Source organism: Spermophilus citellus (assembly GCF_964194105.1).
Source record: "Spermophilus citellus genome assembly, chromosome: 4".
Lineage (NCBI taxonomy): Eukaryota > Metazoa > Chordata > Mammalia > Rodentia > Sciuridae > Spermophilus > Spermophilus citellus.
Window position 1 is genome coordinate 200192855 of NC_138185.1, and position 144179 is coordinate 200337033.

The 144179-nt window shown below is 47.0% G+C and overlaps 1 protein-coding gene across 2 annotated transcripts; it reads left to right on the forward strand.

The window, feature by feature from the left end:
* Positions 1–58184: 58184 nt before the first annotated feature.
* On the forward strand, positions 58185–98814 carry JDP2 (Jun dimerization protein 2). 2 transcript variants are annotated; one of them, XM_081291747.1, is made up of 4 exons: positions 58185–60383; positions 69531–69754; positions 91766–91870; positions 97693–98814. In XM_081291747.1, the coding sequence occupies exons 1-4, from the start codon at positions 59894–59896 to the stop codon at positions 97876–97878; spliced, it is 1005 nt and encodes a 334-aa protein (XP_081147873.1). In that variant the 5' UTR covers positions 58185–59893; the 3' UTR covers positions 97879–98814. The 2 variants fall into 2 exon arrangements, with proteins under 2 accessions (XP_081147873.1, XP_081147874.1); XM_081291748.1 differs by lacking the exon at positions 58185–60383 and adding an exon at positions 60460–60786 and having other exon boundaries at positions 97693–98812.
* Positions 98815–144179: the final 45365 nt, after the last annotated feature.

Here is a 144179-nt window from a genome sequence, read left to right on the forward strand (position 1 = left end):
AGGAATCTTTGGTTTTTGAGTGACAGAAATCCAACTCAAAGGGGAGGAAACCCAAAGAGGAGAAACACAACTTTCAAAGGAGGGTTGTGTTCATTTGTGTACCTGGGAAGACTGGGACTGCAGCTGGCTTTAGGTACAGCTGGACCCAAAGCACATCATTCTCTTTCTTCTCCTCTTGACCTTGCTTGACTTCATTCTTTGCTCAGGCTTTCTCCACATTGTGGGTTCAGTGGTTGCTGGCAGGTTCAGACCCTCCTGGCAGGAAAGGCCATAACTTCCATGAGAAGGACTCCAATTGGCTGCCTGAGGTCATGTGCCCATCTCTGAACCAATCACAATGTCGAAGGGAATAGAGGACTCTAGGTCTGGGGATCGTGTGCCACAGAGAATGTGCTCCCCACACAGGAAAAAGACTTTGGCATCTGACGGAAGAGGAAAAGTGGTTCTGGAAAGACATAAGTAACAGATATCCTCTAGGCTTAGGAAAAATTAGGAGGAAACTTGCTTAGAAATAATAATGCTAATTATAACAACAATAATAAAAACATTTATTACTTCATAGTTTATGAAGCCCTTTTACATACTTTATTTAATCCTCATCTAATCTTGAAAGGGAGGCAGATCTGGTGCTGTTACTGACCTAATTTTACAGATAAGGAGGCAGGAGAGGATTAATGAGGTGTGCATGGCTGGCAGGTGGCAGCAGGACCCACCCCATGTCCTCTGAACTCAGGACCAGGAGAGAAGACCTGCGAGTGTGAGAGCCTCCTCTCCTGAAGGCAGATGCTGCTTTAGGAGTAACAGACACAGCTGAGCATGTCATTTTAGGAGTCCTTTAGCTTAGAGAGTTTCCCTGCTAGGCTTTAGGTGCCTGTGGACAGTGACCTGATGTGTCTGGTTCATTGCTCTCCCTTAGTGCCACACCTGTGCTTAGATATAAGAGGCATGGAGGACAAGATGGGCCAGTGACTTCCCTATTAAGGGGCTTGTCTTCACTGGGGGTGGGGAGGTGAGGACCAGAATATCAGACCCAGGACTGAACCATGAGGCATGAGTGTGAGGAGGGAAGAGGAGGAGCCGAAAAGGCAGCACAGTTGGCCCAAGCTCCAGAGAATCTTTGCCAAACACACTGCAAGACTTAGCATCTGCTTGTCAGACCTAGCCGGACATACAGGATCTATGGGCCCTGGAGACCCCCAATCAGTGCAACTGGACTGTATTGATACCAGGAAAGTTGTGCCTTCTTGGTCCAGTCTTTGCTGCAGCTGATTCTGCTTTTCTGGGTATATGTATTATTTGCATCTTAATTAAGTTCAAGTTAAGCCAACTGAACTCCATTTATTGAATACCAACAGCATGCAAGGCATTATGCTCTGCACCAGGGGCATGGAGAGCACTAAGATGCAATTTCTGCCATTTGAAGGGTGGCTTATTCATTAAGCCCCCATTATTTTCCAGGTACTTACTGTATTAAGCACTGGATATACAAGATTGGGATATTATTCTTGGTTGTGTGGAGTGACCCAGATTTATGTACACCTGATTGTAATACCACATGGTGGGGATTTGATCTACAGGCAGTGCAGAGCTTTGGGATTATAGTGCTGGAAATGACTAATCTTCCTTTGGGAGATGCAGGGCACTCTTGATAAGGAGATGCTGCCTGAGCTAGACTAGCAGAGCAAATGACAGAGGGGAGTGTGTGTGCCTGGCGTTCTTGGAGAGTGAGCTGTTTGGAGTGGGAGAGTGGCACACAATGGAGATGGTGGGTAAGGGAGGGTGGGAAGGAGGCTAAGCTTGAAGAGAGCATCCTCACATGTCCTGGTGTCTGGGAAGGAAGGCCTCTGGCTGGATAGGTGTCTAGGTTTTGTTCTCCAGTCATCTGTTGGTTTCATGCCTTGTTCTCTGGTCAGCCTGTTCTGGTTTTGTTTAGTCTTGCTGCCTTGTATGATGTGAGCTCCCAGTGGGCAAGGACAGTTTTTACACCTTGTTTTTTGTCCTGAGTACCATACAATATGGATCCTACAGGTTCCCTGGCATCGCTGTGTCCAGGTGTGTTAAAGGGAGATCCTGATGGGAAGCTCAGGGTATATGCACGTTTCCAATGACTAGGGAGTAAATGATAAGACAGCAGAGGCTCCTGAACTTGAGTCTCCTTGAGCTTCCTTTACCCACCTGCTGTGGGGTTGCCATGATTCACATGCTGGAGTGTCCTGAGTGTCCACTGATATCCATTCCCCATCATTTGATAACAGAACTCTGAGTTTGGGCAAGACATAAGGTAACCCAGCCTTGCTTGATGATGAGTATGTCCATATGACTATGTTTTAGCCACTGAGTGGTGAGTAGAAGGGACTCACATTTATGTATAGCCCCCCAAAGGCTGCTCCCCTGCCCTTTCCCCTTTCTTCCTCCCCCTCCTCCTCTTCTTCTTCTTTTTAAATATTTTTAGTTGTAGTTGGGTACAATACCTTTATTTTATTTATTTTTATGAGGTGCTGAGGATCGAACCCAGGGCCTCACACGTGCTAGGCAAGTTCTCTACCACTGAGCCACAACCCTTTTCTCCCTTCTTACAGCAGGGATGAGGACCTTGGACAACACAATGGAAGTCCTGCAGTGATGATGGTGGAGTCACTCTAATGGCCTGGACATCTACCTATGGGTGGTGTACTTTAAGCCTCTTTATTGCAGCCATTTAGTCTGTACTGCGGTCTGTTTTGCAGAAGGAACCTTGATGACTAGTTCTTTGACCCTGGTCTTGGACAGTTCACCTTCTCTTTCCAGGCCTCCATTGCCACATCTTCCAGATGGGAATATTAGTACCTCTTTTTTTCCAGCTGCGTGGAAAGCATCTAAGAGCTGCAGAAGTGTCCATGATCTGCACAGCATGGACGGCAAGGTCAAGGTGTGTGGGGAGCATTTTCAGAGTGAAGCAGGAGTGCTAATCTCCCTCCACTCTGCCATTTCCTTTCAGCTGCTTGTGAGTAGATGGGTTTAATTGCTGGTCCAACTAATCAGAGCCAGGGTGGGCCCTGTGGCTGTCCACCACCTACCCAGACACAATTCTCCCCAACCTTCCGAGTCCTCAGAAAACACAGTTTGTCTTGGCTGTAAAGGACCAGACCTAAGGAAGTGATCCGGATCGAAAAGCTTTTATACAATTCTAAGAATGGAACGTGCTGAACCCAGTTGAACCTCATTAAAATGCCACGGCGGGGTGAGTGTTTATATTTCATGTTCGTGATGTTTGAATGTTTGAATTCACATGGAAAACGTAAGCACCGAGGTGCCATAACTGGCAGGGTCTGGGCTACCCTTCCAGGATGAAGTGTTCTTGCTGGTGACAGCAGTGTTGACAGAACACATTGATCTGAAGTGCGTGGGGGGCCCCAGCTCAGGAGGGACACCCACACGGCCTGTGGATTCTTCCCACTCCACTAACTCACAATTAACACCACTTAACTTTTCTCATGAAACCCAACACTGTGCTCAGAACACACCTGGCTGATTTATGATACGTGATAGAACTGTGAGCTGTGGGAGAGACTGGTAGAGAGCAAAGTTTGTGGGGGTGTCCTGGGGAAACTGCATAAAGAGGGGGATAAAGGAAGATGTGCAGGAAAGAAAGAAGGCAATGTGTTTGAGAAATTGGAAACAAATTTCTTCTTTTTTCTTTTGGTACCAAGGATTGAACCCAGGGGCATTCAACCACTGAACCACATCCCCAAGCCTTTTTATCTCTTATTTTGAGACAAGGGTCTTGTTAAATTGCTTAGGGCCTTGCTACGTAGCTGAGGCTGGCTTTGAACTTGAATCCTCCTGCCACCCCACCCGGCCTCTGGAAACAAATTTCTTAAATATCTCACAATAAGAAAATATTAGGACAAATTTTAACCCATTCACTTAAAAAGAAGTGCTCTGCTTTTTGGTTAGAGATTGTGATACTTCCTCCTGCAGGCTCCCCGCCACCTGGCAGGGGCCATCACCCAAGCTTGTGCCATGCCATTTGGACTTTCAGTCTCCAAAATGGTAAGCCAAACAAACCTCTTACTTTATAGGTTAAAAATACAAAAAAAACAGTCTTGTGTACTGTATACCAGGGGCCTGTGGTTCCTAGGTTCTAGGACAAAATCCCTCATCTCATTTTATGCAGTTATTTAAAATGATAGTTGTGAAACCTACATAATAACATGGAAATGCTTATGACATAAATCTAGCAGAAGACACAAAAGTCAGAATTTGGGTGTGATGTGGTGACCTGATTTAAAAACAGATGCAGTCACAGGGCTGGGATGCAGCTCAGTGGTGCAGTGATAGTGCTCAGTGGTAGTGCTTGCCTAGCGTGCATGAGGCCCTGGGGTCACTCCCCAGTACTACAAAATCAAACCAAATCAGATGCAGAGGAGAATGAGGTGAGAAAATGTGGCACAAAAATATTGTGTTAGGGTGGTAGGGTTATGGCAACTTCTCTCTCTCTCTCTCTTTTTTTTTTTTTTTTCCAAATTTTCAGTATTGTAGCTATACTTCATTTTGAACCTAATACAAGTTTTTTTTTTTTAAATAAGAAATCAAACTAGTATAGCCTTTATGAAAAACAATATGGAGTTTTCTTTAAAAATTCAAACAAAACTACCATATGACGCAGCCATTCCACTACTGGGTATATATCCAAAGAACATAAAATTTGTATGTCCAAGAGACATCTGCTCGCCCATGTTTATTGCAGTAGTATTAACTTTAGTCAAGCAATGAAAACAACCTAAATGTCCATCAACTGGCAAATGTAGCATATATATCCTGTGAGATACCATTCAGCCATAAAAAGTTCAAAAATCCTGTCACTTGTGACAACATGGATGAAACTGGAGATCATTACTTAAAGTGAAGTAAGCCAGGCCCTGAAAGACAAGTTCCACATGATCTCGCTTTATGTGGAATATGAAAATGTTCATCTCACAGAGGCTGAGAGCAGAGTAGAAGTTACCTGAGGCTGGGGAGAACAGGTGAGGGAGGGATGGGCGAGGTTGATCAATGGGTATTAAGTAATAGTTAGATGGGGAAGAAGTTCTGATGTTCTAATGACAATGTACTGTGCAATTCAAAAAGCTAGAAAAAAAGGATTTTGAATGTTTTCACCCTAAAGAAATGATAAATGTTTGAGGAGATAGGTATGTTTATCCTGATTTGAATGTTACACAACATATATGTTTATCAAAACATACGTGGTACTCCACAAGTATGCACAATTTTTATGTTTTATCTATTAATAAACAAAGGAATATGCATCATCTGACCAACTGACTTGCTCTTTAGACACTCTGGTCTGTAGCCTTTGAGGAATTCATGTGACATCCAGCTGTAGACATCCTCCAGGTGGCAGGGCTCTGCTTCTCAGAGTCTGAGCCATAGATGTTAAAGATTAGGAGGGATGCAAATATTCTGTATTCTTGGTGATGGCAAATTCAGCAGAATTATGGTGGAAATGGAGAGGTCCCCTATCCAACGCAATGCAGTGGCTGGTATTTCCCCCAACTTTAGAGCCTGGGTTCCCCCCCACTGGGGACACAAGATGAAGGACTTGGCCAACTTCCCACCTTGGGAATGGATGGGCCAGATCCTGCTACCAAGGTGAGACAAGGACACTCACAGACATGCCTGCCTCCCATGGAGAAAGGGGGAGTTCTCTTTGCCTCTCCAAATAGGCTTGTTCATGGTCGCCTGTTCAGCTTGCCTGGGCGTGACTAGGGTTCAGCTTTGGAATGGGACAGATCAAAAGTTTTAGAAACTTACAAATATTTAATGAAGAAATTCAGGCACATGGTTGGAAAAGTAAATGATACAGAGGGACTTACCTGTAGGCCTCTGTCCATCCTTCTTGGATTCAGTCTTGCCTCCTGGAGGCAGTGGCTTATAAATATTTTTGGTTTTGCTGGCATGCCTTCATGTCTCTAAGCAACATGCTAATACATTCATCCTCTGTATCCATGCCCCATGGATACAGATGGGTTCCAGGGCCCCTTGAAGGTACCAATATCTGAGGACACTCCTTTATAACCTTTTCCCATCCTCCTATATATTTTAAATCATCTCTAGATTACTTATAATACCTAAATACACATACATATCGTGCAAATACTCACTCTACATTGTGAATAATGACAAGAAAAAAGCCCCTATATTTAATACAGGTGTAATTTTTTTCTAAATATTTTGGATTCGTGTTTGGTTGAATCTGGGGAGGTGGGGGGCTGACAGTACTGTGTGTCCTGATGGATCAGCTGGACAGGATATCTTAGTTTCTCAGCTCTGCTAAAGTGGGATTTAGCTCATCTATAGACACAGAGATGCCTCACCTAGAACCTCTTAAAAAAACTGAGGGCTGGGATTGTGGCTCAGTGGCACAGCGCTTGCCTCAAGCATGTGAGGAACTGTGTTCAAAACTCAGCACCACAAATAAAAATAAACAAAATAAAGACTTTGCCCATGTATAAATAAAAAATTAAAATGAAAACAAAAACAAAAAACTGAATTGCTGCTCAGCCTGGGTGGGGGTGGGGGGATGTGGCAGCTGCCCACTGCCGGCTCAGTCAGGTTCCACCTCAGCTGCACAGAGCTGCTTCCACAGTCGGTTTCTAGTGACTGAAAAAGGTGAGGGCCAGTCTATTTTGGCCTAACTTGGGTCCCTTAAATGGCCGATACTCACTCCAGTGCTCTGGAGTGGGTTAGTGGAGGTTTGTGGGTCTACACCGCAGTTTGACTTTTCCTTCTACCCAACCTGCCTCCCCCTTCTTTTGCAAACGTATTGATCCTAAGACACATCTCAGTATCTGCTTCCAGGGAACCCAACCTGCAACAATCACCCTTGTCTTCCTGGTTTTTTTTAGAGTTTATTAATTTATTTTGTGTCAGATTAATTGAGCAAGGACTGTTTCCCCAAATTCTCTTCCCTGTGTGGTTCCAAGTTAGGGAACTTTGGGCAAATTAGGAAGGCAGATGTGAAACAACAGCCATTTTTACTGTCTGCAGGTTGGGGTAGGGCCAGGTGCTGTCATGGCTTTCCTGAGCGTCCCTGACACGTAGCTCGTCCTGCTGGTATGCTGCCCAGGGCTCCTCCTCCACCTGCTCTTTAGCCCTTCTGTGCCCTGGGCCAGATGCATGTGCAGCTCCATGATGGAGCACCTGCTTTTCCAGAAGATCACTCCCATCACGAAGATTGGAGGCAGAGAGAGACAGATGAAGATTTTGGTTTGTCCTTGTGAGCTCAGATTGTCCTTCTTCTTCTTCCTCACTTCCACCTTGTCTTCCTAAATGCCAGTTCCACTGACCCCAGGCTCACCACCAGACACACAGCAATGGTCTTCCATAGACTGTGTGACTAGGTCCTATGGAAACCGGGTTTCGATTCACTGCTTTCCCAGGCAGATGGGGTCTGCACAGGCTGCAGTCAGAAAGTGTTGTGGTTCTTAATGGTGGGCCCTGCCCTCTGGTGTGGCAGCAGACCCCAGCAGGTCACTGCCAATTTCCTCTTCTTTCTGGATTCTTGTCTCCTGAATTTGAAGAATAAAATCCACAGACCAGGACAAGTGAGAGTCAGAGTTATTGAAAAACAAACAGAACTCCTCCAGTGCAAGGGGCACCCAATAGCACATTTTCTCCACCCTAGTATGCCCGTCTAGGGGTTTATGTAGCACTTGGTTCATTGTTATTGATCCAAACTTATGCTAATTAAGGTTAGAAAAAAGCACCAATGCTATTGGTCCAAGCTTATGCTAATTAGGTGTTTGGAACAGTCCTAACACAATTGGTCAATTCTTCAGCCCCAACTTTCATTCAAGTCTGCCCCACTTCCATTTTCTTAGGCAGATCTGGAAGCCAAAGGTTGAGATCATCTGATGGGTGATCCCATCGCTACCTGGAGTGTGCTTCTGCAGTGGGTATCCCTGCTGTGGGCAATCTGCACTACTGAGGGAGGATGGGTCAGCATGCCTTGGTCCACCTCCGTGCTGGCTCGCCGTGCCTGCATGGTGGGATCCACGTGACCCTTGCTTGCCACCTGTGCCCCAGCCCACCAGGGCTGCCACTCCACTGCTCCACTGCTCTGCTCCCCCGCAGGGACATGTAGGCCAGCTGCGCAGCTTGGCAGCCAGGGAGCCATGTCACTACAAATGCATAAAATCTAATCTCTACAGTATTTCCCTTTTCCTCGAATCCTAATTGATGCCGTTGTTATTTCTAGTTCCTCTGTTGATACCTTTGTTTCAACAGCTCTCCGTAGTACTTAGCTCCCTATTCTGTAAGGTAGGATATTAACATCACCCCCTTGCTCGTCCCTCTTCCTCCCTTCCCACTTCTCCTATCAGCTGTTTATTTTTACATTGTCAAGTGTGGTAATATTACGTCCTGTCCTGAAGCCATAGGGAACTTTTTCCTCCTTTGTCTATGGTCCATTCTGAAAGCTGAGAACCATTCAACATGTTTAGAGTACTGCATTTTGTGTGGATAAATAGGCACAAGGCCTGGTGATGGACTGTGACTCTATTTCCTTCCTAACATGTTAAGAGCAGACAACTGTGTCACTCAAAAGACAAAATTCTTAGCTCCAGGACCAAATAGACGTTCTTGTTTTATGTACCACCATTTGCCAAATGCACCTTCCCTCTTATGTTGCTTCAGTTTTGGACTCCAACTTTCTGGCTTAGTGGTTTGTTTTTCCTAGAGTTTTTGATTGCTTTTTTTTTTTTTTTTTTACTTAGGCAAAACAAAAACAACAGCAATAACAAAAACTCAAGATGTCATGTCCCAATTACCACTTAGCTTCTTATTCACTGTATGTATTGCTTGGAATCCATGCTATTCTTCTAGGAGACATTCACCTTGGGATCCACTGACAATTTATTGGGCATGAATTTCTCCTGAGGCTCACTTAACAGATGTCACCCTGTGGCTTCTTTATACTGGACTCCGGTTAACCTCAACATTTCTTATATTCATACATTATCTTTTTGTTCCCTTGATGTCTACTCCAATTTTGCTGGAGTATATTCATGTTTAATGTATCCAGAAGACATGTACAAAGGACAAACATCAAGTATTTATTATTTGGGCAAGTTTCTAACCTCATTGTACTTCAGCTTCCTCAAATTCTAAGTGGGAATTGTGTATTTAGCTCATGGACTCACTGTGAAGATTATACTTGATAAAATTTGTAAAGTACTTAGTTCTTGGTGCTGAGCAAATTTTAATTTATTTCCTTAATCAAGCAACTTTTATGCAAAGAAATTCTAAAATGATCCTATAGCCTATGGAATAAAGTTCAAATTCTTCATCATGGCCCAATGCCCACCTTAATTGTATCTCAATTGACTTAGCAAGTTTATTTCCTATTACTTCTTCATGTCCTTGTGCCCTGCCAAATTCTTCGTCCAGCACAGCTGTGTCTTCCAGTCATTAGGCCTTGACTCTCTGTGTCCCTTCTCCTTGGAAAGCTGTTCCCCAAAAGTCTGTGCATCAAACTCTATTTGCCTTCCCAAGTGCACCCTCCACCATATATCCTTCTCCTATCTCCAGCTACAAGGAATCCCCATCTGTCCTTTGGTTTTCATCCTCTCTCTGAAGAATTACGGTTGTGGCCCACATTTGGCGGGCTGCCAGTGGAATGGACCAAGCTCTTTCAATGCTTCTGTGCAGCTGGGGCAGCTGCAGTGTTGAATGATTCTCTTTTTTTTGCAAGCTGGGCAGAATCCAGGATGCCTCTAGGCAACGTTTTTTAGAAAGCCCCAAAGCTTCCTTCCTCTCTCTCCAGTGCCGAGTTACTCCCCCACCCCCACTCCAGGTAGGGCCCACTTTAGGGAAGCCAACTATTAGATGAGACCCTTTGGCCACTGGGAAAATGTTCTTTTATCAAATCTCTCTCCCTGGGATTTAAAGAAACAAAATGCATGTACCCGTGGGAGGGACATCACATGAAGTATGACTTATTAGTAACACAGCATTCATTCACTCACTCGCTTGAGTGTTTGTTCATCCTTTCAATTGACAATTCTATGAATATATGAGATGACTGGCTGAACGGCTTGGGGACATAGAGGAAAGACATAATCTCTGCCCATAGGGAAATCACTAGTTTAGATTGGTTTACAGATTGTTTTCCAACCAGGAGTTCCAGCTGAGCAGGAATGTGGGGAAGCTTGGGAGGGCAGGGCAAGTGGGAGGTTGGGCCACAGACCTTCAGGGTCCGGGGAGGCTGGGTGGAAGACCCACTTTGCAGCGAGTTGCCTGTGGCAGGATTTCCTCTGCCTCACAGGTCAGCCCTCAGGTGTGATGGAGCCTGCCCAGCCACCAGGCTAGGCAGGAAGATGAGGAGAAGGGGCAAGGGGAGATGGTGCAGGCTGGGTCATACTCTCTCCTGACCCAGGTAGGTCCTGGACAGTTCCTCTCTTTCTCCTCACAGAGAAAGAGAAAGGAAAACCTCTTAGTTCCCTTGGTTGCCCTCCTGGCAATTTCTGTTCACTTCCAGGATGAGCATGGGAGGTATGGGAGAAGGGCAGCCTCAGCCAGTGCTCACCCTAGGCCTCCTCTTCAGAGCCACCAGCCCCGGCCACCCTGACCTGGACTGGTGCAGAGGGCACCCAACACGGGAGGAGTCATGTGTTTCTGAGCAGACATTGCAGCCTATTAAAGGTTGAATTCAGTCTGGTGGTCACATCCTGGACTGGCTGCCCCATGGCAGACAAAGGTCCTTTTGTAGTCAGTGGGACCAAGGGAAGCTGAGTTCTTAATGTGGCCAGTCAACTTGCAGATTATATCAATAAATTCCTCCCTGGACCCTGTCTAAACAAAGCGTGGCTAATATGGGGCTGTGGAGCTGCTAGGCTGCGAGTGGTGGCTGAGGCCTGGCACTGCCCACAGGCCTGGTTCTTCCCGGCCAGAGCCAGCTCAGAGTAAACTAGGGCTCAGCCTATGGGGTCCTGGGACCCCAGTCATCTAATTGGGTTTTGGTGCTGTCTGCCCTATTCCAGAGGAAGGATGTTCTGGGATCAAAGACTGCAGGTTCTTGCAACTGGAAGTGTCCTCAGAGACAGCCAGTCTAACCACAGGGTGGGAAAGGGGGGAGGGGCCTTTCTTATCTACAGAGATAGTGACTGGGCTGGAGCTAGACTCCATACTCCCCCATTTCATGTGCAGAGAGTCTTTTGCTTATATCAGGCATGACTTTTCTTATGGAAATGATGTGCTTCAATGAAAGGATGAAAGAAGACCGGCAATCAGTTCCATAGAGCCAAAGGATGATGGTAGAAATCAAACAAAGTGACCAGCCTTCAGGCCAGGGGCCATTCAGGTTCTCTCATATCACACCCCAGGCTTTACTTTTTTTATGGCACACTCGGTCCTGGAGACTCCCTCTCTCCTTAGCCAGGCATCTGAGCAAGAGGACCAGAATTTAGAAGCCCTGCATATTAGTAGTCTATTAGCCTTTCCTGAGAAGCAGCTCATGTGAGCCACAGAACAACCTTAGGAGATATTATTATCCCCTTAGATCATAATAGATGAAGCAAATGGGGTGCAGAGGGAGAATGCAATTGCCAAATATAACAACCAGTAGGTGGTGAGTTGTGTCTCAAACTGCAGTCTTCCGACTGTGAATCCTGTTCTCTTTCTTTTGTGCCATGAGAAAGCATGTGGGAAAAGTGCTTGGAAAACTGTCCAGCTGATATAATATTAATTACTACTATCACTGTTGTCACTTTTCTCACCACCATTGCCACAGCCATCTCCACTCCCACCATGACCACTATCACCGCCACCATCAATACCATCACACGACTACCAATATCACCACCACCACCACCATCAACATCACTATCCACCACCATCTACCTCTGCCACCATCAACAAACCACCATTCCCCCCCACCATGATAGCTATCAATACCATAACCACCCCATCACCACACTCCCGCAACCATTGCTACTCCCAGCACCAGTGAAAACTGTCTTGTACCCCCACCAGTTGTTCTGTTGCCATGACAGCAAAGGATAGATTTGGAGGGACTAAATGGATAAGTCATTTCGTGGTCTTATGTTTATTGGGGGAAGCAATACAGCCAAGAAGTTTAAAAAATAGTCAGTGGACCCAGATGTAGATGGGGTTCAAACCTCAGCTCTGTGATGATTTACTAACTCTGCGACAAGTTCCTTAACCAATTTGTGCATTCGTTTCCCCGTCTGTAAAATGGGAATAATATTTGGATTGTTGGGATAATTAAATGAATTAATACATAAGAAGCGTCTAGAACAGGGCTTGGCACATGGTAAGTACTCAATGCATGTCATCATTGTAATTAGAGGAACAAGTGAAAACAGTAAGCATTTTATTTGTTAAGTGTGTTTGGCCTCGGTAATGTGGATGCTAAAAGTTTTGGGGAGATATAAGAGATAGAAGAAGAAGAATTAAGACGCTTTCAATCTAGAAGAGAGAAGATACTAGCCTGTTAACTGTGAGGAATGCCATGGATGTGAGACCAGTAAAAACCTGAATTTTGAGAAAGGGGATTGGATCCCAGAAGGAGAAGAGCAGAAATCAGGCCAGAACTTGAGCATTCTGAGATCCCAAAGGTAGAAAAATTGCCCTGAATAATTTGAAATAGCAAGAAAGTTTGTCAGGTCAGAGGCCTGGTGTGTGTGTCCACCCACTCACAAAAAGAAAGGCCAACTTTTTTAAGCTGAGAGAAAAGAACTTTCCCAACACCTCCCTGCAACCCCGTTCCACGAGGCCTCTCCATGAATTCATTAGCACCTCAAGTATGGCACCTTTGTTTCAGTAAACCAGCTCCCAGGAAAACTGGGGGATTTCTGAGAGGTCAGCTTTTCATGTCAGAGAGAGAGGGAGCCAAGTGGAGATTTCCAGGTCAGAACAGAGCAGGGCACCTCCCCCTCTGGGAGCGAACCAGGAAGCCCACCTCCAGTTGCTGGAAGGACCCTGGCCTGGCCCAGGGGCCACTTACATGAAGGTCGATTCATGCGTAAGTCTCTAAAGAGTAGTTATGTTCTTACATAAGAACTAAGGGGGGGAAAGGAGGACATCGACCTGATTTAGAATCTCTTCCTCAGCTATTCTGAGCCTGGGGTAAAATCTCACCCCCAAAGGATGAATTATTCTACAGGGTTAAAAAGTTTAGTCCTTAGGTACCAAGCTTAAAGTTAAACTATGTTGACGGACATTCAAAACCATATACAATCTTCTTTGTTTTGTTTAGTAGAGCATTGGAAACATAGCTTGGCTTTTATCTATTTATTCTCACTTAAAATAATGGTACTCTGTTGCTCTTATGAGTTTGTGTATAGGATGCTGTGACCCATCCTAAGTAGGTACAAAATGCTATGAACCATCATTTCTACTGAGAAGTGGAGGATTGAATCCACCAGTGCTCAAGTGCCGTGTAGAAAATGGCACAGTATTTGCATGTAGCTTACACATACCCTCTAGTATCTTTTAGATCATCTCGAGATTACTTATGTTATCTAATACAATGCAAATGCCATAAAAATAGTTGTTGATCTACTGCATTATTTAGAAATAATGACAAGGAAAAAAGTCTATATGAGCTCAGTGCAGATGCAATTAAGATATTTTCCATCTTGTTGATTAAATCCACAGATACAGCACCTGTGGGTATAGAGGACTAACTGTACCTTGAATTTCATGTAAATTTATCGAGAAAAACCAATCAACTTTTGAATTTAGCTCTGGCATGTAAAATACTTGAAATTTGTCACTCCTGTCTTTCTAGGAAAAAAAGCTGGACAAACTGAAAATCACCAACATTTTTCAGATCCACCAGAGAACTGGCAGAGCAACCACCACCATCTTAAAGTCTACAGAGACAGAAAAATACAGAGAAATACAGCTGAGTTCACTAAACTGCCGCAGAAGCAGTTGGAGCCAGGATCTGGTAAGAACATGACGAGAATGTGACAAACTGCTGGAGGATGAGTGTGGACCGTTTTGAGAGTCCTGAGAGCTGCAATCTTAGGAGTCCCTACACTGTTGTGGGTTTTACTTCCAGTAATTCTACCAAAGGGAAGGGAAAAGAAACACACTCCATATCAAAAGCACACTCATTTTGAAACACACTCATTTTGAAACACACACCATAACAAAAGCATTCTCTATAACTAAAATTACTATTCAGGGGGAAAAGTATTACCAGGGTCTTAGCCTACCTGGAAGGAAGGGCATTAATCCAACTCTAGCCCCCCTTTAGGCTTTCTGTCTCACCTAAAAGAAGAGGGAAACATTTGTGAAGGCAAGAGCCTGGAGAATAGGCCTGCTAAAAGACTAAAATTAAACTACATAGAACATTTATTAACATCTTCCCTCTTCATATTAAGACCGTATCATCAGGACCCCAGTAGGTTACACCTGAAAGAGATGCAAGGTGCAGACTCTATTTAAGGGGAGTTTGTAGGAAAGCCCAAAGAGTGGAGAAGATGAAAACAAGGACACTAGAGAGATTTGAAGGATCTATCACCTACAGTTGCAGCAAAACATTAAACATGGCCTAACTCTCAGCCCCATTAATATATAACCTCACACAAAGACCTTTGTCTCAGTTCCTGTATATCATAGGTGCCTTTCAACAATAGCAACAACAACAAGAGTTTATAAGTCATGCTAAAAAACAACAAAATAATCTGAAAATACAAAGCAAGCCTCAGATCCAGGGTCAGATATGACACAGACTTTGGATTTGTCAGAAAGGGAGCTTAAGATAACTAGTATATTATGGACTCTAAGAGAAAAAGCAGAAAACATGGAAGAACAGATTGATAGTATAACCAGGGAGTTGAAAATTAAGAATTAGAAGGAAATACTAGAAATAAAAAATACTCCAACAGAAATGAAGGATCAGTGAACTTGAAGCTATGTCAGCAGAAATTTTCCCAACTGAAATGCAAAGGAGGGAAAAAGACCCAGCCCTAAAAGCCCCCAACAGAACACCAAAGAATTGTAGGGCTATTTAAAAAATTACAGAGTCCACATGATCAGAATATCAGAAGTTAAAGAAAGAGAAAAGAGAGCAGAAGATATATTTGCAGTAACAGTGGATGAGAATTTTCCAGAATTAATGACAGATACCAAACCATAGATCCAGGGAGCTCAGAAAACACCACGTACAAAATATACATGTAGGCAAATTATAGTCAAACTGCAGAAAACTGAAGACAAAAAGAAAATCTTCAAAGGACTAGAGGAGAAAACCACCTAGAGAGGAATAAGGACAAAATTACAAAGGATTTCTTGCCAGAATAATCCATGCAAGCCAGAATGCACTAGAGTGAAATAAAGTGTCAAAATAAAAAAAATACACCAACAGAATTCTACACCTAGTGAAATTATCTTTCAAAATTTAGGAAGGAATAAAGAATTTTTCAAACAAAAACTGAGAAAATTCATCACTTAGAATCAGCTCTGTAAAAAATGTTAAAAGAAGCTTTTCAGGGAAAAGAAAACTGAAATAAGATCAGATCTATGTAAAGAAAGGAAGAGCTCTGAGGAAGGAATTAATAAAGATAAAATGAGATTTTAGTTTTACATTCTTAATTGATCTAAAATGTAATTATTTAAAATAATATTGTAACAATGAATTTGGGTGATTATAGCATATGAATGAGTGAAATAAATGATGCCTATGTGATATGGGATAGGAACAGTAATTGGATACACTCTGCTATGAGGTACTTGCATTATATGTGAAGTAGTATAGTGCTCTTTGAAGATGGACATAAACTAGTTGTACCTTTATATTACAAACCATAGAGTAGATAGAAAAAAAGATTTTTAAAAAAGTATAGTTGCTATAGGTACCTTTTACTTTGCTGCACCCTTGAAAGCAAAGTGTGTCACCAATGGCTCTATTGGAGCCATCCTTGAAAATTCAGCCTGGGTTCTTACTCTTGCCGCATCTGCTCTGGAAATACCACCTCAACGTGTGCTGGCAGAACTTCTGTCAGTACACAAAAGACACAGCCTTCATCAGGTTGGACTAAGTGATCTCCCTCAACTGGATTGCATGAGACAGTCACTCAGTGAAAGAGAACAGACTAGCTCTTTGTATATCACATAAAATTCTAAAAAACCTCCCCAAATAATTGATATGTGTATAAAAAGTATAATTGATATATGTTAGGGTTTGAATCTGGAATGTCCCCCAGAGGGCTCATGTACTGAGGGCTTGCTCCCCAGAGGGGCAATGTTCAGAGGTGGGGCTTTTGGAAAGTGATTGGACCTAAGGGCTCTGATCTCATTAATGGATTAGTCCTTTAATGGGTTCATACTTGAATGGACTGTTGGGAGTTGGTGGAAGCTGTAGGAGGTGGAGCTGAGCTGGAAGAAGTAGGTCCCAGGGGCTGGCCATGAGCACAGCTCCCAGTCCAAACGAAGTGAGCTCCTCTCCACTAGATGGCTTTGCTGCCAATCCTCAAGGTGGCCTGCTGTATTTCGACAGAATGAGCTAGTGTTGGACAGAGGGGGAAGAACCAGAGCATCTTGGGCAGAATTAGCACTGTTGGAAGGGCAGATCTTGTCCTCGGTTTTTCTGTCCATCTGTTGGTCTATCTATCTATCAATCAATCAGTCAATCAATCATCTATCTATCGATGTACCTCTATTTCCTTGAAAAACACAAGCTACTAAAACACACAAGGAGAAATATTCTGAATAGGCCTATAACTATTAAAGAAATTAAATCAATAACTACTAGTCTTTCTGGTATTATTAATAGTCTTATTAATGACTAATAATCTTCCCAGATAATTTCACTGGTGAACTCTAGCAAACATTTAAGGAAGAATGTACCACTTCTTTTGAAAGGGTAAAGTTTCTAAGCTGCAAAGCCTGAGTTAAAATGTAAAGGACCAGGTATTGTAAAGTTTCTGAACTGCACACAGAACCTGAAATTCCTGAGGCAGTTAAGACAATGCCCGGTACTGACCATTTAGTTGTTAAATAACCTGGACCCTGTGCAGTTTGGCACGTAGGCATTCAGGGCCCAAACCAATCAGTTTGAATGTACCCCCCTTCTTAGGACTGACCTATCACCCCCGCCTGACCTGTTCCCGCCAATGAATGTACTAATCATGTTTGGGAATTGTTGTTTGATTTTCCCGCAGTGTATGGTGATTTGTTAAAGGAGACTGTGATGTATGTAAAGCCCCTGCCCTCCCTAAAAAAGTGTACTTAAGCACTGCTCAACCCCTGCTCGGGGCTCTTGGCCGCTCTCCCTTCTTGAGTGAGCCTGGAGCCCCAGCGTGCTGGATTGGATCCTCAATAAATCCCCTTTTGCTGTTGCATGAGCCGGTCTCTTGGTGGTCTCTTCCTCTGACGTTCGCTGGACCCTTACACTTTATGATCTCTTCTGAAAAATAAAGGTAGAGAGAATGCTCCCTGATACTCCTGGAGGGCAGAATTTTCTCTAAAACTGAAATCAGAAAAGATGTTACAAGAAAGGAAAATTGAAGACTATTATATGTAATCTACATAAATGCAAAAATGCTCCACAAAATGTATAAAAAGAATTGCACAGCATGACCAAGTGGGATTTATTCAGGTATGCAAGTCTAGTTCAATGTTCAAATATTAATCAATGTAATTCACCACACTAATAAGCTAAAGAAGATAAGTGATATGATTTTCTCAACTGATTCAGAAAAAGCATTTGACCAAAAAAATAAAATCCATTCTCCAGGGCTGGAGATATAGCTCAGTTGGTAGAGCACTTGCATAGTGTGTGTGAGGTCCTGGGTTTGAGTCTTAGCACTACAAAAAAAAAAAAAAAAAAAAAGAAAGAAAGAAAAAGAAAACAACAACAACAAAAATCCACACTCCATTCATTATAAAAACTCTCAGAAAACTTCCTTAATTAAATAAAGAACATCTACAGAAAGCCGGCAACTAACATCTTATCAAATGGTGAGAACAAGAAACTCCTGTAACAATATACTGAGAGTCTTAGCTAGTACAATAAGACAAGAAAATTAAATGAAATGAAAAACTTTTTTTTTAAAAAAAAGAGAAAGAAGAAATAACACTCTTTTGACAGATTACTTGTCTAGGTAGCAAAGCCCAGAGACTCAACAAAAACAATAGCAGTAGACAAAACAAACAGAAAAACTAAACCATGGAATTGGTTAGCAAGTAGAGCAAGGTTGCCAGCTACATGATAATATATGAGAATCAATTGTTCCCGTATATCAACAGTGAAAATTTGAAGTTTAAAAAGTGTCATTTAGAATAGCATGGAAAAAAGGGAAATATGTATCAATTAAGAAAAATATGCACAGTATCTATGTGAGGGAACTACAAAGCCGAAGAAAGAAATAAAAGATGATTTAAATAAATGGACAGCTATTCTGTGTTCATGAATCAGAAGACTCAATATTGTTATGATGTCAGTTCTTAACTTGATCTGTACACTTGGCATAATTCCAACATAAATCCCAGTGTGTATCTTAGAGATGTCAACAAACTGATTCTAAGATTTATACGTAAAGACCAAAGACCTAAAATAGCCAATAAAATACTGAAGAACTTAATATTTTTTTTGTTTAAATTAGAGCTTTATAATTATACATAGTAGTTGGGTTCATCCCAACAAACTCGTACATGCATGGAAATTGATTTCAGTTCATGAATCCCCCTTTTCCCTCCCATCCTTCCTCCTCTCTCCTATTCTCCTTCCCCTACTAGACTTCCTTTCACTTGTCTATTAATTTATGTTTGATTGGTTCATGATGTTATCCTATCCTTCCCTCCCTGCTGAGAGCCATAGCCAAGTAGGAATGACTCATGGCAATTTCCTTGTCAGCCTACCCAATGTTGCTTAGAGGGAGGGCTCTCCATTGTGGAAATGGGCTTGCCTTGGACCCAGGTGATGTGCAGTGACATTGCATGAATGTTTGAGAGTTTTGGTTTGAAAGGTGACCCTGCTCAAGGACCAGGATGGATCCGGTTTAGGGTGGATCCTGCTGGGAATAGGGCGGCTCCAGGATTAGGGCATATCCTGCTGCCTCAGGTGCCCACTCCTTTAGAGTTCCCATTGAGTTCTAGCGGGGTTCTGAGAGTATTGGTATGCAGAGCCCGGTGGAGGGAGTGTATTTTTTCCCAGAATGTGCGTGTAGAGTGCCAGTGAGAGTTCAGGAATAAAGAGTTGCTGTTTGAATCTACAAGGCTGTGTGGTGGCTCGGTGATTTTGTGCCCAGCTAGACTGCGACACCTCCCCGATTCCTTTCTTTTACTCTATCTTCTGCATATGAGAGAAAACATTTGACCTTTGAGTTTCTGAGTCTGGCTTATTTCACTTGGCATGGTATTCTCCAGTCATCCATTCACCAGCAAATGCCATGATTTCCATCTTTATGGCTGAGTAGAACTCCATTGTATACATATAGCAGAATTTCTTAATCCATTCATTTATCATAATACTTAGTTTTCAGAGTTACCATAAAGCCACATGAAACCAGATGGTGTGGTACTGATGAAAGAATAGACACACATCAATGGAATAAAATGAGAGCACAGCAACAGAATCACACAACATAGTCAGATGATCTTTAACCAAAGAACAGAGGTGAACAATGGAGGGAGGAAAGTCTTTTCAAGAAATAGTACTGGAATTGGACACTTGGTGTAACTTTCCTATATTCATATATGAATATACCGCCAGTGAATCATGGACACATCTTGTACATCCACACCATCCACAACCACAAGAATGGGATCCTAATTAGAATAAGTTATACTCTCTGTATGTATAATATGTCAAAATACACTCTACTGTCATGTGTATCTAAAAAGAACAACAACAACAACAACAAAAGAAATGGTACTGGAATGATTGGATGTCCATACACAAAAAAATTGGATCTAGATATAGACCTTACGTGTTTCCAAAAATTAGCCCAAAATGGATCACAGACTTAAATATTAAATATAAAACTTGTTGAATATTAAATACAAAACTTCTTAAATACAGAGCTTCTAGGAGAAATGTAGGTAATGTTAAGTTGAGCAATAAGATAAGAAAACAAACAACCCAATAAAAAAATAAGCAAGATCTGAACAGATATTCCGCCAAAAAAAGTACAGATGTCCAATAAGCATATGAAAAGATGTTCAACATTATTTATAGTAATTTGTTTTTAGGAAATTGCAAACTTGAATAACAATGAGATACCACTACAGATTTATTAGATTAACAGAAAACAAAGACAAAAAATGAAGACCATCAAAACCAAATGCTGGTTAGGATGTGAAGCTGTAGTAATTCTTATTCACATGGCAGTGTTACTATCCTCTTTGGAGGATAGTTGGCAGCGTCTTATGAAGCCAAACATAGTCTTATATATAATGCAGCAATCATGCTTGTAGGTATTTGTCGCGACCCCCTTGCCCGCAAGGAAGACGCAACAACAGGAATCTTCTTTCAGCCGTTTATTCAGGTCCTTGATATTTCTTCTTCTTCCTTTCGGATGCCTCTCCCAGCCTTAATAAAGCATCTCAAGCCCCAATGCGAAGCTGCCACGTGGAGCTTTCTCATAGGGTGTTAAAAAACCATGCGCCAACTCTCCCAAATAAGGAGTTGTTTGTTACAGACCACAGCGGAGCCAGCGCCATCTTGTAATGGCGACCACAGTCCGCAGAAACGGCTCACCACAGTTCCCCCTTTTGTTTTCCAAAAACAATACAGGCGAGAGTAGAGGTCCTATCCCACTGTGCAGAAGTGGCTGCATAGTATGGCTCAGCCCCAAGGAGGGCCCTTCCCCAGATCTGAAGCCATATCAGCCGACGCCTTTTTTCGTGGGACGGGGCGTGGACGCGTCTAACCCGCATGCAATAGGACATGCTCTCCTTGAGGTCCACTTCAAGGATCACTCAAGTGCAGTGCCTTGCCTCGCATCCTGTATCGTGATGATGGTGGACGAAGGGGGATGGCTGAGGCTGAACTGTGGCTGTATAGAAATACGACGACAAACAAGTTGGCAACACCCTAAAAGAAAGGCACGGGTCTTAAGGCGATAGAAAAGCACTAGTGTGGAAACCCATCTGCGTGCAATGGCAGTAAAGCCGGCAGAGTGCAAGGGCTTTCCAACACTAAGAGAATAACAAAGAAAGACATGTCGATCCCAGTGCAATGTTCATAAAACTTGGGGTGCAACGACCATGTCAAAGATTTACTGTTTAATCTGCGCAAGCCAGACTTGAGGTGAGATGCCATTTTCTAAAGCTGCAAGAGCTTGTATGATCATAGCTTTATCTGGACCAATTTCCGGCCAAATATTCGCCAATGATACGGGAGGCATTCCTGGAATCATTAAATCATGAACCGGCATCGGCATTGGCCAAGCCCGTGCCGCTGCCCACCACTGCATTGGTGTCGTCCATGTCATCGGCACCAGCACCAGAGCCAGAGCACTCAGCAGAATGAAGATCCTCATCACGGGATTGCTGTGGTATTTCTTGTTGCTGAGTAGCTGGCGTCAAGACTCTTCTTGTCAGGCGTTCAGGGACCCACAATGGTTCCGTGCGATCCTGGGGAAAAACACATACAGATCCTCGTGCCCATGTCAGCACGGGGTCGGGGCCGTTCCATTGGCCCGTAAGAACATCTTTCCACTTAACATAGCCAATCACAGAGGGCTGAGGGGACACATGTCTATCGGCCGCAGAGCGACCGTGAATATCCAAATTCAAAAAATTAATGGTAAAGAGAGCTAAGGACAGGCGTTCTTTAGGAGTATGTTCAGCTCCTATTCCCCCCTTTTGTTTTTGTAAAGTTTCCTTTAAGGTGCGATGAGCACGCTCAACAGTAGGCTGCCGCATAGTGGCAAGCACACATAATTGGAAAGATTTATCACTCTGGAGCCTGCATAAAGTAGCATGTTGTATAGCTTCTTCTACTGTCATAAGGGCCGCTCTAGCCTCTTTAGTGAGGCTACGAGGGGAAGTAAGATCTGGATCACCCCTAAGAGTAGCATACAAAGGCTGTAGCATAACATTAGAAATATGTAAATATCCTCGTATCCAATTAATATCTCCCAGCAGTTTTTGATAATCATTTAGAGTTTGGAGATCCTGAGTTCGTATGGTGATTTTTTGTGGTCGTAATTTGCCATACCCAATTGTTGCTCCCAAATACTTAATAGAATCCCCTGTTTGAACCTTTTCAGGTGCAATATGCAGTCCATATTGAGCTAACAACTTCACTAGGTCTTTATAGGCCTCATGAATTGTCTGCTCTAATTTAGCAGCCAATAATACATCATCCATATAATGAATGATCTTGATGGAGGAATACTTTTGTCTGAGAGGTGCGAGTGTCTTCCCCACATACATCTGACACATCGTGGGACTATTAGCCATTCCCTGCGGCAACACTACCCACTCAAACCTTTGATCTGGTTCCTCGTGGTTACACGATGGAAGGGTGAAGGCAAAACGCTGCGAGTCTTTAGGATGCAAAGGAATAGAAAAGAAACAGTCTTTAATGTCAATAACAATAATGTGCCAGCCTTGAGGAACAGAGGAGAGCAGAGGCAGCCCTCTTTGAATGGGCCCCATAAGTTGCATTTGAGCATTAACTGCTCGTAGATCATGCAGTAGGCGCCACTTCCCTGATTTTTTCTTAATGACAAATATGGGAGTATTCCATGGAGAAGTAGAAGGTTGGATGTGACCCAAGTCAAGTTGTTCTTTAACTAGAGCATGGGCTGCTGCCAATCCAACCGAGGGAAGAGGCCACCGAGGCACCCAAACAGGCTCCTCGGTGAGCCATGCTATGGGTATTTGAGCCCCAGCGGCCCCTAGGAAAAACCCAGACCAAATCTGTCAAGCTTTTCATGACCTTGTACAGGATGCTTACGTCCCTGTAAATGTTTTCCTAGTCCCAAACCTGGCCTATACCCCATACTTTGCATAATTTGTTGAGACACCGGGGAATAATCATTACTAAGAGTGAACCCCATGTCTTTCATCAGATCACGACCCCATAGAGAGATAGGTAAATCAAGCACATAAGGCTGAAAGGTACCATTATGTCCTTCTACGTCCTTCCAGAATAGATGTCTACAGCTAATCTGAGGAGCTTGGGCATATCCAAGTCCTCTCAGAGATTGATCAGAAGTCTGCACTGGCCATCCCTTAGGCCAGTCCCTAAGCGCTATAATGCTACGGTCTGCTCCTGTATCAAGTAATCCCACAATAGATTTACCTTCTATGCTTAATTCCAAAGTAGGGCGATTGCTCATATCTAGTGACAAACAAGCACAATTCCCTCCGGTGGCACCAATCTCATTCCCTGTCCGTGACCTTGAGTCAGCAGGGAAGTGATTATGCAAACTAGGCAAAATTAGTAATTGAGCAATCCGATCTCCTGGGGAGATGGACACAATGCCCCCTGGAGCTTCCACCATAACCTTTACTATCCCTACAGTATCAGGACTTATGACTCCGGGGAAAACACGAAGACCTTGTAAAATAGAGGATGCACGTCCAATTAGCAAACCTACAGTGCCAGGTGGTAAAGGCCCTTTGAACTCAGTTTCCACCAATTGGACTCCCATCTTAGGTGTTAATACGAGTCTGGAGGTGGAACAGAGGTCCAATCCCGCGGCACCTGTAGTGGCTCTCCGCGTTTCATGGGATGGCGTAGAGATGGCCATGTCTCGGGTTCGGGTGTAACATTCTCCACTGCCCCATATATTTGTGGGCCCTGGGGTCGAGGGCCCCGTCGGCCGTTTTTTGGCCCAGCTGAAATAGGTTGTCCATGAATGTCCCTCACTGATCTACACTCCTTTGCCCAATGCTTCCCCTTTTTGCATCTTGGACACAACCCCGGTAGACGAAAGCCATTGGAAGGGCCACCGTGAGGAGGTCCAGTAAAATTGTCTTTTTTGGGACATTCACGTCTGACATGACCGGGTTGACCACAATGGAAGCACGTTCCGGCGGCAGGACCGCCCCCTTTTGCAATCCGAAGGACAGCAGCTGCAAGACCTGCATTAGTTAAAGGTCCTCCAATCTCTCTACACACCTTCATCCATGCTTCTATGCCTTTGTTCTTATAAGGAGCGATTGCTGCTTTACATTCCTTGGTGCATTGCTCAAAGACCAATTGCTTAACAAGGGGCATGGCTCTATCAGGATCCCCAAAAATCTTTCCAGCGGCATCCACCATCCTTGCTACAAAGTCTGAAAAGGGTTCTGTAGGGCCTTGTATAATCTTGGTCAAATTACCAGATACCTCTCCTCTGTTTGGAAGTGACTTCCATGCCCGAATGCAAATGTTATTAATTTGATCATATACCTCAAGAGGGAATCCTGTCTGTTGATTAGCAAATCTACCTTGCCCCAAAAGCATGTCCTTATCCCAATGAGGATGTCCCGCCGCATGGTTCTGGGCGGCCTGTTCTATTGCGCCCTCTAACACAAATGTTCTCCAGTCTAAATATTTACCTGGGGAAACACAAGCCCGAACAAGGCTAGCCCAATCAGAGGGAGTCATACAGTATCTAGACAGACTCTCCACCTGAGTTAGTGTGAAGGCGGCATCCACCCCATAAGTGCGCACAGACTCCGCCAGGGTCTTCACAATTTTAAAATCTAAAGGCTCATGGAATCTTCCCCTATTATCGTCCTGAAAAACTGGATAAGCAAGACCCATCTCAGCGTGAACAGCCTTCCATGTTTGAGCATGGAAAGCTCTCCCCGAAACACCCCCACCATACGGCGGTGGATCCGGAGGATCACATTTCTTGAGCCCCTGCTTATCTTTGCTCCCTTCTCCTACAGCTAAACTCCCTAGCTGGCGAGACAGCCTCCCAAGCTCCTCCTCCTCATTCTCCTCTTCCTCTGACCCACTTTCACATGGAGGTGTGCGCAGCGCACTGAGATCTGGATACAATCGCCTCTTCCCCTGTTTCACGCTCCGCACACTTCCATCCTCCCGAGATACCTCACTTCCTGCCGTCTCTGATTTCTCCTCATGTAATTGTTCTAGAACTTCCTGTCCTTTAGTAAGTGCGTCCTGACATCTGTCCTCTGTGAGGCAACTACGGACTATTCTCCAAAGGGGTATCACCCCGCCCTCTAATATGCCCTGCTCAGAAGCAAAGTCAAGATCTTTGCCTAATTTATCCCAACTAGGTATGGTAAGGCTGCCCGAAAATGCAAACCACGGTGCAGCAATATCTATCTTCTGTAAAAATCTCTGTAAAGTACGATGCTTCACTTCCAGGCCCTTGGAACGTAACAGGCCATCTAGGGCCAGGAGAAGCGGACTTGAAGATGCGGCACCCATGACACAACAACAAAAGAAACACAGAAAACAAAAGACACAGACGACAAAAGAAACACAGAAAACAAAAGTGAAAGTACACATTGCAGCTGCAATAAAATATGAGGCTCTCTCTTTCTTTGTAGAGGAGCTGACCCCGCTTTGGTCGCGGATCCCACTTACTGGGACTATCCCCGCTTTGGTCGCGGGTCCCACTTACCTGGGACTATCCGGTGCACCACCCCTGACGACTGAAAGTTCTGGTTCCCGGGTTTCGGCACCACTTGTCGCGACCCCCTTGCCCGCAAGGAAGACGCAACAACAGGAATCTTCTTTCAGCCGTTTATTCAGGTCCTTGATATTTCTTCTTCTTCCTTTCGGATGCCTCTCCCAGCCTTAATAAAGCATCTCAAGCCCCAATGCGAAGCTGCCACGTGGAGCTTTCTCATAGGGTGTTAAAAAACCATGCGCCAACTCTCCCAAATAAGGAGTTGTTTGTTACAGACCACAGCGGAGCCAGCGCCATCTTGTAATGGCGACCACAGTCCGCAGAAACGGCTCACCACAGGTATTTATCCAAATGAATTGAAAACTTACACTCACACAAAAGCCTGCATGTGCTTATTAACGGCAACTTATACATAATCACTAAATATTCAAAGCAACCAGCATGTACTTCAATAGTTGAGTGGATACACAAACTATGGTACATCTATGCAATGGAATATTATCCAGCATTAAAAAGAAATGAGTTATCCAGCCACGAAAAAACATGGAGGAGCCTTAAATGTGTATTGTTAAGAGAAAGAAGCCCATGTGACAAGAGTACATAATGTAGAATTCCAAGTATAGGACATGCTGAAAAAGACAAAACTACTGAGAAAATAAAAAGACCAGTGGTTCCTAGAGATTGGGTAGAGAGGAGAAGGCCAAATGGGTGAAACATCGATTTTTCTTTGGCAGGGGTGCTGTAAGTATTCTGCATAATACTGTAATGGTGGATATATGGCATGATGTGTTTGTCAAAACCTGCAAAACTTTACAACACAAAGAGTGAATTTTAGTGTAAACCAACTTCAAAAAAAATCATTTAGGGAGTTGGAATCTCAAGATAGAATGAGGACTGACAAAATAATCTGTCTGACAAATTCATGAAAAATCTTCACTGAAGAGACTGGGAGTAAATGTTGCTGATCTAAGAAATTCTGGAAATAAATGAAGTCTGTAAGACTAAAGGCAAAGGGAACAGCACATAAGCATGTGCTGTAGATGATGCAGTTTCCCCCCCAAGGAGGTGTGGATTAACAGTACTGACACTAATACACATATATACAGGAGGTGGACAAATAAGTAATTTGATGGCAGAAGATGGAAGCCAGGTTTGTTACTGTTAGAATGAGATAAACAAGGGAAGAGGCCAGAATGATCCATGTGGCAATGGATTGGAGTTGGAGACACAAGTATGAACTCCTGTTTAGGTTAGTATATGTGCAGAATTTTACCTGCAGATATATATATCTATATATCTATATATATATATCTATATATATAGATATATAGATATATATATCAATCATAGACTCTCTCTCTCTCTCTCTCTCTCTCTCTCTCTCTCTCTATATATATATATATATATATATATATATATATATATATATATATATATATATAAAATGAGCACACCTAACATTTAGACTTTTCTTTTTTTCTTGCTCCCCTCCCCCTCCCCCTCCCCCTCTCCTCCTCCTTCTTCATGCTGGGGATTGAATCCAAATCCTCACCAGACTGGTTTCTAATACCATTTTCCAATGAAAGGAAGTAGGACCCTTTGAAGAAATGACTGATTCTATGTCAGGGGAAGGAAATAGGCAAGATGAGCCCAGAGAATCTCTTAGTGTCAGAAAGTTAGGAAGTGCTTTAAAAACAAATCCCCAAACTCCACATTGATGAGGGTCTGACAAAAGGATATGGAAACCAGCTGAAAGACCTCTCAGTGACCACAACTGGCACAGTTTAAAATCCGAAGTATAAAGTAAATATCCATAGGTCCATAGCAATATAAATAAATGGCTAAATAAATTAGTAGAGAAGAAATCTTCCAGGCAGAAAAATCTCAATTTATGTAGCTATTTCCACCTCAAGGAGATGGGGCGAACCTCCCCACTTCTTAAGGGTGAGCTATGCATGGTGAATACCTTCCAAAGAACACAATATGGGAAGGGAAGCCCACAAAGACATGACAGTTCAATGTCATGTGACATCCTGGAATCAAAAAAGAACATTAGGTTAAAAAAAAAAAACAAGGAAATTTGAGTAAAGTATAAATTAATTATATGTACACACGCACATGAATATATTTATGTGCATGTATGCACATAGATAATTCTCACTGCATCACTATATTATTATGCACTACATATGTATGTGTTAAGTTGTTGGGTGATTTTTACACCAGTCTGCTCTCTGGGTGCCTCCCACAGACTCTCTCTCCTTGTTGTAATTGATCTGTCTACTTAGAGATCAAGTTTGTTCAAATTATGCATAAAGCAAGAATAAACAGTCCCAAAGTGAGAGCCTGAAGTGCTCTCCCATAAATGATAGACATTAACGTATGGCATTTATGACACCCATTTGGCTTTTCATAGGACTTTGGGGGGTTTAAGTCTTCCTCTTTGGCTGTAAATGTTTAAAATGATCCTGATTTACATTTACGAAGCACTTCTGGGTCTGGAAAGTGCTTCTCCTACATGGTTTCATTTTAACCTCACAACAGTTCTGCCTAGCAGGCAGGGCAGGGATTCTTATTCTCATTTTATGAAAGAGGGAGGTGACATTCAGAGAAGATGGCTGAGCGGCTCAGCTTGCAGAGACCCGTGAAGTGGCCCGCTGGCCGAGTGCCACCTGGGAGAGATGTGGCCATTTGCCTTTCAGAGAACCAAAGAGTTTGAAACAAAGTGAGATTCTTCTGGATATCTGCCTGCAGGTCTTGGGGGTTGACGTTTGTTTGAAGTCTTCGAGACACCGACATGGGTGGTGTCCTCCTTGGGATAGTGAGGAAGGAACTTGACCTCCCTTCTGTCTGTGAGGCACTGGTCACTCCAGAGCTCTCCCTGGAACACAGAGAACTTGCTAGTTCTCTTTGGCTTAGAGAGAGCCACTTCTTCCTGGTGCATCGTCTGCCACAGCCCTTTGCCCTTCCAGGAAGCCAGGAATACTGGTGTCGACCTTGAAGCCCTTCGTGGACAGAGTGAGGGGGTTGGGGACATCTCCCTTCTGCTTGCACTGGAACCTGAGGCTGTGATCAGGGTGCCCCATGTGGGAGCTGATACCCTACACTTCCAAGGGAACCAGGATTCCCCAACCCCCTGGCGGACCCACTGTGCAGGCCCACCTCCAGGGCCTCCTGCTCTGTCCCCGTGGAGCCGTCCGTAGGCTGATCTTCACAGATGGCACGAGTCTGAGATGGCCACGCACAGCAAATGGTTTAGGAATTCCTGGAAGCCTTCACTTTGCAGCATCTTCCCCAGGGATGTGGATGCAGCATTAGAGGAAGACGCTTTTGTGGCATTCAAATAGTTAGTCCTCTAATGAAAAGCCTTCCCTTGGTGACAGAAAACAAGGATGACAAATGGACCCTCAGGCCACTTTCGGCCTTGCTATGGGTTTAGATCAGCTTCTGCTATTTAAAAACCAACATGTTTCAAATGAAGACTGAGCTGGCTGCAGACCCCACCGGCCCACTTGACCATCCCCCTGTTGAAGGCTGTCAGCAAGCTGCGTAGTGGATGGGAGGTCAGGGAGCAGAGCAGCCTCCTCCGGCAGCTGACAGTGTGGCCTGCACTCTGGGCTCTGTCTGCTTGGCCTCCAGCTGCCCCAAGAGAGCACTTGGACAGTGTGGCTGAACCTCAGCTCGCAGCCTTCCGTGGTTCAGTGGTAAGCAAATCCTTCATGCCCCGATCTTCCCCACACTGTGCTGAGAACTTGATGCTGTCGGCAGATTCGAAATCTCTCCAGGTCACTGAGCCTTTATGTAGCTGGGACACCGGATTGCTGTTTGTTTGTTTTTTCCCCTGACATCTCTTGCCTGTCTTATATTGAATTTGACTGCAGAAAGACTCAGAGGCTCATTTTTCACTCTCTCTCAACAAGACAGGTTAGCGTTAATACTTCTGATTCATAATGTTGACTTAGACACCTGAGTGAAGACGCTAATCCCCAGCTGTTCAGATGACTAACTGGATTAGGAGAAGTTGGTAATAATTAGAAGTATCTGTTCTGCTTGGGCTCAGATTCTAATTCTACTACCTGCCTGTGGTGTGACTCTGGGTAAATTTTTTGCTATCTCTGTGGCTTGGTACCATCTATGTAAGAAGTCATGCACAAGAAGAACTGGCCATGGGACTCTGTTTGCACATAAGGATCACTATATAAGAATTAGTTTATATGGCTGGCCATTATTGCCTACCATTTATAAAATTACTTTAGGACCCTAAAAGGCAACTTTGGTTCGTTCCTAAAAAGAAAAATTATCTATAGAATTATAGACTTTTTACAGTGGAAGCGATCTCAAGAGTCATGGATTCAACTCTTCAATGTCTGCAAAGAGGAACAGGAAGCCTGGTGAGGTGGTGAAGTTGGGTCCTCTGGCTCCTTGCTCAGTTTTCTTTCTACTGCCCTGAACTGGGCTTTTACCACTTTCCCAAATTCTAAGCCTGCACATATGGATTAGATGGTTTATTTTCAGCGAGAATCTCATTTGCTCAGAAAAAAATTTACAGATAGAGAAGTTGAGACTCAGCAGTGGAGGCCAAATCTTGCTGCAGCTAGACCTTTTCCGGATAGGAGTCTCCATGCAGCCCACAGATTGGGTGTTTTGCTGGGCATCTTCTTTCCAAGACAGACTAGGGACAGGGCTCCTGCACAGAAGAATGAGGGTGGCCCCTCCGGGTACCCAAATCTCTGGTCACCACCATCTCAGAGGAGACCAATGGATTCACAAACCTTCTAGAAAGGCCATGAGGGTTTCTGGACCCAGGTTGCTGCTCAGTGTCCCCCGAGCATCCTGAATTCTCGTTTATTGGCCACTGGTACACATTTCTGTGCCTGCTTCTTCCTTTGCTTCTGGGATTGCTCTATCTCATGTGGCTGGTTTCCTGGCCAATTCCATTTTATTAATTTATTCAACAAGTACACTGAGCCCCACTCAGATGCCAGGATAAAACAGGAAACCAGCCAGACCTGGGCTCTACTCTCCTGGGTCCTACAGGAACAGAACCCACAAAGGGTGTTTGATCACAAACGGTGAGAAAAGGTTGACAGAAAAAGGTCAAGGGGTGGTAGGATCACAAATGGGAACTAGATGAGCTCTGAGGGTCACGTAGCCCTCCCTGAGGCTGATCAAAGGCATCTGGACTTGGCTGAAGCTAAGGAGAGTCGATATGACTTATCAATGGGAGAGAGCCTGATCAGGCTCGTCCTGTGAAATATCGACCTGGTTGCAGGGTGACCAAGAGACTGGGAAGGGACAGGGGTGGCTGACATGGTTGGTGTGGATCCAGCACTGCCTGCAACTGTAGCTTTTTCTCAGGTCTGAAAAGCCCAGAAAGTAGGCTGGCCTGTGACTTTGGAGAGCATCTAGTCCAGTGATAGAATGCATCAGGATGCATGCTGCTGTCGGGAAAACTTGCTTCCCCAGTTCACCTGACCTTGTGGGGGTGGGACTCAGTCTTCTCCAGGTTGAGGTCCCCTGTGCCTCTCATGCTCCTCCCTGGTCAGTCATTCACACCTGGTTACCCATTTGGATGGCTGGAGGTAAGATCATGGAGATGTCAATAAAAACCAGGGGACTCCCAGAAGAGGGCACTTGAAGGAAAATAAAGGCCATCCTACAGAGGAGGGAGGCAATGTCCGCCCTTCCTGGGCTCCCTTTCTGGGGAATGAATTCAGTGGTTAAGAGCCCAGACGTGGCTGGGCGCAGGGGCACACACACATCTCAGCAACTCAGGAGGCTAAGGCAGGAGGATCACAAATTCAAGGCTACGTTTGGAAGTTTAGTGAGACCCTGTACCAAAATAAAATAAAAGGGCTGTGGATGCACGTAGCTAAGTGGCCCAGCATGCTCAAGGATGTGGGTTCAATCCCCAGTACTGCAAAACCCAACAGGTGATGAAAACTAAGCTCAGACTCTGAAGGAGGGCAGGTCTCCAGGGCAGGTCTTCAGCATGGGACCTTGGCATGTGATGCCTCGGTTTCCTGCATCAGCAAAACAGCAACAATCACAGTTTCATCCATGGTGATGTCGATGGCCTTAGGCAACAGAGGGCACACCAGTGGCTGCTCCTAGCTTGTGATGGACGCCTCTCATGCGACCTGTCCCACTCACAGTGACTCCCTTTCCTGGAGAAGTCACTCCAACAGGTAAACCTGACAGACACACGTGAGGAATGTGACCTCAGTTCTCGTTCCTGTGGGTCAGAGGTGGACACTTGTCCAAGGTTTGGCCAATCATATTCTCAGGAACTTGGAGATGGTGAGGCAGCTGGTGGATTTGACTTGGTCCCCTGAATGAAGGAGATGTAAAGGAGGAAAGGGTGTGTGTGTGTGTGTGTGTGTGTGTGTGTTGAGGTGGGAGCAGAAAAGCACAGCAGGTCGGCTTACTGAGGAGGGAGAATGAAGCAGAGGTTCAGACGACGTTGGCAGGAAGAGACACTGCCTGAGATCCAGTGACCTTCTGGTTCTTGGGCCTCTGCTCCTTGAGAGGCCCTGTTGGCTGTGGCTTCCCTGGATACCCAGGATCCTCCAGGAAGTTTTTTTTTTTTATTACAAGTTCAAGATGACTTCTGTTGACCAAGACATCGGTCACTATCTGAAAACCTTCATGTGGACCTGGGCCCCACACAGGTGGACCTGCTCCTTTCTCTCCTTCAGACTAACAGTTTGTGGATAGATTGATATATTTCTCCTGCAGAAAATTCCTCTCTGAAATCTTTTACTAAGAAGGCTTCGGGTGGCTAAAATCTGATTCTCTGTGTGTGGTCTGGTGTGTTAGCTTGGTACTGTGTCCTGGATCCCAGATGTGTGCCTTCCAAGCTTTCTGATCATCTCCTATTTTCTCTTCTTTTTCCTTCTGGGTTTAGCCATGTTCTGAGCCAAGATTTTCACCTGTTTAGGTTGCAGATAAGGTCGTTCAGCAAATGGGCTGAGGTTTCCAATGATCAGAAGTCAGATCTGATGTCTGGACCTGGGTGGGCCAGTGTGGGCTTGGTTCCTGAACATCTCTCGGCTTCACATGGTTTAGTGATCACTCAGGGGTGACAAGCCTCAGAGCAGAGCTATCCAGCTGTAGCACAGTGTGAGGGTTCAGGATGTGGCTCAGTGGTAAAGTGTTTACCCTGTGTGTGGGGGGCCCTGGGTTCAATCCCCAGTGTGCATAAATAAATAAAGTCAGAAAGCAATATGGTGTGAACCATGAATTTAACCTAAAATTTTCTTGTAAAAACATTTTTAAAAGCAAAATACAGACCAGTATGGCTTCCTTCCCTTACCAGGCTAGAATTTTTAGGTTTAGCTGCTACTGTCAAATGAAGCTTAAACAAGAGAGAAATTAATGCATTTCTCTTATGTAAATGTTCAGGCAGTCATTGGGGTTATATTGGGGTTATCTAATAACAGCACTTTTGGTCATGTTCAACCTAGGTCTCTTTGACCTTGGCCTTCATTTCAAATTCCTCAACAGTCCAAGATGCCTTCTCTAGTTCCAGCCGGCACATCTACATTCTAGCCAGAAGAAAGAGAGAGGAGGGGGAGGGAGAGAAAGAAGGAGGAGGAGGAAGAGGAGGAGGAGGAGAAGAAGAAGGAGGAGGAGGAGGAGGAGGAGGAGGAGGAGGAGGAGGAGGAGGAGGAGGAAGAGGATGAAGAGGAGAACACATTGCCTCCCCTTGACAGCATTGCCAAGAAGTTTCACACATGTAACTTTTGCTTACATCCCATTGGCCAGGATTTAGTCACATGGTCCTACCTAGCTGCAAGGGAGGCTGAGAAATGGACTCTGTATTCTAGGTGACCTTGATCAGCAAAAATTTAGGAGTTCTGTGATGAAGAAAACCTCTGGGTAGTGTTGGTCTGAGACCAATCTGTGCTAGAGAAATGCAGATCCAATGGCAAACCAGAAAACCAACTGACAAGGGACAAGGAGATTGTGGTCGTCAGCCGGCCACTACCGTCTCTTCCCAGTAGGAGACTCTAAACGGTTAGAAGATAATTGGGTCAGGCAGTGATAGTCTGATAGTCCCTTTTCACTTCAAGGAAGGGAAATGTTCCTGCCAGCCTGTGAGGGAGCCCGCCCTCCTTCTGGTATGACACTGGAGACTCCTGGACTCTGGGGAGAGAGTTTGAAGACACTCTCATTCCTTGTTGTAGACCTTGGAAATGTTGTTGTCTCATCAGCAGAATTCATTCACTCTGCAGGTCCTTATTGAGCACCTACTATGTGCCACAGGTTGCTTGTGCTGAGAGTGAACAAGAATTTGGTTTCTGTCCTTAAGGTGATCATGGCATCTAAAGAATAGAGGAGGTGATCATGGGTAAGGCCTTTAAAAAAATGAGTAGGTGTTCCCTGTGTAAGAAGAATGAAAAAGAATCCCAGGGGCAGGGACAGCACATGCAGAGCTTTAAGAGACATGGAAGAACATGGTGTGCTGAGAAGCAGGAAGCAGCTCTGTGGGGCTTGTGGAGAGAAGATGGTGGGAGGGACCCTGGTGGCTTCTCAACACCCATTCTCTCTTGGTAGCTACCCCATTTAAGCGTCCACTCTCCCCACGTTTCCCGTACATGTTGGAGTAAGTCCACTCGACTCTAGCCCTAAGGGTAGGGAAAATAGGCCCAGTATAGACCAATCAGCAAAAAATCCATTCATGTCAGGCATGGTAGCGCATGCCTGTAATCCCGGCGGCTCAGGAGTCTGAGACAGGAGGATTGTGAGTTCAAAGCCAGCTTCCGCAACTTAGTGAGGCCCTAAGCAACTCAGCAAGACCCTGTCACTTAATAAAAAATATATTTAAAAAAAGAGCCGGGAATGTTTCTCAGTGGTTAAGTGCCCCTGGGTTCAATTTCCAGTACCCTGCTTCCCTCCCTCTCCCCCCAAAATCCATTGTTGTCTGAGTGACTCATTCTAATCTGAGAGATTTTGTAGAAGTCTTTTCTGGTCACTTCATGGGAAAGCAATTTCTCTCTTTCTCTTTCTACATGTCATGAAGTATGGGTGTGAGGTCAGGAGCTGCTGCAGCCATTTTCATACCATAAGAAAAGCTCGGATAAACATGATCACAACACCATGGGGGCCGAGAGGACACCATCCAGAAATAGGCAGGGGCTTTGATGATACTGTTGAGCCTCCACCGAAGTACACTCTACTTTGAGGCCTTAGGCAGCTTTGGGTCTCAGTGTGAGGGACATTGAGGCTTAACATCATAGAAGGTTTCCAATCAAGGGAGAGAGTTGAGGTGCAGGAGGTGTTGGGGTGCTGAGTACAAAAATCCTGGACCAACCCCTTGAGCAAGGACCCGAGCCTAGACAGGGGAAGAGAGGGACAGCTGAGGCCGATCTACTGGTCCAGGCGGACTGGCTGAGTGGCCAGGAAGACGTGGGCTTGGGAAGCATCTAGAAGCCTTAGCCTGACTGTGGACATGGAGAAGCTGGTCCCTGCTGCCTCCATCCCTGACCCTGGGCAGTCTTTTCTTCTGCCAAACTCTTTCCTCCTTCGGCGATTCATGCAGTTTCTTACGAGAATGCCTGGTCCTCGGACGCAGGGACCACGCCTCGTCCTCTTCCCATCCCAGGGACTGTCCCGGCACATGGTTGGCGCTTGGTGGACACTGGCCGGGACGGAGTTGATAGCGCACTGGCTCTTGCTGAGCTGGCGTTAGCCGCCCCTCCTCCTGCCCCTGGGATGAGTCATCTGTTTCATAAGCTGCAGCCCCAGTACCCAGCTTCCTCGTGGTTGGCAGGTGTTGGCAGCCCGAGTGCCAGAAGGCCGGGGAGCCAGCCACTGGGAGCGCGGGCGGGAGGCCCAGCCAAGTCATCAGGGCTCGTATACATTTATGAGAGGCGTGTGTGCGCGCGCGCCGGGAAGCCATACGGCTTCCTCTCCAGGAAACAGAAACCAGGCCTCCTGTTCTCACCTGTCCTGTCTTGGGGCCAGAAGTGAGATCACCAGCTTTCTCTATTCTAAAATGAACCGGCGGTGGGGACGCGCCCTTCCAAGCCAGCCCTGGTTTGGTCCCTGGGAGGGTGACCCTGGCCTCTTGCCTCCTCCCAGGACCCCTCTGGATTCCTCGGGCCTGGCCTCCTCTGGCCTGTTGGGAGGCCCCTTCCTTCTCCCCCCAAGCCTGAGGTTTTTCCCAGATGCTGAGGTCTCCCTCTGGTCTGCCTCGTCATGGAAATTCCTGGTCCCCTGCTCGCCTGGGCTTCTCAGAAGGGCTCTGAAACTGGGCCCTCCTCTGCCCTGATGTTATGTTGTTTTCCCTGTCGCCATGGCAGGGATTGAGACGGGAGCCAGGGAGGGCGGGCAGAGGGAGGAAGGGAGCGGGGATCGCAGCAGAAGGGGGACAGATTGGAGGGCACCGACCAGCGGCGGGAGGAAGCCCCACAGAAGCAGGCCGCTGTGTGTCAGCAGGCAGGAGGGATGGCTGGATTGCGTTATTTTGCTATTTTGGTTTTGGTGTTTTCCTTTGGCGTTGTCACCAGAGGGGATGAGACATGCATTCAGGGCTGAACCCTCCCCCCAAAGCAGAGTCACAGCTAAAGAAATCCCTCCTCCTCCCAGTCAGTGACCCCAAGGCAAGCCCCAGATCCCAGGTCTTACAGGGGAGACTCTCAAAATAGCCTCCAGTTACACCCAATTCACTTTTTGGACCACCCTGCCCAGTGGGTGGCACCGTGGGACCTACTGCCACCCTGAGACCCGGGCGAGGAGGTCCTGCCCTTTGCAGATCCCCACCCTGGTCTCCTTTTGTCTCTGGAGTGAGACCCAGGGGACAAAAGACCAAGGAGAATCTAAGCAGAGCTCATGTCCACACCCTCCCCTCCTGGACCATTCATCCTGGACTCGGGACCCCAGAACTTCTGCCCAGATGGCCCGAGATCCAGGGCTTCCGTGGGACTGTTCCCGTGAACCCTGAGTTCAAGATTGCCTATGCAGGGTGGCAGGCTGCAGGGCAGGGGACAGAACATGGAGGTGCAGGCTGGTTCTGCAAATGGACGTGGGGAGGCTCTTGGCTGAAGGTAGGAATGAAGGGGGACAGGCCCTGAGCTGAGGCTGCCTCACCCTGAGTCGCCCTATGAGAAGTCAAGAATTCTAAATGCACGTTGGCTTTCCAGGTCATGAAAGTGCCTGTGTGATGTAGGAGAGCGAGACCTTTTATTTTACAGTTTGTTGGCTTGTCAACATCTAGATCTGTGGTCTGTTGGTCATTATTTAAATTCTTGCCCGGGTTCCACAAACCTGGGACCCAACGAAGATCTCTAGGTTGTTGCAGATAACTCTGTTTCCAACTGGGTCTCCAGATCTCTTTGCTCCAGCTGCCTCTGTCAAATGCCTTCATTCATCATTAGGGGTTATTTTTGGTTGCTTGGCCTCAAACTATGTGAGCCAGTTAATAAGCCTATCACAGGCACAGGAAAGGCATACCCCCAATGGTGTCGTGCCATTTGGGTATTCTCTCCCAATTCTTTTTGGTTGTCTCAAATGTTGCTGTGTAAAATGCCTGAGAAAAATCGACTTATAAAGAGGAAAGGTTTGCTTTGGCTCATGGTTTCAGAAAGATCAGTCCATGGTTGGTTGGCTCCATTTCTTTGGGAGCTGTGGTGAGATAGGACATAGTGTGTAGTGGAGCCAAGTTATTCACGTCATGACAGCCAGAAAGGAGAGAGAGAGAGAGAGAGAGAGCAGGATCCCCACGTCCCCTTCAAGAACAAGCCCCTAGTGAACTCACTTCTACCAGGTCCCACCGCCTAAAGGTTCTACTACCTCCCAATAGCGCCACAGGATGGTGACCAGGCATTTAGCATGGCCTTTGGGGACCATTTGAGATCCAAACCATAACATCTAGCTTCTGAGCCGTTTAGCTGTGGGACATTGGAGAACATGCCATCCCTCACACCCATGCAATTCTGAGCCATGGTAGGAAACGGAGCTCACATCCTAGTTCCAAAGACAAAAATGCAAGAACTTGCTGTGGCAGACACCACTGGTGGCCTCCCCTGTGGTATCCATTCTCCCTGTCTTTAGCAAGAGAACCTCCAATTTTTAGCTGGGCACCCAGCTACTTGCATCAGATGGCAGCCAAGTGACCAAGTTTCAACTTTTGACAGATAAATAATGTGGCAATTTCCAAGAAGTTGATGTCAAGGGCTGAAAGGTCGACCTCCTTCCCCCTTTCTGTGTTCCTGATGGCTGGAAGGTGAACTTGATGGCAGGTAAACCAGCAGCCGTTATTGGTTCATAAGGCAACATGCCAGGGCGGAGCTGGGGGAGCCTCAGAGCCACCTTGCGCGGTTGGCCTTAGAGAAAAATCAGTTTCTATTTTGTTGATACCACAATTATTTTGAGTTTTCTACCACATGGTGTAGAATGCATTTGCTTTTCCAGCCTCGTAGCGAGGGCAGGACATGTGAGCTGTTTAGCCAGATCAGACTCTAAGTTCCTGGGGCAGCAGTGGTCGCACCCAGTGTCCAGGGCCAGGAGTGCGGGTAGGACCAGACAGAGTGCTCAGGGCTGGGTGGCTGTGGTGGGGCCTCACTGGGCCAGTTCTGCTACATGATTTGGGGCTATTTTTGTTGCTTGGCCTCAACCTGATGATTCGCCGAGTCATCCAATATCCAGTTAATAGATTTCTCTGCTGCTTCTATCTGCCAGAATTGGTCACTAATGCATAGTCTGAGCCCCTGTCAAAAATACTTTTTAAGCTGGGCGCGGTGACTCAAGCCTGTAATCCTAGCGGTTCAGGAGGCTGAGGCAGGAGGATCAAGAGTTCAAAGCCAGCCTCAGAAAAATCAAGGCCCTAAGCAACTCAGTGAGACCCTGTCTCTAAATAAACACAAAATAGGGTTGGGATGTGGCTCAGTGGTCCAGTGCCCCTGAGTTCAATCCCCTGCCAAAAAATACTTTTTAATAGTAAATTCATGAAGATGATTGACTTTGCCATCAAATGAGTCCACTGGATAATCTGTGAACTCACACTCAGTGTGAGGCATGGATTCCATTTCAAGATTGGAATTTTGTAACACACTTGTTTCTAAATTTGCTTCTGTCGGGAGCAGAACTGGATTCTCTGGGATACTGAGTGCCACTTGTCACAGGGGTAGGTACCACTGTCTAATGGAAAGCATACTATTTGGGGGGAGGGGCTACTAGCAACCTGAATTAAATGCAGATTCCATTTCATCAATACAAAATTCAGTTAGAAGTGTCCTCAACCTGTCGCAGCACTTCACTTGTCCCTGTGTGGGACAACTTCAGGAACCTGGGAAGGAGCGTAAATCAACAAAAACCAAATGAACAGCCAACAATAGCCCTCAAAGCGAAACAACACAAAGCAAAAAGAGGGTTCACAGCCAAAAACCATCACAGGATTCCTGCTGGGGTTTACCACTTCCTGGGAGCAAGCCTGAGGACCCCTTCAGGGCCCACTTGTTCTTGGTGGAGACAGGTTCAAGGGCAAAGCTGGCTGGGGCCTCCGGTTCCACAGGAGAGTGGAAGAGCACCTCAGGGGGGCAGTGCACCAGGCTGTGCCCACTGACTCTGCCGGAGTGAGACCATGGATAGTTTGTGCTAAAAGCAGAGAAGAAGCTAGAATAACAAGCAGACAGGAAAGTCCAGTGTTGGAGTCCATTCAGGGGAACAGTAATAACTCAGCTCAGCTCAAGGATGGAGGAGTCCTGAAAGGGTAGGAAAAAGGAACCGGTGGACAGTGTCCAGTGTGGGTGAACGTGTGGAGCAACGGGCACCCCCCATTACTGGTTAAGGGGATAACCACTTGGGAAGCTCATTTGGCAGCACTTGGCAGGGCTGAGAGACCATGACCCCACAGTTCCACACCTAAGTGTGTGCAGAGAGAAACTCTTGTAGTGGATGTGAGAGATATGTCCCTAAAAATCCATGGCAGCACTGTTTGTAATAGCATACCAAATCCCTCAGGTATCCATCCGGTGGTAGAATGGATGAAGGCACTGTGGTATTGTCTGCCGTGGAATATTACCCAGCAGAGAAAAATGACAGGCTAGAGCCGCACATGACAAAATGGATGCATCTAAATACACAATGTTTGGCAAAACGAACGAATGAATCACAAGAAAAAGCATAAACAGGATTCCATGTATATGAAGTTCAAGGACAGGCAAAACTAATCATATTTGGGGGGCTATGTTTCTCTTCATATGCAGTGAAACAATAAAGAATATCAAGGGAAAGGTTGGTGTATGATTTGGGAGAAGAGGTGGCTGGTAAGGTACAGTTGTGATACTCCTTTTCTTAACTGGGCAGCAGGCCTGTTGGTGTTTATGTTTTTATATTCCACCAACAATTTTTTGTTTTTTGTTTTGTTTTCTTTTATAGTTTGGTATTGAATCCAGGGGCACTTAACCACTGATCCACATCCCTGGCCCTTTTTTGTTTATTTAGAGACTGAGTCTTGTTGAGTTGCTTAGGGCCTCGCTAAGTTGCTGGCTTTGAACTCATGATCCTCCTGCCTCAGCCTCCCAAATTGCTGGGATTGTTTAATTTTTTAAAAGAAAGAAAAGAGGAAGAGGAAGAAGAAGAAGAAGAAGAAGAAGAAGAAGAAGAAGAAGAAGCAGCAGCTGAGGAGGAGGAGGAGGAGGAGAAAGAGAGGGAGGAGGGGGAGGAAGAGAAAGAAGAAGGAAGAGGAGGAGAAACAGAAAGAAGAATCAGGTTCTGTCTAATGTACTCTCTTTAAGAAGCAAGATAGTATTTAAAAAATATTACAAATATTTCCACCAAAACCTAAAACCAGAAAAACAGTTTTGGCACTTGGAAGACTAAATCTTGGGGATCTGGAAGCTCATTTCTACAGGACGGCGTCGGCATTTCCCCGTGGAGCTCAAGGATGGAGGAGTTCTGAAAGGGTAGGAAAAAGGAACCGGTGGATGCCCTGCATCCTATCTCTTTCTTTCCCAGTGAATTTCTGAATCTTGAAAGAGAGAGAGAGGAGCCCTAGTCCTGTCCCCCTTCATTCCCGCCCTCAGTCAAGGTGTGACACTGAGGACCTTAGCCAGACAGCTCCAAGTCTGCATCTTGGCCTCCCTCCCTCTGCCTGGTTCCCCAACAGCGTCACCTGGAAGCCAGTTAGAAACGCAGAGTCTCAGGCCCCGCCCAGACCTGCTGAGGCAGGGTCCACCTGCTAATAAGATGCCCATGGGCTCCAGCTGCACCCTGCCACGGCAGGAGCATTGCACAGCCTTGACCGTGACCAGGGACCCTGTGCCCAGTTCTTTTCCAGTTTCAGGAAAAACTGCCCTCTGGACAGGTCCCTCCTCAGGCGGTGGTGAACATCGCCCAGGGACAATAGAACCCATCCATTCATTCAGTGAACGTTGAACAACTCATGCAAAGTGGCCATTTTATAGGGCCAAGACGGTCATCTACTGTCAGTTGGAGCCTAACTCTTGGTATTTATTGAGCTCCTATTATACACCAAGCATGAAGCTCGGTATTTTGCTTCAGCCGTGGACGAAACCAGCCTTGGCCCCTTGCCCTCATGGGGTTACGGTTTACCAGGGGAGAGGCATTATTCTTTAGAATATCTACACAAATAGGCGTAAAATTACAACTGCGGTGACAGCTACCAAGTGGACGTCCCTGCTGCACGGAGCATCTATGAGCTGCTAACGGTCACGGTCTGGGCTGGTCAACAAAGTCCCCCCCCCCCCAGGAGGTGTCACCAGAACCGAACCTGGAGGGGCGAGGCCTTAACCAGACTCAAAGGGGTGGGAGAGAGGACTCGCGGGGCCTAGCTGCTGGGACTAAAGTCTTGCTCCCTGATGACCGTGTCTTGCAGGCAGCCGGGGTTGGCCACAGAAGCCATCCCTCGCCACCGTAGAGCACCATCAATGTCCCTCAGCACACAGTAGGCACTCAATACTTGCTTGTTGAATAAATGCACGAAACCCTTTGTTTAACCTGATATTCCGCTGTGGCTGAGCCGGTGAGAGGCTCCCTCCACCTCCCTTCCAGTCTCTCTCTTCCTTGCCTCTGTCACAAAATGTAAATGGTTGCTTTCTTGGCTTTCCTGGAAGCTGGAAGTGACCACGTGACATCACCATGCCAATGAGACATCTGTTGGGAGCTCCTAGGAAAATTTTTCCTTTATTATAAAAGCGACTAAAGTTGTTTTTACTATTTTACAGGACTATTAAAAGGTGCTGTTCTTTGTGTTCTTCCTGACTGGAATTGAACTGTGATGGTTGGAGTTGCAGTGGCCATCTTTACCCATGAGGGAAAGGCCAACAGAATCAAACAGACAGCACTTGACACTGGCTGAGCCACCACACCATATCCAGCAGCTATTTGTCTCTAGACTTGTCCTTATGTGAGGAAGATGAACACCTAATGAGGCCACAGTTAGATGGATTTTCTGTTATTTGCAGCTGACCACATGCCTGATAAAATCTCTTGGTTGCCAGAAAGGGGGGGGGGCGTGGGAGAAAGAACAGTGGGGAGAATCTATTTGACTTGTCAAAGAAGGAAGTCGTTTGCTGAGCCCCTGAGCATCCCTGGTTATGGCACGAGCTGCTTCATTATGCAGGAAACACTTGGCCTCTGTCCAGGTGGAGTCATCCCCACTGTACGGACAAAGCAGCTGACCTCAGGCCTCGGGGAGTGGCCCCGGTCCCCACCAAGTTCCACTGGGGAGGCGGAGAGCGGCTCCCAGCTGGCCGCAGTCTGGACCTCGCCCAGATGGACTGGGATTCTCCCACCTCCATGTCTGCTGCCCCTAGAAGTGACTCTAGGTTTAGAAGAACCACTTACTCTAGCTAGAGCACCACTGGACCAGGTGCACACGGAGGTCATCCTTCAGGATATTAAAACCCCCGAGGCCCAGAGACGTGGGCACCCTGATGAGAAAGAAGGTCCTTTGTTGCTGCCTTCTCCTCCCTTGGCCACGTTCCTCTCGGTGCTCCTGTCTTGGGAGTCCCCAGGACAGGCAGTGACGGGGTAGCAGGTTCCCCCCACTTCCCTCGCTTTCCCCTACTCCAAGTTCTTGGTGCTTTCAAGTTCGCTGTTTTCCCTGTTGAGAGAAAGAAAGAAAGAAAAGAATGAATGAATGAATGAATGAAGGCAGGCAGGCAGGAAATCATACACAGTATGGCTGTGGCCCTGGGCCAGGTCTAGGTCTGCTGATAAACACCCAGCCAGCCCCACAGGGTCCGTGCCCATCCTGGTTCATGGGCGGAGGTATACCCATCTCCTCCGCCCATCTACTCCAGGCCTGAGACCTCGTGCCCGACTGTGCCAACAGCCCTGTGGGTTGGATGTTGTGACCCCACTTTATGGACATGAAAACTGAGGCCCACCAAGGTCACATGGGGGCGGGGGTTCAACCCCAGGCCCCTTGGGAATTTAAACCTGGACTGTTGTCTTCTTGGCAAGAGCTTTTCTCACCTCTTCCATGAATCATCTCCCTCCTGCTTCCTACGGTCCTCACTCTCAGAGGCCCAAAAAGTTCCCCCATGAAGAGATTCATCCCTAAAAATAAAGAAGGCTGAACACATTTCAATTTCCAAGTCTCCATTAGAAGGAAAGTCCCTGGGAAGTCTGATCCCCTACACCTCTGCTTACAAGATCAGGGTGAGGGTGGGGGTAGACCAGTCCTGCAGGGGTGGGGCACACCCCAAGGCAAGGTGGGGGGCAGGAGAGGGAGGAGTGGGACGAAAGTGTTAAATTCACCGAGGGCCCCTTTTCCCTGGTGTTTTGAGGAGACCAAGGTTAGCTTCCTGCCAGATTCCCAGGAGCCCCAAGGCTGATAATTTCCAGCGAGCTATTTTGGGAGGGCAATTATCATCCCCCTCAAGCACAGTCTAATAAGGCTTCTGGGAAAGCCAGGAGCTCCAGTGCTGTGTGGAGAGGAGAATGGCCAGGGCCACATGCTCCTCCTGCCCTGGGGACCCCGGCTTCTACAGCTCAGGGAGTCAGGCTCCCCACAAGACAGGTCTGAGTGCGCAGTGGTGCTTCAGATTCTACCCGGTTGTCATGGCAACCTCTCCTTGAGCCCATCTCCTGTTGATTGGGTGTTTCTGAAGGAAAGTGATCACTTCCTGGCTGACAGTCCGATGGAGGCTGGTGGAAAGACCTTCTAGATGAGGGGACCACGTTGCTGGCTTTGACACCTGGGGCTTCCAGGATTCAACTCACAAATCAATGTTTTTATTCCTGGATCAGCGCAGAAGTGTCTTTGCTGACGTGTAGGAAGAAACCGCCTCCGGATGCTCCAGTGTCCTCGGTCTGTAGGACGACTTCTGGATTCCCTTTGGTGTCTCCCTCCTTTTCCTCTCTTTTCCTGCATATTTTCCAGCAAATAGTACCTAGGAATCCTGACAACCACGACAGAGCCAGGTCATCAGCGCGCCAGGCGTGGCGATAAGCACTTCCAGGCCCCATTTCCCTCCACGACAATCACATCACGTCCAGATGAAGACTCATGTCACACATGAGGGCACTGATGTTGGAGGAAGTTGGTAGCTGCCCAGGAGTGCTGGGCTGGGCTGGGCTGGGCTAGAACCTGGGGTAGAGCCCCCGTGGCCTGATCCCTGTAGGCAGAGATACCTATATGCCGTGCTATGTAGAAACTTAACTGTAAAATACGGTGGCCCGAGAGAGAGGCCCTGCCCTTTATGGCCACCTTTGTGCTGAATGTCCTGGGGAGGAAAATGATATGCGACGAGGCATCCCTTCCAGGATTTAATGATCTGGAACAAATATCAACCTGCTTTCTAGTAAGTTCACATTTTATTTAAAATAGCAAAACAGTGGTTTCTAGTCCTCTCTAGACTGTGATACTCTGTTGCTTTTTTTTTTTTTGGTCTTTTGTTTTTGCAATACCTCCTTTGTAAAAGGACATTTATCTGTGATAGAAAATTCAATTTAAAAACTGTTTGCTTGGCTGAATGCGGTGGCACAGGTCTGTAATCCCACAGGCCCAGGAGGCTGAGGCAGGGTGATCCTGGGTTCAAAACCAGCCTCAGCAACTTAGTGAGGCCCTAAGCAGCTCAGCGAGGCCCTGACTCTAAATAAAAATATACAAACGGGGCTGGGAAAGTGGCTCAGTGGCTAAGTGCCCCTGGGTTCAATCCATGGTACTGACAAACAACCAAACAAAAAACGATTTGCTTAAGTCAGTGGGACTTCTTAAGATAAGTGGAGATATCTAAAGATGCCCCACCATCATGGTGATTAGACTGTCACCAGAAATAGAGCAAGGGCTGAGGACATAGCTCAGTGGGTAGAGTACTCGCCTCACATGCACAAGGCCCTGGGTTCAATCCCCAGCACCATAAATAAATAAATAAATAAATAAATGGAGCCGGTGAACAGGCACAGTAGACAAGGTTTGTGTCCCCTGGCAAATCCACATGCTGAAATCTTACCCTCATGGCAGTGGTGACAGGAGGTGGGGCCTTTGGTAGGGGATTAGTTCACCCCCTCATGAATATTTGTGCCCTTATAAAAAGATGCAGAGATGTGTTGAGAAGGCATCTAGGATCCACAAAGCAGGCCCTCATCAGAACACGGAATAGACTGGCACCTTGACTTTGGACTTCCCAGTTTTCCAGCACTGGGAGAGAAAATTCTGCTGTTTTTTTTTTTTTTTTTGTGTGTGTGTGTGTGTGTGTGTTTTTCTTCAGCACACTGTCTATGGTATTCTGTTATAACAGCCTGAACAGACGAAGACACCAGGGGTTTTTACCGTGTAAGAATTCATCCAGTTGTACACTTAAGCTTTGTGCACTTTTCATGCCCCTAGTCCCAGCTATTGGGAGGTCAAGGCAAGGCAAGAGACTGCTTAGAGCTCAGGAGTTTGAGACTAGTCTCGGCAATATAGTGAGCACTCCTCTCAAAAGAAAAAAAAATATATTATATATATATATATATATATATATATTTTTTATTTGTGTGTTTTTGTCAATAAAAATTCACTTAACTATTAAAACTAAGAGTGAGGGCACTCTCTGGATGGTGTGCAAATCAGAACAAGAGTGCCAGTGCCCCTCATCTCTGTTTTTTGGTGGAGCTGATGGGCTCTGATACCCTTAAGAAAGTTCTCAGGGTCCCTAGGGGACTGGCCCTGCAGTCATGCCACCTGTGAAGGGAGTTCCCACGGCAGCCTTCTGGGGTGATGGCACTTCTGTCACTTAGATCTAGATTCCTGGGGCTTGCAATGCAGGGTTTGCACAGGGGTGAGTGTGTAGACTTTAATATGTGTGCACATGCACACGCATGTGCAGGACAAAGGCCAGCCCACAACTCAGAAAGCAGGTACATGATTGGTTTTCCTTCCATCTGGTCTTCAGCATACACTAGCTGTGTGCATTGGGTGAGTTCCTTCACCTGTTTGACCCCCAGCTTCCTCCTTTGCCGAGTAAGGAAGATGTAAGGCCTACATCATAGAATCACCTGAGAAGGATTCAGTGGGAGAATGGGTAGAAAGGACTTAGCCCAGGGCCTGGTGCATGGCACACAAACATCACAATGCCCAGGGGTGGGGCTCTGGCATCCAGTTGTTAACAAGCCCTCAGGTAATGTTGATGTACACCCAAGGTTAGAAATGAACTCTGACCTGGCCTCTGACCCTGCCATTGCACCAGGGAAGAAATGGATCATGAATTCTTTTCTCTCCCTCTCTTCCAGAGCAGAGCAGAGCAGAGGTTGGAGGTGCTGCTTTTGGAAAGGTGCAGAGGTGCCAGGGGAAGGTGGTTTTTTCCTTCCCTCCCCACGGACATTTATGGGAGGTATGACAGGTAGACAGGTGTGACCCTTGTCTTTGGGAGCTAACTGCTTACAGAGAGGAAATGGCCTCAGGCCCACACTGTGGTGAAGGGCACAGAACTCGAGGGGTTTGGTTTCAGCTTTGCCCCCGCATGTCTCTGGGCCCTGTTTTTTCACATATGTAAAATGAGAGGAATGGGCTGGATGATTTCTGAGGTCCTCCCACCCCGGGCACTCTATGAATCCATAAGATGTACCCTTAAAAAGCTGTACAGCCAACCTGATTAAAGAATGGACAAAATACCTGATGGGACAACGTTACCAAAGAAGATATGCAGGTGGCAAATCAGCATGTGAAAAGATGCTCAGCATTACACGTCATCAGAGAAACAAATTAAAATGATAATAAGATTGGGCTGGGGACGGGGCGCTGGGTTCGATCCTCAGCACCACATAAAAAATAAAATAAAATAAAGATGTTGTGTCCACCGTAAAAAAAAATTTAAAATTCTCTCTCTCTCTTTAGAAAAAAAATGATAATAAGATAACATTAGATACCCAGTAGAATGGTCCAAATGCAGAACACTGACAACATCGAATGCTGGTGGGGACGTGGAGCAACAGGAATGCTCGGTCACTGCTGGGGAAATGCAAAATGCGGCAGCCACTTTGGAAGACAGTTCAGCAGTTTCTTGTAAAATTAAACCCATTCTTACCATATAACCCAGCAACTACATTCCTATGTATTTACTCAAAGGAGTTGAGAACTTATGACTCCATAAAAACCCACAGGATGTTTATAGCAACTTTATTCATAATTGCTAAAACTCACAGGCATCCAAGATATCCTTCTGCAGGGGAGGAAATAATAAGTTGTGGTACATCCAGGCAGTGAACTTCTACTCAGTGATAAAAAGAAGCAAACTATCAGGCCATGAAAAGACATGGTGGGGGCTGATATGCATATAATGAAGAGGCAGAAGCCAATCTGCAAGGGCTCCACCATGAGTGATTCCAGCTGACGTCCTGGAAGAGGCACAACTATGTAGACAGCAAAAGGATCAGTGATTGCCAGAGGTTGGAGGAAGAAAGGGATGAATTGGCAGCTGACAGAGGAAACGATTCTGTGTAATGCTACAACAAGGGATAGCTGTCAGCACACACTTGTCCAAACCTACAGAACGTGACATCAAAAGTGAACTCCAGCTGGGCGTGGTGGTGCACACCTGTAATCCCAGCTGCTCAGGAGGTGAAGGCAGAAGGATCACAAGTTCAAAGCCAGCCTCAGCAACTTAGCAAGGCCCTAAGCAACTTAGTAAGACCCTGTTTCTAAATAAAAAATATTTTTTAAAAAGGACTATGGATGTGGCTCAGTGGTTAAGCACCTCTGGGTTCAATTCCCAATTTAAAAAGAAAAAAGTGAAACTTGAATAGAAATTATGGATCTGGAGTGATAATGGTGAGTCAATGTAGCTTCATCCACTGTAACAAATGTGCCACTGTGGGGAGACAAGGGCATATGGGACATCTCCCAGTCTTCCATCCAATTTTGCTGTCAACCTGAAATTGCCCTAAAAATAAAAAATAAAAACAAACAAAAAGCACTATGATGTATGGTTAAGAGCATGAGCTTTGGAGATTAACTTTCTGAATTTGAGTTCTGGCTCTGTCCCCTCACTAGCTGCGACCACAGAAAAGCTAGCTAAGCAGGCTGTGCCTTGGTTTCCTTATCATAATGCCTATTTCATGGGTTTCTCCAAGGATTTAAAGAATTAATAAATCTAAAGCATTTGGCGCAGTGTTTGGCATATAGTAAGAGCGCAGTCCATATTAGCTACTATTTTAAAAGTGAATTTTATAAACAGCTGATTCCAATTGATTGTCTGTCACCATCTTTTGGCTATAGCAATCCCTCGAACTTGGGCTAGGCCACCAGATTCCTGACAGTGATTTCTTTTCACTGAGTGGAAGTCAAAGATCTTTTCACAACCAGAGCTTTCAAGCCTGCGCGTGCTCTGAGGCTGAGAGAAAATGCTCTTGATGGATCATTCCCATGGACCCGGCAAGAAAACAGTGTAGTGTGGTACCTGGTCTCCTTTGCCTGAGTGACCTGGCAGAGGACCCAGACCCCATTCTTTTTTTAACTAGCCAAGCACTCTTTTGTTTTGGATGTCACTCTGGGGAAGAAAGCTCTGTGCTAGATTAGACCAAGATGGGTGTTCCATCTTAGAGTCATTTTCCCAACTCTTGACCATGGCAGCTGCCCTTGAGTGCCATTAGGGGATGCCCTCCAGAATGGGATGGTGAAGTCTGCAAAGGTCTTGCCTAACCATTAAATTAGCTTCTTCAAGCTGCTCAACAGTCCTATTAGACGAATCGGAGGCTCTGGGAGACTGAGTTCCACTCAAGGGTTTTCAGCTGGTAAGAGGCACAAATTGGACTCACCTGGTTGGCTCCAAGACCATGTTCATTACATTTAATGTGCCCTCCCTTTGTGATTGTGCCTGTCACTGGGGCATGGATCACACTGGTTGCTTCACGAAAGACCACCTTCCCCATTCCTGTCCCTGTGCAGAGCCTCAATCATTCAATTCAGGGACCCAGCCTCCCCTGCCCCTGGGTCAGGGATTGGTCTGGAGGTGGGCATGTGACTCTTCTGATTAAGGAGCTTGAGGGGAGGCTGAAGGAAGAGCTTTTCTTGATCTTGAAAACCAAGTAAGGAAGAAACAGGTTTCTTTATAAGCAAGCTTTGAATTTCCAACGGTTCGTTTTACTGTGACTTTACCGCTCACGGTAGTCTGTTAAAGAGCCCCTGGCTGACTTCCTCTGACTCTGTACCCACGGGCCTTGGCTCATCTCTGGATGGCACCAGGGCTGGATCTGTGGCTTGATGGAATTTGGCTGTGGTTTGGAGGCAGGGTGTCTCCCCCAGGGACAGGGTGCAGCTGTCAGGCTGGACATGCCTGAGTGGCCGGCCCAGGAGTAACATTTGTTGGCTGGGACCTCCTGTTGCTGTCAGAGAAGGCCAAGAGCCAAGTCCAGGCCACGCATGCGCTTGCCTGGATGCTTTAGTACCATGGAGGAGGAGTGGCGTTGGGTGATAAAACTCTCCCTTGGGAGCTTTCCTGGAGACCAGGCTTGCTCAGCACACTGTCTTGGAAAAGCCCTTTCTTCTTTGAGGGACTCAATTCCCACCGAGAAACCTCCAGGACCAGAAACTAAGTTTTTACACATGGACCTTAACCCCTTAGCTCCCAGTACCCTGGCCAGCTTCCCAAATGGGTTCGGTAGATCTTAATGGATGGATAATACCAACAACCCAGAACAATCACACGGTATTTCTATCTTCAGAGTCTTTTTGTTTGTTTGTTTGTTTGTTTCTTTGCTTAATTTTCCTGGCAAACTAGTGATGAAGATACAGAGAGGGATTACCACATAGTCATAGGACACTGGGAAAGGCCCTTATTGAGTACCCACCCAGCCCCTATTGAGTGCCTCACCCGTGTGAGGTCCATCTGTATGTGGTCTCAGCCCTCATGGTGACAAATATGGAGAAATTACTACCTTCACTTTACCAAAGAGGATAATGAGTTGTGGAGAAGAGAATGATCTGCTAGAAGTATTTATAGCTGGTACTCTTGCCACCACTTCAAGCTGCCCATGTCACACAACCTTTCTGCGTCTCAGTCTCCTGAGATGAAAAATTAAGTATCTGGGTGGTAGTGCATATCTATAATCCTAGCCACTTTGGAGGCTGAGACAGGAGGATCACAAGCTTGAGGCCAGCCTTGTTAACTTAGAAAGATCCTCTCTCAAAATCAAGAAAGGCTGGAGATGCAGCTCAGTGGGAGAGTACCCTTATGTTCAAGCCCTAGTACTGCCAAGAAAAAGGAAGAATAAAAAGAAAAAGAAAATTAATAGGATGAAACATGGAATCTCTAAGGTCAAGTTTTGTTCAAATCCCATGATTTTATGAATATTATCCTCTACTATGAAAGAATGGAGATGGTCTTTGGACCCACATAAAAAGTCAGTGTAGGCAAGCCCTGCTCACCTCTAGGCCCCTGGGCTCCTTTCTCATGATTTGAGCAATGGACAGTTGATGTGGCTCGTGGTATTAGAGGGTTAAGATCTACCTGTCGCACATCCCAAGCTGTCTTTATTGTTGCCAGCAGTTGGTCCCTTTGAAGAACATTCCAACCTCTCCTCCCAGGTTAGCAGCAACCGGAGGCTCTGACCCAGGATGGGAGAGGTCCAAATACAGCATCCAAGAGCTGCCTTTCTGAGTCCTTATTATATGATAAGCACGGTTCAAGTGGGCCATAACTCATTACATCCTATAATACTCCTGTGGGTTGGATATCATCACACACACACACCCTGTTAATGGCGATGAAATTGAATTCAGAGAGGTTAAGTGACTTACCCAAGGTCACAGACCTCATATGTATCAGGGATAGGACGTGAATAGAGGCAGTCAAGTCCCAGAGATCACACCTTTTGTCACTCGGCTCTACTGCTTTGCATGATGCACTAATCTTCAAAGACCAGGTACTTAGTTGAAAACTGCAAAAATGGCCATGGATGACATCCTGAGACACCAAGATGGCTGGACGCATCCAGGAGAATCATGGCAGGGCAGTAGAGGCAGCAGAGAGGGCCTATAGCACCAAAACTGCCCTGTGGGAAGAAGGAAACAGAAAGAGGCTCCTCCACCCACAACCAAGTCCCCAGGAAGGCTCTTTAAAGGACACCTGCTTCTGCGTGAGTAGGATAGTCCTGGCAGAACCCAACACGTTGGTTTGCATCTTGGAGAATGCAAAGGAAAACCAGAGGGTAAAAGAATGGAGGAAGAAGCCGGGCCTGGTGACGCATGCCTGAAATCCCAGCGGCTTCAGGAGACTGAGAAAGGAGGATCGCGAGTTCAAAGCCAGTCTCAGCAATGGTGAGGTGCTAAGCAACTCAGTGAGACCGTGTCTCTAAATAAAATTCAAAAAATAGGGCTGTGGATGTGGCTCAGTGGTTGAGTGCCCCCGAGTTCAATCCCTAGTATCCCCCTCCAAAAAAAAAAAAAAAAAAAAGAATGGAGGAAGATTCATTATTCACAGGAAATCAGTTGAGCACAGGGGCTTATTGGAAAATCATGCTCTCCCTGAACAAGGAAGCATGGGGATTTTCTTGGGGAAACCTATATCTATTCAAATAGGAAAGCACACGTACAGGTGGGCACATTTCTGGGCATGCTCAGTTCATGGTCATAGAGTATATGTTCAAAAAGGAAAGATGATGGACAGCAATCTGGGCATGCTCAGTTCAATATTACAATGAGCCAAGTTTACTCTAGGTTGCCTAAAAGAATGAGTCAGAGTGGCTTGGTGACCTTGGCTGGTTCTTAGAAAGTTTCTCCGAAGAATTTGAGCTGACACAAAAAGAAAGGACCATTTTGAAAGTGAGTTAATGTAGGAGTCTGTTCCTAAAGCTGCCTGCTTTACTTGGCGGCTAACACTGGTGCATCAAACGGATATTTGGATAAGAATTTTTGACAAATAGAGAAAAGTTGGTTTTCTACCTGACTTGCAACACCTTTTAATTCTCCTTTTTACTCTTGTAATTATTAGTTAGCTCATCATTCATTCACCTGAGAACTGGGTCCATCTTGTGCATCCTTTTGTGCAGATAATAGTCCTGTACATTTATATAATCAAATATTTGTGGAAAGAATGAACAACTGAATGAAAGAAACAGTAAAAAAATAAAAATCTGGGCTTGTGGTCTGAAATATACTTTCAGTCAGAGCTCTTGAGGAAAGATCTTGCAGGAAAGAGAAAAAAAAACAAGTTGGCATTTGAGGAAGTATTTGAAAGGAAAGGCAGGCTTTAAAAAGGAGGAAGGAGAGGATTAGGGAGGTGTATTTAAGAGAGAGAAATGCTGGTGGGAGGCTAGTGGGAGGGTAGAGGAACTGTGGGCTCAAAACCTGAAAGGGAGCCTGTGAACCCAGCCAGGGCTACCAAAGAGGCCCTTGTCCCCAGGCCTCCCTCCAGAGGGCTTGTGGCCTCCCTCTGCGCCTCATCCCGGAGGCCAGCCCAGCCTCTTACTGTATTATGTTGCAAACCTAAACAATTTATCTTCACCTTCTGATTCCCCAGGTAACCAGTGTGGGGACCATTAATCGTCTCTGGGGTGAGTTTCTGAGCCCAGCCTGGGGGACTCCCCCCTGCCTGAGGACTGAGCTGAGACAGTGGGGCTCTCTGGATGACACACTTGAGCTGGTTGAGAGCAATGTGCTTAGAAATGCAGGCATCAACCCTGGCCTGATTGCCTGCAGCCGGAAGGGCCTTCCTAGAAGTGGCAAATCCACCCCTCCCCCACCCAGGGCCACACAAGGGCCAGTCACTGGCCTCCTTAGTGCCTTCCCACACCTCTCTCCACCACACCACCAGGGCTGTTGAGTGTAAGAGGAAACGCCACCTCGCGCAGAAAACCTAGGGGACTTTTTTTTCCCCCTTCAAAAAACATTTGCTGAAATAACTTTTTATTGGTGGTTGTTTTGAAACACGTAGCAGAAAGAGTCCTGAGAATTACTCCCATCATAACTTTTGTTCAGCTAGATCTGTGTCATCGATTTGGGCCTCAATTTCCTTGTCTATAAAATACGGCCCTTTCCTCGCTTTAATAGTCTACTAATTTGTGCCATATGAAGAACAACCAACAATTATTTCTCGGCTCAGCATCTATTCAATGAATATTCTTGAAGTGCCAAGAGCCCAGACTGCTTTTGACATTATCAGGAATAGAAAAGAAATGATATTCTGGTCCCTGTCCATCATTTATTTAAATGTCCATTGAGTGCCAACCATGAGCATTCATTTATAGGAGTTTTAAAAATTTACACTATTGTTCCTGCCTCAAAGGAAATTTCAAGCATATTGCCATGACAATGCACATATGAAATAAGAAGCAAAATTTAAAATAGCGTATGGTTAGATGTTAGGAGGGAAAAGCTACTCAAGTTCAAGGGAGGAAGAAATCACTGCGGGTATAACAGGTCTGAGAGGACCACATAGCAGCAGGGTTTGGGCAGATTGAAACATAATGTTGATGGTTATAACGATGCTGATGGTGGTGGCGGTGACAAATAAGCCAAATTTATTGAGTTCTTAGCATGTGGGAGGTATTGATAGAGGGCTTCGTGGATATTGTTTAATCCCTTATGTACTCATTTAGCAGATGAGGAAACTAAGGTCCAAAGTTCTCATGGAGGATTCTGATCAATCCATTGTGACACTTCTAGAAGTGAGGATCCAGGATTAAAAGAAAGAGAAAGGTACAGAAGAGTCTTCAGTCCCTCTGGAACTGGCCTTGTGGGGGTGCTGGATGGAGGGAAGCATCACTGCAGTATGATGTCTGTCTACATTTTTAAAATTCAACTCCCTAACTGAAAAATAACTTGAGGCCTCTTGACTGTAATTGCTAAAGTTATAAAATACCCTCCGGATCTAAGAAAACACAACAAACTCATCTCAGAACTTATTTCTGTGTTGTACTTGACCATACAGTCTGTGTCTGTGCCTTCCCTCTTTTGATCTTCTAGGGCATCCTTTGTCTTGTAATTTATTTTTTCCCAGTTCATTAATTATTAACATCTCTTAAGACTGAGTCCTACGCCAGCTTCTGTTCTTTCATTCATTAGCTGAACATTTATTGTTAATCACCGATGATTTGAAATTTGATATGACCAAAACATCAGTTTTGATCTAAAGGAGTTCAGTGAGTCTTTCTGCAATCCCAGGGTCAACTTCAGGGTCCACCTGCATGTGGATAACTGATGCAATGCCAACTCCAATGTGGGCCTCACACCCTCTCCCTGTGGATTTTGTTGTTTTCTTGCAGTACTGTGGATTGAACCCAGAGGTGCTCTACCACTGAGCTACATCCAAGCCCTTTTTATTTTGAGACAAAGTCTTGTTAAATTGCTGAGGCTGTCCTTGAGCTTGTGATCTTCTTGCCTCAGCCTCCTGAGCTGCTGGGATTACGGGTGTGTGCCACCATCCCCTGCCTTCTCCCTGTGTTTTTAGGTCATATTTTGAAACATATGTATCTGCTAGATCACACAAATCTTCATTTCCCCACTTTTATGAGTTTCATCCATCTCCCTGGGCCTCCAGTCTCATTCTTTAAGTCAGGGATGACATCTTCTTTTGGCTTTGCCTCCTCAATAAGGATGGTGCAGACTCCCAGCAAACATTCAAATGAGGTTGCCTGCCTAACTGAACCCTGCGCTGTGAGAGCTCTGTATTAATCTCTCAGAGGTCGAGTGGAGTTTGATGGATGAGGCAAGAATAGAAGCAGATAATTCCCTGGTGTCAGTTCAGCATTCCTTTTAAGCTTTTATTTATGTATTCCTCAGCATTCTTTTGGTAGCAAGTGTCAGAAAACCTGACTCAAACTATCTTAGCAAGAAAGAGAAATGAGATGTGTTGAGACCAGTCTATGTGTCCAAAGACTGATTCAGTCTGACTCCATGGCATGTTAGATTCAGGGACTCAAATGATGACCTCATGGCTCGTTCTCTCTTGACATATCTTGGCTCTCTTTTCCTCTGTGTCTTAGTTTCTTTCTCCATCAGATACTTGTAACAAGACAGGGAAAATGGTCACTGACGATCACAAACTACATCATTACACTGGTGCTTTAAAGGAAAGGAGCAGCCCTCTTTCTTAATATTCACAGATCAAATCTCAGGGAAGACCTTGATTGGTCCTCTGTGTGTGTGTGCTCATCCCTTAACCAATCACTGTGGCTTTGGAAATGGACTACTCTAATTGGTCAACTCAGTCACACACCCACCCCTCAGTTATGAACACCCCTTTAGTACCATAGGGAAGAGAGAAAGGAGGGGTTCTCCAAAGAAGGAATGTTGAGAAAAACAAGAGCATACATCCACCACACTCCTCCTCTCTCTAACCCCCTTGCCCCAGCATTTAAACCAGAGAAGTGACTATCTCTTCATCTTCCAAAGCCTGACTGTGTTAGGAGATTAAGGAGAAGTTGCTGGGCTTTTCCTGGTGATAGCTGCATTTCTGTAGGTGCTGATTTGCTCATAAATCTTTTGACATGTCTTATAAAATTCTCATTGGTGGTTATTGAAAGAGAAATCTTCCTTTTCCAACTCACAAACTTCCTTCTCAAATCCTTCAGCCTTGAATCTGTACGTTCGCACATCTATATATAATATGTTCACATATATCTGAATAAAAACCAGACAACTGCCCCACATCATTACCATGGAACTTCCCCTCATCCTAGGAAAGACAGTGGGGGTCCCTTTCTTCTGGGGACAGATGTTTGATCAATGGAAGATCTGAAGGAAGGAAGAAATGATCATAAACAGGTCTGAGTAATATACAGGATATATAATGGCTAGTGTCACCTTCTTGTGTGATTTCATGATACCATCCTGCTTTTTATCCTATGAATTCACTATGGCATGTATTATTATTATTATTATTATTTTCTTCTTCTTCTTCTTCTAACAGATCAAACATCTTTTTTTTTTTTTAATGATTACAACACCATGGGTCCTCAGAGACACTTGGAAGATTGCTCCTGAGATCACTTTGTCTATATCAAGACTTACAAAATCAAATGCCCCCAGGATCCAGGCAGGTCGTGTAAATAAAATAGGATGGGTGGAGACTGTGTCAGGGTGGAAGTCCCATTTCAAGGTAGCAGCTCCTAGTGGGTTCCAGCCCAGCATCACCATAAGGGAGTGCATGCTGTGATAGATACTGATTATTCACTAATTCCTGGTTCCCTTCTCCTCGGTGATACATGGCAGGACCAAGCTTCCCTTCTTCTTTGAAATTAAGAATGACCATGTAACTTGCTTTAGCCAATGAAATGAAAGCTAAAGTGATGTCACTCAAGGAGGAAAGATTAAATGCTGGTGATGGCCATGGAAAGCAGTATAGAGATTCCTTAGAAAACGTGGAATGGAACCACCATTTGACCCAGCTATCCCACTCCTCAGTCTATACCCAAAGCCACATCAGTGTTCATAGCAGCTCAATTCACAATAGCTAAACTGTGGAACCAACCTAGATGCCTTTCACAGATGAATGGATGAAGAAACTGTGGCACATATACACAGTAGAATATTACTCAGCATTAAAAGAGAATAAAATTATGGCATTTGTAGGTAAATAGATGGAGTTGGAGAATATCATGCTAAGCGAAGTAAGCCAATCCCCCCAAAACAAAGGCCAAATGTTCTGGTAAGTGGATGCAGACCCATAATGGGGGGGAGGGTGAGTGGGGAAAATGGAAGAACTTTGGGCATAGGGGAGGGAATGATGGGGAGGGGGAATGGGGGTAGGAAAGATAGTGGAATGAGATGAAAAAAAATTACCCTAGGTACATGTATGACTGCACATGTGGTGGTGCTCTTCATTTTGTAAAACTAGAGAAATGAAAAGTTGTTCTCCATTCCTGTATAATGAATTTAAATGCATTTAAATGTATTAGTTATATAATGTATAACTAATTAGAAAAAAATTTTAAAAATGCTGGTGATTGGCCCTTTCTTATTCTCTCTTTGTGCCTGCCATGGTGGCCATTATTGATATAGAGGTACCATGCTGAGCTCTCACCTGTAGGACAGTTGTCCTGAAGAATCACCTAGATCCACAGTTGTCTTGTGTAAGAAATAACTTTTCTTGGGGCTCGGATTGTGGCTCAGTGGTAGAGCGCTCACCTAGCATATACTAAAGCCCTGGGTTCAATCCTCAGCACCACATAATAAATAAATAAATAAATAAATAAATAAATAAATAAATAAATAAATAAAATAAAATAAAGATTTGTGTCCAACCAAAAACATAAATAAAAAAAGAAAAAGAAATAACTTTTCTTGTGTTAAGTCACTGAGTTTTGGTGAAACATATTTGCTACAGCAGCAAAACCTAACCTCAACTATTACAAATGCCCCTGTCTTTGATTTTTTTCAAGGAAAGTTAGAAATCAAAATTTTTGTGTGAAACCTTTTATATGGTTAAAAAAAAAAAGAATTTCAGATTGATCCAGTGAAGCCAAAGATAGCCTGCCAGTAACTATAGAAGACCCCTGACTTACAATGGTTCAATTTACCAGTTTTTAGCTTGACAATGGTGAGACAATGTACCCATACAACCATTCTATTTTTTACCTCAGTGCAGTATTCAATAAATTAGCTAAATTATTCAATTAATGATAAAATAAGCTTTGTATTAGATGACTTTGCCCAATGTTAGACTAACAAGAGTGTTCTGAGCATGTTTAAGGAAGGTTAGGCTAAGTTAGCATGCTTGATATATTGGTTGTATTAAATGCATTTTTGACTTTTGGAATTTTCAGCTTATGATGGGTTTATCGTGACATAACCCCATCAGAAGTCGAGGAGCAGCTGCAGTTTGCAATTTTGGTCAATACAGTTTGAGTAGAGAAGGAGTGGCAACCCTGTCTGGATTCCTACAGTTCTGATAGTCTGTGTCACATAATTAGCTCTTAGTCACTCTCGGTTTTGCTGTTTGCTCATTTTAAAGTCATTCTTCCTAACAGTATGGAAGGTGGGGACAGTTGAGGAACCATGTCTTAAACTTTATGTACCTCACAGGCACATAACAGATTTTCAGTAAATACTAGTATAAAGACTAGCTGATTGGTAGATGACCCAGAACTATCATTTCCTCCTTTGATATTGGAGGAACAGTTTTGGGGAATTGATTATTTTGACTTACAATTTCACTTTTTCTTCTTTGTAAAGAGTCTGGGATTCACTGGTGTACATTGAACTTTAAAATGAAATAGTCCAAACAAGTCAGTGATACAAAACTCATTTATTAATGAGGACGTTCTATCTTCCCCTTCCTGGCTTGGCTCTTCTTCTCTCTCCTCTTCTTGGCATTAGCTATATTCTTGGTAGACTCCTTTCAGGTAGTACCTTCTGGCAGATTCAGGTCCAGCTTCTGGTAACTTCTCTTCCCAGGAGATCCACCAAATTCCTAGTCTCCTCAGCTTTACCAGGGATGCAAGACAGTTTCTGAATCAGCCACTGGCCAGGGCTGGGTATCTTAATGAGGACTTTTCTAGTTGCAAGTGACAGGAAACCTAAATTTGAATTGCCTTAGGCTGGGCCACTGTCTGAGCCTAAAAGCCAGAGGCAGATCTGTTGCATCAGACAACTCAGGGAGAAGAAGCAGGCTGATGTCTGCACAAAGGAGCCAATTTATGGCCTCTGTCTCCAGCCACTCCTAGAGGCAGTGGCTAAGCAGAGGGACCTGGTAGGGGGCAATGTGGTGGGAAGGTGGCCCTGAGCTGTTTGTACAGCATCCTATATAAAGTTGAAAAACATCCATATCAAATAACAGGGAGATTAAATGGATATTATAAAGCCAGTGGGGTGGTGGTGGTGGTAAAGATCGCCAGTCACACCTTGGTGCCACCCCTGGAGCATATTTAATTTGTGGGGGGAAGAAAAGGCCCACTAGGACTGCCAGTGGCTCTACCGTGGGCCAAAGTAGGCCCTGGAGAGGGCTGGTGGTAACCACACACGTAAATTATTAGTCTCTGCGTGTAGATCAGTTTAGTTTTTTCAAAGTCCCAGCAGAAGACGCATAAAATCACGTTGCCCCTGTTCACTGTTTTCTTCCATATAAATGTCCAGACCCTAGCCTTGCGGGAGAAACATCACAGGGCAGTTTCTTAGCACCCAGCTTTGATCTCCGTGCTGGAATAAAGGTGTAGTTGGCCTCTCTGAGGCCTCTTCTCCCACAAGCCTATCACATTACTGCTCAGTTGCCATGCGTGTTCTTTTAGGGCCTTACTTTCCTCCATCAGTGTTGTGAGAGAGCTTGCTGACGGTCTTGGTGAAATGGACAGGCAATGGCATCAGAACTTGGTCTTTCCATAAGACCAGTTCTCTTGTGCAGAAAGATTTCAGTGCCTTGGAAACCAGGGGAATGTAGCTTCCACGCACCACATTGAGAAGACATGCGTGCTGCGCTCGGCTCATGTGCTCCCATCTGGTCTCAAGTCCTGTTCCTTTCACTCTGAGCATCTGCACTCCAACAAGGCATGAACTGTTTCTTTCACTTCCTTTCTTCTTTGGGTGATGACCTGTCATCACTCTGAGAAAGAGGCTGAAGGTCACTGAGCATAAGTGTTGCCATCCCTATCTAGCTTAGGCAGAAAGGCAGGCTGGGTACCCTAGAGGCAGGTGCCATGTTTCTGCCTGAGGGCTCTGTGTCTCTACTTTCCCAGAGTGGAGGGCACCGTGGATGAAACATTTCCTCTGGGGTCTCCTTTACCATCTACCTGTTTAGAGGGATGGGAGGTAGGAGTGGAGCTGGCCATGGAAGTCCTGCTGGGGAAGAAGGCCACTGGGAGTCTACGGAGAGCTGGTCTGTTCACTGCTGTCTGTCCCTGGAGAGGAGAAGCCTGCTAGACTAGGGCAAAAAGCCCGAGGCCAAACTGGGCCAGCCACGGAGACAGCAGTGGTCTCGGGGGCAGCCCTCCAGGAGGACAAGCTCATGCACCGGGTCATCTCAAGACTGAGGGACGCTGAAGAGGCCCTTCCAAGATACAATCCTCTGCCTATCCTTCACAGAAAGGCAAAACCGGCTTGCGAGAGCACCTCCTCACCACTCAGTCCTGAAGTGTCCAAGGACGCAACTGTGTGCTGTGGGTCTGGGGGAGAGCGCCGAGGACGGCGGAAGATGGTCCCCCACAGGCTCTACTCCAAGGGGCTCTTGGCTTGTCCCACTGCCGCCTTCTGCTTTTTGCCTCCCGGGGCCGTGCTCGTGTCCCGGGGGTGGCAGCCGGGCGGCGGAGCGCGGGGGATGCTCTTACATAACCGAGCTCCGCGTCCTGCTTTCTCGCGCGCTCCTGAGCCGCGGGGTGGGAGCGCCCCGGGCCGCTGTGGAGCCCGGGCCAGCGAGCCGGGGCCCCGGCCGCCCCTGCGGGCAGAGGAGCGCGAGCGGCGGCGGGAGGAGGGCGCCGGAGGCGGCGGGGGAGGTGAAGGTCAGTGGGTGTGAAGCGCCGGATCCACACCCCCTCCTCCCCTGTCCCCTCCTTCCCTTCCTCTCCGTCCCCCTCTGACGTCTGGAGCTGGCAGCTCCGCCGGTTCCGCATTCCCGACCCCTCCCCGCCGCCCAGGGGCCGCTATATAGCCGGGGCTGATGCAACCCGTCCCGCCGCCCGCCACAGCCTGCGGGAGGGACGCTCGGCGGCCGCGACGGGGGGCGCTGGCGGCGGCGGACGCTGCAGCGGCGGCGGGGCTGGCGCCGCGGCGGCTCCCGGGCCGGGACGGGCCTGGGCACCGGGCGGAGCTCCGCGGCCGGGCGGCAGCGGCGCGGAGTGGGCACGGCGCCTGCAGCCGGGCCCCGGCCCCGGGGGCGCCGCCTCCGCCCGCGGCTTCTGCACGGTGGGTGCGAGGGCGCGCGGGGCCGGGCGGGGCGGGGCGGGGCGCGCGGCCGCGGCCACCTGGGTCGGCGGTCCCCGCGCGGGCGCAGCGCGCGAGCCCAGGAACTCGCGTCCCGCCGGGCGGCTCCCGAGCCTTGGCCGCCCCGCGCTGCAGCCGGTGGCTTCCCGTGCGTTCCCGCCCCGGGACGCGAGGCTCCCACCGCTCCCCGGGCAGCGGGGCGCTCCCTCCTTCCCCTTCGCGCGCTCTCCTCCCCGGCCGCCTGCAGGGAGGCGCTGTCCTAGGGCGGCGGGGAAGGCGGGGTGAGTGGGGAGAAGACTGTCCTCCGAGACGAGACGGGTCGTGGCCGTGGAGGGTGAAAGGCCAGGAGGTGCGGGGCTGGGGGTGGGGATGACAGGGACCTGCTGGCAAGTCGTGTCCTCCTGGAGGACTCCCAGGAGGGATTTGAGAAGGATCCGATTTCCATCCAATGGAGAGGGCTTCAGTCAGGACCATTGCTCCAGGATTCTGGGTTAGGAGGGTCCTCGGGGTGACCTGGGTCCCCTTTGGGCTTCCCCGTCTTCCATGCCCCTTTACATAAGGCGGGAAGCTGGCTTCTCTAGGTAACCAGCCCAGTTTAGAAGACTCTCCTCTGCTCCTCCCCTCAAAAGAGGCTGGGCCATCCACTGGACCCCTGCACGTTGGGGTGGCAGAGCTAGACTTTGCTTGGGTCCCTGGAGGAGCTGGGAAGCCCAGGGGGCTTGCTCTTTTGCAGGAACGGATGGGCCATCTGTGGAGTGAGAGATGGAAAGGCTGGTGGGAAGAAATCAACTGATCCCTTCTGTCAGCTCCATTTGCAAGATTGCATGACCCTTTGCCCAGAGTGCTGCCCTCCTCAGTGGCATCCAGGGCACTAGGAATCAGTGGCCTGTCCAGGGTACTCAGGGCAGATATGCTCAGGTCTGTGTCTCAGAAGGAGCTTGCACTGTGTAGGTGTGTATACTCTACTTTAAATCCTGGTCAATTGTCCCCAGGGTCTTAGTGTCAGGAGCAGGAGACACTGAAGGTCTGAACCATATTTGGGTACCTGCTGTCTTTAAAGCCTGCTAGGAACTGTGTTCCTCTATCTCTCTCCCAGCCTCCCTTCCCTGAGGGGTTTTAAAGACACCTCCCTTTGCTTTCACCCCCTTTCCAGCAAATCTGGCTGCAGCTTGAACAGAAAGCTTATCTCCCCTTGCAGGTTTCTAGGGGAGAGTTTAACCAGGTATCAGGTGTGAGCATGGCTCTGATTCTACAGAAATCCAAGTTTCAGGGAAGGGAAGCAAGATCGATTCTCATGCCTCTGGGTGGCTGAGGTTTTGCCTGGCTTAAAGCAGAGAGGATGGATTTCTCAAAGACTCTTCTGTTCCCCCCTCCACTTTGGCTTTGGTTCAGAGGTACAGGCAGCTCCAGAATCTTCCTGAAGAGCTGGGTGCTGTGTGATTTGAAGGGTTGGTCTTAGGAAGGCCTGGGTGTGGAGGCCTCTGTTATTTCTCCTAGTTGGATCAGCCACCTCCAAGGAGATGTGTCCATCGTGGTGAGAGTGTCCCCTAGGAAAGGCTTGGATGAGAGTCTTTCCCACTGGTCCACTGCCAGCCTCTGCAGCTCCCAGACACACTCCTCTGTCTGCCTGGATCTCTTATTGTCTCCCCCACCTGCTTGCAGGAGAGGTGGGCCTCCTTTCCAGTCTTCAGAATCCTCCGCAGGGCCAGGCTCTCTGGGCCTCTTGTGTTGTGCAGCTAGCTACCCATGTTGCAATGGGCTCTCGTCTTTCTGTGTCTCTCGTGTGTTTCCAGCTCCACTCTGGAAGGGAAGGGGCCAGCACAGACTCCAGGCTGGTCTGCTCCATGTTCATTGAGCCCCAGCTCCACTTGAGCAATCAGAGCTGAGGGCTGAGGGCAAGCTGCATTCTTTTCCGCTGCAGGGTGCAGTTTGCTTTTTTTCCATGTGAATGAATTATGTTTGAAACTGAAATGGGAGGAAGAGAAAAATAGAGTGAGTGTGTGTGGGTCTGTGGGTGCACATACCTATACGGGCAGGGGGAGAGCAGCAGGCACATTATTTTTCTATTTTCCTTTAATTAAGGCTCTGTGGAGGTGTGTTTGAAAACAGAGGGTCTCCTATGCCTTTGAGGAGGGTGAGAACACTGTTTTGGCTTCGTCCCGGGCCATATGCAGCGTATGGTGGCCAATGAAGCTGGGCCTGGCTCCCTCCATTGCTTGTCTTGGCAGTCATTTCTGTGGCTTGTGTTACCAGCTCTGGAACTGAGGGGCTGCCAAGCTCCGTGGATGGGTGTGTGTGTGTGCATGTGTGTGCACACTTGTGTGTGTGTGTGTGCGCGCGCGTGTGTGTGTGTGTGTGTGTGTGTGTGTGGTTTGGCCTCTCAAAACTCAGCAGAGACAAATGCCTTAGTGACCCAGGCTTGGAATTTGCAGTCTGTTTCTTTGCACTTATTACTGGCTGTGGGAGGCCCGGCCAAGCCCACCGTATTGTTTTTTTTTTTTTTTAAGTCTGTTTTCCTTCTGCAGCGCATGGGATTTGGTCATAGAGCTCCATTTCTAAAGCTTCAGCTGGCCAGTGACATTTTTACAAAAAGGACCCATGCAACTACCACACAGTGTGTGCATATCTGTGCCCTGCCTCCGCCTTGCCACCAAGGAAGAGAACTGAGGTGAGGCAAGAAGAGAGGAGTGACAGCTTGCACTGTCCCAGCTTCTCAAGTGCTGGATACAGATTGCTGGTGGAGATGATTTCATGTCGTTTATTGAGCACCTACATTAGGCAGAGCTGTTTCACAGGCAGGGCCTTATTGGAAGCATTTCTCTGTTTTCCAGGGAAGAGCGGAAATCCCCTGGGGGGAGGTTCTAAATTCTTCTCCCACTGGGACAGCTACGAAGGGATCCTGCCTGCAGTGTGCATGGCTTCTCCTGAGCCCAGCTGCCCTTCTTTTTCTTCTTAGGAAGGCCCAGGTGTGACCCCTTCAAGCAGCACAGAGAGGCAGTGGGTTGAGGGATGCCAAAGATGCTGGCCTCTGCTTCTGGGACAGGGCCAGAGCCCCAGCCTGTTGCTCCTACCTTAGGGCCAGGGATCTGTGCAGCTGCGTTGTGGCCTGCAGGGTGGAGACACTGAGGCAGAGTACAGGAGCTGGGCCTCATTTCTGTGCCTTTGTAGCCAGCCTTGACCAGGTGCCCTCTGTTTCTATTCTGTCATTAACCACGGGGATGCAGGATGGCCCTGCCACCTTGGAGTTTGGGGCTGGAAAGTGGGAGAGCATAGAATATTCTGGAGAGAATCATCTTCATGGCGGTAGGAAAGGGAGACCATTGTTAATGAGAACAACCCAGAAGGTACCTTAAGGGGTCATCTAGCTCTAGTGCCCCTGCAGGAAGGAAGGCCCTGTGGCCACAATGATTTCAGCTTATCATGTGCAGGTGCTGTTTCAGTTATTGACTAATTTAATCCTCTCAGTAGCCTTACAGGGCAAACGACTTTACAGTTGTGGAAAGTAAGGAACAGAGAGGTTAAGTAACTTGCCCTAGATCACACAGCTAGTGAGGGGTAGATTGAGAATTCACACTTGGACCATCTGACTCTCAAGCTCCCCTTCTCACCTGCCCTGACTCTCTTGCCTCAGTGCTTGGGACAGACTTCCAGAGAGGGCCTTTTGCTGCTTGGCCTTGTTCTCAATCTTGGAGCATTCTCCATCCCTTTGCTCCTCATCTCCTGGTCCTCCTTGGATTTTGGAGGTTGGTTGACCTACATCATTCAGAGTCCAGGAGGCAGATCGTCACACACGATTCCCTTGGGGGAATCTTTCCAGGATCCACCTCCCAAGACCGCCTAGTCCTCCTCTTGCTGGTTCTCAGAGGCAGGATCCTTGTTTTTGATGCACAGTCCCGCTCTTGCTCTTGCCCCCCGCCCCACTCCATGGCCCACCCCCACTCACCTCCACTTGCTCTCAGCATCAAGCCTTGAGCCTGTGGCCAGCCGCCCCTGCTGCCATCCTGCCTGCTTGCCTGGAGGGGGGGCCGACCTTCCTAAAGAGACCAGGGGGTCTTACAGCCTCTCTCAAACTTTCGTTTCCCCCGACAGAAGGTTGACAACACAGATCCCAGGTTTCTCTTAACCTCTCCTTCTCTCTCTCTTTAACCTATTTATGTTATTCCGGATGAAGATGCTGGTTGGGCACTTTTAATAAAGAGAGTCCTATGTAAGTGGGACCCTCAAAGCCAACCTGTTATCACAGACCCTCCCACTGAAAAAAGACTTAAGATATTTTATCCCTTTCCATACAGTAAACAAGAGAAGAGCCTAAGAGGGGGAAACCTGGGTAAGTTACCTCTACCCTTTATTCTTTTTGCAGAGTGATTTTTCATGTTAGTCTCCCAGCAGATATTTTTGGATTTGAACTGCTTCATGACTCTTTTTTTTTTTTTTCTGCTCCTGCAATGCAGCATCCAACTGTGTCCCCACAAATCCCCAAGGAAGTTGGGTAGAGAGATACAGATACCAGATCTTCAAGTTATTTTTTTTCCCTTGGGGTCCATCTGGCCCCTGTTTTATTCAAGCTGGATTTTAGGGAGCTGCATCCAATCAGCCAGAGTCTTAGGCTCAGCAACAGCCTAGGGTCCACTGTGACCTCCTGAACGCTTTCTTATTCATGGCTGGTTTGTCAGGACTCATGTTGGATTTGGGCATTCCCCAGCTTTCCTTCACTGGCTAGCTGCCAACTCATTCCTGGTCAGTGTCCCAAACTGCCAAAGTCTCTTTGGATTCGAGGCCTATATGTTGAGGCACGAGCCTCGTTTCTCAATTTTGGTGTTTTGCCAATGTACAGAGCTCGCCTTCTATTCCTGCATCCCAGTCACTCAAGGAGTCGGGGTGGGTGTTTATCTGCCTTTCGAGCCTCCTGAGCTCCCGAGGGGAAAACTCTGGGTTCCTCTCCTCAAGTGTTTAGTGCGTAGTTCTCCTTTTCCCACTAAATTGTTTCCGTATGGAACCACCAGTCTGGGAGATGATTTCACCTCTTGTCATCTTTCCTATGTCTCCCTTCAAGTGGGTAAGTTCCCCCTCACTGCTATTGGTTTCCTGCCCCCCACACCCTGCCTGTTTCTAGATCCCTAAATCACATCAAATTGTTTTACTTTTCAAATCACCAAAGCTACCTTTCAGCCTCAGATCACAGCCAGCTCTGGGCAGCTAATGAGGATCCCATTAGAAAGGCGGCGGCTCAGCCCCTCCACCTCGTCCCCCTCTGCCAGAGACAGCTGGGTGACTTCTCGCTGTGGCGCAGGTCAGGGCTGTGGTGTCTCCTAGGAATGGCATACGGTGAGGGCCTGTGGTTAGAGCTGAGCGCCGAGCGGCTTCCTTGCAGGGTTGGGAAAGACTGAGAGGTTTTGGCTTCAAAGGAAAGTGTGGTACCTGGTCCTCAGGGCCAGCCTGGTACGGGGGATGGGTTCACAAGAGCAGGAATGGCAAGAATTTATGGGGCCACTACTCCCAGGGGGTGCTACCCCTCTGGGGGGGGTTCCCCCCGGTAGCAGAAAATTCATTATGTCTTGGGAGCCTTTGTGAGTGTCTCATTTATACCATCTGTACGAAAATAAACAGCAGCTCCAAACAGAGCCTGTCGCTCCTGGAACAGAGAGGGGTCTGGCTTCCATCTCGCAGGGGGGCTGAGGCGGGAAACAGGGACGTCTCTGCAGTGTTTCTCTCGGGGTCTACTGTGGGAGTGAATAAACTGGAGGTGAAATTGTGGCCTGATGATGAGCTTGGAAGCTTCCAGAACCATCCCCACCCCACTCTCTGGAGTGTGCTCTGCTATGAATCTGCTATCCTTCATTTGCCATTTCATTCATTCATTGATCCATTTGTTCCTTCAAATACTTCTTCCTCCCCCTTGCTGTGCCAGAAAGGATGCCAGGCTCTGGGATCACCCAAGCAACAACCAGTCCTGATGGCTGCCTGCCCCCCACCCCCAAGTAATCCCTCTGCCTGGCAGGTGGTGGCATGGCTGGGCCCCAGCAAGGTCTTGTCACATAGGGGCGGGTCCTGGCCCTGGCCCTTTTCCTAGCCAAGCTTCAAGGGTGGAGGGGTGGCTCTCTCACTGCCCTAAGCCCACCCCGGGACGAGGGGGGATCAGAAAGCATTGAACATCCCTGAGTGGGAGGCCTCAGAGGCTGTTTCCCTCTGGGCTCCCACTCGGGCTGCTGTGGGGTTGTTAAGGGAACTTCCCAAACCTGGATCTGGTGGCAGGTAGAGTAGAGGGTCCTCTGGGCAAGAGAATGACACCCCCCCATTCAGGGCTTCTGTGTGAAAGTCCATCCGTTGGAACGTACTTCCTTCAGCTGAAGGCATCCCACAGCTCGAACCCCACGAGGGGAAAAAAAGGGCAGGGTCCCAAAGTCCAGGGACCTCAAGTCCAGCCTTGGTTCTACCCTTCTCTGGCTGTGTGACCTTGGGCAAGTCATTCAACTTGAGCTTCAGCTTCCTCATGTGCAAAATGAGGATGTGGTTTAGATGAGCACAGGGCCTCCACCAGCTCTTGAGACTGCCACTTAGTGTGAATGAGTCTCAGGTCCTTTTCTGAGGTGACCCAGGGGACACTAGGTGCTGAGGAGGGACAGAAAGAATGTGGGGTGGAAAGGAAGGGCCAAGGGGCAGGTGTGTGACATAGAGATGGTGGAGCACATGAAAGTGTCAGGGCACCAAATACCAGTGTGAGTGGAAGGCCAGGAACCGTGTGCAGAGGTTGAGTGGCAGGCTGTGTATGTGCAAGGATGCGGTGGCAGTTCTACTGTCCTGTCTTTTCTTTTCTCTTTGTAGTTCTGGGGATTGAGCCCAGGGGCACTCTACCATTGAGCTCTATCCTCAGCTCTTTTTATTTTATTTTGAAACAGGATTTTTCTAAGGCTGGCCTTAACTTTGTGATTCTCCTGCCTCAGCCTCTCCAGCGGCTGGGATTGCAGGCATGCGCCACCACACCCGGCTCACGTGGACCTTTCTTTAAACAAAGTGATGTCCCTTGAAGTCTTTGTGGTTTGAAGTTGCAAATCACTCACATGCTTTTCCCCTCAGAGCGTAGAACCTATTAAAAAAAAAAAAAAAGGCCCTTGGCTCATGCCTGTAATCCCAGTGGCTCAGGATTGGTGGGCAGCAAGGTGCTGAGCAACTCAGTGAGACCCTGTCTCTAAATAAAATATAAAATGGGGCTGGAGATGTGGAGTGCCCTTGAGTTCAATCCCTGGTACAAAGAGAGAGAGAGAGAGAGAGAGAGAGAGAGAGAGAGAGAGAGAGAGACAGGACTTGGATGGGGACCAGATTTCTCCCTTGAGAATGACATGAGATGGGCAGTGTGGTTTGCACATAGCCAGGACAGTCTCCCTGATAATACCCCTCTCTCAGGTTCTCCATCTGAGAACCTGAACAGGGGCAGATGGTGGTGGGTCACCCTCCAGGGCCACTTGTGTGTGAGTGAGACAGAACCCAACACAGCGTGGCCCGGGGGCACCACGGCTCCCCTGTCTTGCCAAATGCATCCTTCTCCATGAAAGACCAGAGGTGAGGATGGACAGACAGGCAGGAGATTTCTCCTGGGGATTTCAGTGACAGTGGAGGTTTTGATTTTATGGCCCCGTGCAGACAGGTGGGAAAAGAGAGAAATGAGTTCCTTTTCCGGACTGGATGCCCCTTACAAGGCTGCTCTGAAGTGTGGGCATCTGACCTCCACGTTGGCAGTGCCTGGAAGCTTGCGGCAGCTTTCAGGATCGGATGGATGGGTGGAGGCAGGGGTGGGAATGTGCTCAGGGGCTGGACCCTGGCTTTATTGGCAGATGAGCTTATTTCAATGCTACCTGTGCCTCCAAATGCCTGTCCCTTACCCCTGTGCTTCCCCAGAATAAAGAAGGAAGAATCAGGACCCTGGTTTGACCTGTCTCATCTATGTCCTTCCTTCATGCCTGCCGCTGTCTTCCCTCCTAAACCTCTTGAGTCCTGTGGGGGGTCTGGGCGGTGTGTTGGTTCCAGGAATGGAGAGACCTTGGAGGGGTTTTCGGGTACTGGGTTCCACTGGGAGAGTACATGCTGACCCACTCCGTGTCCTCTGCCTCGGATCTTCCTCACAGACATCAGACACGCTCACCTCTAACTTGGATCTGCCTCATTTCAGATTCAGGGTGTCTTAATAAGTATGCAGAGGAGGCTGTGTGATGTGAGGGGAGGCACGATGCCAGGCCAAAAATAGCTCCCTCTTGAACAGGTGCGAAGGCGCTTGAGATTCCACCATGAACATAAGTCTCTTCCAAGGCGTCCCCTGCCATGTAAATCCCAGCCCCGCCCGTTTGCACCGTGTGCAAACCTGAGCAAGTTTTCTCTTGGAGTTTCGCCTTCTTCCTCCATACAAGGGGCTTGGCCCAGCCTACCAAGGCAGATGGAGAAATTGGGACCTGGCATGGAGCACATGCCGAATAGATGTTACCGGTAATTGCCTTAAGCGTCGCCTTAAAAACCAAACAAGAGGGCAAACACTCCTGCCAGTGCCGGGCATGGTGACCTCAGTGTGGGTTAATTGACTGAGTTTTCCTTGATAATAGAAAGGACTGGTGGGCAGGAAGAGTGCCTGAAGGGAAGGGATGCCGGAGAACACGGATGGGAGAAAGGACCGGTCCTGGCCAGGTGTGGGACTGCTGCTCCACCTGACTGCCCTGTCCTGCTTCTTCTGCCCACTCCAGGCCCGCCTGCCGCTCCTCCTGCTATGATGCCTGGGCAGATCCCCGACCCTTCTGTGACCGCAGGCTCTCTGCCAGGGCTCGGCCCCCTCACCGGACTCCCCAGCTCGGCTTTGACTGCGGAGGAGCTGAAGTACGCCGACATCCGCAACATCGGGGCCATGATCGCGCCCTTGCACTTCCTGGAGGTGAAACTGGGCAAGAGGCCCCAACCGGTAAAAAGTGAGGTGAGCAAGCCTCATTAACCCCCAGGTACAGCTCCAGCGCCACAGACTTGGCTTCGCGTCCTGGGTCTGGCCCCTATGGCGCAGGGGAACCTTGGCCTTGCTGTTTGGAGTGTGAGGACCGGTAGCATCTGTGCTGCCCCGGGCTTGTTAGATGGGGAATCCTGGCCTCACTGCAGACCTGCTGAGTCAGAGTCTGCATTTTAACAAGCTCCCCCTGGGATTCATGGACACATTGAAGTTTGAGAGGCACCGGGCTAGGACGGGAGGTTTAATCTGTCTCTGCTTCTTCCAGGGGCTAGAGAAGCCATGATGATAATGATAATGAATAATATCTAGGCAATCTCTCTGGGGGGTTGGGACGACCAGCAGAGATGATGGAAATGTGCACATGTTTTAAAAGCTATACAAGGGGACAGTGATATTGAGCTGGCTTTAAAAGTTATCATTTGCAACATCATTGCCTCCACCCCTTTGGGCCCTAGTGCGCCAGCCTTCTTGAAAGAAGGCTGATGTGGTCTCCCTCTGCAAGCAGCTGCCAGAGCCTGGCATGGCCTCAGTCCTAAGCATAGTCTGCCTGAGATGGAGTTTGCAAAGGACTCAGCCCCTCCCCCCAAGGTCTCCTGCACCTGCAGCTTTCACTAGCTTTACTTGCAGAAGAGCAGCTTATCCCTGGGGACTGGTGAGAAGCAGAAGTCCCCAACATGACTGAGTATCAGTGCAATGCATGCCCTGGCCACTTATCTATGGCTGGGGATTTGTCCAAAGGCCCGGCCTGGCAAGCACCCCAGCAGCCCATTTCTTCAGAGGCCTGAGAGAGTAGTTACCATCGGGTCAGCCCAGTGGGGAGAGGTGGAGAGGGGCTGGGGGCAGGCTGTGGGGTGGAGCTGAGCCTCCCAGCAGAGCTCTGCCTGGAGGGAGAGTTCACAGGTGAGGGTGAGCCGGGAAGGAGGATCCAGCCTCCAGGGTAGAGACTGGGCATGGGTCGGGCTGCATTAGTTTGCTGGTTAGGGTTCAGCCGTCTTTCCTCATGAATACCTTAAAAATTGCAAGGAAGGGCTTTAGGGGGATTGGCCCCCTGGTGGCAGCCTGGCCCTTGAGGGCTGGATCTGTCTCTCAGAGGTGTTTTGTTTGGCCCGTGTTACATTTTCAAAGCGCCTTGAACCAACATTTCACTTAAAATTTCAATTAAAAAACATAGGAAGATCTGGCCCCACATCGCCCTATGGGGCATGGCAATGGCTAAATGGCATGGAGAGCGAAGGCCACCTCATTTTTCCTCTCTCTATTTGTCCCCCCCCAACCCCACCCCATGACCTTGGTCTTGCTCACACGGTTGGCTTTGCGTTTGTTGCTACCGGCTGCTTTCCTTGACCTCCACTGCCTGGTCCACGCTGTGGCCCTCTATGCTCCAGACACCTGGACTAGTCCATCCTGGGTGCCTACTAAGGACTGTGGCTTGCAGAGATTGCGGACGTGATGTTTCCTTCTGGATGGACTTGGTCAACTCTCAGGTCACTTCCTGGCTTCTTTGTGGTCTGTTTTCCTTAAGGAGGACCCTTTTCTTTCCGCCCTCTGCTAGTCCTTCTCAAGCCCTAACTTGAAAGCAGCTCTTTCTGGGTCATTCCTCAGTATAATTGCTGTCGAGAGCCATAGCTGAGCATTGTCACTGGGGCTCTGCGGCCACCAGTGGGGTTGATGAGGCCTTGGGCAGGGGCTGAGTCTCCACCTCTCTCCTTCCCAAAGGCTCTGGAGGACCTTCCTTTTTTTGGAAAAGGTCTTTATTTGGGTTGGGTATTTTTACATTTCACAGCCACCCCCAAGCTGGTGGCATAGGCTCTGTACCTGATAGTGATGCGCTGTCCTCCCAGGCACCCACAGACGTGTACCTTCCAGGCTGTGAAAATAACAAGCCGTTTTTAGGGCATATTTGCATGTCCTCTCACTGGCTCCTTCGCTGTCAGACTGCAGCGCGGGGGCGAGGCGGCAGATGGAGCCCCGAGACTCCACCTCCCAGGGAATCCACCTCCAGGGCCTCCCAGGTCAGACCCCAGGGGGGGGGGCAGCTCATTCTTGGAGCCGCTAAAACCCAAAGGGCATGGGAGAGAAATTTGCAGCTGATGAAGCTTCCTTCCAAAGATCGATTTTGCATGTGGCAAACGGCCCTTAGTGGATTTTCACATTGGGTTTTAGACTAGTCAAAGTTTCTCCAATAATAATGAGGCACTAGCTCAGGTCAACTGATCATTTAGTACGTCCCAGGTCCTGTGCTAAGACTTAACAGGCAGGATCTTATTTATTCCTCACCCAATCCAGGTGACCAGGTTATCTCTGTATTAGAGAGAAGGAATTTGAGGTCTAGGGAGGAGGCTCCCTGTCACGCTGCTGGGCAGTGGCAGTGCTGGGGCGATGTTGCTGTCACCACAGCAGTATGTCCCTGTCCCTGAGCCAAGCACCAGGCATGTACTAAGCACTCCGTGAAGGACCTCATTCATCTCACACACTGACCCCGTGCTGTTGTAGTGTTCACATCACAGATGAGGTTGACAAGGCCAAGAGAGGCCCAAGGTCACTTGCCGGGAAGTGAACCCAGCAGTCTGACTTTAGACCCAAGCTTTAACCTTTTGCTATGGCCTCCTATGTCCCCTGAGTCCTTTCCAGGCTTCTAATCAGAGATCTCTCTGGCTGAGGAGGCCAGATGAACCTGGCCCCAGAACACTTGATCATTTTGATGGCAGAGCTGGTACTGAGCCCTGCCGTTCTGAAGCCTTGTGGTCTCTCAGACCCCAAGGGAGCTCAGGCCAGGCCACGCGCAGGCAGTGGTGACACAGCAGGCTCTTGAGTTATCTGCCTCACAGAGGCCATCTCCTGGGCCATGTCCAAGTGCATGAAGGAGTTCAGGAAAAGAAAATTGGAAGAATTAAGTTAAGCAGCAGGTTTGTGAACTATACAGTGCTTTATGCTGATTATTTTCTGTGAAATATAATATTAAACTGTTTTGGATCACCTGCTTGCCTGTGGTCCATCTGCTAAGCACCTAGTGTGTGCCAGGCCTTGGGACCTGAACCAGGAGCAAAGGAGACAGAATCCCCCTCCTGGAGCTTGGTGTGGTAGGATGGGCAGCCACCAAGGAGCAGATTACCCAGCAGGAGAGAAGACCAGGCAGTGGTCAGTCCTGCAAAGAAAAGTTCAATCCCTGTCAACAGAGGCAAGACACCTGCTCCAATGGTGGGTTGGCCAGGGACTCTGGGGACACTGCGTCCTTGGCTCTGGGACTTTTGAAGCCGTTGCTCCTTTCTGACCTCTCTTTTCTTTCTTTTCCAATATTTCTTTTCAAGACACCTTTGCACTCTGGCTGTTTCCAGACCTTTCCTTCCTTTCCTGTTTTTTCTATAGCCCCTGAAAAGCTGGACCTGGAGATCCAGGTCATCTGTTGCAGTGGGCTGCTATGGCCACCCTTGCACACTTAGCCACACTCTTGCACACTTAGCCACAGACTCACCTGGTGGACAGGCTCCCTCTCCCCAGGCCACTCTGCAGTGCCCTGGGGGAGGCTTAGGGTTTCAAAGGATGCTGGTCCGATGACCTTTCAGGAAAGAAGTTGTAAAGTGTCATTCCAAGGTCTGTCATCAGCCTGCAGGTGAGTCTTTTGTGGTCCTCACAGCATCCAGTCCTTCTGTCCTTTCCTTCCTTCCTTCCTTTTATTTCTGAATGAGTTGCCATATTTGAAAGCTAGGAAGTGTGGACTTTCTGGTTTCTTTTTTAAAAAGCCAGGATATCTGGCCACTCGAGGCTGGCACCCTCATAGGCAGTGAGAAGCGGGAGCTGAGGAGCACCTGGCTGCAGAGCTACTAGGTCTTTACTTTGCCACAGACCCCACCACTCCCTGTTACTTTGCACCTGGCCCACTTCACACTGCCTGGGTTTGAGTCTCTTCTGGGTTTAGGTCCCGAGGGCGGGGACTATATCTTACATTCCATTTCATTTCTACCAGACTGTTCAGTCCCTCATAAGGATCGTGTATTAATACCTGCTTACTGGTCTGGGCATTATTAGCTGTGTCTCTGAAATTTTTCTCTTCCTCCATTGCTGTGTGTCCCAGTTCTTACCTTGTTCTTGTTCTGTGGTTTTTCCATTTCTGGATTTAAATGACCATAGGTAGAAGAAAAAGGGGGCGGGGGGAAGGAGGCAGGGGAGAACACAAATAAAATCAAAGCAGCCGTTCCCAAACTCGGCTGATCATCCACGCAGCTTGGATGATTTCCAGATCCTACCTCAGGCCACTGGAATCAGAATCTCTGAAGGTAGAGTTTAGGGAATCTTGTCACTAGTAGGCGCAGAGATTACTTAGATCCTTTTGGAACATGACTCTAAGCCATTTATACCTCTCCTCCAGCCCTCCGATCCTTCTCAGTTGCCTTCTGTGGGTTTAACCTGGAGGAATCCGCGTGTGCACACCATCACAGACTGCCCTTTCCATTTCTCCTCATTTTTAGAGCAGGAGAGGAAATGTAGCTATCGGTGGATTTCACACTGGTGAATTCCCACCTTCTTGAGAGCCCTATGGATCATTTCACACCTGTGTGTGAAAGGTGAATTGGAATCTGTGGGCCATGGGGGCCCTCAGAAAGCAGTTCACTCTCAGACACAGGCGATGTCCTCAGAGTATGTTCCTAAAAGTGACTTAAGATAGTCATCCATGTTTTTAGCCTGAGCATAAAATGTTGCCCCAAACCAGCTGGCGTGCGGGGTAAACATTGGCCTAAGCTTGCTTGTGTTTTTAGTGACTTGAAACGTAAAGGCAGCCCACTGGCATTTTTTAGCAAGCCTTGCATAATTGGTTTTTAATTTGTGGCTCTTTGGAATAGCATTGGCCTTCTTCCTCTGGCTCAGATGCTTTTTTTTTTTTTTTTGGCAGAGAGATCTAATCTGTCCTTTCTTTGAAATCCTGAGTTTCCACTTTAGTTCCTTCACTTGGTTGGCATGTTTTAGAAAGTGGTTAGCTTTTTTGTTTTTAAACAATTAGATTGGAAGGAGAATGAGTGATAGTGACTGAAAGCCCTGAGTGTCTTTGACATTGACCCCTATGGCACTGAGTCTTGTTTGATTCCATACCCTGAGCATTCACAGGGTTCTGGAGATGATGCCTGCCACTTAATAGGAGGTGCACACGTAAGGTAGGATTGTGACTGACTTTGCAGATATGTGGATTATACGAGTTACTTTATATAACTGATTCAAAAAGTTAAGCAGAGGGACTTGACTTGGACTTTCATTTCCTGGAGGATCCCTTGCCCTGGAAGTGCCAGGCAGTCCGAATGTTTGGGGGCACCCAGGTATGGTGGGAGTTGGGCACTGCTCTGGCTTCCTAGTCAAAGGGGCTGATAGAGCCCTAGACTGGAGTTTAAGCTTCAGAGTTCAAAATGTGGCCCTGTTGCTCTTCCCCGGGAGGATCCCCAGGAGGACCTTGAACAAGGTAGCTGGTCCTTCTGAGCATGTCCTCATCTGTAGAGTGAGGAAGTTGAGACTCACAGAGTTTCTTTATGAGGTGAACTGGGGCACTGAGTGCAAAGATGACTTCAGCTATAGCACGAGTTACTTTACCTGTAAGTCACCTTTATTGGGACCCGAGTGCATTTGGAGTGAATCCCCTAATCTGGCAGCACTGGCCTTCTGTGGGAGCCTGTGTCCTGGGGTTCAGGCAGGCAGACCTTCCTGTTTCTGATTGTTCATGCAGTTTAAGTGCAGCTGGAGTTCCAGTCGCCTTCACACAGGGTGAGTTGGAGGACTCAGCAGCCCTCTGTTTCCCCCTCAGCTGCTTCGGGTGACCCCTTATCTTGTTTCCTGTGGTGTCAAGGTCATTGCTGGATTCCTGTCAGTCACCGTTTTTTTTTAGCTGTCTTACATAGTGACCTCTTTAGTCAATGCTGGTCATCTTTCTTTGGTGTCCCCAGATCCACTGGCACATGGACTCTGAGATAGGAAGTGGAGTTCTCTCCCAGGTGAGGCTCACCTGGATCAACAATGTGGAGCATTGCACAAAGCAACATGGCCTGTAAGTCCTAGAAGGACATTTAGACCCATTCAGGCAGGCTGCAGAGGTGCTGGGAATGGGATCCCAGGCCTCCTCTGGATTCAGCACCCCTCAAGGCTGTGCACTGCTCTGCTCTGCTCTGTGACTTCAGGGTCGTCTGTACTCTGTGCAGTGCATGTACACGCTCAGGATGACAACCCCCCTTCCGCTTGCTTCCTCCCTGCTCCCCCACAACCCAGCCCCCACCAATAAAGACCTGGGCTCTTTGTAAATAACGCAGCAAAGTAAGATGCTGCATTGGAGTAGTTTGACTCTGGAGAGGCCACTAGACATTTGAGATTCAATTTTCTCCTTTGTAAAAATGGGGGAGAAAATTTAAAAATTAAAAAAAAAAACACACACACACACCCAAAAAAAAAAATCCAAAGCCACATGATGTAGGTATTTGATTTGGAGCATTTTTAGTTCTGTGGAAAAATTTCCCCAGTCAGGAATAAAGAAGTAAATTGGATAGCTGGCTCTCAAATGTGAGATCAGAGAGTGAACACCAAATTATGTTTCACATTCGATCACTGTGTTAGTCAGCTTTTTATTGCTGTGACAAAATGCCTGAGAAAATAACTTAAAGGAGGAAAGACGTATTTGGGTTCATAGTTTCAGAGGTTTCAGTCCGTGGTCACTGGGCTTCATTGTTTCTGGGCCTGAGGTGAAGCAGAACGTCATGGTGGGGAGCATGTCGTGGAGCAGAGCTGTTCACCTCATGGTGGCCAGGAAGCAGAGAGAGGGAGAGAGAGAACACGGGGCCCAGGATGAGATATCCCCTTAGAAGACATATCCCCAGTGACCTACTTCCTTGAACTAGGCCCCACCCCCTGAAGTTTCCACCATCTTCCCTGAGAGTGCAACCCATGAGCCTTTGGAGGACATTTCAGATCCCAACTATGACAACTGTCAGATCTCAAAGAATCCAAGCACAGATTGGAAGCCAGCCGAGGGCTCCTGGTTATTCTAAGATCTTCAAGGCATCCTAATGAGAAATGAAGTAAATAGTCAACCAGAGCTGAAAAGGGCGTTGGTCTAACTAGTGTGGATGAAGGTCTGGGGGTGGGGGGTTGAGCAGTGGACCAGGAACGGGATAACATGGGCATAGACTTTAGATTGTAAATGAAATGCCAACCAAGACAGGCTCAAGCACCGAAATTCAGGGACCTTTCTCTCACTGACTCCATGACTGGGGTTGGGTATAGAAATCTGATATTTCATCAACATTGACTCATTTTCTACTTCAAGGAAAACAAGGCTGTTTTTGTTTTTGTTTTCCTGGAAGGACTTTTTTTTTTTTTTTTAATGTGGGGAGAGAAACCTCTACCTCAAACTGTAAACAAAAAATCAACTCAAGATAGATCAAAGACCTAAATTTAAGAGCTAAAACTATAAAATTCGTAGAAGAAAACAGCTATAAATCTTTACGACCTTGGATTAAGCAATGGTTTCTTAGATGTGACACCAAAAATCACAAACAACAACAACAACAAAATAGAGTAGACATCCTAAAAATTGAAAACTTTTGTGTTTCAAAGGACACAAAGTGTAAAAAGACAATCATAGAGCCGGGCGCCGTGGCACCTGCCTATAATTCCAGCAGCTCTGCAGGCAATAAAATACAAAATAGGGCTGGAGATGTGGCTCAGTGGTTGTGTGCCCCTAAGTTCAATCCCTGGTACTAAAAAAAAAGAAAGAGAGAGAAACAATCACAGAATAAAAATTTAAGATTTTGCAAATCACATATCTGTTAAAATATATATCCAAAAAATATAAACCAAAAACTTATGATCATTGAATAATAAAAAGACAACCCAGTTGTAAATGGGCAGAGGATCTTAATGTACATTTCTTCAAAGAAAATATTTAAGTGTTTACTGAGTGCATGAAAAACTATTTAACATGAATAGCCATCAAAGGCTAATGAGAACCCAATTAGGTATCACTTCATACCCACCAGGGTGATTATAATAAAAAAAAAAGAGCGACACTAGCAGGCATTGGTGAGGAGGTGAAGAAGCTGAATAATAAGATTTTGGCGGAGATATAATGGTGCAGCCACTTTGGAGAACAGTCTGGCAGTTCTTCTGATGGCTAACTAGAGTTACCAGATCTAGCAATTCTACTCCTATGTATATACCCAGTAGAAAGGAAAACATGTCCACACAAAAACTTGCCCATGAATGTTTGTAGAAGCATAATTCATAATATCCCCAAAGTGGAAATAACTCAAATGGCCATCAGTGGACTGATAAATAAAATCCCACATATCCACCCAATGAGGTATTATTTGGCCACAAAGAGGAATGAAATACTAATACATGCTACAACGGGGATGAAACTCAAAAACATTTCCTGAGTAAAAGAAGCAAGTCAGAGAGGACCACTTATTGCATGATTGATATATATGGAATGTCTAGAATAGACAAAGCCACAGAGACAGGAAATAGAACTTGGTCCCCTGGTCCCCTAGTGCTAGGGAGATGGGAAGAATGGGGAATGGCAGCTAAATGTCGTGGAGTTTTCTTTGGGGAGTGATGAAAATGTTCTAAAATTGATGATGGTGAGAGTTGGACATCTCTGTGAATACACTAAAAGCTGATGAAGTGTATATTTCCTTGGGCACATCTATGATGTGTGTGAAGTTTATCTCAATAAAACTGTTTTTAGCCAGAGGTGGTGGCACATGCCTGTAATCCCAGTGACTGGGGAGGCTGAAATAGGAGGATCACAAGTTCAAAGCCAGCCTCAGCAACAAAATAAATCACAACAAGAACACATTGTTTTTTGAAATGGTCACCCATTCTCAGGGGCGAGCAATTTCACTTACCTTCTCTTCAGATGTTCCCCATACGGGCCACCAAATGGCAATGGCTTGGCTGGGCACAGAATCACGAGCCACCACACACGCTCTGGGGCAATCCCAGTTCTCCTCCGCCCAATTCACCTACTCCACGAGGCTTTTTTTCAATCTCCTTCTGAATCTCAACGGGAGCTCAGGCAGCAGGAACGCCCTAATCCCGGCAGCAATAATCTTCAACCTCCAACTTCCCTAAAACCCCTATTGTCTTACACCGGGAATGCCTTAAAACCAAATTATCTTAAACCCGGATACTTCCTAAAACCTGGATCCACCCTGGTCATTGAGCAGGGTCACCTTTCTCAAATACACATGCAAGGTCACAGCAAATTTCCAAGGCAAGTCCATTTAACATGGGGTACGCTGGCAAGGAAATATCAATGCGTCATTCCTACTTGGCAATGGCCCTCAGCAGTTAGTAGCCATGGCTAAAATCCCCTTTTTAGGGCCATTTTCTCTTCTTTCCTTTTTATTGCTAGTAGCCATCCAGAAACAAAGACTTGGATGGGATTTGGTACAGAACTGTAGAGGAAAAGGTATAGAACAGTGGTGTCTAACTGGCTGTACCTCCAAACTCCCTGGAGAGCATTCTCATTGGATTGGTCTGGTGGGGTAGTAAGTGGTCCTAAGTTTTATCTATTGGTTGAAACTCTGGTGTAGTAGGAGCCAGCCTAGGTCTTTGAAGGAGTGAGGACACTGTGTTCAGGACAGATGGCTTCCCGGAGCAATGAACTTGATGGTTTGCAAACTTCCTTTGCAGACATCATCTCTTCTGATGTGTTCCAACAACCCCAGGAGGCAGGTGTCATTACTACCAAGAGTTGTTATGGAAGGAAGCTCCTTGAGATTAAGTCACCTGCCGGGGCCTCATTTTTAAAGCATAATTTCACCTCTTCTATTTAAAAGAAAGCAAGACCCACATACATGCTTCTATCTATTAGTTATCAAATCAAATGTCTTGGAGAGCATGGCCAAGGGGACATGTGCTGCCAGGCTGGTCGATTCTGCATAGATTTCAGAATGAAGCTCTTTCTGCTACTTGTCTTTAACTGATGGCTGCATGCTTTATTGCTTGATGGCTATTCATGTTAAACAGCTTTTCATGATGAGCATCCTGAGAGTGGACAGCAGCTGAGAAAGTATTATATGTCTGTCTGTCTGACCGCCGACCTACCATTTTATAACCAACTACTGACCTGCCTGTCCAAGAAAAACAAGAGAGGAGTAATCTGCGTGCCGAGGCTGTCAGAAACCTGCAATTGTCCCACATAAGCGCTTAGTTAAAAGTTTTGTATCAATCAAAGCACATCTTATTTTCCCATGTGACTATAATATGCTACAGTTGTAAGTCCTTAGATAAAATTCTGCTTTATCTAAATTTAGTATTTTGCAGTATCATGTGAACAAGATACTTCTGCTGGAACTGCTCTAAAATCCACTGGGTGATATATTGGTACTCCACAAAGCTGGTTCACAGACCAGCAACACCAGCATCTGAGAGCTTGTTAGAAGGGCTGGATTCGAGGATCTTGCCTTAACCCACTGAAGCTGGTGCTGTGGAGGGTGGGGCTGAGACCTGTGATGCAACAAGCCCTCCAGGGGATTCAGATGCTTTCTGCAAGTTAGATGACCTGATGGTGCCTTCCAGCTCTAAGATCCTATCTGAGCATGGTTACAAGGATCTAAAACAACATTTTTCTTCAAACCTAACATGTTTCCTGGATGGATCTGTCTGCCGTGAATGTATGTAGTACCTGAATCTGGGTGAGGCAAGACTTGCTGTCTGAATCAGGGCTCCAGACCAGTTATTTCCAAGTCTAGGGATCCTAGGCATGGCATTGCCAGTGTCTGCGTCCTAAGGGATCTCCCAACTAATTAAGCTGCAGATTTTGTCAGTAGCTGCATGCTTTATTGCTTTCAAAGGGAGAATTACATAAGCTATTCTAATGCCAAAGGATGTGGCTTCTAAACTGGAGTCTCAGCTGCTCTAGTCCAAGAACTGGGGAGGTGCTCCATACTCCTGGCAGTGGGGGGTGTGGGGTATGGAAGGTGGCTCTGTGTCCCAGTGTGGCCAAGCCTTTCTTTACCCCTCTCTGAACTTTTATTGCATCTTAATCCTTCTGCATATCACTCACTGTAAAATCACCCTTCCATCTCTCAGGCCAGGCAGCCCTGGTTGGAAACTCATTTGGCCCTGTCACATCGGTGGGATTTTTATTAGCAGGCGTTCAGTACCCTTGATGTAGAGGTGGCCGTTCTGCTGGGCAATTTGTCTGTTATCTATGTCTCGTGCCTGAAAGAAATTGGCTGAAATCTGTGTTTTAGCTGCACACCCTGCATACAGATTACATGGAGCTGCCTTGGTGGAGAATAATTAAACCAAGGACCTTGTTTTTCACCTTCGTGATGAAAGACAAATGACTTCCAAGGCTTTAATAGGATGGCACTTGAAGTGGTCTTTGACTTTGGCCAACTCGGGGCTTTCAGAAGAGCCCTGTTCATAAATATTCAATGCAAGGATTGCATTTTCGTCTAATTGTGGAAGGCATCGTGGGGCAGGAGCTCTCCTCTCTGCTTTCTGACTCCGTGATCCAGGCACGTTACGGCGCTTCCTGCTGTGGTTCAAGAATTGGTTTCAACTGATTGTCATTCTTTGAGAAGAAAATGGGTTTTTCCCAGGCAGGTGTATTCTGCTGCTTGCTATCTTTTTGGGAGGGTGCGAGTCCTGTGGGGGCCACTATTTCTCTCCTTTTCTCATCTGTTAAAACTATTGTCAGTTGGGCAAGAAGCTAGATTGATTGCCTAGTGGGAAATCAGACCCCACGAAACCGTAGAAAGGAAAAAGAAAGAAAGAAAAAAAAAAAAGCTAGAATAGACACATTTCCACAAACTCATCTTTCTCCAAATGGCTCTTTTCCAGCAGAGGAGTCCCCCATAGTCTTTGTCTCTTTTCCTCTTCCATGGTGGGTTTTCTGCCCGTGCAAGGTGACTTTTCCTACCTCCCCTGGACTCTTTCTCATATTTGTAGTTAGTGTTTGCTCTTTGGTTAGCAGGACCGGCTGTATATGGGTGTCAGCCTTCCTAGCAGGCTTTCTCGGCCTTTGTTCCAAACACAATGCTCTCTTCTTAGCAGCGGAGACAGACTGTTCGTAGAAACCAGCACCAAGCCTGCAGCCTCTAGTTTAGTAGGTTCCCTTAACTCTGAAGACAAAGTTTTTGCCGTGGACAAGAGGGATTGGGAGGTCCAAGGTCAGAGAAGTGCTTCATCTTGCTGAAATGTGGGGAGACAAAGAAGTTGGGTCGGATGGATCCACCTGTGGGCACTGATGCCCAAAGAGAATGCAGGTGGTCAGGCTTCCAGTTCATCAAGAAGGTGTTCCTGCTTCCCCACCTGGGGGCCCGGCAGACTCACTCCTCTTCCTTGAATGGGAGCTCCTAGCCTGATGATGCAGGGGAATGTGGGGACTCTGGGTCTCCTCAGTTCGGGGACTTCCAGATGGAGCTGACTTTATAGCCCTGCCTCTCCCCACCCTTTTCTGAAGATGTTGAGACCGCTGAGCTGCCCCTTCCCCAGCCGTGGGAACTGAGTGAATGACTTTGGCAGGTGGAACCATTCATTACCTCTGCCAGCTCCCCTTCAGAGCCTTCACCCGGTGGTTGGCTGGGATGCTCTTGAGTGAGCACAGCTCCTGCGCATGGGTTTGTTCGTAGATGAATGTGTTTGGTTCTGTCCTGGTGCTGGGGGATGGCTGGAGTGAGGTAAAAAGAGCACTGGATAGGGAGTCAGGAATCCTGTCTCAGGCCACAGACTCTGCAAGGGACCAGCATACAAAGAGTCAACAAAGCACAGGCTTTGTTCTCATGGAACTCCCACTTTGATGGAGGAGACGGAAACTGAGGATAGAATACCATGCAGTAGGGACCAGGATGAGCTCAGAGTTGTACAGGAGCTCAGAGAGGAGGGATGCCTCCCCAGCCTGCAGAGTGTGAGATCTGAGAGGATCCCACTTCCTGTGGGAGGTGATGCTCCAGCTGAATGTACTGGAGATGTGGGAAGCCAGCCACGGGAACAGTGGGACACAGGCATGCAGCCAGGGAAGCGCAGGGCAGAGAGAAGCTCAGTGCTTCTGAGCATAGACACAGGGTTGGGGTAGATGGCAGGTGAGACCACAGGAGGAGGGCCAAGTCCAGGGATCCCTGCTTGACACCTTAGGGAGCCTGGGCTTCATCCTGAAGGTCAGAAGGGCCACTCCCTGCCATCAAAGGCTAGTGACTGGGTCATATTTGCATTTTGGAAAGATCCCTCCAATGCCTAGGATGGAGGATGGTCATGACAAATCAGGGGGAGAGAAAGTGGCAGTGGGTAGATGGTGGGGACCACATCTGAGGATGACTCAGGGTGTGGAATTGGATGGCCTCTGTGTTCAAAACTGGAGCTAATGACAACAGGTGAGGGAGAGGACTGAGTTTCTAACTCTAGATGGTGGGCCAGTGGGAGTGGAGAATAGAGATGCAGGAACCAACAGAAGACCAAAGCTTTGAGGTGCTGAGCAACAACCACACAGAGCATTCAGCTGGCAGCTGAGCATTTGGGTCTGCAAATAAAGGTTTGGTTGGCATTGCAAGCCACGAGAGGAGATGGAATGGGGCTCCAGAGGTGGAGCCAGGGACTGAGAGAGCAGAAGGCCAAGGATGGGCCTGGAAAGCTTCACCTGGACCCGTGGAAAGAGGATCCCAGGCAAGAGACTGCTGAGGCATGGTCAGAGGACAGACAATCTGAGTGTCATAAACTCGGGGCAGAGAGAATCAGGAACAGGGATGATGTACAGTTAGCACAGGCAGGAGGCCCAAGAGGATGGACGGATCCGTGTCCTGTGCGCTTGTCCTGAGGCCCTTGTCCCTGCAGTCAAGTGTGAGCCTTGGATCCTAGATGCTTGCCACTTCTTAAAAGGGGATAGGGAGCCAGGCATGGCGGTACATACCTGTAATCCCAGTGACTTGGGAGGCTGAGGTAGGAGGATTGCAAGTTCAAAACCAGCCTCAGCAATTTAGCGAGGAGCTAAACAACTCAGTGAGATCCTGTCTCAAAATAAAAAAATAAAAAAATGGCTGGGGATGTGGCTCAGTGGTTAAGCACCCTGGGTTCTATCCTTGGTACCAAAAAGGGGGTTGGGGATGTCCTTCCCACAGCCCAGTCCTTCTCCAGCCATCAGGCCAACATGCCCAGGTAAGTCAGAGTTGGAGGAGACTTTGGGAAGGTCTTAGCCACAAGGAAGGCTGCCTGACAGGCGGAGTGGGGTCCATCTCTGTCTTTCTGCCTTGGCGACCTCTGGTTGATGCTTCCTTGCTGAGTGGCAGTTCTCCCACTTGTAAGTCGAGGCCTCGCAGACCCACCTTGCCTAGGTGTTTGGGAACTAGTGAGAAGTGGAAGCAATTGTGTTTATTAAAGATGAGCCTCAGGTCTGGAGGGGCGAGCTGATGGTCTGAGGTCCCAGAGCAAGACATGGCCATGAGGAGGACCAGGCGGGGTCTGTGTGTGCCAGCGATCATAAATTAGCCGCCCATGTGCTGGTGCAGCCCACTGAAGTGTTTTGTTTGGCTCATGTAATATTCCTTTCAAAATGGAATTCATTGCCAACATTAAATATTGGGAGACTTTTAGGCATAGTGCCATCTAACCCTCCTCCTTCACTAATGGCTAGTCCCTTGGCTCCTGGAGGTGGTATGGGTTGGAAGTAGCCGCGGGGGAGTCAGGGGTAACCCCAGTCTTGAGTGATCATTTGTCTTAATTTTTTTTCTGAAAGCCCTGCCCACTCTTCCCTGGAACAGCTGAGGTCCAGACTTTAGCCATCTAGGCGGGAAGGCCTGGGCAGAGGAGAGTGGAAACTCAGTGGCCTACTGTTTCCAACAGATAGGCCCCAGGGGAGGTGCTGGGGAAGAGGGCCCTCCCAACCTTTGCGGCAGCAGAGGGTCAGCAAGGGTATTGGATGATGGCCCCTGGGGCTTCCTCATTCCTCCCTACTGGCCTGGCCTGGCCTGGCCATGAGCCCACCCCTGGACTGCCCTACTTTGTTGCTGGGGGTGGGGGAGGGAGGGACCGCAGCCCCTGGCTCAGCGAAGCCTGTTTATATGGGGGAATGTCTGGTATGTTTGGCATTTGGGTGTTTACTTCCCAGGGTGCTCCTGGGTCCCTGGTGTTGAAATGTGGCTTCTGCATGTGGGGGTGGGGGGTGCTCTTGTGGGCCTGGCTGGCAGCTCTAGCCCAGGGCTAGTTTGGAGGTTGCAGGGTTGGTCCACCCTGCTCCTCCCTCTCCCCAGGTCTCCTTTCTGTGTCACCTGCTGTCAGGAGGGTGGCTGAGTGTGCTGCTGTGCCCAATCCACGTCTCCCAGCCTCACCTGGGATGCAGCAGGGAAGCTGCCTTCTGTAGACTCCTTCCTGTGTTTTAGGCTCTGGGCAGGAACTAGGCCTCACGACAGCCCTGGGCAGCGGGCTCAATGCCTTCCTTTTACAACTGAAGAGTGGAGGCTCAGGGAGACCCAGTGACTTCCCAGGAGGCCACAGCCAGTCTGTAGCAGAGTTTCTGGAGAACTCAGTCCTTGAAGACCCCCAAAGCCGATTCTCTCAACCCTGATGCCCTGAGCCTCAGGCAAGCCTGGTCTCTCAGCCTGGTCTGTCCCCCTGGCCTGTGTTCCCAGTTTGAGATGAGACACTTCATCCCTCTGCCGCTCCAGTTAGTGCTGGTCTGGGTCTCTCTCTCTTCCTTGCCACAGGCATTATTGCTCTTTTCCCTTATTGCCTTGTCCCTGTGAGAGTGTTTCCGGCCATCGTGGGTTGAATGTTTCACTTCTCTTTTCTCATTCCGTGTCTCTCTCTCTCTCTCTCTCTCTCTCTCTCTCTCTCTCTCTCGGTGGTGCATCTCGCAAGATCTCATTTTGAAAATGCTTGTGACATGTCAGAATTCAAATTCACATCTGGGCTGCTGTTGCCACCCACCGCAGCAAAGCTGTGTGGCCTGCAGAAGGGAGCTGAGAAGCATGACCCCCGATGACGGTGGGGGTGAGGCCACTCCTTGGAGCCTCACGTGGAGCGTGCGTGTTCCACATTCATGTTAATTGTGCAATAAACTTTTTTTTTTTTAAATTTAAGAAGACCCAATAAGGAAAAAGCAAAAATGATCATTGCCATTAGAGTTGGAAGCTTCTGCTGCACCCAGACCACCTGCTTTTTGAAAGGAAGGAGCTCTCAGGCCCTGGGGCCAAAGACCTGGATTCAAACCCTGTGCTTGTTCCTGGCCATCTCAGCAGCCTTGACGTCCCCAGTTCCCTCACCTGTAAATTGGGTGGGATAATAGAACTTCCTTGTTTGTACTGATGTGAAGGTACCATGCTCAGCATTAGTGGCTGGGAGAGGATACCGGAGTGTTGTGGGTTTTGTTTTGTTTTGGTGGCTCTGGGGATTGAACCCAGAGGTGTCCTGCCACTGAACTACAGCCCCAGTCTTTTTTAAAAATTTTTATTTTGAGATAGGGTCTCACTCAATTGCCCAGGCTGCCCTTAGACTTGTGATCCACCTCCCAAGTCGCTGGGATTACGGGTGTGTGCCACCTCGCCTGGCCTATAGGAGAGATATTTATGTAAATAGATGAAGTGATGTTCTTGGGGGAAACTGAGAAGTGGCAGGCAGATGCAGGTGTGGAAAAAGTAAATGCGATTAGTGGAAAACACCTGGGCGGAAAAAATGGGGAGATGATGGTGCGGTTACTTCAGATTGGAGGGGTCAGCGAGGTCTTCAACTAGAAGACTTAGCAGAGAGGACAGCAAGTGTAGGGCCCATGGACAGGAAAGAACTAAGCATTTTGAGGAAGAGGCCCTGCTGGTTGAGGGGTAGAGAAGAGCCACGTGAGGGAGGGTCAGAGAGGCCGGCGGGCCGGGTCTCCTCAGCTCTATGGGCCTGGGAGTAGCCTAGGGTCTGTTCCATCTGTGATGGAAACTGCTGGAGGGTTTTAAGCAGAGGAGCCATGTACATTTTAGCAACGGAGAGCCCCTAGGCCCATGGCCCTGGTGTAGGGCACAGGTGGAGGGCTTGGCCTAGGGCGGAGGCAGCAGGGCTGGAGAGGTGTGGGTATGTGGCTTAGAGAGGCCACCTGCCCGGTGAACTATGGGAGGAAAGGGATTAAGAATGCCTCCAGGTTTGCATTTGGTTGAGTGACCAGGTAGAGGGTGGCGATGTTTACTGAAATGAAGAATATGTTTGTGGAGAGAAACTCCAGTAGCACTTACCGGCCTCCTGAGCCAACCTCTAGGTACACACAAGTCACCCGGGAATTGTCGGACACACAGACTCCAATTCAGCAGGTCTGGGTGGAGAGCGGATTGTCTAAAAGGTGCTTCTGTGGGCTGGGACATGGCTGTCTGCAGACCACACTTGGAGTCGTGAAGCACCAGGCCTGAGCTGGCAAGAATTCAGTCAGAGCCAGCTGCAGGGATGGCCCTGATCCCTTGTCTGCCAGTCCTGACTGGGACCAGCACTGTGGGTGAGCTCGGATGGGTCACCTAGATATTCTCCCTTGCCCGACGGCTCCGTTCCTGTTCTACCCTGCACTGTGCCCCTGGTGGCCTATGCAATAGACCACATTACCCAGCATCCCTTGCACTCTGGTTTGGGTCGGGCTTGGCCACTGGGAGGTAGCAGCAGGAGAGTCAGAGGTTTTCATTTCTCCCGTTCCTCCCTGCTGGATACCCACCATTTGCTTTTTATGACTGCTGTTTAAAGGGGCCTTTCTTCATCCAGGTTCTGCCGCTGTCCAAACAGTTGGTTCTAGAAACATTGCTCTCGTGTAGGTTTTTTCCCCTAATTACTGGGGACCATATTCTACTCTCCATTATCATCTGGCATCCCCTGTCTTTCCAAGAGTAGAACCCTGGTGTCCCAGACGTCTTTCTGGAAGTGCCAGAAACCTTCTCAGCTCACTCCAGGACTGTCAGGCACAATGGCACACACCCATAATCCCTGCTACTCGGGAGGTTGAGGTAGGAGAATTGCAAGTTCAAGACCAACCTTGACACCTTAGTGAGACCCTATCTCAAAATGAAATAAAAAGAGCTGGTGATGTAGCATGGCGCAGTGGTAAAGCACCCCTGGGTTCAATCCCCGGTACACACACACCACCACCACCACCAACGACAACAACAACAAACCCTCACTTTCGCTCCAGGCCACAGGAGGAAGTCACAGGATAAATTCAGGGGTGCACATTATGAACCCCAGGGACAGGGAGCATGTTCAGGCCTCACAAGGAGTGGGATAGAAAGGACCAAGATAGTTTCTTTCTGTGTGTCTTTGCCTGTCCGTTGCTTGTCCCTCTGTCCACTCCACCAACTCTGTTCTGTCTGTGGTTCTGCTGCTCCGCTGCTCTCACTCATCTTTGTCTCTGCCGGGAGCTCTCACAGGGCCAGGCCAGGGTGAGCAAGTGAGGGGCCCACGCACGACCGCGAAGGAGACGCTAACTCTCAGGTGCTGACCCTGCATCTTCATGAGCCGCAGAGTGGGGGGGCTCCCCAGTGCATGCAGGGTGCCTCGTGCTCGCTCTCCCTGGCCCAGGCCCACTTGCTGCCCTGGTCTGCTTTTTCATCTCTGACTCCATCTGACAGCTCAGCTTCTCCCTGGTCTCTGCTTCTTGGTACCTCAGCAGCCTGATCTTTCTGCTTATGACCACATGGCTAAAGTTGGCGGCCCTACGTGTCTCCCTACCCAGCGCTTGGTACCTTAGTGAATATACTGAATACAGCCCAGTGGCCAGGGACCGGGACTTCCCTACCTTTCATCAGGGGCTTGAGAACAGACTCTTTGAGGAGGGGGAGGGGCTGATAGAAACAAGGGCCCACTTGGCCATGGGTCCCCAAGTCTCTTCCTCTGGTGTAAGATGTGGCTCAGGGCACCCCTCACTGCCAGCACACAGTCTGCTTGGCCCTTGGGCCCTCCTGGGAATGTGGGGAAAACAGCCAGAACTGAGTTTGCAGACAGGGAAAGACATGCTCCTCTCCTCCAGCCCCCTCCTCACCCACCAGGGCTCTCCCAGCTGGGTCTGTAGAGAGCATCGTCCCCTCCAATCGGGGTTCTGCTTTTAGATGTCCAAGCTGAGTGTGGTACAAACAGTGCTCTCGCCCACTCTGGCCAAGGAAGGCTCAGGAAGGAGGAGGCAGAAGCCTTCACTCTGGAGATGCAAGAGCCTGAAAGAGGACTTGGGGGGTGGGGAGGGAAGTGGTCCCATTTGGGGGCATAGATGGTGCCAGCACCTGTGAGAGGATCCTGGGGAGCTGTGGGGCCCTGCAGATCCTACTTTATTTTGGGGGCCTCGACAACCTTTTTCTACATCTCCTCTGGGCAATTTTTAAACAGCAGCAGGAGGATTTAGGGAAGACACTGCACCAGTTTAATGGGGAAGGTGTGGCAAGGGGACTTTGGGGCCATGTCTTGCCTTATTAAGAGAGGCCAGCCCAGGTGAGGAATGGGTGCAGGAAAGGCCTGGGGGTGAGCATGGGAGCTGGGGAAGGAGGAAGAGGGCTGCCCTGCCAAGGCCCAGGCCCTCTGTCCTCTGGAGAGAGGCTATGGAACTGGGGCCTTCAGGCCCACGTGTACACTCCAGGTTCTAGGCCTGCTTGGGGTTCGTGCAGACCTGCCACAGCCATCAGTGCCCTGTGCCCCTGAATCTGGACTCTGCTTCTGGGGAAGCTGGGACCCAATGCTCAAGCTTTACTTGCCTTCTACAGAGATGAGGCCCTCCCTGCAGGGAAGGGTTCCCTGAGCACTGAGGGAAAAGATTATGCAGATGCAACATGGTGCTAAGTTGCTTCATAGTGAAAGAATCCAAGCTGGTGGCATCGTCCTCTGGAATCCTTATTCCATTCATTCCTCCGAGTGACATCTGTGGAGCTCCTTCCAAGTGCCATGTTCAGATCCCTGTGTCTAGACCTGCAGGGAAGACAGGTGCCACGTAAATCAAGGGCGGTGGTGAGATGCAACAGGCTCTTACAGAGCATAGGAAAGGCAGCTGATTCTATGTGGGGAGTCACAGGAGCCTTTGCAGAGAAGGTGATATTTGCTCTTAAAGGCTGAGCAGGGGTTTACCAGGTGGGAAAGAAAGATCCTCTTAGTGGGGGCCAGGAAGGGCTGGCTGACTTAGAGAGGGCGAGACTTGGAGTAGAGGGTGATGGTAGAGGGGGGATGGATGTGACTGCAGAGGGTGGGTGGAGCAACTCTGCCAATCTGGGGGTCGAGCTGGCCCAGTTACTCTGTTAAACTTCTCTCAGCGTGGGGCCTTTCTGCATTTGCTCCTGACTCTGCAGAATTAGGTCCTGTGCAGGGGTGGGGTTGGAGTCAGGCCTTGGGGCACAGGGGCGTGTCCCCCAAGAGAAGGCTGGAGGCCCAGCAGTGCCCAGCCTGCACACATCACCTTGGCAGTTTGTGGGCAAACCCTCTTGGCCGAGGGAGGGGAGATTGCACTGCCAGCCACTTCCTCCAGTTCCTTCCCTGTGCCTGTCGTCACGGTTACCCTAGGGGTGAGGCTGAGGTTGGGCGGAATCAATTTCGGCCAGGTTTCTATTTTCCCAGATGCAGGTCAGCCAGAGGAGCTGTCACTTCTGGTTCTGTTTCAAAGGAAGCCAAGGGGTTGGGAGTGCTTGGGTGTGGTGGTGTTGATGAGAAGCCTCCTGGGGGTGAGAGTGGGTCAGAAGAAGCCCAGAGGTGGTGGGGAAGGAAGAAGAGGCTGCCCTGCCAGGGCTCAGGCCCTCTGTCCTGAGCTCCTAGAGCATGCTGGGAGTGCATGAAGAGAGGCTGCTTATTTTCCTGGCCTATAGCCCTTTGGGCTGAGACCTTGCTGCAGGCCTTGTGCTGCCAGAGTCACCCCCGCTCCACCCACTGCCCTGCTTGAGAAGTGAGAGAGTTGGCAAGCCCGGGGCAGTCCAACAGCTTCTCTAGTGGCCTCTGACTCTGAGCTGGCCCCAGCCCAGCAGGACCTATGAGTCCTCCAGATTTTCCTAATAGGTAAAGGGGAGCAGGAGTTACCATACCAAAGTGCCCTGGACGGACCAGGGCTGTGCAGTCCAGGATTCAAGAGCAGGAGAATTGAAGCTCATGAAATCTGAGTTTAAAATCCTGGCTCTGTCATTTCCCTGTTGTCTGATCTAGACAAACGGAGCTATTGAACCTCAGTGTCACTATCTATAAGATGGGACAATAATAGCAGCTTCCTTATAAGACTCGATTATAAGAATTAAATGATGCACTGAAAGTATTTAGCAAAGTGGGCAATCGATGGCAGCTCTCGTTATCATCACTAATGAAGCTAACAACTGCCGCTTAGGCTCAGAGGTGGAGCTGGTGGGCGGTGGGTTTCTGTCTCCCCATCTAATGGGCTCATGCGTGGTGAGTTCCAACATGTCCTGGGAGAGAAGCGAGTTGGAGACACAGGAGGCCCCTAGCTGGGCCCTGGAATCCCCTAGCTTCCTCAATGGCATCCTGAGGAAGAAGAAGCAAAGGTGAAGGGTTTCCCTGGAGCCAATGGGAGATGGATAGGGAAATGGATCTGAGAATTTGGAAAGACCAGGAGGGAGGAACATCGACATGGAAGGGCGTGAGGATTTAAAATGTCAACAAAGGGTGGGAGGAGGGGGTTAAGAATCTGGGAGGTGAGAGGGGTGCGGGTGGGATAGGAAAGCAGTGTCCGTGCCCAAGACACTTTCAGAGGAAGTGCCTGAGAACTGCTGGCCCGGAAAATCATGCCTGCAGGCCTTGGGCCGGGCGAGGAGAACAGGCCGGCCCGCCTGCCAGGTGCAGCCTTGTCAAAGTGGCTTCCCTGGGTCCTGGCCCCCTAACTCTGGCAGGCTCAGGTAGCCAACCCAGGGCTTGTGGGAGGGCAACTGCTCCCCGGGATACCCACTGGTCTGGAGAGGACCCTCTCAGCAGCCAACGGGCTGAACACCAGTGAGCGCTCGACTGGGAAGGGGGAACTGTCCCTCTGTCTGTACGTGTGTCCCAGCTGGTCTCAGTGCCTAATCAGTGGTTCTGTTGCCCTCACAGCTAGATGAGGAAGAGGAGCGACGGAAAAGGCGTCGGGAGAAGAACAAAGTCGCAGCAGCCCGATGCCGCAACAAGAAGAAGGAGCGCACGGAGTTCCTGCAGCGGGTGAGCCGGGGCTGGCCGGCGGGCGGGGGGGCCTGTCCTGTCTTTCGAGTAGCTGGTGTTCTCTCTGCACAGGAGACATCATCTGATGGTGTGGAATCAACGGCCACACCCACTGCCCTTTCTGCCACCTGTATGATACCCTCTCCCAAAATCCAGAAAACCAAGGCAGCCTGCAGCAGCTTCTGCCCAACCTGTCACCTGGAAGCCCTGGTCACCCACCAGTCCCACTGAAGAAGTGCCCCCACTCCCCACCCCAGGCTTGGCCGCTGTCTCTGGGGATCCAAGGCAGCCCTAGGCTGCTGAGCCTTTTCCTTGTGGCTCTACCTGCCCTTTCTCTTGGAATGTGCCAAGTTTGTTCTGTCTCCCCCCTGAGTCCTAGCTGCATCCTGTAATGACAGATGTTTCTTCTAATGAAGAAGCAACCAGAAAGTTGATTAGTCCAAACCAGTACCCAATCATGATAATAGTAAATATAATAAATAATAGCAGTAACAATATATAATAACAGCATAACAGGCCCTGTTCTGCCAGTATATAACAATTAACCACAGTTGCTAGCATTTATAAAGATGGCACTGTGCTAAGTGCTACATGAAATGTTTCTGATCTCATTTTGTTGGTTGAATAACCATATGAGGTGGGTGACTTTCTACAGATAAGGAATCCAAAGTGTGGGGAGGTCAAGTCACTCACCCAGGTCTCTCAGCGGCTAGGTGGGATGAGAGCCCAGCCTGCGGCTGACCGCAAGCCTTTGTCCTTCACTCCGCCACACCGGCTCTAGTTCACTGGTTCACCGGTTGGTTCATTCGTTCTTTTGTTCATTCCTTGATTCCAAAAGTGTTCTTTCACATGTGCTACATGTCCAGAGCTCTGCCTGGTGCACTCGGGGACAGTACTGGACACTCTGCCTGCCCTGCAGCAGACAGAGCTGGGGGAGGCACAGAGGGCTAGAGAAGCCTCACCAGAGCTCCCTCTTCCAGGGGCCTGTCAGACCGTTAGCAGCAAGACATACCCGAGCCCACATACCAGTGACACACAGTGTGACATCCAGTCATTGCCAGACAGACAGCACTCGCTGTCCTTCATTCCAGTAACACTTGTCAAACACCTACTATGTGCCAGGTTTTTCACAAATCTCCATGAATCCTTACAATAGTCCAGTGAGATATTAACTCTTCCCATTTTAGAGACTGACCTGTAGCTCGGAGAGGTCAAGTTACTTGCCTGAAGTCACCGATGACAAGTGGAGGGCGGGGATTCACTCATCCATTTGCTCATCCACTGGTCCATCCAACTAACGATGGATGAGTGCCGGCTGCTCCTGTTGCACTGTGGATAAACAGGCTGTGTCTGCCCTGGGATGGCGGTGGGAGCTGGAGGAGAGTTAGGTGTTCTGAGTACCATTCTGGGAGGCCCAGTGTACTGGGGGAACTGCAGGGGGACTGTCCTGGGCTAAGCCAAGGAACATCTAGGCTTCAGCTGTGAGATCAGAGCAGCAGAAGGAATAAGATGCTGGACATGGCTGTAGGGGTTTCCAGGAAGGGTTCGTGCGAAGGTGGGAGGTGTCGCTTACGGATGTGGTTAAGGCATTGACAGAATGTCTGTGTGGCTGGGGGTTAGGGAGCTGAGCAGAACTGCAGAGGCAGGCGGGCCCAGAACTGGCATTTGCGAAGTGGTCCTAGGTGCTGGGTTGCCTGGGACAGTCTGGGATCATGCCTGTTGTCCTGGCCTAGTGACTAGGATGACGGTTTACGGAAAACCAGGAGAGGGTTTCAGGAGGAGGGGGAAAACCTCTGAAGCATCCCTCTGGCTACAAGGTGGGGCACGGGCTGCAGACCTGAGTAGTGTCCTTGTTGTCCCAATGAGAGAAGATGAGGCTGGGAAGGTGAAGAGATGAGTGTCGCCTGGGGTCTGGGTGGGACAGTTTGAGGCAGCAATGTCTGGGCCCAAGTCCAGGCCCCCTACTCCCCACCCCGCCCGGGAAGCGGAGGCTGAGTGTGAGGTCTAGGCACAAGTGCAACTGTCTGTGTTGACTGCCTCCAAACCCCCGGACACCAGATCCTCCCCTGGGACATTCTTACTGCATCTTGGAGAGTTCCCTGCCTCTACCAGCTGAGGCCCTGAACCCTGAGCAGGAATCAGGCCCTTAGAGGGGTTGGGTCCACACCTTGTAGGCCCTGGGGCTTCCCAAATGCCTCCTCTGTCTGTGGTCAGGAGCAGCAGCCCCAGGTGTTCTGAGTATTACACCGGGAGGCCCAGTGTACTGTGGGAACTGTCCTTCATTCCAGTAACACTTGTCAAACACCTACTCTACCATACCGCTGGCCCTGTCCAGCGCCTGTGCCTAAGGCAGGTTCTCTGGGTCTTGGTAGTAATGTCACCTCACGTTCCTATGGTGCTCTGCACTCTGCATAGCTCTCTCTTCTTAATGGTCACAACCACTCTGGGAGGAGACTAAGAGCCCCATTCCACTAAGGAGGATCCTGAGGACTTAAAGACTCGCTCAATGTCACACAGTGGCTGAGTCGGTGGACGGAGACCAGGGCTTCCTCTGCTGTCTAGTGTCCTATTCAGGTTGCCCAGACTCAGAGGAATTACAAAACATGTTCAGAGTGGCGTAGCTGGCAAGTAGCAGTATCAGAATTTTAACTTAGACACGTCTTTCAGGCTCTGAATGCCACACCTCGCTACTTCTCAACTCTTAAAAAAAGTTCATGGAACTCTATTTTATGTACCTTTGAGTAGTTTTTTGACTTTTTAAAATATAAAGCCAGAGACTGTAGTGAAGTCTTTTAGGCCAATCATCATGTTTTCTGAGACATCTCTGAGGCCCAGAAACAGGGAGTGACTTGGCCAGGCCACCTAGCCCTTCACCTAATATTTCTTACTACTGACTTTGCTGACCACAGCGTAGGAGACAGAACCTCCCCTTGCACTGATTCGGTTCTAAAACAACAAATGGTTTCAATTCTTCTAGAGCAATAAATATCTACCAGAAGTCAAAACAACAAACACACACACACACAAAATACAGACAGAATCATTTCATTTCCTAATTAACATGTGGAGGTCCTCGCTGGTTCCTATTCATTCATTAGGAAAACAAATCGGGTAATTGCTATTACAAAGCCACAAGCCACTTCTACAATCATGATTAAAAAGAGAGTCTTCTTACAGTTGCACAAGAAATAAATACGTAGCCCTAGCCCCTAACAAAAGGGAAAGGTGGTTAGTGACATTGTGACAGCCAGGCAGACTTCAAGAGAGCCCGTGGTAGGCTCTCACATTCTCAAACCAACAGACAACTGCATTCCTGTGACAGTTGCCTGTGCAGAGCCAGTTGCCTCTCGCCTCGTTGGTGTCAGGTGACACTGATGGGTTGTTTGGACATGCGGCTTTTTCTGGCAGGTGCATCTGTGTGTGATATTAATGAATTCCGCATATTGTACACATCTGCTTGGTATCAGTTTTGACTTCAAACTCACTGCACTTATGAACTTCTCTGCCCCGCCCACACTCTCCAGAACAGCTCCCCTGACAGACTCCTTCCTCAGTCTTAGGGTCAGCTCTGCTCCGTCTCCTCCATTCTCCAAATCCTGGTGGTCATCAGGACCTATTTTCTTTGAAACATCTTTCTTCTCTCTCTTTTTCATATTATTGGGATCAGTTCTGATCCCCAAGATCATCGCCTTTTTTACAGATGAAAGGACCAAAGCTCTGAGAAGTTAAGAAATGTGCCCCAGACTCTGATGCTAAATCCACAGGCTTTCCAGAGCTAGAATCTAGCTCTTAACTTGCCTTTCCTGCCTTCTACACTACTGTATCCAAAAGTGAGCTGTGGGACACCTGGACCATTTGTATCTTCTTTATACATCTTCTGCTCTCCCATGTCTGTGTCCCTGCTCACTCAGGGCTCCTACCTGAAGTTCTTCCCTTCCCTTCTCTACCCACCAGAACCAACTCATCTTTTAAGCCAAGGAGAGACCCTGCTCATTAATCCTTTCTGAAGGTCTCCTAAGCCCTGGGTGGCTGATGATTCCTAGTAAGTTCAGAGATGAAAAGATCCACAGAGCCTTTGGATTCCCCAGACATTCTCTATTCCAGCAGGTCCTCCGCAAATCATGGGTGGTGGGGTACCCTGAGACTCCTTGAGGCAGAAGCTCAGGAAAATTTGAGGACAGAGCTAGCACCTTGGGCTGGATAACTGGAATGTCAAAAGTCCCCGGAGTCACTCACTGTGCAGGTGGCTAACATTGGCACCAAACTTCCACAGACTGTTATGGTTTCCTGTGGGGTCTCTCCTGGCTCCCAAGGTAGATTTCTCAGAATCCTGAGACCCATGGACCAGGCCAGCTTCCCAGTCACGTCTCAGCCTGTCAAACGAAAAACCACCATAAATGGTTTTTAATATCTTTCCCGAGCACTTTTTTCCCACTTTTTTTGAGGCTTTCTCTCTGGGTCTCTGGCCACGAGGCCTACCTTCCCCAGCAGTCAGGAGCTCATTCTGCCACCTTGGAGATGAGCACAAGGAAGGATCCAGTGGACTGGACTGAGGAAGGCAGCCCACCTGGGGTGCGTGAGCCCCACTGAGCCTCCAGAACCCTTAGAGGGAGGCTGTTCCTCCTGCCCTGTGCTGGTGGAGGGACAATATGATTGTCACATGCTCAGTTACACCACAGCCTGCTCCTTTTTTTTTTTTTTTTTTGTATTAGGGACTGAACTCACAGACACTTGGCCACTGAGCCACATCCCCAGCCCTATTTTGTATTTTATTTAGAGACAGGGTCTCACTGAGTTGCTTAGAACCTTGATTTTGCTGAGGTTGGCTTTGAACTTTCGATCCTCCTGCCTCAGCCTCCCGAGCCGATGGGTTGCTGAGTCTCTGCCCTGTGGCATTTTGGATAGGATAGTTTTCACTGTCCATAGCAGACTGGCCTCTGCCCATCCTCCCTGACTGGTAACAATCAAAAACGTCTCCTGACATTGTCAAATGTCTCCTGAGAGGCAGAGTCACTCCCAGTTGAGAACTAAATTGGCCTAAAACTTTGCTGGCCCAGGAATAAATTTTAGCTCTCAAACTGGTTCTAAGTATTTAGGCATAGTCCCAGAAAAAAAAATCATTCAGATGCTTTTCTGTCATTCTGTTGGACCCCAAGGCCCTGAACTGGTGTGGCCATCACCTGTCCCCACTATGGACACATGACCCCAGCCCCACCAAGTCAACATCTCTTCCTTTGCCCACAGCCTCTCCAGCTCAGCTGGAAGTGCCTTGGAAATCTCACTTGAAGTCCACTAAACCTCAGTCGGGATCCAGTAGGCTGCTGGACAGTTGCCCTTCGGTGAACAAAATGTCTATAGGTTTCAGCAGGTGTGGAAGAGACTGTTTAAATAATTATAGACTGACATGACCACACTGGGATTCCACAGGCCAGAATATCCCCATTATATATTTATCATACATCAGAGCACTTGCCATTGTACAGTCATCCTCGGCCACCACAGGCCTTCTGTGCACCCTCCACTAGACCCTCCTGGCCTCTGTTCTTTGCCCACCTTTTACTTCCTGTGCAAAAGCCCTTGAGGCCGAACATGAGTCAGGCTGGCCCCAGAATGTCACCTGGACTCATCCCACTGTGACAGACCAGTGTCACAATGCCACTGCCTGCAGAAAGTAGTTAGCCCAGAGCCTTAACTGCCACAGGGAACAAGTAGAAAACAACGCAGGCCATACCAATGCCACCCGCAGGTGCCCTGCGCCCACCCAGAGGCAGAACCGCTCGCAGCCCGCGGGGGAGTCTCACAGTGTGTGTCTGTTTGCGCAGGAGTCCGAGCGGCTGGAGCTCATGAACGCGGAGCTGAAGACGCAGATCGAGGAGCTGAAGCAGGAGCGGCAGCAGCTCATCCTCATGCTGAACCGCCACCGCCCCACCTGCATCGTCAGGACCGACAGCGTCAAGACACCCGAGTCCGAAGGCCACCCGCTGCTGGAGCAGCTGGAGAAGAAGTGACCGTGGGCCTGGCAGAGGAGGAGGAGGAAGGGGAGGAGGAGGAGGAGAGACGGAGGAGGAGGGGGCTCCCAGATGGCCTTTCCTTGGTACATGACAAACTCTACACTGAGGCTCAGCACGGCGGCCTCAGGCGGGCTCTGGCGTGGAACTCGGATCAGCCACACGCGGGGAAGAGCGGGCTGAGGGAACCCAGAGGGACCAAGCGCTGAGACCAAAGTTGAACTGCGGGTGGGGCTGTCCTGCCTGGGGCGCGGCTGGAGGGAGGCAGGACGAGGCACCTGCATCAGAGAGATGCCCAGCTGGCAGCCTCAGGCGCGTCTCCAGCTTCTCTGCAAGCGCCACCCACCCGAGGGACCACCGAGCAGCCAGGAAAAGCCATGAGTTGTAACCAAAATGGAGCTGAGGATGGAACTCAGCGCAAACCTGCAATCGCCTGCCCCTAGCCCTCCCCCGACCCTGGTACAGAGGTGGAGAGGGGCGGGCGATGTCCCTGTCCGGGAGGTGGCAGCCAGGCGCGCCCTCGCGGGCCTGGCCCGGGCCTGGGGAGTTTGTCGTGGGCACTGAGGCGCGGGCGCCCTTCCAAAGCACACACTCACTGAATGTTTACAGACTGGCTGTCCTGGCAGGGCTTTCCACTGCACACGGTTTTTATACTTTCTTTTTCTTTTTCTTTTTTTTTTAATATTTTTTACAAAAAAAAAGATTTTATACAAGCAATATATATATGGATTTCTATAATCACTCGATGTGATACAGTATAAATATGCTATGGTTTGTTTGTTATGGACAGATATTCACCCATTATGGCCGTTGTGTGTAACTCCTAAGTACTGTAGTCTCTGGGTGTCGGGGGTGGCTGGGGCAGGCTGGGGTACCTTTCCCTCCTTGTAAACCCTTCCTAGTAAGCAGTCCTGTATTGCTCAGTAAACATTGCTCTTACTTACCCAGCTGCCTCCTGTGGTGTCTGCTGGGGAGCAGGGTGCAAGGCACACCCAATGTCAGAAAGTGTTTGGAGCGTCTGCCGTAGGCACTTGGTTTCCACAACCGCCCTCCCAGGTAGGTATTATTCTACCCATTTTACAGATGAGGAAGCTGAAGCTGAGGGAAGTTCAGGTAACCCGCAGTTACCATCCTGAGAGTACTTACTTCACTCATTCACTTCACTAATGCTCTGGGTGGTACTCTCCAAGGTACTGAGCAGTCACTGGGGAATCAAACACTCCTCCGTCTTGTCCCCCCTGGAGCCTATAGGCACTGGCCCATCTCATGCTGGCTCCACGTGCTGTCTCATGTCATCCACACTGCAGCCCCGCACCGGGGCAGCAACTGTCCCTCATTCACAGGTGGGGAATTAGAAGTCCCTGGAGATTAAACTTGCAGCCATGATTTGTTGAAGACTTTTAGTGTAACAAACACATAGAGTCTCATTTACTTCTTGAGACAGTACAAAATAGTAATTATTCTTTTTGTTTTACAAATGACTTAGCTGAGGCTCTAGATGGGCAAGGGACCTGTCAAAGCACACCCAGCTAGCAAGGGACAGAGCTGGTATTTGAACTCTGCCTCCAGAAACCTATGGCTTTTCTCCTGTCACTGGTTGACTGTGACTGTCTCCATGATTGAGTATCTCACCTGGTCAGAAAGGAAGCTTGGAGGCTATGGTTATAGATATGCTTTCTAGGAAGCCTGGATATTATTTCAGCCTGTCTCAGGATCGTGGAGTGAACCAACTTACTTGGCAAAGGTGTGCGTGAGCCAGGGGCACACCCACCTCTCACCTCCATAGCACGATGCCTCTTCACAGAGCAGGAACAACTCCATGCCATTCACATGGCTAGTTTAATGCCATGTGCATTATCTCATGTGCTGCCACAGCCTGAATGGACAGGTGGGGAAGGTGCTTTTAGCTCCTCTGTAACTGGGGCTTATAAAGGTTTAAGTTCATCCAGATAAAAAGGCAGAACTGAGAGTGGATCCCAACATGCCTATCTTCTAACCACATGTTTTTCTGCCATGACTGGGGCTAGGAAATTAATTGATGATAAAGACTGGTGTCAAGTGCACCAGTGACCTTGGATTGCTTCCTAAATCATGGGCAGGGCCTTCTGGGATGGGTGAAAATGGAAAGTAGGTCAGGATACACAGTTGGTCCCTCGATTCTGCATCTCAGGTTCCCTCCACTGTGTGTGGTGTGGGCTTCCCTGATCCCTGCCTCAGGCACAGCCCGGGCCGCCCAGACTCAGCTGTGACTGTGTGCAGTGAACCCTCAGCTGTAATCCTTCTGCATTGTTCAGCTGAGAGAAGAATGAAGTTGTGGACTTACAAGGGCCTTCAGGTGACCTGGCAGATGCTCCTGCAGGACCATTGGCTGACCCTGGCTGTGGCTCCTCTAGTTCCCTGCATGGGTATCAAGAGCCAGCCTCTCCAGATTAGTGCCCTTCTTAGGCTGTATGGATGGGCTGTCCCCAGAACCAGTGAGCCACATTGGGTTGTCTTGCTGTGGTGTCTTCCTCCTGCCCCAGCCTGCTGCCCCTCCCAAGGGCAGCTGAAGTCACAGTCACAGCTTCATTGTGGCGGCGAGTGCCTGAGGGTCTTCTGTGCTTGGCTATGCACATGGGCTACTTCAGCTAGCTCACAGCCTTGCTGGGAGGCCAGGGCTGTCTGTCCATGTTGCAGACAAGAAAACCAAGGCATAGAAAGCAAGTGCCTTGCTCCCCAAATCCACAGGCCTGCTAGGGGCCAGAGTCAAGATGTTACAGTTTGATTTCAGGTGTCACTAGGTAAAGAAATGTCTGAGTTTGTGGTGTGACCTTGCCAGGGGGACTTGGCTAGAGGCCAGGAGAGATGTCACAGACCTGCCTGTGCTCCCAGTACATATTTTGAATCCTTGATTCCCAGATGTCCATCTCCAGCTGACATGCTGCAAAGATAAAGGGACTCAAGATCCAATCATTGGAATTGCTTTTTTTGGCAGTACAAAGGATTGAATCCAGGGCCTTGTGCATGCTAGGCAAGCACTGTACCACTGAGCTACATCCCAGCCCTCATGATCCAGTCTTCTACTACGAACCTCACTTTTCAGTAAAGTTGGGACAGTAATAATCTGAGTCCTTCTCACAGGGGTATTGTCAGGATCAAAGAAGGAAAGGGTGTGTTTTATGAAAAGTCCCCTCCCCCCCCCCAAATAGCAATTTCCTTGTCCTCTGTTACTGTGTATAATTGTTGGTATTTGCCACACAGTACAAATTCTTTGAATAGCTTTTATTCTCTGAAGGTGGGTGCAGAGTTTGTGTTCTCACCGTGTATCTGGTCCCCATGATGGGATGCATGCCTGGGATCCAAGGCTCCTGGGTCCTTTCAGTTCCTGACGGACCAGGACCAGCTACGTTGGGCTCATCATTCTGGGCCTCAGGGTACCCTCCTGCCAGATGGTCATAAATAAGACCTGTGTCACCTCTGCCCACAGTTCCTATGAGAATGCACTGGGTGGATATGTGCTACCCCACCCTGGCCTGAGAAGGACAAGACTCTTTAGCCCTCAGGGGACAGAAACTAATCTGTGTTGGCCAGAATGTGGATTAAAGGAAACTTACCTACACTGCCAGTGAGGGAATTGTGGTGACAACTATGTAAAGCAGTTTGTCACTAACCAGTAATGCTAAAGCTAAACGCATCCTTGATTTAGCCGTTCACTTCCTAAGTATGTACGCAGAGGAAGGCTAGCACAGGGCAAAGCAAGGTACGAGATTGATCATTGATGCCTTGTTTCTATTAAAGAAAAATTGGAGGCAACCAGAATGCCTACAAATATAAGAACAGATAAACAAATTGTGGTGTTTTGATAAAAGTGAATACGATTCAGCCATTATAAGAATGAATCAAATACAGGTATCAGTGTGGATAAATCTCAAAGACAATGTCCAGCTGAGGCCAGGGAAGCAAATAGCAGATTATTTATTACAAAAATAATACCATTTATGTAATGTTCCTAAACATGCAGATCGATACTTTTTGTTTAAAGGTACACACAGTTCTGGGTAATAGAAGTATAAAAGCTTGCACAAGGATGTTATATCAAAATCAGTGATAGGGAGTGTTCCTAGGGGTGAGAAGGGACTGGGGATAGCATCAGCTAGGATAAGTAGGACACATGGGTTTCTGCTTTATGCATAATATTTCATTTAATTTTAAAAGTTGTCATTAGTTGGGTGTAGTGGCACATGCCTATAATTCTACCTACTAAGGAGATTAAGGCAGGAAGATTTATACTCAGCAAGACTCTGCCTCAAAATTTAAAATAGGGTGGAGATGTACTTCAGTGGTAAAGCACCACGGGGTTAAATCTTTAGTAACCACCCCCCGCAAAAAAAAGTTGTCATCAAATGTAGAATAACAGTAGAATTTGTCATAGGTGAGCAATATGCACACAGATGTGGGTTATATTCTCCACACTCCTCTGTACATTTGGTTCATTTCCTAATAAAAAAGAGCAAACCACAGTACAAATAGAAGATTTCATATTTTCCATTCTTTTCCTTAGCAAGCTCAGAAAAAAAAAAAAGTTAGTCTGAAGTTACAGTGGATTGCAGCATACGGTCCCTGAATTTACGCACATTTAATTAGAGGCCTAGAGGGAGAGAGAAACAACTCGGAGGGTGTGGAAGAAGTTGAGTGGCCCTGGGGAGGGTGTCCTGTAGGGCGGGCACCTTGGGTCGTGTTGATCTGCTCTAGTTTAGGGGAGCCCAGGCCCTGAGCTCTACAGGGAGCAATTAAAGCACATTCAAGGTTGATTCAGACCCTAGATTCCTCCTTACCTGCAGCCTTTTTAACCCCATCCCCATGAGAAATGCAACTCCGTGGCACCTTTCAGAGGTGCCGTGAACTAGATGCAGTTGTCACAGGTATATCTATTTCGTGTTGCTATTGCAACAAATTTAATGGCTTAGAACAACACTCACTGGGCTAAAATCAAGGCATTGGTAGGTAGGGCTGTGTTCCTTTGGAGGTTCTAGGGGAAGAATCCATTTTCTTGCCTTTTCCAGCTTCCCGGGTGGGGCACACATTCCTTGGTTCATGCCCCCTTTCCATCTCCAAAGCCAGCAGTGGCTGCTCAAGTCTCACATCCCATCATTCTGATTCTTCTGTCTCCCTCTTCTTTCTTTTTCTTTTTTTCCAGTTCCAGGGATTGAACCCAAGAGCGCTCTACCACTGAGCCACATCCCCAGCACTTTTTTTTTTTTAATACCATCTCACTAGGTTGCTGAGGCTGACCTCGAACTTGTAATACTCCTGCCTCAGCCTCCCAAGTCTCTGGGATTGCACATCCATGCCACCAGGACCCACTCTCTTCTATTTTTTTTTTTTTTTAAGGATCCTTGTGATGGCACTGGGGCTACCAGAATAATTCAGGATCATCTCTTCAAGTCTAACTGGTTAGTAACCTTAATTCCATCTACAGCCTTAATTCCCCCTGCTCGTGTGATATATTCACAGGTTCCAGGGATTAAAACGTGGACATCTCTGGGGTGGCCATTATTCTGCCTACCACACAGGAAATTAAAAGTTGTAGGTTCTTAGCTATGACCCTTCCTACTTCCTGGCAAGATAGGCTATTTCCCATGGAAGTACCAAGAGGATCAAGTCCCTGGGTGGCACATCCCTTGTGGCCAGCACGATGCTTGTCGCACACAAAACACACAGACAGATGTACAAACTCACAGACTAAGTGAGTTTGTACATCTATATGCACAACACGCAGACCCACACATAGATCCACGTTAAATACGATGAGATGAATGTTAGTCTTACTCCTTTATCTGACAGTGCTGAAATTTTGTAACTGATTTTCTTGTTTGACTCCTAAACTGGTTGTGTGGGTGCTTCCTAAAGAGGCGACTCCTGATGCTCTGGACCACTGGTGGCAAAGTCACATGTCAGCAGCAGCCTCTAGTACTCTGAAGGACAGTCCTCCCTCACGGGGGTGGCCTGTCGTGCGCACCAGTTACACTCCCTTTACGATCCTCCCACTCCAGCTTTATCACATGACGTACTCCGAACAGGCTCACAACACCATGCAGGTGCGTCCTGGCTGTGCCTCCACGCAGGTGTACAGTCTGTGCCTACCTGCACTGGGGGATGTCTGTCACCACCCCGTGGCACACATTCACAATCTGGAAATTTAGGGAGTGAATGCCTACAGACCGCTGTGACTAATTGGGGTGGAGGTCGACTTTGACTAAATGCTTTTTTGTCTTCCAGTTGGAGGGTTCTGAGATGTGTTTCTCAGGTCCCTCAAAAAGGATTGCAGGATTCAGACAGACCCACAGAGGTGAGCTGGAGACGCAGCCCAGCTCAGTGACACCTTTGGGTTGCCTTTCTCTCCTTCCCTGTTCTACCCCATCTGTCCTTTCTGCTCCCTGGGATCCCTCCCAAATCCACCTGAGCATTTGTTTCAAATTCTGTTTTGGGGATGGCCAGGCTAACACAGTTGGAATCAGAATTGACCCTAGGAAGCTGCCCCTCCAGCTGGGCTCAGTGGCACACACCTGTAATCCCAGCAGCTCGGGAGGCTGAGGCAGGAGAATCTCGAATTCAAATCCAGCCTCAGCAACTTAGCAAGACCCTAAGCAACTCAGTGAGACCCTGTCTCTAAATAAAATACAAAATAAGGCTGGGGATGTGGATGGGTGGTTAAGTGCCCCTGGGTTAAATCCCTGGTACCAAAAAAACAAAACAAAACAAACAAACAAACAAAAAAAAAAACAGCCAGCTCTCTGAATGAAATATTTGAAGCTCTGACTTGTGCTGGTCAGAAGATAGTGATAGTGGGTGTGTATGATGCCTGTCCTGTGCATCAGCACTGGTGTGCAGATTGTCACCTTTGTGGATTGAGATGTGACACAGAGCCATTGAGATGTGACACAGAGCCCCTGAGTAGTATGGGAGTGAGTTATGAAGTTTGAGTTGCTCTTTGTCGTCTGTTTTGCAAGCCTCAAGAAACAAAATGAAAACCGTAATTCAATCAACTGCCAACTCAAGACGTGCTATGGAAGCAGAATGCCCCTCCCACGGTGTCTGAGGAGCTGCTTGTCTCCTACCAACTCAGGGACCCTGTGCTGAGGATGAGGTCCAGGATCGGATCATAAGAGCACCAGGCCCAAGGAGTAGAATGAATGCCCTTCCTTGAAGAAATCTCCATAATGAAGCCAGGGCCCTAAGAGGGAACAATGTAGAACCCTGAGACCTGACATAGAGGCATGTGGGTGAGAATCTTAAACTCCCAGAATCCCTGGAAGCCTCTGGATTGTCCCCTTACCCCTTACTGGAGGAGATCAGCCTCACCTTGCTGGGAGTCCCTGTAAAGACTGCACTTGAACATGATGTATTCGTCTTCAGGACCCCTCTCAACCTCCAGGTGGAGAAGCTGACATATGACACTAAGCTAAGCCAACAAGCCGGAGATGCTAGACATGCTGGACCTGCCTTGTCAGAGAATTAAGGCGAGGGTCAGAAGGTCCAGGGAGGACTTGCTTTCGGATCCTGGGGGACCCATCATCTGCCCTGTTCTTCAGGAGGCCCAGAAGAGTTTTCACTCAGGTGACAATGACACCCTGGTGAGGGGGTTCCCGCACCTTGGAAAAGCCTTGTACTGTCAGTTACCTCTGCAGCCAGAGTTGTGGGAGGAGAAGCTGCCACAGAGCTGGGCTCCCTTGGATCAGTGGGGACTATGGAGTTCCAGAATGGGAGAGGCCTGGCAGAGGGCGAAGGGCACAATCACATGGCAGACAGCAAGTCCTGATCCACGTCTGTCTGGGTCTAAGTCAGTTTATACACTGAGACCCAGTGCTGAAGGACAGGCTGGACCCCCTGGAGAAGCCCTGCATTACCATTGCGCATGTTCAATCAGTGTTTCAGTAATCCTTCCCTAGAGCACAACTGTACAGTGGGGAAAGGGAATTCTTGGGTCTTTTGGGAACTGTTGAGTCCCAACATCTCTAACACTAGGGATGTGGGATGAGGATACCTGAAACATTGTCATGGTTTTCTTTCGTTTTGGTTCTCTCTCTCTCTCTCTCTCTCTCTCTCTCTCTCTCTCTCTCTCTCTCTCTCTCTCTCTCTTCTTTCCAGGAATTGAAAGCCTTAACCACCGAGCCCCATTCTCAGCCCTTTTTATATTTTATTTTATTTTATTACAGGGTCTTGCTAAGTTGCTTAGGACCTCACTAAGTGGCTGAGACTAGCCTTGAACTTGCAATCCTCTGTCCTGGTTTACAAAGGTCTGTAGATAAGAGGTGCTCTGGCCCAAGTCTGCCCCACTGTGGGCCCCGCAGTGTGTTACAGTCACTTCCTCCCTAGAGGGCTCCCCATCCTGGGTGCAACAGAAATGCTTAGGCGCTGCAGAGCCATCCCATTGTTCCCTGAACAGTGGAGTCAGAGGCGCTTGATAGGAAAAGCTGAGTGGAAGCACCTAAATGTCCCACCCCAGCTAAGATGGCAGATCAGAAATGGCACCGCATCCTACACACAACTGCAGAGAAAAGCACCAGCATCAAACATGGTTGTGGGCCCTGAAGTCCCTGTTGGATTCAATTTGTCTCATCCCAGAAAAGACAAGGTGGATTGTCGTGGGCGAAGTTGGACTACCATAGACCTCACCTCTGCTGTCACTGAGCCAGGCCTGCTATTATCAGAACAGAGTGCAACTTCTGTTGCTTGGGAGACGCATTCTTCTCAATTCCCATCTACAGGGAGGATCAAAAGCAGCTCACTTTTAAATGGAGAGGCAGAGAGGTACTGCTCCCTGTTGAGTGTGAGGACGGCAACCTCTCCTGCTCTCAACCACTGGAGCATGCAGAGGAGTTCTGAGCTGCCTGATGTTCCACAGCCTCCTCTTGCTCCCACTGTGTCCATGTCACTATGCCAATCAGGCCTGCAGAGCAGGAGTGGCAGGCACTCTAACCTAACTGCCTATATGACACTGGGCGCAGGAGCCAAATCGGATACCGCTGCCAGTAATCCAGAGGCCTGGGGCCTCCTTCAAAATGAAGGACAGGTTATTGCTCTTTGAACCTTCCCACAAAGAAAGAGACCAAGGGGCCAGTGGCCCTCTTTGGATTTTCAAGGCAACATACAGACTACACTTCAGGATAGTTATTAACCCATTGGTTAGTGAGTGGGAAAGGCTGCATATAAGCTGCTCTGCCCCCTGCACCATCTAACTACAGACACAGTGAAGCTATAGGTGGTGCATAGGGGCTGGATATTTTGAATGTACATCTCTTGATCAATTAAAATAGAACTTTCTTTCTTTTTTGGGGGGCCATATCAGGGATTGAAGTCAGGGGCACTCAACCACCGAGCCACACCCTTAGCCCTATTTTATTTAGGGGCAGGGTCTCACTGAGTTGATTAGCACTTCACTTTTGCTGAGGCTGGCTTTGAACTTGAGTGCCTCCTGTCTCAGCCTCTTCAGCCATTGGGATTACAGGTGTGCACCACAGCTCTGGCTTAAAATATAACTTTTGATGTTATCTCCCACTGTCCTTTTGAAATTTATCCAGTGAAGGTCATCTTTCCTTGGCCCAGATGAAAATTTCAGTAAGTCTCAGACTTTTCTGCTCGCTCTCAAGTGAGAGACAGTCCTGTGCCACTCTAAATCCAAATTTGTTTATCAAAAGGTCTAATGTAAGGGAACAGAAACCTTCAACTTTATTTCACATTCAAACCTCCCTTTCTTGGCAGGAGTCTGTTTCTGACTGTTTGGCATCCCAGGGGCACTCAACCACCGAGCCATACTCCCAGCCCTATTTTGTATTTTATTTAGAGACAGGGTCTCACTGAGTTGCTTAGCACCTCGCTGTTGCTGAGGCTGATTTTGAACTTTCGATCCTCCTGCCTCAGCCTCCCTAGCCGCTGGGATTACAGGCGTGCTCCACTGTGCCCAGTTCTGTTGTTTCTTTTCTATTTCTCCCCCTGCCCCTCTCCGGCTTCTCCCTTCCCCCATCCCAAGATGACTGCCTGGTTTCTGACCCCTCCCAGGTACAGGACAGGGAGCTGTGGTGAGGGCTAGGAATAGCCTCCGGTCCTTTGACTGCAGGGTTCTGGGGTGGCCAGAGGTGCCCTCATCTTGGCATGCATTTAAAACATGGGCACCCATAGCTTCTGTCTTTCATGGGCTCTTTTGAGGGCTCTTCCGAGGTTTCTGTTTCCAGGGACCTCTCTCCCACATGGCCTTCCATCTGGGCAGCCTCTGGAGATCCTCTCAGCTCTAGCTTCTCCCCAGCATCCTCTAGATGGCCCTAGTGGACTGAACCCAGGACAGCCCACAGCAGCCCACACCTGGCCTCAGGAAGTACTTGGCATCTCTTGCCTAGAGACACTTGGAGTATAGGGACAGCCCAGTACAACCTCTTCTTCCAGAATCCCTGTGGAAGTCACCTCCACACGTGGCTGACGGTCAGGAGGCGGCAGTCCCTCCCTCCTGCCTGGTGAAGGCAAGGACTCGGGCTCTTTCCAAAGAAATTGCTGTGCAAAGCCTTCCCTAGCTCTCCGTGCTCAGAGAGCCCTTTTTAATATGCTCAAGCTGGATGAGGACCCAATTGTCTTGGAACTGGCTCTTTAAAATTTGTATAATCTGCACACAGTGGTCTGGATTCACATCTATTGTGCCTGAAGTCTCAGTCAAAACTTTCATTTTAATATCCTGATTCATTGTTTTCTGAGTTAAAGGTCAGATAATGATTATAAAGCTTTATGGGCTCATAATATCTAATCATCAAAAATAAATTCTGAGGTCTGGGGGTGTAGCTTAGAGGTAGAGCTCTCGCCTAGTATGTGTGAGGCCCCGAGTTCCACCCCCAGCACTGCAAAATAAATAAATAAATAAAAATTGTGCACGATTGCAGCAGATGGTGTGGCTCCCCCATGAACTCAAGGACAGACGCTAACTTGTATTGAGTGCTTGGCATCTGCTGAAGTCTCATGGGGTGGGTAGTATAAATTGAAGTCCCATTTTATTAATGAGGAAATAGGCTTAGCTAAGAGGTTTGCCTGACAGCTGGCGCCACTGGATTCCATTCAACCAACATTCTCTGAGCTCCTTCCAGGCTGGTCAGCAAATGTGGACCCAAAGAGACGCCCTGCCTTCAAGGGAGGCACAGTCTCCAGGGGAGCAGACAGATCCCCCTGGGAAGTGCTAGCTCAGGGCAGATCTAGGGGGACAGCTGGAGACTGCCACCTGGGTCAGGTGACCTGTGCATCTTTCCTTCTGATGAAAAACAAAACCCTACCTACGCTGAGTGTGCATCGTGGTTGGGGATCATCTTATTTTTTTTTTAACTTTCCATCTTTTTTGGTTGGTTCATTAGAGTTGTGCATAATGATGGGATCTGTTGTTACATATTCGTACATGCCCACAGGATAACAATGTCATTTGGCCAATATCTCTCCCCAGCACTTTCCCCCTCAACAGAGAAAAGGGACCTCTGTTGATCTCCCCTTGATTTTCATGAGATCCCACCCCCTATCTTTCTTTTCCTTTTTTTCTCTCCAGCTTCCACACATGGGAGAAAACATATGACCCTTGACCTTCTGAGTTTGGCTCATTTCACTTAACACGATGGTCTCTAGTTCCATACATTTTCCTGCAAATGACATAATTTCATATTTTTTCTTTTTGGCCAAATAAAACTATTATGCATATATATCATATTTTATTTTCTCATCTTATCGTTTTTCTCCCCCGGGGTTTACTCCCCTCCCTCACCAAGGGCAGCTCTTCTGTCAGCATTTTAAGATTTTGGCAGCAGCCTGGCCTCCCCCAGCCCAACAATGCTTGAGCCATTCCTTAGTTACTGCTTTAGGTGACCAGAGGCTGTCCCCTGGTGGTAGCCTTTTCTCATTGGTTGCCAATACAGTCACTCAATTCTAGTTCCTGAGAGAGGAAATCCTGATCTACCAGGCCTCATTAGATTTAAGTTCCCACATCTCCCCGGCCTCCCAATCCTTCCAGGCCTATTTACAATGGTATTTCCAGCCTAAGTGGGAAGGGTATGATTCTTCTTCTTCTCTGCCTTTCACTGCTTGAAATAAAGACTCAGTCCACCCTTCCATTAATCCAGATTTGCATAATGCTGCCTGGGAAGAGGTCCTCAGGGTTTGGGGATCTGAGCTTCTGAACACTCCAACTTGATGCAAGGTTTCTTTAAAAAGGACATTCTCTTTGAAGGCACATGGAAAGCAGCAGAGGCTTCCTTCAAATTCAGTCCCTTGTTGTAGCTGACACCCTTGCATTTCTAAAGCAGCCTCCAGCCCAGACTCCAGAGATTTCCCTACCCTCCTTAGAAAGGAAGGGGAATTGAGAGAAATGCAAGTCCAAGGTCATTGCTTCTGGGTCCTATGAGATAAGCACAAGTGGGCTGGGCTATAGCTCAATTGGTAGAGTGCTTGCTTCACATGCACAAGGCCCTGGGTTCAATCCCCAGAACCAAAAAAAAAAAAAAAAAAAAAAAAAAAGAGAGAGAGAGAGAGAGAGAGAGAGAAATAAGCACCAGGGAGACTTTCAGCCTCTCAGTCTGGTCAGGTAAGCCAGACCCTTGTCTACACCAGGCAGGTGGAGGCACAGGCAGCAGCTGCGGAGGACACCACTGCTGATTGGGCTCCCCACCAAGGAGCAGGGGACCCAGGTGGGCCCCTGGAGTCCATGACCGTGCCCTGGCCACAGGCTGGAAATTAGGACTTCCAAAAAAGGGGTTCATTTTTATCATAGATAAATACTCAATGGGATTTACTAGATTACTTACCTAAAGATGAAAGCTATTTATGAATCTAACACGTAAGTGTGGATCTCATTGTGAGATCTCTGCTCGCACTTACATGGCCCTGTAGCCAGGCAGGGGCGGCTAAACTCTGCAAGGCTGTTCCTGTTGTCTTTCTATTCTTTATTTCAAAATTTACATGAATTACGAAAGTGTTCAAAATGACCTATGATTAAGAAGATGGAAGGAAAAGCCACAGACTACAAGAAAATATTTGCAAAAACACTTATTTCTTCCTCCCTCCCTCCCTCCCTCCCTTCCTTCTTTCCTTCCTTCCTTTTTTCCTTCATTCTGGTACCAGGTATTGAACCCAGGGGCACTTAACCACAGAGGCACGTCCCAGACTTTTTTTCTATTTGTTTAGAGAAAGGGTCTTGCTGAGTTGCTTAGGGCCTTGCTAAACTGCTGAGGATGGCTTTGAACTCGCAATCCTCCTGCCTCAGCCTTCCAAGCTGCCAGGATTGCAAGTGTATACCACCACGCCCAGTAAAAAACTACATTTTGATAAAAGACACATATCCAAAATACTCAACAATAAAGAAGCAAATGACCCAATGTTAAAATTGGGCAAAAGATTTAAACCTACACCTCATCAAAGAAGTTATACAGATGGCAAAGATGCTCAATAGCATATATCATGAGGGAATTGTAAATTACTACATACCTAATAGAGGGGCTAAAATCCCAAACACACAGGAGGATGGAAAAGAAATCAAGGAAAGTTTAAAAGGAGAAGGAAAAAGGGATAAGAAATTTAATCTGAAAGCCTTGTGCTGAAGTTCCTCAGAACTTCTCTCCCAGACCAGTTCTCCCTCCCAGGCCTATCCCTCCCAAATTTCTGGGAAATCTACAAATCTTCATTCACAATCTTTGAGCTACTGGAAATCCACTCACTGATGAAAATCGCCTTGTGCACTGTTAATATCAGCCCACTAATACATGTGGGTTTTGAATAGATCAAGTAAAAGCCTATAACAGAGGGAACTTCCCAGGAAACCTATAACAGGGTACTTTCCCAACATTATCCCAGGGAAAAGGTGTCAACTAAGAATCCTGAGAACAACCAAACTGCCATCACCCAGCTTGAGGGGCGGATGTTACCCTCACATACCTTCCCATGCACACCCCTCACTAAGTTTCCTTTGAAAGAAGAGCCCCAAACCCCTAAAGTGCCTCTCACTCTCACGGTCACCTGCTTTTCCCTTTCAACGTGTTAAGAGTAACTCTCTGGCCTCTCAGCATCTGACTGTGATGGTACTCTTTTCCATCAAATACATCAAGGACCCCATTATTCTGAGTGGTTGTTCCCTTCTCCACGACCTCCTCAGACCCCCTCTGGTGACAACTCTGAATCCTGGCAAGGATGTGAAGCAACAGGAATTCTCATTCATTGCTTGTGGGAGAGCAAAACGACACCGCAACCTTGGAAGACAGCTTGGCAGGGTCAAACGCACTAGGACCGTACAGTCCAGCAATTGTGTTCCTTCATATTTACCCAAGTGGGGTGAACACCTATGTCCACACAGAGGTTCACCACAGATCTGTTCATAATTGCCCCGAATGGGAAGAAACCAGGATGTTCTTTGTAGGTGAATGGATAAACAAACTGGTGCATTCTTACAATGGAATATTATTTAGCAATTAAAAAACAACTCCAAGGGGCCAGAGATACAGCTTGGAGATAGGGCGCTGAAGAAAAAAAAAAAGAAAGAAAGGAAGGAAGGAAGGAAGGAAGGAAGGAAGGAAGGAAGGAAGGAGCTAGTAGATGTGCAGATATAGAGGGAATGAGTGCATATTGCTGAGTGAAAGAAGCAGGTGTGGAAAAGACCACACACTACATCATTCCAACTACGTGACACTGTGGAAAAAGCAAAAGTATATAGAGTAGAACTATAAGTGGTTGTGGGCTGGAGCTGTGGCTCAGGGGTAGCGCACTCGCCTGGCATGTGTGAGGCCCTGAGTTCGATTCTCAGCACCACGTAGAAATAAATAAAATAAAGGTCCATCAACAACTAAAAAAAAAAAGAGAGAGAGAGAGAGAGAAGTGGTTGTGAGGGACTCAGAGAGGTGGGGCAGAAGGAAGTGGGGTACAGAATGTTGTTGGGGTGGTGAGGCTGTCGTGCATGAGGCTGTCACGGTGGAGACACTATTGCATTGGTCCAATCCTTAGAGCGTGTGACCATACAGTAAACCATAATTTAAACTATGGGTTTCGTTAATAATAATAATAATAATGTATCATCTTGGCTCTCCGATTGTGATCAATTTCCACACTACCACAAGGTATTCGTAATAAGGGAAACTGTCAAGGAGGAGGTGGAGGGGGCGGGTCAAGAGTATGGAAACTATACTTTCTGCTCGATTTCTCTGTAAACCTAAAACTCCCTAAAATAGTCATAGATTAATATTAAAATATTAATTTTAAGAGGCTTATGATTCTCCCACCCCTTTTTGTGGTACTGGGGAGAGATCCAGGGCCTTGCTCATGCTAGGCAAAGTGCCTTTCCACTGAACCTCCAACACCGCCCCCCATCCCTCTCTCATAAGTAGACACTTCTCAGGGGTTGGAGTCACATGCCTGTGGCTCTCCCAGGCTGGGATCGTACTATGGCTGATCACACAATGGATCATTGGGTGGCCCTTCTCCATGGCTGCATTCCGCATTGCCTTGATGGGGGCTCTCTGCAGTGGCACAGCGCTGTGGCGGGTCTCTGCCTGGTGGGGGCGCCATGCCTCAGCATCCCCTGGGCCTTGCGCATCTACAGGATTAGCACCAGCTGAACACCATCAACCCTCCCCACTTGGGCCCTCTGGAGAAGTGGCCTGAGCCACACCTGGGCCCACCTTAGCCACAGCTGGGGCTGCCAAAGGGCACCATGCCAGAATGTGAGAAGCAGACCTGGGTGCCCTGGGCAGTGAGCACCAAGGTCCCAGGGTTCTCCTCTCTTGAAATCTGCCTGCCCTCAAGGTCCTGACTCACTGGGCCTAGTGGATGCTGCAGCCTCAAGGATCTCCAAAATGCCTTGGGAGTCATCGCCCGTGGTCTGGATGAAAACCACCCGGCTTCCTTCCAGCCACACTAATCTTGGTATTAGAGGGTAGCTTGGCCCCACCCTGGCTTCCCCTCCTAAACATGCTTTTTAATCCTGTACCTGGCAGGGCTGAGGCTTTTCCCAGTCTTTACTTCCTGCTTCCCTGTTGATTACAAATTCTATCTTTACATCGTTCCCCTCTTTCTGCATTGTGCCATAAGCAGTTAAGAGAAGCCACACAGCACCCAGAATGCTTTGCTTAGATATTTCTTCCACCAAATATCTTAGTCCATCACTCAAATTCTGCTTTCCACAAAGCAGGAGGTGGACACAATTCAGCCAAGTTTTGTTTTGCCACTTTATACCAAGGATAACCCGCCCTCCAGTTTCCAAGAAGATAGTCCTCATTTCCACCCAAGAGCTCATCAGAATGGCCTTTGCTGTCCCTATGTAACAGTGGCTGCTCTTGGACGAGTTGTCCTTGGTGGAGTTACTTCCCTCCTTTTCTTTGCCTGGGTTTCTAAATGATAAAGAAAAGTGGCACCTAAATGATTATGATATTAGCTGCTAAATAATCGTACTTTATGTTTAAGGAGTCCAGAACTTCTGGCGACCTTCGGGTTATATCAGTATATTTAAAATGACCTTGATTTGCAGAAAAATATCATGTTTATCTAAAGAATCACAGGAACTAGCCCCAGGAGGCCAAGGTGGATTCCCACGTGTGGCCAAAGAAAAAAAGTCTCACTCCTGGAATGACAACACCCCCCCCAAACACACTTATTCTTCCTGCCCGTTGTCCCACTGAACCTCTTTTCCCTCCCTGTGAATCCCTTTTGTGTACCTCAGTTCCCCAAAGATGTTCTCTTTTCTGTGGGAGCATGATGGACCTGCTTCTTCTCAGGGTGCTGACTCTTGAATAAATCTGCTTTCCTCCCCAGCAACTCTTGTCTCCTAACTGTTGGCTTTCGAGCTGTTAGCAGGTAGAGTTGGGTCCCACAACATATTTCTCCCAGCATTCTGTTTGAGACCACTTAGATGATCCCTAAGACTGAGGCTCTCTGCAGCTTCTCTCTTCTTTTAAATGCTACCAGAATCACCCTCATGCTCTGTTCGTGCCAATACAGAGTGTTGTAGCCAGCCTTTCCACGGCCGCGACTAAAAGACCTGCCAGGAACAGTTCAAAGGAGGACAATTTTATTTGGGGGCTCATGGTTCCAGAGGTCTCAGTGCATAGACAGCCAGCTCCAAACCCTGGGGCTTCAGGTGAGGCAGAACATCGTGGCGGAAGAGTGTGGTGAAGGGAAGTGGCTTACTTCAGGAAGCAGGGGGGGGGGGGTGCAGAGAGAGAGAGAGAGAGAGAGAGAGAGAGAGAGAGAGACTCCACTCACAGATACAAAATATAAGCCCCAAAGGCACACCCCTAACGACGCACCTCTTCCAGCCACACCCTACCTGCCTTCAGGTACCACTCAGTTAATCCCACATCACATCCAAACCATAACACAGGCTTTTTCCAGTAGGCATTTCAAAACTTTTATTCCAGCCTCTACCCGTTACCCTGTTCCAAAGCTACTTCCACATTTTTAGGGAAATTCTTTTTTTTAAAATAACAATTCCCCACTTCTCTGGTAGCAATTTTTGTCTTAGTGTATTTGTGTTGCTCCTACCAAATGCCACAGGATGGGTAATTTATAAAAAACATGAATTTATTTCTCTCAGTTCTGGAGACTGGGAGTCCACAACAAACTGTGGGCAGGTTTGGTCGCTGGGGAAGGTCTGGCTGCTTCTTCCAATATGACGCCTTGTTGCTGCATCCACTAGCGGGGAGGAACACTGCGTCCTTACATGGTGGAAGAGACAGAAGGGAACAAAAGGGGTAAACTACCCCTATCAAACCTTTTTTAGTGGCACCTAATCCCATTTTGGGGGCAAAGCCCTAGTGACAATCACCTCCTAAAGGTCACCTCTCTTTCTACTGTTGCACTCAAGATTCAGTTGCAACATGAATTTAGAAGGGCACATGAATATTCATCCATAGCAGTAGACATTCCATTTCATTTCATCTCTCCACTCACTAAAAGGTAACTCCTTTATACTTGGTGTGCATGCTTCCTTAATTTCCCCTAATTTTCTACAAACGTTTCTGGATGTACGTATGTAGATAGCATCACATGTTAAAGGAAATAAAGATGAAATCAAGTTTTACACATTAGTCTGAAATTCAATATTTGACGTACATCATGGACCTCTTTCTATGCTGTACACGTAAATCTAATGCTTTCTTGAAAAGCATGACTGCTCTCATTTCTGGCTACTAACAGTTGTCCTCAGGCAGGATTTGATTGCTAAGAAATAGTCACAGGATCCAAATGGGCAATCCTTTATAAACCTGTCTACTGAAGGTAAAGCATCTGTTTAATGCAGCTGCTGCATTAATCTTAGACAGCAAGGGGTCTGTAGAGGTCACGTACAGGCTTCAGTGGCTCCCCCTCTGGAAGGACCACATCTGACACACTTTTTCTCTGGGTCATAGATATGTCATGGAACACCCTGAACTAAGAATCTCAAATGAAGCTCCCACCAGGCTTCTTCCTGCAGACACATTGCTTGCTGTGTTGCTAGACCCACCAGTAAAGACCTCCCAAACCAGATACAAATCATCAATCTCACTGTTATCAATAAACAATGCTGAGCAAAGTGAAAATAAAAACAAATACCACTGACAAGTTCCTACAAACCACCCCGAAACCCCTCAGACCCATGGTTACAAATCAACAGTATTAATCAGTTCATTTAATGTCCTGACCAGGGGTCAGTTCTGCAGAGAGAACTATCATTTCAGTAAGCCATTTCATGCTTGTTTCAGGCCTGCTGTAACTAACCCTCACCATGGGATGTATGAGCCATCCTTTATTCAACTAGTCCCAGACCAATGGATATATTACTCAGGGTTCTCCAGAGAAACAGAACAAGCAAGAACTGTGTGTGTATCCATATATAAATATACACATATGTCCACCTGTGAGAAGTTCCACAATCTGCCATCTGAAAGCAGATGACCCAGGGAAGATGGTGGGGTAATCAGCCCCAACTCCGAAGCCTGAGAACCAGAACCTGTGGTGTGAACCCCAGTCTAAGAGAAGAAGATGAGATGTCCCAGCTCCATTAGTGAGCAGGGGAGAAAAGAGGTTAATACCCCCTTCCTCCACCAGTAGCTTTCAGGCCCTCAACAGACTGGATGATGCCCACCTACCTTTGGAGGAACCACCTGCCTTACTAAGTCCACTAACTCATACACTGATCTTGCTTTCTCTGCTCATGCTTGTATGGCTGCAGGTGCAGAACTGAGGCCAGCAAGTTCATGGACCTGTACGTACAGCAGAAATGCTCCATGAGGAACCACATCATTGGTGCCAAGGACCACGTGTCCATCCAGATAGACATGGCCAAGGCTGACAAGGTCATAAGCATGTTCAATGGATGCTCTCTGCTCAAGGGTCACTCCCAAGATGACTCCATTCTCTGAATATTGTCTCAAATAGGGGATTATGAATATGGAATATTTGTCATAAATAGTGAAAAAACAAAACAAAAATGCTCACATCTTCTGGAAACCCTCTCACAGAGGAATCTGGAAATAATTCATGATATTTGGGTGCCCATAGCTCAGTCAGGTTGGACACATAAAATTAACTCTTACAAGGGGCATTTAGGTTGTTCCCCTGACACACACTATGATTATAAATCTGACACAGTGAACTTCTTTGTACATTGATGCTTCGTGTATTCACACCTTTGTTTCTGTAGCATGCATTCCTCAAATGAGGATGTTGCCAAATCACTTTGCCCTTCTTTCGTTTCCTTCTTTCCCTTGTGTTTTAGGAGGACAGAAATCCACTATACAGGAGTGCTGGGTTCTGAAGCACTCATTTCCGTCAGGGTTTTCTGAGCTCACTGCAGATCTCCCAGGGTACCTTTCTCGTTAGCCTCCTGCACCTACTGTGGTACCCTGTTGGTCTCTGGCTTTCTGTGTCTGATCCTCTTAGTAAATGTGATTCTTTCTCTCTGTGGTCAGGGCTCTTGACCTCTCTGTATAATCTGGAAGGGATCTGTTCTATAAAGCAAGTCTGTTATTTTGGAAGAAAACCATTTCCTAATAGAACGCACATCGAAAGACAAAAACTAAGAAGTCTCCTTCGTTTGTGTTAGATAGCTGCTCTAACAGATGGACTCTGCATCACAAGGGCTTCATGTAAGAGTTCAGTTCTCCTCCAATGAATTCCACAGGGTAGCAGCGTAGGAAGCTCTCCTCTCTGCCATCACTCAAGGACACAGGCTTCTTCCAGATTGTGACTCTGCCTCCCTCTAGGATCTCGGAGTCCTTTCCATTTTGCTGGCAGATGGGGAGAGAGAGAGAGAGAGAGAGAGAGAGAGAGAAGGAGGAGCTGAACAGGGGTTTTAACGGCCAGACCTGAATGTGGCATATAACATCTTGTGCTGGTTTTAGAATATAGCCACAAATGTTTTGCTATTTCTTCCTTTAAGAGGTGGAGCTTAATTCTCTTCCCCCTGAATATGGGCTGGATCCTAGTGACTCACTTCCAATACAGCGAGTCAGCTGAAGTGATAGCAAATCACTTTCAAAATTCAGTTATAGAGGCTGCAGCCCCTGTCCTAGGTGCAGTCACTCTGTCAGGGAGGAGTGTCACTTGAGCAGAAGCCACATCTCAAGCAGTCTAATGGAGAAGCTGGTGTGGGGAGGAGTTGAAGCCCCTCCCCCAATAGTCATGTGAGTGATCTTGCATGAGACCCTCATCTCCCACCAGCCTCCATCAGGTCTTCAAAGGCCACAGCCCTGGCCAAGATGTTGACTACAGCTTCATGAGAGACCTTGAGCCAGAGCCACTCCTGAATTCCTGGCTCTCGGCACAGGGAGAGATTGTTTCTTGTTTTAAACTGCTAGGTTGGGGGTAGTTTGTTACACAGCAATAGATGACTCCTACACATTTCCACTTGCATTTCATTGTCCAGAACTCAACCACATCCTCACACCTAACTGCAAGAAAAGTGGGAAAGGTGAGTGCCTGGGGAAAGGGAAACGGATTAGATGAATACTTGACTATTGTTGGCTACACATGGAACTTCTGAGATTCTCCTTCCACTTGAAAGAAACCATGGTTCAGTCCATCGACTTCTGACAAGTAAGAGGCAAAGGTCTCATTTTTGATTCCTTGATGCCTATTTTCTGAGCTCTACGGTAGCCTTGGGTATCTAGAAGGGAGTAAGGAATGCTGATCCCATTGCTGATATATTATTTTGTATATTTAAATCATAATATCACTCATTGTTTTGTTGATGGTGTTTCTTAAAGCTTTTGCCTAACAGTTAAAAAACAATATTATATATGACTTCAATATTTCAGAAGCAAACATGTATTCACATGCAATAAAAAAAAGGCTAGAGAGAAATAAACCAAAATATTAAACAAGGCTATTCCTGTGATGATGTTGGCTTTGTGTGCATTTTTATTTGTATTTTCCATTTTTTTCCTAAGATGAAGATATGTGTGTTATTTTGTAACTCGAAGAGATAATTATAAAAATAAAGTTCAAATGGGAAAACAGGACCCCAATTCCTCTGGATAGGGGAGAGTAGCCCAAAGTGGGGAGTAGGGAGGGGCCAGCTGAGAAGCACAGGGTCTTTTCAGGGTGAGGCTGGACAGCCCTGGAGCTCTGGGGAGCCGCCTCGGAGTCTGAGGGCTCCCCACCCCAGGGAGAACTGAGCTGACCGACTTCCCAAGGTGACCCACTATGGGGAGAGTCCCTGAGGTGCTTGATGTGGTCACCGCGCTCTCTCTACCTCGACTTTTTCCACTTCTTGAATGGAAAACATTTGTCTACTAAGAAGACTTCTTCCTGAGGACCCCCGCCTCCCGGATTTCACAGCCACCTACCTGAGGATAAATCTTCCTTTCATTTTTTAGAATTGCATACAGTGGGAGCACCCTCTGGCCATGCACCCCTCCATACGCTGGCTTCTGTTCCCCTTTCTCCCATCAGGTTCTGGGCTGGGCTTCAGAGCAGGAGGACAGAGTTAAGGTTTCAACCTCAAGGTCCCCACCACTGCCTACAGTGAGATCTGGGGCAAGTCCCTTGACCACTAAGGTCCCGAGCCTACAGCATTTAGCACAACAAGGACACGGGAGGAGAAGTTAAAAGTGGGAATGGAAGATAGGCGGGCCCCACCCTCAGGGGCTCACAGCTGGGGGGGGGGGTGAGACAGACATGGAATACAGGCTTACAGTAGAATTCAAAGTGCTGCAGAGTAGGATTCCTCAGAGGGTCCTTTATTCCAATGAAGAAACTGGAGCTCAGAAAAACCTGGTATTCCCCTAGGCGACACACAGCTGGGGGGGGGATACAATGGGGATCCAAGTGACCTATCTCACTCCAAACCCATGTCCTCAGGGCCTCGTGAACCTTATGCATTTTGCTCTAGTGAGCTGCTTTCTCCATTAAAAATAAATTCATATCTTTAGAACTGCACTGAGATAAAGATAATCAGGCTGCCTTGTAATCATTTTTTTTCTTTTGATTTTAAAAAGAAATTAAAAGCTTTTCATTGGCTCCTGAAAATATCATGGGCCCCAAGCAGTGTGCTTACTACCAGGCTTCCCAGAGGCGTCCACCCTGCATCTGGCCTTCCAAGGAGCTTTCAGACCAGTGGGAGAGCTGGGAAAAAAAAAAAAAAACAACAATTAATTTAAATAACAATAGTCTAGTTTGGATGTGTGGAGTGCTTGGGAACCTCATTGAATTCTCAGTGTAACCTAAGAATTAGTAGGTAATTTTTTTTTCCACTCCTCAGGTCCAGAGTGTGCATTGCTTGCTCACAGTGCTAAAACTGTCAGGGACTGGGGCAGGATTCAGACCTCCTCTACCAGCCCCCCAGGCCTGGTTCTTCTTATTCCAAGGCACCTTCTACCCACCACAGCCCAGGAGGCGGCTTGGAAGAAAGCTGGGGTGGAGGCTGAGCAAGCTGCCCGGCTCCAAGCGGCTCAGACACAGCAGGGAGGTTGCAAGGCGCCCTCAGCCTGGCAGAGACTTCATCTGCTCAGCACCTGGGTGTCCTCAGCTGCTAGGAGGCCTCTTTTCTTTCTTCTTTCTGTCTCCCCTCTCCCCTGTAGCAGCCAACTCATCCCAACCTGGCTGGGCTTGATATTAAGACACACCATCTAAGCTGCGGACAAGATCATGACCCATCTAAGAGACTGCGACGGCCTCCTCCTGGAATTATGTCACAGGCATGGCTGGGGTGGATTGTGGAGGAGGGCTGCATGCCAGGCTGCCCCTGGAAGCCAATAAAGTTCACCCAAATAAATGAGATTAATGCCGATGACATGTAGATGTCTTAAATGCCCTTTGTCAATTTAAAACCTTTGTGCAATTGTAAAGCAGCTAATGTCATTCACCGTGGTATGAAGTAATCCTTACCTAGAGCCTCGAAGTGGCTCCTGGTAGCCTTCCCTGCTGTGGCCCTCAGGGTCATCCTCCCACCACCGCCTTGCTCTGCCTCCTCTGATCCTGCCCCAGCCACAGTGAGCACCTGACACCTTCTCAAAACTAGAATGCCTGGGGGTATGTGACATGCCCAAGGACAGATAATTAGGATAAGATGAAACTGAGATTCAGAACCAGGCTCATCTTGTTCCAAAGCACAGCGGTGTCCCAACTACTCATGTGAATAAGGAAGTGTGGCTTATAAATCCAGGTGGTAGGGTATCCCCCATCGTCCGGCGAACACCTGTGTCTCATTTCAGACTCAATTCAGACATCACTGCGCTTTCAGTGGGTTCTTAGGCTTGCAGTTCACTTGGCAATGAGCAAGAGGCGGCCCAATAAGGATGCTGACATTTTTCTTTGGGAACAGGCGGTCCCACCCAAAGACAAAGACAAAGCCTGCCCAGTGCTGCTGCCTCCTCCCCAGCTTGGTGGTGCCTCTGTCTGGGGTTGAAGGACCATGTACCAGTGTGGAACCAGGAAGTGGTAACTCCCGAAGCCTTGCCACTCATTCACACCTTCAGTCTGACTCATTTTGATGAAATTCAACGAATTCTGAGCACCTGCCTACATGGTGGAGTATTTTTGAGCTAGAAAGCTCCCCTCCTGCAAGGCTGCAGGAAACTGAGACCCACACCCTGAGTAGACCCAGCTCAGTGACCAATGGTGGGAGAGGACACTGCTCCTAACTGCCCACCCCTCAGTGTGCCAGCCTCTCACCCCTGTTCTGGGGACACTGGGGACTGGTCCTCAAGGGGCCCATAGATGAGCAAGTGAGGGACACTTGGGAAAAAAATTATATACATTTAGGTAGTGATACATATTTTTGTTATTGGATTTTTGAAAGTGGACCCCAAGTTTTATATAGCAATTAATGTCAGTTTCATGAAAAAAAATGTGTAAGGTCATCTCTATCCAAATCTATAATGTATTTCTATGTCCACCCGGAAGAATATTCATAAAAACATTAGTGTAATTCTCTCTGGGTGGTAAGATTATAATGGTTTGATTCACTTATTTCTGTACTTGCCAAATTTTCTACAGTTACCTTGCATTGGTTATAGTATGTGAAGATCAAGTCCAGAGCCCAGTCTTTTTTAGTGGCTGAGACCCCAAGTCTGGGAGATGCTCCTTGAGTGACACAGGAAGCCCCTTCTTGCTTTTCCTGTCCACCTCCCGCCAGTGAAGATGATTTCCCCAAGAGCAGACCCTGACCTCTGCCTTCTCTGACCAATGTCTTTGCTGCCCTCTGGTGGTTACTTTGAGCCTCAGCAAGTTCAACGTTCAGTCCTCTTCCTTGGGCAGTTTTCTGTACTTTAGGTCTGCCCCTTGGAAACCCTATTTCTTAGAATTGTTTTTTGCTTTGTTCTTTCTTTCTGAGATTGACAACCTTTTGAAACCCAACAAGGGTGTTCCAGCGTGAGCCCTTTTAAAACTCTTGTGGAAATGACATAAACAATCCATTTCCCTCAGGCCTGTTTTACACAAAAAAAGGCTTGAGTTTCATCCTCGGTGGGGATCTGGGGTGGGTTCACCTGCTGAGTCACAGTTGATTTAGGAGCAGTATTTGTTTTTTTTTTTCAGTGTCATTATTACCAAAGCCATCAGAACACCTGCTGGAATGCAAAGGATGGTGTTTCTCACAGAGTTAGAAGAGTTAGGCTGCTCTACTCCCACAGAATCACTGAGCAATGGCTGGCGCTAGGACCCCCAACCTTGAGCACTTTAAAACTGTGTGGCTTTGAGCCAATGACTCCACCTTTCTGTTCCTTCATCTGCAACATAGGAGTTATAGCCAGGCCTACCATGGTCAAACTTCGGGCATGTGACTTAATGTCACTGGGCTTCAGCTTCTTCATCTATAAAATGGTGGGAGGTGGGGAATGCTCATTCATAGGGCCACCAGAGTGAAATCAATGTACACATGCGGATGCTAAGAACAGGGACTGGAGCATAACTAGTTCCCGGTAATTGTTTATTTTCATTGTTAGCAGTTACCAAAGCATATGATTAGTCAAATCTCATTCTGAGAATGCATAAAGTTAGTAGTAAGAGACTCATTGCTTGATAAGCCCTTTATGTATTAGAAACCATTCTAGGTGCTATTTATTTAATACTCACTGTAACCCTTAAAGAGGGGTATTCTTATCTTCATTTTAGAAATGAGGAAACTAAGATCCAGAAAGAGTAACTAACTTGCCCCAAATCACGCAACAAGGAAACAGGGGGCCAGAGTTTGAATCCATTGATTTAAAGCCTCCACTCATTCCCATCCATTTTGCTGACTGATGCCTCGGAAAAGTTAGGTTGTTTATTTTTGTTTTGGGGGAGGGGGATACTGGGAATTGAACTCGACCACTGAATCACCTCCCCAGCCCTATTTTGTATTTTATTTAGAGACAGGGTCTCACTGAATTGCTTAGCGCCTCACTGTTGCTGAGGCTGGCTTTGAACCCGAGATCCTCCTGTCTCAGCCTCCCCAGCCGCTGGGATTACAGGAGTATGCCACTGTGCCTGGCGGTTGGTTTTTTACTAATATATTACTAATAAATTTTCTGGAACACTCTATCCCCTACTCCTATTTGGTTATAAGTTAGGCAATGCCAAGTTCTGTAACAGATAAATGCCAGTTCTCATACATATGCTCATTTGGTGGGCACATCTTCCATGGGGTGACTCAGGGATCCAGGCTCCACCATCTGTGGCTCTGCTTTCCTCCAGAGCTTTGGAATCCTATACTTCTGGCTGGTGAGTGAGCTAAGAACATGGTCCAGGCCTGGAGTGGCACTTCTCAACTGCCTGCCTTCTGTTGCATAGTCACATTTCTCTGCAAGGGAGCCTGGGAGATGCAGTCTTACCCTGTGCCCGGAAGGCAGCAGCCACGCCCTGAGAGCTAGAGCTAGTCTCTGCCCCACCTGGTCCATGTCTCCTACAGCCTGATGTCTTGGTTGAAATTTTAGTTCCCCTGGGAGGAACACCTGGCTCCTCAGATCTGGGTTGAACCCCCTCTACTGTACTTCCTCTTGTTGAATTGTCTCCTCCTCTGTCTCCCCTTAGACTGTGGGCTCCAGGGCATGGGCTAGGCTCTGAGTGACGCTGGCGTACAGGGAGCCTTGCACGAGCAGGTGCTCGATAATTGCTAAGTGGATACTGTCTGGGAAGAACGGTGAAGGGGACCAGAGGAAGTGGTTGACAGTGGTCTCCTGGCTCCTCCCCCCCACCCCCACTGTCAATGAGTTTCAGAATCAGGGGACAGCTTGTCCCGACCCAGGGGTGGAAAGCCCTCTGAGGTTTGAGTTTGGGGCTTCTGCTCTTTAAGAGTGGAACTGAGACCCCGTGTGTGGTCACAGGTTGTTTGTGCTTTGACACCTGGCCCCCAAGGAGGATCCACACAGTTGAACTCTCCTTGGGTCTCTTCTGGCACATGTACCCAACGAAGCCTGGCTTTGAACTTAGGGAACAAATCACCACCACAATGATAAGAAGATAAATCACACTTATTTGTTTATGATTTATACGTTGTTTACTTCTCCAAGTCTTTGCAGTCGCTTACAAAGGGAACATGGTACGAGGAAGGAACAAACAATCTAGAAAAACCAGTGCAGTGAGAGTAGATCATTGGAAATCTGGGAATAACAAGATCAGGGTGTCATTGATGTTTTTCCTAAAAACTGTCTTTATTTGGGGACTTTTTCTTTATTTTTAGTGTTTTAAAAATATTTCTTTTTTCCTTCTTTCTCCCTAGTGACTGGGATCTTTGAGTCTTGGCCTGTAACTAGATTAGGATTGGGGAGGTGACTGTGATTAGCTCCTGGCCTCTTTTTGAGGGGATCAAGTACCTCTCAGACCCAATCCCTTGAGCTCGCCTGGTTGCTCCCAGAAGCTGCCGTGAAGATGAAGGTAGTGTCCAGGAACAAAGTGACTGTCTTTACACACTGTAACTGTAAACCCTGTTTCACAAGCAAGAGGATGGTCTAGCGAGGCGATGAGACCCCAGACTGGTGCCGTTTGCTGGTGACCTTGGCAAGTGTCTTCATGGTTCTCCACTGAAGAGCCTCCTCTGTCTCTTCTGTGAAATGGGATCATTAAACACAATGTCCTGGGGCGGGATATGAGAGTCTAGTGACACAAAATGCTCTCAGAGGGGCAACAGATTATGTCAGAGCACTTTAACACAAAGGCGCGTGTCAGGCTGCCATTGTCATTGCCAGCTGGGGAGGGGACACTGTGTCGGGAGAAGGATGGGAGGAGGGGATGGTTCCTGCAGGGTAACTTGGTTTGGGGCTCTTTAAGGTGAGATGGGACTCAGGGAAGCTGAGTTTGCAGGAGGATCACAGTTTTCCCCAAAAGCTCATATGTGAGACAATGCAAGAAAGTTAGGAGAAAAATGATCGGCTTATAGCCTTAACCTCATCAGTGAATTAATCCCCTGATAGGACTAGATGAATGGATTAAGAAACTGTGTTATGTGTACACCATGGAACTTTACTCAGCCATAAAGAAGAATGAAATTATGGCCTTTGCTGATAAATGGATGGAAATGGAGAGCCCCGTGCTAATACGCCACTCTCAAAAAGTCAAGGGTTGAATGTTTTCTCTCATGTGTGCCGACCTCTCCTCCCATTAGGGCAGGTAGATTATGGAACCCTGGGGGTCGCCTGTGGGAGGGGGTTTTGGACTCTTCTCTCTGGGCCCAGGACAGGTTGCTTGGGGCGTGGGCTGAATAAACCCAGGTCTGTTCCACTTACTGTGTCAGGGAATCCAAGAAAGAAGAGGAGCCTGTGGGTCCAGGAGCACTAGACCCCAGTGAGATCTGCATTCTAGAAGGTTCTGTAGAAGACGACAAATAAGAGAGAAGACAAAAATCAAAACACCCTAGGTTCCAAAGGAGCAAAGTTGCAGTGAGTTTTGAAAACAACCGAAGCCAAGCTGAGCTGGAGAAGGGGTTTCCCCCAAACTCTCCCTCCACACACTCAGCCATGGGCAAAGATACCGAGAAAGGGCTGGGAGGTGGGCTGGGGGTACAGGTTGGGGGCACACTCTCTTCTTGGGCATTTATCAGCAGGTGACAACCCCCACTGCACCGGCCTGTCACCCAAGCCTGCACAGGCCTATTTGAAACCAATTTCTCTGTAGCACTGTGCATCCATCACCCCCAAATACCAGAAATGTTCACCCAGGGGGAGAGAAGCTCCAGTAATCTTAGAACTGCTTCCGATAAACTCTTTTCATTTTCCTGGGCTTCCTTCCATCCCAATCTTCCTAGTTTAATCATAACTTAACTAAGGGTTTTAATTTTTTTATTTCGCTCTTTTTTTTTTTTTTTTAAAGGAGAAAGAAGTTTTATTGCTTTGCTAGGAAAGGAGAAACACAGGGGATTCTTGTCTAGTTCTCGGCGGACACAACATCTTTGTTGGTATGTGGTGCTGAGGATCGAACCCGGGCCGCACGCATTCGAGGCGAGCGCGCTACCGCTTGAGCCACATCCCCAGCCCCTTATTTCGCTCTTAACATGGTGTGATGCTGTTGGCTTGCCTGGTTTTTAAAACTCATTGCTCCTTTGGAACCTGGGGGATTTTTTGTTTTGTTTTGCTTTCTTCTTCTCCTTCTCCTCCTCCTCCTCCTCTTCCTTCTCCTTCTTGCTTTTATGAATCAGCACAGACTTGACCTGAGTGGGCCAGAGAAGTTTCTGGAATACAGATCTCACTGGGGTCTAGTGCTCCAAGACCTGCACACTCCTCCTCCTTCTTAGGACTCCTCATCTCTAAAGAGGAATCCTCTGCCTGAAATTATGAATGTACAGCTGTTGGCACGGGGACTGGCAGATAATAGGATCTCATTAAATGGTAGCTGAGATTGTTATTTCAAGAAGCATCTATCTGGTTTTCATAAATTCTGCACTTTTAGAATTTTTCTAACACACCACACACACACACACACACACACACACGTTACTATATTAAAGAAAATTAGGACATTTATTTTAAGATTTTTTTTTTTTTTTGCAACATGAGGATAGAACCCAGAGCCTCACAGATACTAGGCAAATGCTCTACCATTGAGCCACAACCCCCAACTGGAACTACTTATTTTAAAAGAAATCTGGTTAAGTGAGATGTCTTCTACGATTATCTTTTAATCACCCCATTCTTCTGTAACTAGGGCCTTCACTCCCTGTCCAACGCTCATTTTGACCACAGAGGATTTTACTTGGGGATGGGGGAGGAGAATGGTGGTCTCATTAGAGCTGAGTTTCTTTTGTGGCCCGAGCAAATGGTAGCAGGCAAGGCTGTCCTCTGTCTTTAAAGAAGGGGAGATTCCATTCCAACACCTCATCCTTGTTGCTCCCTGGGAATAACCACCAGAGGGTCCCTGGGGAATTCAGTTCAGCTGCCTACTATGTTTCCTGGGAGAGGGGTGTTTAGACCTGGGCACAGGCAGATAAAAGTGTGAGGCCGTCTTCTATCACATTGTCATGCTGGGGAATTATTAACGGGTGCATCTCTGCATGGGTGAGAGGCTGAGCTGGGACATGGGTGGCTGGGAGCTCTTGTGGTTGTAAAGTGTGTCTTTGGCGAGCCTCAGTTCTCTGACCAGTGAAAGGAAATGTGCAAAAAAGATCAGTCATGGAGTCAAAAGTTATTCTTGGCTTTGGGGAGGGAACTTGGTGAGATCACTGGACATTTGTCCCAAGACTTGTCATGCAATGAGATCCTCCCAGTCTCACTAAGTTAGGACCCTTAGATGGCAGAAGCAGTTTGGTTTGGGGATTCATCAATCCAATTCTGTGAGCAGTCGATGAGTGCCCAACACTGTGGTGGCACTACTGTGAAGGTCTATAAAGACTGTGACCCAGCCCTACCCCTAGGCACACACAGACTTACAGGATGCCACCTGCAGTCATATCAGCGATGGCTTGTCATGCCCCAAGTGCACGCGAGGTGTGAACTCATGGAATCCTGCAAACAGCTCCGTGCTGGGTTTACTGGTAACATCCTCCTTTTTGGGGTGAGAAAACCAAGATACTGAACTATTAAATACTTTGTCAAAAGTCACATAGTAGCAGGTGGTGGATCTGTGATTCAATCCAGCCCATCTGACCCCAGGGAGCCAGGCGATGCCATGGCTTGAATGTGGTTTGTCCCCCTGAATCTCATGTTAATTTGTTTTCGGGGGATACCAGGGATTGAACCCAGGGGTGCTTGACACTGAGCAACATCCCCAGCCTATTTTATTTTTGATTTTGAGACAGGATCTTGATAAGTTGCTTAGGGCCTCACTAAGTTACTGAGGCTGGCTTTGAACTTGTGATCCTCCTGCCTCAGCCTCCTGAGCCACTGGGATGACCGGCGTGAGCCACCGCTCCTGGAAATCATGTTAAAATTTAATTGCCACTGATGGTGTTGGGAGGTAGGGTCTTAATGAGATATTTGGGTTGTTAATGCTGCTCACCAGAATGAAGGAATCCCCATTTTCTCAGATGAGTCACCTGGAGAGCAGGCTGTTATAAAGCCAGGCCATCACCCATGTTCTGTCTCTCTGCATGCACCCACTTGCCCATCTGCTTTTCTATCATGTTCTGACATGAGACCCTCACCAAAGGTGGCCACCTGATCTTGGACTTCAGGTTCCAGAACATGAGCTAAATAGACTTTTTTTCTTTATGAATTATCTGGTCTCGGGCATTCTGTTACAGCAACTTAGACCAGAGATGGTTGTAAATCTTTCTTTATTTCATTTAACACAGTTTCAAATGAGGTCTGTGCAGAGATGGGCATAAGAGACAGTCCAAATCTCAGTGTAAAAGGATTTCCTTTCATACAGTTCCTCTGAGGAGTTTCAAGGCCCCTCCAGTTGCTGACATTTGACACTTAAAGATTTTATCACAGAAAAGAGCGACATCATCAATATGCAAAGATCTCACTAGTGAGGTTGTAGCAGTTCTGTGTTAGTCACCCAGACCTGGGAGCTTAATAACTGATTTATTTTCTTCGTGTCGAATTTCAGGGCCATTTTCTTCTTTTTTATTACCTCCTCCTCTAATCTTTTCCCATTTCCTCTTTTCCTTCTCCTCCTCCTCTTCTACCTCTTCTTCTTTCTCTCCTTCATCTTCTATAGAGTGTTAAGATACTAGAAAACACTCAGGACCTCTGTTCATCTGTCTTCATACACTAAGGTAATGGGAGGTGGCAGATTTCTAGTCCCATAGATGTCCAAGACGTCACACGAAATCCTTGATGGAATTTATTTAACATTGTAATTCCAAATTTGGCAACCATCCTGGTACCAGTGACAGAAGCTGTTGGCTTCAATTTTCCAGAGATGCAGAACCTGGTTCCAAGATGCCAGTCAAGATCCCAGAAGGAACTAGGAAAACACAGATGTTACTTGGATCATCCAGAGCTGATAAATTCCCAGGCGCGCAAATCCCCTGAAGATGGGAGGTCTTCTGCTTTTGCAAAGCCTGAGACTCCACCAGAAGCAGCCAGGCAATCTGCTCTAGATCATTCCACCAAATAGAAGATACTGTGGAGCATGGACAAGTCCCATCTTCACAGCCCATGCTTCCAACCAATCCACCACATTGCATTTTTCACCTTGAACCAACACCCAATGAAACAATCAGAAAAGGTATCTTTTGTGTAGACTTTACAGTCTAAAGAAGTTCCAAGTAGCTGGAGATAAACTTGTCCATAGACTCTTGAAGTTTTAAGACTCTCAAAGCCTTCCTCACCATAGATCAAGCATCCTCAGCCTATAGATTTTATAGGTCATTGAGGCTGGACCAATGGTGTCTTCAATGTCACACAGCTAGTTAGCTCAGAGATAGGACCAGGTGCCTGGCGATGGCTCTCCGATTCTGGTTCTCTTTACCACACCACACTATGTCCCTCACCACACCAAGGCTGATGTGATGAGCGAAGGCTCACTGAGGAGGAGGAGGACAGCCACAATCTGGCCTTGAGGGGTGGATGGAGTGGACTTGGAGGAGGAACCGGGCTTTCTAATGCCATTGCAGGCCACTGCAGGCTCCTTTGCGGCTATCCCAAATGGTGGCTCCTTAAAGGTAAACATGCGTCTTTTCTACCTTCTGACTCATTTCAGAGTTCCCATGGGGGCTGGCACAAAGACTATGGGGGAGGGGGTGTTGGATGAGACCCAGCCCTCTGCACATTCTTGTTTTTAAGACATCTGTTAAAGCACATGGCACTAAATAGAAACTTAGCTTCTATATCTTTTCTGCTTTTTTCTTTACTTCCTACAGAGGACACTTCTGACAGTGAGTGTTCAGCCACAATCCCCCAGTCTCAGAACTTTCCAGCCCCTCCATAGGAATGGGCCCTGGCAGCTATGTGGGTTAGAGAATTCCCTAACCTCCTGCGAGGGACTGGGGGGCCCAGGAATGGACTCCTGGCTCAAATGGGACCCGTAGAGTCTCTTTCCCTCTTTGGAGTTTCAACTTTGAGGAGCTCCTCAGGTGGTTTGAACCCAGGTGGTATTAGCTCAGGGAACTGGAGGGGGTGTCCCTGTGCAGGGATGGAGAAGGCAAGGGGCCAACAGATGGCCTGAGAAGCCGGGCGTGCCTGCCTGGAGGAGGACTGAGCCTCCGTTGAAGGCCTCTCTGCCAGTCACACCAGGACAGACTGCTGCCAGAGCCCTCGCTGTTCTGATGTTATCGAGTTTCTGCAGAAGGAGCTTGCTCAACCTGGCCTCCGGCAGGAGCCGCCGGGGGAAGTCCTCGGTCAGGCTTCGAGTTGGAGGAACCGCAGTTCGGAAGGGGGCCACGTTGCTGCAGGGGAACTTCCTTCCCTGGTTTGAGAGGAAACCCGAGGCCTGAAGGACACTGTGTAACTCCTGCTCCTGAAGAAATGGGGCTCTGGAGAAGACAGAAAGGAATCCTTCTTTGCAGAGATTTTTAGTCCGTAGTCTGTACGGCACTGTGATGGGAATGAAGAACCCCCTGGGTCACCATGGTGCTAGGTGCTGGGGAACAGAGACAGAGGAGACACTTCTGCCCATGGTTAGTGAGTGCGGCAGATGTGCGGAGAGACTTTCCCAGAATGAGGTGCAAACGCTCAAATACCAAACACACAGCTGTGATGGTTCCCAGGAACATCTGGGAATGTGCTGTGGAATGTTCCCTAGTGGGGACAGCAGCTGAGTGGGAGGAGCCAAGGATGGATAGGGTGACTAGGTCAGAGGGGCTGGGGACAAGACAGAAGAGCAGAACTGAGAAAGAAAATGGGGGTTGTCAAGGACAAGAAGCTGAAACACATTAGGTCCCTGGCTCCGGCTGGGAAGTTTGCCTTCAGGAAGAATGACCACGGGGACTCTGCCATCTCCGCCCCTCTCTGGTCATGCAGTCTGTCTGTCAATCTGAGTGTGCAACAAAGAAAAAAAATTATGTATGCATGATTGTTTCCAAAGCAGTACACATATTTATTTACAAAATAGGGATTTGCTCTTCCACAATCTATTAAACACGATTATAACTTTTCCTTCTTATCTTTTTTTTTTCTGAGAGGTAAAAATAAATATACATAGAAATATTCAACACACCCCATGGCTTGTATTAGAGAACAGCTCTACAGACGAGACCAGGAGTCCCCAGAGAGTTTGGGACACTGTTTCCCCTCCTCAGAGTCCGCCAGATGTGTAACTGTGGCTCCAGTTGTCATAGACACTCCTGGTCACCTCTGTGCTGTGTGATTCAGATTGAGAAACCTCAGCAGCAGACCAGGCTCTGCATTGCCTTAGCCTAGACTTACCAGCCCCTGTACCTGCCAACTTCCAGTCTGCATTTCTAGAAATGTGTACCACTATGACAGCAGGCTACTGATGCGCGCGCTCTCTCTCTGTCTTTTTTTCCCCTTCAGTTAACTGGAACTTGGATCTTACAGTCTGAGGGCTGTGAGAGCTGTAGATCTAAGCTGCTGTCTTCCTGTCCGTCTTTTGGGGTAAATCAGGTTGATCTTTTTGTCTGGACACTGAACACATCAGGACATGGTCAAACTTTGCCTGAGACCAGGCCATCTATACCAGCAGAGGGCTGAGACAGCATGCTGTCCCAAGTCAGGGGAACTTGCTGGGGCTTGGGTTCTCAATATCATTAAGTTAGTTAGAGCTGGACATGGTGGTGCACACTTGTAATCCCATCTGCTCAGGAGGCTGAGGCAGGAGGATCACCCGGGCAACTTGGTGAGCACTGTCTCAAAATAAAATAGAAGGATTGGGGGTTTAATTCAGTGGTTGAGCACTTACCCAGCATGCTGGAGGATCCTGGGTCAGCAACACCACACACACACACACACACACACACACACACACACACACTGTAGTTAGAGTTGGGTCAGATGTTGTTTTCTTTGCCTCTGCCCTGAAACCAGGGACTGTTGGAGGCTCTGGAACCTTATCTTATCTGTGGTTCTGATCTCCTCCTGGAGGAAATGCCTCATGAGGCCTGCAGATGGCATTTCCCCGAGCTTTTCAGAGGAATCCAGGGACAGCTGTGACAACGGCAGCAACAAGTGCACCGACACAGCTGACCTTTATGGAGTGGTGACCACAGGCACAGCGCTAGGCTCGTCATGGTCCTCTTCTCATTTCAGTCTGCCAACAAACCCACCTGTGCCGCTATTTCATTCCCACTTGACAGGTGAGGAGGTGAACCTTGGAGTGGCTCACTCAGGACTCACAGGCTGGGCAGAGCTGGGACTGGACAGAGTGGCCCAACTCCCAGCCCCGGTGGCTCCTCCACCACAGGAGGCGGGAAGGGCTCAGCTCCAATCTCTGTCTTTGCTCTTCTTTTAGGTTCTGCTAACCAAGGCAGGACGAAACCCAAACATGAATGTGCAAAATAGTATTTTACTCAAAACGGTAGGGCAGGGTCATAAGCAGATGATAGGTCATTGTAGACAACTAAATAGGTTAAAAGAATTAATTTTAGTTCAAGAATAAAAATTTAAAAATGAAATTTAAAAAAATCCTGTAGGATTCTTTCTAAGTCTGGTCATTTTATGTTTTCCTGGAAGTACTTTCTGATTAGGAATAAAATGAGAGAAGCCAGAGAGAACCGGTATATGTTATCTGTTGGGAGGAGATAAAAGCAGAAATTTAGCCAGGAGTGGTGGCACATGGCTGTCATCCCAGTGACATGGGCAGCTGACGCAGGAGGATCACAGGCCAGCCTCACAAACTAAGGGAGACCCTGTCTCAAAATTAAAAGGACTGGGGATGTAGCTCATTGGTAGAGCGCCCCCTGGGTTCAATCCCCAGTACTGCAAAAGGGCAGGGTTGGGGGATACTTTTTCCATTTGGTTCCTAATGTGATGAACTTTCATTTTTGTTATCATTCTTAACTACTATAAAAATGGTTCATTTGCTCTACATGGTAATAATAAAATTTCACAGTTACAAAACGGATAAGAAATAGTAAACATTTTCTACATCTCCAGGCTTTCCCCAAGACCTAGTCGCTAGAATCAATGTTTTAAAATAATATCTGGATTTTATTCTTCTGATGCCTATATCCAGTATTCTCAAATATATTTATACCTCTCTTCCTCGGTCATCTATTTTAAACATTCAAGAAAGTCTCTCCCTTACTTTTAACATTTAGGAATTTAACTCAATTATATTTCAATTCATTTTCCCCTTCCCAATTTATATTTTTAGTCTATGGGAACCTTTATAACTTTAAACAATAGACTTAAATATCTACTTCTTGGTTCATCACCTTTAGAGTAAATTTTTCTCACACCATGTAAGTTGAGGAAATTGTGCACAGGTAAACTTCCTTGTCCCTTGTGGCACACCTGTGGTGTGCTGACCCTTATAGGACCAGGGTCCTCCATGCCCCACTTCTGGAAATGCTGGCAGTAATGGGTTCTGCTGAGCCCCTCTGCAGGGATTGCTTTGGGTTGAGGGGAGATACCTCAACCAAGATTTCATGGCTTCCAGAGGGCACCCATGTCTATGACTGGTTAATATGCATCGTAGGTTACAGTGGCCCAGTCAACCCTCTGCCTCAGTGGGGCCACTCTGAAGGGCCACCTGGCTCTCCCTGAGCTCCCTGTGCCATTGGCTGGGACCTTGTTCTGCCCAATCACTATCCATTGCCTGGTCCTGCTTCCAAGTGCTCATGAGAAGAGTGACGTCAAATGGACCCCCCTCCTTGCTAAGTTACCTGTTGCTTCTCTGGGAAAGTTTTCAGGATTGTTTTCCTATCTGTGGTTTTCCAAAATTTCACAAATCTAAGTACAGGCATGTATACTTTTGTCCTATTGGCATTTTCAATTTTAAGATGTGTCATTTTTCAATTTGGGGAATTCTCTTTGGCTATTTCATCATAACCTCTCTATTTTTCTGTTCTTTTTTTTTTTTCTGGAGTCCTTATTTGTGAAATATTTGACTTTCCAGGTGAACCTTTTTATTTTATATTACCTTTTTTCCCAACTCTTCCAAATTATTTTTCATTTCAATAGACTTATTGTAACTTCCAGGTACTTTTTCTTTTCTCTGATTTTAGATTGTTCTTATTTTATGAGAAGAGAAATTTTAAAAATTAGTTAGCTCTATTTTTTCTTTTTTTAAATTGATTATTTAAAGCATTACATAGCTCATGATATATCATCTTTCATACATTTGGCTCAAATTGTGTTTTGAACTCCCATTTTCACCCCAAATACAGATTGCAGAATCACATCTGTTACATATTCACATTTTTACATAATGCCATATTAGTGACTGTTGTATTCTGCTACCTTTCCTATCCCCTACTATCCCCCCTCCCCTCCCCTCCCCTCCCATCTTCCCTCTCTACCTCCCCTGCTGTTGTTCAATTCTATCCCTTTTTTTCCCTCCCCCTTGCCCCTCATAACCTCTTATAATTTTATGTATCATTGAAGGTCTCCTACTATTTCCATGTGCTTTCCCTTCTCTCTCCGTTTCTCTCCCCCCATTCGTCTTTGTTTAGCTCTATTTTTTCAAAACCAATAATTTATTTATTTGTACGTGTCTTCTTCTTATTAATATTTATTGGCCATTTTGGGGATTAAACCCAGGTTTTTGGGCATTCGAGGCAAGTGCTCTACCACTCAGTCACATGCTGAGATCGGATCTCATTAAGTTACTCAGGCCAGTCTTAAATTTGTGACCCTTGTGCTTAGCTTTCTTACAGACGTGTGACACTGCACCTAGCAATATTTCCATTCTTTTGTGCAATCATTTCCCTAAAATATCTGAAGATCTTTGGTTGTCCAATACATGTAGGATTAAAGGACTAGGTTAAAATAGGGAGATGTCATAGATTTCTTGGGTATGGATATGTCTCTTTAAGAGACTATTTGATGTAAATTCTGTATAGGTAGAAAGAATGTGTAATCTGTCAGGTCTTACTTTCCAGTATGAAATACAAGACCCAACACCACACACACACACACACACACACACACACACACAACACATACATAAGCACACATGCATACCCATACGTACACACGTTAACATGTGTAATAGGAATCAAAGTCACTCCCTGGAAAATTGTCAAATATTTTTAGTCTGAATACTCTACTTTTGCCAAAAGGGTAAACCCCTCTGCTGGGTGGAGGTGGATTATGTGTGGGAAACTTACTCAGATTTCCCTCTAGACCAATGCCATCTGATAGAAATATAATGCAAGCTACATAGACAATCTTAAATTTTCTAATAGTCACATTTAAAAATAAAAGAGGTGAAATTAATTTTAATAATATTTTATTTAACCAATATATCCCAAAATATTTTCACTTCAAAAATATTTTCACTTCAACAAAATATGTGATATTTTCATATGAAAATCTTCAAAATCTGATCTGTATTTTATATTTGACATTTACAGCGTGCCTTAGTTCAGACTACCCAGATTTCCAGGTCTCAACACCTGCACCTGGTTAATGCTTATTGTATTGGATGACACCACTTTGGATTTCACTTGGACACTTACCTTTATTTTTGCCCATTTCCTACTCCAGCTCTGGGAACTTGCACACTACTACTTCTGTCGAAGCTCCTCCTCCTCTCACTGTGGTCTTTCATTCTCTGTGATCCAGAGACTGTTCAGACTGTCTCTAGCCTGCTCACACTCCTCGCTCCATTACTAAGCATTGGTCTGGACTTGTTCTTCTCTATGCCTTCCATGTCATTTCAATTGTATTCCATGTCAAGCAATTGGGCTTAGTCCATCTTGGGTGGGAAATATGTCATTTTTATATGACAAGAGAATTGGAGAATTCATTGGTGCATTTCAGCCCTTAACCCCTTAATTCTACCATGATTCCAAGCTACACCAACCAGTAGAATGAGAGGGGAATAATAATCTTGTATCTTCTTAGTTGTATCCTTGAGGATGACAGTGAACACAAAGGGTCTGTTCTTTTACTCTGACTCCTTTTAGGGTGGTAATACAAATAAAATGTCCTCTAAATTAATTCCACAATGAATTCAGTTCTACCAGATTCTGTGTACAAATACATGCATTAAAAACTTTTTATTTATGTGCATTATTTTATGTCTAAAAGAATGACTTAAAGAAAAAAAATAGTCCTTCCATTCCCCAGTATCACTTAGTGAGGCTCCATGAGACTGGCCACTAACTTCGACACTGAGATTTTCAAGGTTGTTTAACTCCACTGTGGGGGAGAGTAGATTAAAGGAAAGTTGGAAGGTCAGAAAAAAGGAACACAGATAATGTAGATGTAGAAACACATATATTCAAACATGGAGACCATGTGAGTTAAGACAGCATGTTCTATTTGCCAAGTAGCTAGCTTGATGACACTCTTCCTTATGATGTGAATTGAAAAAAATCGATAGGTGAATACTTGAGTATGGCTAATTTTGTACAATTTCTCCAGTTTTAATAGGCTATATAAACCACCAGTCCATCCATACTGCTGCTGTTTCCTCCCTAACACAGTCTTAGAAACCTCTGATGTTCTAAACTGGATGCACACACCTGTAACACAGATGCACACAACTGTAGTACACTCCGGTAATCCCAACTACTTGGGAAGCTGAGGCAAGAAAATCAGAAATTCACGGTCAGCCTGCAACTTGGAGAGACCCCTTCCCCCAAAACTAAAACACAAAGGGCCACAGAGGTGGGCAGGGGGCTATTGCTCAGTCAGTGGTGGAGCTACTGTCTAACTGGCTTCCACCTTTAGTAGTGGGAAAAAAAAAAGCAAGCAAAGCAGGCAGGTAGGCAGGCAGGAAGGAATATATAATATTCTAAAATCTAGTCTCTTGTAGATACATAAAAATTTAACATCATTTTTATTATTGTTATCATAAGAGCGTGTATAGTCCACTTTGTATTGCTATAATGGAATACCTGAGTCTGGGTAGTTTATAATGAACAGAAACTTATTTCTCACAGTTCTGGAGACTGAGAAAGTCTAATATCAAGGTATGGCTTCTGGAAAGGGCCTTCTTGCTGTGTCATCACATGGAAGAAAGCAGAAAGGCAAAAGTCTAAGAAAGTGAACTGGCTTCTGCAAGCCCTTTGAGGGCAGAGATAACACCTCCTTTTAGTGTTCCCCACCCCAACACTGTTGCATTGGTGACTGTTTTCAACCCATGAATTCTGGGGACACATTCAAACCACAGCAACGAGAGAAAACATGTGAACTGTTTGTATCAATGTTAACATTTTGGTGTGTGGTCTCCCAGTTAAGTATATATGTATTTTCTTATGAAAAATACAAGCATGATTAATATATTGGTTTTAACCTACTTTTTAGTTTAATGTTGTGTATTAATATATAATATGTAATGTTAAATTATATAATCGACTTACTGTATTATCAATATACTGTGAACATTTTTGTGTATCATTAAACTTTGTATTATTCTTCTGCAGCATCTATTTTGTTTGTTTGTTTGTTTTTGATTTTGGTACCGGGGATTGAACTCAGGGGTCCTTGATCACTGAGCCACATCCCCAGCCCTTTTATATATTTTATTTAGAGACAGGGTCTCACTGAGTTGCTTAGCACCTTGGCTTTTTTGCTGAGGTTGGCTTTGAACATATAATCCTCCTACCTCAGCCTCCCCAGCAGCTGGGATTACAGGCATGCACCACCGCACCAGGCCCACAGCATCATTTTTAATGGTGTTCTCCATAGTATCGTCTTCCTCTCTCTCTGTGTCTCTTCCCCCCACCACCCGCTCTCTTCAGTCTCCTTTCGTGTGCTAAGCTGGAGTTTTGCTCATCAGCTAAAGGATGCACATGTCCAACATTTTTTAGTCTTCTAAAAATACGTCAGACTCTCTAAGGTGCTCATGCCCTTTCTTCCATTATCAAGTTTGCTTGGAGTCAATTCCTTAGTCCACTTCTTTGCTGTGCTTTTGGTGGGAATTAGAGAGGAGTGGGGCATTTGGTGGTTTTTCTCTGCCAGCCAACAGTTCAGTCTCTGCAGCCTTGACTCTTGGTATGACAGTTCTTTTGTGCAGTTATTTAATATTTCATTGCCTTGTCCTTTAAAGGGCAAAAACTTGAAAAGTGAAAGCACTAATATTGATTATCAAAGTGCTAATATTTTGACCTTATAGTAACTGAGACAAAAATCAGAAATTATTGAGTATGTTGAAAACAATAAATCTCTACTCATTGGATGTGAGTCAGTTTTCCTGGGTAGAAAAATAATTAAAGAATACAATTAAAATGTTAGGCACATAATATCAACAATCCAAAATTCCATCAACAATTGAACAGATAAGTCAGTTATAGTATATTCAGTCCCTGGAATAGCAACATCAACCAAAAGAATAAACTACAACTACACTTAATAGACAAAGAAATAGAGAAAAACCAATAAACCAATGAAATAAAAAGTTGGTTCTTTTTGGTTTTTTTGGGTACCAGGGATTGAACTCAGGGACACTCAACCATTGAACTATATTTCCCTATTTTGTATTTTATTTAGAGACAAGGTTTCATTGAGTTGCTTAGAGTCTCGCTAAGTTGCTGAGGCTGGCTTTGAACTTGCAGTCCTCTTGCCTCAGTCTCCCAAGCTGCTGAGATGACAGGCATGTGTTACCACACCCAGCCAAAAAGTTGGTTCCTTTTACCAAAAATAAATTAAATCAATAAATATACAATCTACAGACGAAATAGGTTAATGGTTGCCTAGGGAATGAGTTGATGGGTAGATGGGAAATTTGGTGGGGGGTGAGGGCTAAGAGGACCAGGGTTTCTTTTTAGTGTGATGATAATATCCTAAAATTTATTGTGGTGTAAATATTCTCAAAGCCATTATATTATATACTTTAAAGTGCGAATTATATGTCATGTGAATCATATCTCAATAAAGATGTTTTAAAAATGAAGTAGCTGTGCACACTTTTAATCCCATATTCAAGAGGTTAAGGCAAGAGGATCATAAGTTGGAGGGCAGTGTGGGCAACTTAGTGACACTCTGTCTTAAAGTAAAAATATAAAGGGCTGGGGGTGTAGTTCAGTGGTAGAGCACCCCTGAGTTCAGTCCCCAGTACAACTAAATAATAATATTATTAAGAATAATTAAGGAGAAAGACATTTCTAGATAATCAAAAGCTAAGAAAATTCATTACAAGCCAAACTGCTATGCGAAAAACACTAAGGAGAGTCCTTCAAGATGTAAAGAAAGGACACTAGGCAGTAACTTGAACCCATTAAAGAAACAAGGAGCACCAGTAAAGGTAACTACATGAATAAATAGAGAGGACAATATAAATTTCTATCTTGTTTATCATATTTCTTTTCTCCAATCTGATTTAAAAGATAACTACATAAAGCAATAACTATAAACTTATGTTGGTAATCATATAAAGTGGTAAGTTCATGTAATATTAGTACAAAATAGGGGCAAGGAATGGAATTATATAGTAGCTTAGTTGTATAGGTTGTTAAAACTAATAATATGCAAATTTAATATTAAAGTCTATATTAACCTGAACTAGCTTATTATGTTATTGTAATCCTCAGGACAATCATTAAGAATATAGAGCAAAACATGTGGTAAAAGAGCAAAAGGAAATCTAGTAGAGGAAGGAGAAGAGGGGAGGGCAGGAGGAGAAAGGGGAGGGAAAAGGGGAGGTCATGAACTGAAATCTATTTCCATGAATGAATGAGTTTGTCAGGATGAGCCCAATTACTATGTATAACCATTAATTCTAATTAAAACAACTTATTGTAAAAGAAATGACAAGGTAATTAAAATGGTCTACTAGGAGCTGGAATATAGCTCAGAGGTACAGTGCTTTCCTTGCATGCAAGTTCCTGGGTTCAATTCCTGGCACTGCTGAATAGATAGATAAATGATTGATAGATAGATACATAGATAGATAGATAGATAGATAGATAGATAGATAGATAGATGATTGATAGAGAGATAGATACATAGATACATAGATTGATAGATAGATAATAAAAGATAAATAGGTACATGAAAAATATCTGTTTAACACAAAAGCATATAGTAATGGAAGAATAGAAGCACAAAAAAGACATAAGACACATAGAAAACAAGCAACAAAATAGTAGATATAAACCCTACCTTATCAGGAATTATATAAAATATGAATGAATTAAACACTTCAATAAAAAATTAAAGACTGGCAGAATGGATTTTTAAAAATGAACCAAGAACATACTGTCTATGAAAAACACATTTTAGCCATGCCTGTTATCCCAGCAGCTCAGGAGGCGGAGGCAGGAAGATCATGAGTTCAAAGCCAGCCTCAGCAAAAGCAAGGCCCTAAACAACTCAGTGAGACCCTGTCTCTAAATAAAATACAGAATAGGGCTGGGGATGTGGCTCAGTGGTTGAGTGCTCCTGAGATCAATTCCCTGTACCAAAAAAACAAATAAACAAACAAACAAAAAAAACCCTACCAACGAACCAAACAAACACACAAACACTTTATTCAGATTTCAAGACATAAATAGTTTCAATATAAGAGGATGGAAAGATATTTATGATACAAATAATAGCCTAAATAAAGTTGGATGGCTATCCTAATATTAAATAAAATAAGAGTCCCCAAAACACATGAAGCAAATTCTGACAGAATTAAGAAGAAATAGACAACTCAACAATAATATTTGAAGAATCTGATGCCTCACTTTTGTTACTGATATAACAATTAGAAAACAAAAAAGATCAACAAGGAAATAGAAAACCACATACTTTATAAAATTCTAGGGAAGACAGAAGCCTTCCCCTAAATAAATGAATACACTAAGAAATAAAAATGTATATGTTGTTGAATTCAACATACAAGTTCAGCAAGGCTACAGGATGTAAGATTGATGTACAAAATTCAATAATATTCATGTACAATGACAATAAACAATCCAAAAAATGAAATAATTCTGTTTATAATAAAAATTGAATTTGTATAAAGAACAATAAAATATTGCAGGCAAAATTTAGCCCAAAAAGTACAAACTGAAAACATAAATAACTACAAAACATCAAGGGAAAATCTTAAAGACCCAAAGATATAGGAAGATATTCCCATGCTCATTAATTGGAAGCTAATAGTAAGAGGATAGTGCCTCCAAATTGGTCTACAAGAGCTGAAACCATCTGTATTATTTCAGCTGCTTTTCATTCCCCAGAAAATTTCATGCTGATCCTATAATTTATGTGGTATACTTCCCCCTACTATATATGTGTGTGTGTGTGTGTGTGTGTGTGTGTGTGTGTGTGTGTGTATAGCAGGGATTGAACCCAGGGGCACTTAACAACTTCCAATCCCCCGGCCTCAGCCTCCTGAGCTGCTGAGATTATAGGTGTGCCATGGTACCCAGTTGCACTACCCAATTTTGAAGGTTACTATAAGACAGAGTGAAACTGGAATAATGATAAACATATAACAATAGAAGAAGTTTTAAATTCCAGAAATAAACTCTCACATTTCTGGTCAATTCATTTTTGACAAGGGTGTCCTAACCATTAAATGGGGAAAGAATAACCTCTTCAACAAATTGTGGCGGGACAAATGGATATACAAGACAACAGAATGAATTTGGATCCCTACCTCATACCATACAAAAACTAACTCAAAATACATAAAAGATTTAAATGTAAGACCTAAAACTACAAAACTCTTAGCTGAAATGTGGGTCCCCGTGATTTTGAGTGTAGCAATGATTCCTTAGATATGACACCAAAAGCACAAAGAACTAAAATAGATGACTTGGATTTCATCAAAATTACAAAAATTTGTTTTGCATTTCAAAAAACACTGTCAAGAAAGTAAAAGACAACCCACAGAAAATACTTGCAAATCATATATCTAATGAAGATCTAGTTATCTAGAGCATATTATAAGCTGTCACAACTCAACAATAAGAAACCAACCCATTTTTTCTTGCCATCATAGAAAATGATGAATTAAGCAGAATTTATTTCCAAGCTCCTCAAAAATTATTACAAACACAAATAAAGTATCCTTCTAAAAATGTCCCGAATTAAATCAAAGGCACATCATCAAAGTAAAACACTGTGACATGAAGAAATCTTTAAAGTTGTAATATTTTCATGTTTCTTTGTTCTTAGCCATTTGCAATGTTTATATGTGGGCCATATTTTAAACATTTTTTAAAAGACATGAAACAATGCAGTATTTTTTAAAAACTGCAACCACTACTATAAGGTAAAGGAACTTAAAAAGATATTTAATCAGTTTCATATGTGTTTTAGTCAGTTTTTTCACTGCTATGACCACGAGACCTGACAAGAACAACTTTAGAGGAGTAAAAGTTTGTTTGCCACTAGGATTTCAGAGGTCTCAGGGCATAGATGGCAGATTCCAATCCTCAGGGCCTGAGGTGAGGCAGAACATCATGGAAGAAGGGTGTGAGAGAGCAAAGCAGCTCAGAAAATTGCACCAGGAAGGTGTGTGTGTGTGTGTGGGGGGGGAGAATGACAGAGAGAGAGAAAGAGAGAGAAAGAGAGAGACTGAGACTCCCTCACCATAGACCACATATGTGCCCCAAAGGCATGCCCCCAATGACCCACCTCCTCCATCCACACCCTAACTTCCTACCACCCAGTTAATCTCTATCAGGGGATTAATGCATTGATTAGGTTAAGACCCATAATCCAATTGTATCACCTCTAAACTTTCTTGCGTTGACTCACATATGAGCTTTTGGGGGACACCTCATATCTAAACCATAACAATACACAAGAGGGGAGAACCTAATACACATCGTACCAATAACCTTTCCAAACTAGTTTGCTAAGAAACATCTCCCATGTTTAGTGTTACAAATAAAACAACTTTCTTCCTTTAGAAAAATTAAGTCATCATTGGATTAGTACTGCCTATTCTTTCTTCCCTCCAATTTCATACTTTCTTATCTTTACCTAGTAATCGAAAATTCAGGATAAAAGAACAAATTTTATTGTAGTATAAAAATCTTAGAAACCAGAAATTACAAATATTCATTTTTTTAAATAAATGAAAATGTTTTCTTTCCTAAAATGTAAGCATCCAACAAATAAAACATACATGATACTCTAGGTTTAAGTCATGAATTTTAATATATTAAAATTGAATTTGCATAAAGAACAATAAAATATTTCAGTTCACCACCTGATGAATGGTAAGTTTTTTTGCTTATCTTCATATAAAGCACTTTACCAAGAATTGAGCCATTATTATTTAAAACTCCACTCCTTCAGTCAGTTTCCTTATTTGAGCAGAAAATCACAAATTTCTGTAGAATTTTGGCTGCAGGACCAGCCACAGGGAAGGTCTGAAATATCTCAAAGTCATTTGGCTGGAGAAAAAAGTTTTCTTGAGACTTAAAGGCATCATTCATCACATTGTGTCTGAAGGGCCTCCTCCACCAACTGCTG

What these genes read in the sequence shown, in the direction of transcription:
- JDP2 (XM_081291747.1), top strand. Translation starts at nt 59,894, where the DNA reads ATGCACCGGGTCATCTCAAGACTGAGGGACGCTGAAGAGGCCCTTCCA. An exon ending in AGGCGGCGGGGGAGGTGAAG is followed by an intron (nt 60,384 to 69,530) that starts GTCAGTGGGTGT and finishes TGCCCACTCCAG; the next exon opens with GCCCGCCTGCCGCTCCTCCT. An exon ending in CCCAACCGGTAAAAAGTGAG is followed by an intron (nt 69,755 to 91,765) that starts GTGAGCAAGCCT and finishes TTGCCCTCACAG; the next exon opens with CTAGATGAGGAAGAGGAGCG.